Source organism: Mobula hypostoma, chromosome 6, assembly GCF_963921235.1.
Source record: "Mobula hypostoma chromosome 6, sMobHyp1.1, whole genome shotgun sequence".
In the NCBI taxonomy this organism is placed as follows: domain Eukaryota; kingdom Metazoa; phylum Chordata; class Chondrichthyes; order Myliobatiformes; family Myliobatidae; genus Mobula; species Mobula hypostoma.
In genome coordinates, this window is record NC_086102.1 from 19500837 (window position 1) to 19645015 (window position 144179).

Here is a 144179-nt window from a genome sequence, read left to right on the forward strand (position 1 = left end):
TTCACCTAAATTGAACACGAAGGAGGAGCTTCTCCTGTCAGAGTCATTACCACAGTTGTGGAGGAGGAGTCACTGAGGATAGTCAAGACCGCGATGGAAAGGTATTTGGGTTATGGGAGAGCTAAGGATTATGGAGAAGAAGGAGGATTATGATGTTGAGGCTGAGATTAGATCTGAGCAGACTGGCAGAGCAGAATGATAAACTCCTGCTCCTGCTCCTTCGGTCCCGATTTGGCACCAGGATAAAACCGATGAGAATGTGGTTGAACTGGAAGTGCCTAATATCATTTCTCTGAGTTTGAGATCAATAGAATTTTGGGGTTTAGGTGTCTCCAAGATTTTGGAAATCATGCAAAAAAAACTCAAGTCAAATTCAAATCAGCCATGATATTTGAATGGCAAAGCAGGATAACAGAGTCACAGGTGACTGGGTGACAGGGTGACAGAGCGAACAGGGTGACAGTGTGACGGTGACATAGTGACAGGGTGACATGGTGACAGGATGACACGGTAACAGAGTGATGCAGTGACAGGGTGACGGGGTGATGGTGTGGCAGGGCAATGGGGTGACAGATGGGCTGACGGGGTGACAGGTTGGCGGGATGACCAGGTAACGGAATGACAGGCTCACAGGGTGACAGGGTGATGCGGTGACAGAGTGATGGGGTGACAGGGTGACATGCTGACAGGGTGACAGAGGTACAGGGTGATGAGATGACAGGGTGACAGAGTGATAGGGTAATGGGGTGACAGGGTGACAAGGTACAGCGTGATAAGATGACGGTGACAGAGTGATGGGGTAATGGGGTGACAGGGTACAGCGTGATAAGATGATGGTGACAGAGTGATGGGGTAATGGGGTGACAGGGTGACGGGGTGACAGGGTAATGGGGTGATGGGGTGACAGGGTGAGAGAGGTACAGGGTGATAAGACAACAGGAAGACGGGATGACAGGGGATAGAGTTACAGGGTGATGAGATGAAAGAGTGACAGAATGATGGAGTGATGGAGTAACAGGGTGATATGATGACAGTGTGACTGTGTTTCATTATGACAGGGTAATGGGGTGACCGGTTGATGGGGTGATAGGGTGTTGAGGGGACAGGATGACATGGTTACAGAGTGACAGTGTAATAGGGTGACAGGGTGAAGGGGTGAAAGTTTGATGGTGCAATGGGTGACGGGGTGACAGGGTGTCGGGGTGATGTGGTGACAGGGTGACGGGGTAATGTGTTGACGGTGTGATGTGGTGAAAGTGTAACAGGGTGAAAGGGTAACAGGGTGATGGGGTTACAGGGTGACAGGGTGGCAAGGTGAGAGGGTGACAGGATGATTGGGTGACAGGGGTAATGGGATGACAGGGTGACAGGGTAACGATGTGACAGGGTGACAGGGTGATGGGTGACAGGGTGATAAGTTGACAGGGTGATGGGGAGATTGGTTGACAGAGTTACAGGGTGATGGGATAGCAGGGTGATGGGGTGACAGGGTGATGGGGAGATTGGGTGACAGAGTTACAGGGTGATGGGATAGCAGGGTGATGGGGTGACAGGGTGATGGGGTGACAGGATGATGGGGAGATTGGGTGACAGAGTTACAGGGTGATGGGATAGCAGGGTGATGGGGTGACAGGTTTACAGGGTAACTAGAATTTGCAGCACATTCGTGTTCCTATTTTTTCAATATTTATTCTCTCAGGGACAGTGATCAGACTGCTTCACCTCTTCCTTCAGTGCATTGTCTAGTCTGGTGGAGAATCAGAGGGTGGTAAATCTGTGGATTTCATTATCACTGATGACTGTGGAGGCCAAGTTATTTGGGTATATTTAAAGCAGAGGTCGATAGGTTCCTGATTAGTCAAAGGTTACAGGGAGAAGGCAGGAGAATGGAGTTGAAAGGGATAATAAATCCGCCATGATGGAATTACTGAGTAGACCTGATGGGCCCAAAGGCATATTCTGTTCCTTTGTCTTCTGATCTTATGGAAAGCTTAATTACCTGTGGAAAACAGGAATCTTGGTCATTAAAGCTATAGCAGTGGAGTGTCATACCATTATAGCACTTTAGGGAAAAGCAACAAGCTGAAACTAGGTGACACATAACGAGCCTTTCCCAACTTTTTTCATCTCCGCTCAGTTTGGATCCAACTTCACCATTTCCTTCACTTGCCAACTGGATCTAACACCTTCAGCAGATTTTTCAGTTGTCCCCTGTCACTCTTGTGTTTGTGAAAATGCATTCAGGCTGAGGTAGGGCTTAACCAAACGTCCTTCATTCAAGGCATCAATGAACAATAACTCTCATTGTCTGAGCATAACAATGACTCAAAGTTGGGCCATGTGAGAACATGTCTGTACTTAAAGACTTCCAACATCACAGTGACATGGGCAAGTGCATTTTGATGAGCTGCCTCATGCTGTAATGATGACAGGTGATCATAACGTGTCCTATGGGCTTGAGAGAAACCAGAGGCCCATTCAGTCATCTCAGTGACTTGAGAGAATTTGTTCTGACTGATGGAGTTGTTTCTAGAGGGATGACCTTCTCAGGTGACTCTTCTTCGCACTCTGACACTGGGTAAATATATGACCGAAAAAGTGGAAGTGATAGAGGCCTATACAAAATGCCGAAGGACTCAGCAGGTCAGGCAGCATCTGTGGAGGGTGTTCTGAACCCACAGGCTTTGTTTACTGTGGACTGTCACTTTAAGAGCACCTAAATGAGGCGGGACTATGATGTTGTTCACTGACTGACTTGCAGCTTGTTTAACTTTAAAACAAGGACACAGACAGTCACAGTCGAGAGAGACAGAAAGGAGGCCAGCTGCTGAAACTTCAGCTGGTCACTGCGATGGATTGAAACTCTTCTAAGCCCAAAAGATTGGGTTAAGTATCGGCACATGGTGCACAACCAATGTGGGACTGTCACTTTGTATAATCCAAAGGAGTGGATTTTGTTTGGGATATCCTGTGGAGACCACTTATGTGTTAACCCTTGCTATGTTGTGAGGTAATCCTTTGAAGACAATATCCCTGTGACAGATCACTTTCGGTGATAATTCGTATGTGGATTTGGAACGACACGACGGACAAGATCTACAGTGAGTGTTAACTCGTTTTACCACCGTGGAATATTTTTGTTTACCTGTGGAATTTGACGTAACCATCTGTTCTCTACGTTTCACCCTGGACTATAAATATCTCTCTCCTATCATTCATTCCGTGGATGAACTGAACTTTCCTACTCTACCATCTCAAGACTCTAAGCTTTGTTTTCCCAAGCTTAACTTAGTTTGGGAGCTATATCTATACACATATATGCACATAACACTGTTAACATTTGTTTATCTTGGTTAAGTTAACAATATTATAAGTAGATACTAATAAAGATAGTGGTTTTAACATTAAAACCCGACAGTGTGAAATCCCTTGCTGCTGGTTTATTTCTAAAACGTTACAGATCATAACAAGGGGAATAAACAGCCACTGTTTCGGGCTGAGACCCCTCATCAGGACTGGAAAGGAAGTGGGAATAAGCCAGAATAAGAAGGTGAGGGGCGGGGGGTAGGGGCTTGTTGAAGGAGTACAAGCTGGCAGGTGATAGAAGAAGCCAGGTGAGGGGTGGGGTGATGAAGTAAAAAGCTGGGAGATGATAGGTGGCTAAGATAAAGAACTGAAGAAGAAGGAATCTGATAGGAGAGGAGAGTGGATCATGGAGGAGGAAGAGCACCAGAGGGAGGTGATGGGTGCGTTGGGAGAAGGAAAGGGATAAGAATGGGAAATTGAAAAGGGGAGAAGGGCAAGAGGGAGAAATTACTAGAAAGTTAGTGAAATGTATATGTCCTCAGGGTTGCATCCAGCATTTTGTGTGTTGATCTGGATTTCCAGCATCTGCAGAATATCTCATGCTTATGATAGAGACCATATATTGGTACTACTGTCTTGGTTTAAAAGCTGTCATAGCTTCTCTCCTTCTTCTGTCATTGTGACAAGAAATGTTGCTACCCTGTCATTGGTTTGCAAAGACCATATACCATAAGACATAGGACCAGAATTAGGCATTTGGCCCATTTTATAATGCCCTAAGATTCTGAACACAGTTGTGTTACTATACATCTCTCTGCCATTTATATTTTAAACATAAAGTATCAAACAGTAATTTTGACCTTAAGACATAGCAATAGTCATTCAAGTCTGTTCTGCCATTACTTTTCCTTTCAACCCCATTCTCCTGCCTTCTCCCCATAACCTTTGATGCCCTGACGAATCAAGAACCTATCACACTCCACTTTAAATAAACCCAGTGCCATGGCCTCCACAGCTGACTGTGAAAATGAATTCCATAGACACACCACCATTTGGCTAAAGATCCTCATCTCTGTTCTAAAGGTACGTCTTTTATTCTGAAGCTGCACCTTCTGGTCCTACACCCTTGCACTATAGGAAATAGCCTCTCCATGCCCACTCTGTGTAGGCCTTTCAATGTTCATTAAGTTTCAGTAAGATCTCCCCTCATTCAGACTTTCAAAAGTAGCACCAGAATCACGTATGCAACTTTGTCGAGTGGCAAAACTACTGAACATAGCAACAGGGAGAGCCAATCAAGCCTTGAGAAGCAAGGCCCTGGTTGTTCTTCATAAACTTGAATAAGTATGTTTAATTAATGTTTAATTTATGCTTTCCTTTTGAATATTATGCCTCCAATGTGACGTACCTGTGATGCGGCTGCAAGTAAAATTTAATTGCACTGGGCATGCTTATATTCAGTGGCCACTTTACTAGGAACCTACTAAAGTGGCCACTGACAGTATGTTCATGGTCTTCTGCTGCTGTAGCCCATCCACTTCAAAGTTCCATATGTTGCGCACTCAGTGATGCTGTTTCGCACACCACTGTTGTAACCTGTGGTTATTTGAGTTACTGTTGCTTTCCTGTCAGCTTGAACCAGTCTGGCCATTGTCATCTGATTTCTCTCATTAATAAGGTGTTTTTGTCCACAGAACTGCTGCTCGCTGTTTTTTTTGTTTGGTTTTTGCACCATTCTCTGTCAACTCTAGAGACTGTCGTGCGTGAAGATCCCAGGAGATCGCAGATACTCAAACCACCCAATCTGGCACCAACAATCATTTCACAGTCAAAGTCACATAGACTATATTTCTTCCCCATTCTGAACAACTGAATTCCTTGACGATGTCTGCATGCTTTTATGCATTGTGTTGCTGCCACATGATTGGCTGATTAGATATTTGCATTGATGAACAGGTGTACAGATGTACTTAATAAAGTGGCCACTGAGTGAAATTGCACATGTGACAATAGACCTGAAATTTTGACTTCAACCATGAATTCCACTTCACGATTTTGACTCCATATTCTTTTACAATGTTGACTATTAAAAAACATATACCAACCTCTGATGCAAATTAAAATCTTGACCTGGAATTCCATATTTCACATTTTGCCTGATGACTTGGTGTTAAGATTCTGTCCTTTGTGCTAGACTCCCACATTGTGCAGGGCCATACTGGGATATGATATGAGACTATACTGGCTGCAAATAATAAAGATTCTGCAGATGGAGGAAATCCCGAGTAATACACACGCAATGGTTAGGCAGCGTCTATGAAGGGGCATAAACATTTGATGTTTTGAACTGAGACCCTCCAACAGGATTCATGAAATACAAAATGTGAACTGTTTATTGCTCTCCATTGATACTGCCTAACTTGCTGAGTTCCTCCATACTGGCTGTTTACTGAATTGGCCATCTCGAGACGTAGACTAAAAATTAGTCATGCAGTTTAAACTCATCAATGAAGCCATTGATTTTTAAATAAAAAAGTAAATATACAATAAAAAGATTGTCTTCATAAGGTTCACTTTGAAACCACAGGTTTGTCCTTAAACCCCAACTTGTTCACTTGATGACCTTATTTGGATTGGGCTATATTTGACTCTAAAACTCTCTCAAAGTGTTGAAACTTTCATTGCCTCAGATGTGACCCAGAAAGCCAAGCTATTCATGATGGAGGATAAATGCTGTCTGTACCCTGTGAATGAGCGAAAAGAGATGTGAGGCTAACAAGGCTTCTGCTATGAAATTGTGGCAAGTTCACAGGGGCTTAACATTGATGGGTGTTGGATATACTGCAGATCTGCCTACAGGTGGAAAGCCTAACCACTGTGTGTAGGAGTCAAACCAAGGTCACATTCAGGGTTAAATACAGATCAAAGCACAGCAAAAGTATGTAAAAGACATACCTTTGTTGCAGCACATTACCATAAGAACTGAACTTAGCTGTGCTATTGAACCTAAGAACTGCCTAATGTGTGTTATTGCTTTTTACAGTTTATTTTTAGATGTGAGTATACCTGCTATTTATAGATTTCAGAGCAATTCAAAACCAGCACTTAGAAGGTAATGGACTAAATTGATTTCTGCACTCTTGAATCTTTACGATTACAGTAGTTATGACATTATCTGTCAATTAATAATTGATCTTTAGACTTGAAATTTCTGCAACATAATTTTCATTCAAAATAAAAAGCACCAAATGCCAGAAATGGCATGATCCTGTCTGAAATAGTAATCCGGACACCTTCTGACCTGAATGATATGCAATACAATTCCATCATTTGTTTTCCATTAATTCTAGAATCAAACTTAGTTACTTAGTTAGTTATGGCCTGTTATGCCACCAGTGCTTAGGGCAGCAATGAAGGGCCTCCATCTCTGTCTGTCCTTGGCCATTTTATTGTGCACCAGGTGTGGATCATGTTCCTCATTTCTGCCTGCATGGTGCAGCGCCAAGTTGTTTTTCGTCTCCCGCATTTCCTCCACCCTTCAGGGGACCAATGAAATGCAGTCTTGATGCTGGAGTTGGCTTCTCTTCTCATCACATGCCCAATCCATCTCCAGCATTCTCTCATGAGGATTGTGGCCAAATCCCCTTGGTGACACTGAAGGAATAGGGCATGGTTAGAGATTTTTCTTGGCCCATAAAATATAGAGGATCTTCTGGAAGCTCCTGGTGTCCAATGATGACAGCTTGGCATGACCACTCTCTGTCATGCACCAGCATTCTGACCCATTCGAGAGCGTGGACAGAACATAGCTTTGATACAGCTTCACCTTGGTGAGGATGCTGTACCGCAGTGGTCCCCAACCTCTGGGCCTTCAGACCAATACCGTAGCCGGGACGCACCCAGCACATCTTTAAGAAAAAAGCTAAAATAAACAAGCTAATTAATTAGGTGCCGCCCAGCCTCTGATCTGGGCCGACATTTATGTGCGAGGTGGCACGTAATTAATTAGCTTGTTTATTTTGACTTTTTTCTTAAAGGTGTGTTGGGTGTGTCCCAGCTACCGCTGCACCCCTGCATGCTTCGCGGCCCGGTATCAGTCCACGGCCCGGAAGTTGGGGACCACTGCTGTACCTGGTTGATCCCCATATATTGCTCATTGATCTGAAGATGTTTCTAGTTTTGCTGAGTAGAATCAAACATATTTTATCTTTTATTTTATCCTCAAATTTGAATGCTAAAGGTAAAAATATGACTAACTTTTTTAGATAGAGAAACATAGGAGCCCTACATCACAATACAGTCCCTTCAGCGCACAAAGCTGTGCCAAACATGTCCTTACCTTAGAAATTACCTAGGGTTACGCATAGCCCTCTATTTTTCTGAGCTCCATGTACCTGTCCAGGAGGCTCTTAAAAGACCCTATCGTATCCGCCTCCACCACTGTCACCAGCAGCCCATTCCACGTACTCACCACTCTCTGTGTAAAAAACCTACCCCTGACATCTCCTCTGTACTTACTTCCAAGCGCCTTAAAATTGTGCCCTCTTGTGCTAGCCATTTCAGCCCTGGGAAAAAGCCTCTGACTATCCACACAATCAATGCCTCTCATCATCTTATACACCTCTATCAGGTCACCGCTCATCCTCTGTTGCTCCAAGGAAAAAAGGCTGAGTTCACTCAACCTATTCTCATAAGGCATGCTCCCCAATCCAGGCAACATCCTTGTAAATCTCCTCTGCACCCTTTCTGTGGTTTCCACAACTTACCTATAGTGAGGCAACCAGAACTGAGCGCAGTACTCCAAGTGGGATCTAACCAGGGTCCTATATAGCTGCAACATTACCTCTCGACTCCTAAACTCAATCCCACGATTGATGAAGGCCAATGGACCATATGCTTTCTCAACCACACAGTCAACCTGCGCAGCAGCTTTGAGTGTCCTATGGACTCGGACCCCAAGATCCCTCTGATCCTCCACACTGCCAAGAGTCTGACCATTAATTCTATATTCTGCCATAATATTTGACCTACCAAAATGAACCACCTCACACTTACCTGGGTTGAACTCCATCTGCCACTTCTCAGCCCAGTTTTTGCATCCTATCAATGTCCCGTTGTAACCTCTGACAGCCCTCCACACTATCCACAACACTTCCACCTTTGTGTCATCAGCAAATTTACTAACCCATCCCTCCACTTCCTCATCCAGGTCATTCATAAAAATCACAAAGACAAGGGGTCCCAGAACAGATCCCTGAGGCACATCACTGGTCGCCGACCTCCATGCAGAATATGACCCATCTACAACCACTCTCTGCCTTCTGTGGGCAAGCTAATTCTGGATCCACAAAGCAATGTCCCCTTGGATCCCATGCCTCCTTACTTTCTCAATAAGCCTTGCATGGGGTAACTTATCAAATGCCTTGCTGAAATCCATATAGACTACATTTACTGCTCTATCGTCATCAATGTGTTTAGTCACATCCTCAAGAAATTCAATCAGGCTCGTTAGGCACGACCTGCCTTTCACAAAACCATGCCGACTATTCCTAATTATATTATGGCTCTCCAAATATTCATTAATCCTGCCTCTCAGGATCTTCTCAATCAACTTACCAACCACTGAAGTAAGACTCACTGGTCTGTAATTTTCTGGGCTATCTCTACTCACTTTCTTACATAATGGAACAGCATCTGCAACCCTCCAATCCTCCAGAACCTCTCCCGTCCATAGTGATGATGCAAAGATCATCACCAGAGGCTCAGCAATCTCCTCCTTTGCCTCCCACAGTAGCCTGGGGTACATTTCGTCTGGTCCCGGTGACTTAATGCTTTCTAAAAGCTCCAGCACATCCTCTTTCTTAATGTCTACATGGTCAAGCTTTTCAATCCACTGTAAGTCATCCCTACAGTTGCCAAGATCCTTTTGCATAGTGAATACTGAAGCAAAGTACTCATTAAGTACCTCTGCTATCTCCTCTGGTTCCATACACACTTTTCCACTGTCACACTTGATTGGTCCTATTGTCTCATGTCTTATCTTCTTGCTCTTCACATACTTGTAGAATGCCTTGGGGTTTTCCTTAATCCTGTCTGCCAAAGCCTTCTCATGGCCCCTTCTGGCTCTCCTAATTTCTTTCCTAAGCGCCCTCCTGCTAGCTTTATAATCTTCTAGATCTCTATTATTACCTAGTTTTTTGAACCTTTCGTAAACACTTCTTTTCTTCTTGACCAGACTTTCAACAGCCTTTGTACACCACGGTTCCTGTACCCTACCATCCTTTTCCTGTCTCAATGGAATGTACCTATGCAGAATGCCACGCAAATATCCCCTGAACATTTGCCACATTTCTTCCGTACATTTCCCTGAGAACATCTGTTCCCAATTTATGCTTCCAAGTTGCTGCCTGATAGCCTCATATTTCCCCTTACTCCAATTAAATGCTTTCCTAACTTGTCTGTTCTTATTCCTCTCCAATGCTATGGTAAAGGAGATAGAATTGTGATCACTATCTCCAAAATATTCTCCCACTGAGAGACCTGACACCTGACCAGGTTCATTTCCCGATACCAAATCAAGTACAGCCTCTCCTGTTGTAGGCTTATCTACATATTGTGTCAAGAAACCTTCTTGAACACACCTAACAAACTCCACCCCATCTAAACCCCTCACTCCAGGGAGATGCCAATCGATATTTGGGAAATTAAAATCTCCCACCACGATAACCCTGTTATTATTACACCTTTCCAGAATCTGTCTCCATATCTGCTCCTCGATGTCCCTGTTACTATTGGGTGGTCTATAAAAAACACCCAGTAGAATTACTGACTCCTTCCTGTTCCTAACTTCCACCCACAGAGACTCCGTAGACAATCCCTCCACACCTTCCTCTTTTCTGCAGCCACGACACTATCTCTGACCAACAGTGCCGCGTCCCCACCTCTTTTGCCTCCCTCCCTGTCCTTTCTGAAACATCTAAAGCCTGGCACTCGAAGTAACCATTCCTGCCCCTGAGCCATCCAAGTCTCTGTAATGGCCACAACCTCACAGCTCGAAGTACTGATCCACGCTCTAAACTCATCCACTTTGTTCATAATATTCCTTTCATTAAGATAGACACATCTCAAATCATCAGTCTGAGCGCATCCCTTCTCTTTCACCTGCCTATCCCCCTTGCTCTGTCAACAAGCTTTCTCTATTTGTGAACCAACCACCTCTTCCTCCTTCTCTTCAGTTTGGTTCCCACCCCTCAGCAATCCTAGTTTAAACTCTCCCCAATAGCCTTAGCAAACCTTCCAGCCAGGATATTGGTCCCCCTGGGATTCACGTGCAACCCGTTCTTTTTGTACAGGTCCCAATGATCCAGAAATCTGAATCCCTGCCCCCTGCTCCAATCCCTCAGCCACGCATTTATCCTCCACCTCACTCTATTCCTATACTCATTGTCACGTGGCACAGGCAGCAATCCCGAGATGACTGCCTTTGTGGTCCTGCTTCTCAACTTCCTTCCTAACTCCCTGTGATCTGCTTCCAGGACCTCCTCCCTTTCCCTGCCTACGTCATTGGTACCAACATGTACCACGACCCCTGGCTGTTCTACTTCCCACTTCAGGATATTGTGGACATGATCAGAAACCTGACCCTGGCACCTGGGAGGCAAACTACCATCCGTGCTTCTTTCCTGCATCCACAGAATCGTCTGTCTGACCCCCTAAATATAGAGTCCCCTATCATTGCTGCTGTCCTCTTCCTTTCCCTACCCTTCTGAGCCACAGGGCCAGACTCTGTGCTGGAAGCGCAGCCACTGTTGCTTTCCCCAGGTAGGCCATCTCCCCAACAATGGTAACCAAACAGGAGTACTTATTGTTAAGGGGGACAGCCACAGGGGTGCTCTCTGGCCTCTGACTCCTGCCCTTCCCTCTCCTGACTGTTACCCACTTATCTGTCTCCCCAGGTCCCGGTGTGACTATCTGCCTATAGCTCCTCTCTATCACCTACTCACTTTCCCTGACCAGATGAAGGTCATCGAGCTGCATCTCCAGTTCCCTAACACGGTCCCTAAGGAGCTGCAGCTTGACGCACCTGGCGCAGAGGTGGCCGTCCGGGAGGCTGGGAGTCTCCAAGACTTCCCAGATCTGACACCGAGCACAGAAAACTGGCCTCACACACATTCTTCCTGTCTGTATTCTACACAGATAACCTACCTCACCTCGACCCATTAAAGCCTCTGCCCCGTTGAGCCAAAGCCCTCCTACTCTGTCTCCCTCTACTCGGGCACCCACTCTATAAAGCTGTCTCCTTTTAAACTCTTCTCGCTGTTCTCACTGGCTGACGTCCACGCGCTTGCGTAGTTGTGCCCCGATCAAAACAAAAGATGTTAAAGAATCAGATGAGATGAGGTGAGGGCAAGACATAGGAGCAGAATTAGGCCATTTAGCCCATTGAGTCTGCTCCGCCATGCTATCATGGTTGATTCACTATCCCACTTCTTCTGTCTTCTTCCCATAACATTTGACACCCTTTCCTAAAAAGAACCTATCAATCTCTATTTTAAATATACTCAGTGATGCGGCCATTGCCCAGGCCTGCGCCCTGGAGAGTGAAGACTTTCCAGGCGCAGATCCATGGTCTCGCAAGACTAACGGATGCCTTTACTTTAGTGACGCAGCCTCCACAGCTGTCCATGCCAATGAAGTCCTCAGACTCTCCACCCTCTGGCTCAAGAAATACCATCTCATCATTATTCTAAGTAGACGTCCTTGCATTCTGCGCTTGTGTCTCCTTGTTCTAGACTTCCTCATTCCCACAACCACTCTTCCTATCCCTTTCAATATGCAATTGGTTTCAATGAGATTCTTCCTCGTTCTTTTGAATACCAGTGAGTACAGGCCCAGAGACATCAAAGGTTCCTAATACAATAACCCTTTCAGTCCTGGGTTCAATCTTGTGAACCCTCTCTGGAACCTCTCCAATGCCAGCTCATCCTTCCTTTGATAAGGGGCACAAAACTGCTCACCATATTCTAAGTGCAGTCTGACCATTCCTTATAAAGCCTCAGCATCACATCCTTGCTTTGATATTCTAGTCCTCCTGAAAGGAATGCTAACATTGCATTTACCTTCCTTACCACAGATTCAACCTGCAAATTAACCATTAGGGAATCCTGCACAAGAACTTCTAATTCCCTTTATATCTCGGATTTCTGGATTTGTTCCTGGTTTAGAAAATATCATCTTATTGAAAGACTAAGAGGGCACGACAGGTTGAATGTTTCCCCTAGCTTCTATTTCTTATGAGATTACTATGACCACATGCATCTCATGAATCTTAGTTGCAAACACCGATTTGATACCTGAATAGAACACACTACATTGAACATACAATTGTACAGCACAGTACAGTACTGGCCCTTCTGCCAATCATTTTGTGCTTACCTTTTAACCTACTCCAAGATCAATCTAGTACTTCTCTCCCACAGAACCCTCCATTTTATCTTACACACATGTGCCCAAATGTATCTGCCTCTAAATGTATGTTCTCAAATGTCCCCAATGTATCTGCCTCTGGCAGTTGTTCATGTACACACCAATCTCTGTGTAAAAACCTACCTCTGATATCTCCCCTATACTTCCCTCCAAACACCTTAAAGTTATGCCCTTTCATGTTAGCCATTTCTGCTCCAGGAAACAGCTGCTGGCTGCCAACTCTGTCAATACCTCATCATCTTTCTACTCTTATATTGAGTCACCTCTCATTCTCCATCACTCCAAAGAGATAAGCTCTAGCTTGTTCAACTGTACCTCATAAAACATGTTCTCTAATCCAGGCATCATCCGATAAATCTCCTTTGCACCCTCTCTAAAGATTCCCCATCCTACTATAATGAGGGGTACAGACTGGAAATCATTACTCCAAGTATGGTTTAACTAGAGTTTTATAGAACTGCAACATTACCTCGTGGCTGTTGAACTCAGTCCCCAGTCAACTGAAGGCCAACACACCACATGCCTTCTTAACCATCCTATCAACTTACACACAACTTCGAGGGATCTATGGGCATGGACCCCCAGATCTAGCTGTTCCTCCACTCTGTGAAGAATCCAGCCATCAATCCTTTCCACTGCCTTCGTTTGACCTTCCAAAGTGTATCATTTCATGCTTTTCTAAACTGAACTCCATAAGATATATGAGCAGAATTGGGCCATTCGGCCCATTAAATCTGCTCCGCCATTTCATCATGGCTGATCCATTTCCCTCTCAGACTCCAGTCTCCTGCCTTCTCCCGGTATCCCTTCATGCCCTGACTAATCAAGAATCTATCAACCTTTGCCTTAAGTATACATAAAGACTTGGCCTCCAAAGATGCCTGTGGCAACTAATTCCACAGATTCACTGCTCTCAGGCTAAAGAAATTCTTCTTCAATCTCCTTTCTAATTGGAGGTCTTCCTCTATTCTGAGGCTGTGTCCTCTGGTCCTAGACTCCCCTACCATAGAAAGCATCCTCTCTACATCCACTCCATCGAGCCCTTTCACCATCGATAGGTTTGAATAAGGAAATAATTAAGAATAAGGAAAAATGTGATTGTAAAGAGGCATGATTACGGTCAGCACAATTGTAGATGGTGCAGCTGTCTCACAGCTCCTGTGACCAGGGTTTGACTCTAACTTCCAGTTTTGTTTGGGAGGAATTTGCAAATTCTGCTCAGGACTGCTTGTGTTTTACCCAGCTTCTCCAAAGGTGTAATACTTGTTAAGCTTTTTACCCTGTAAAATATGCCTAGTCTAAACGACTGGTGAATCAGATTGGAAGGGAGAGGGCAGAGATCTGAGAGTACAGGTTACAGGGAAGTAAATTGGTGCTGTGATTGTAGACACAAGAGATTCTACAGATGCTGGGAATCTTGAGGAACACACACAAAATGCAGGAAGAACTCAGCAAGTCAGGCAGCATTTTATTTAGGGAGCAGTTTACATTTTGGGCCGAGACACTTAATCAGGACTGGAAAGAAAGGGAGAAGATCTAAATTTTTTCAGCGCTTTCCCTCTTCCACCTATCCCCTCTCAACTTTTTACATCATCCCCCTTCGCCACCACCACACCTTTCCCCTCACCCGGTCTCACCTATCACCCATCAGCGTGTACTCCTTTCCCTCCTCCCACCTTCTTATTCCCACTTCTGCCCCTTTCCTTTCCAGTCCTGATGAATGGTGTTGGCCTGAAATGTTGACCGTTCATTCCTCTCAGTAGATGCTGGAGCTGTGGAGTCATACAGATTTTGTACGTGTTGGTGAATGGATTGCTCTGCTGGTATCAATGTAATAGGCTCTATATTCTCCTCTTTCATGTAAGAAAATACAAAATATGGCAACACAGACAGAACAACCATAAATAGCCCGTGTGTTCTCTTTACTGCATCTTTGCTTTATATTGCGTTCAGGACACTTGTGCTCAGGTTTAAAAGCATTGGATTGCAAAAGGTGTGCTGAGGGAGGGAAAAACATAGGATTACACAAAACAGACAAGAATCTCCCTTCAAGGTCTCTAGTGCTTAAGTTGGCCACTTAATCAGTGACTTTAGTGAAGACTGAAGTAAACTTGGGGCAAAAAAGGGTGAGAGATCTGTCGGAGATTTATGGTGGATTTAGATTGGGTAAATAGAGGAAAGTGGATCCCATTAGCAGAAGGCTCAAGGACAAGCAGGTGGAGATTTAAAGTGAGAGACAAACTATCTAAGAAGATTTGAAGAAAAGCATATTTATACAGAGACTGTACATTCCAGCAAGATGGTTGTGTGGCTGGTCGCAGTGGTTTCTACGGGGTCAACAAAGGGTGCTACCATGATACTTAAACGTACATCTATTGATCACAAGATCCTGCTATACGTTAAGAACTCAAAGGACTGCAGCAGGTCTACACCATCAGCCAGTTGCCCGTTGGCGGAGAAAATGAAGGGCTGTGTATAGTGCTGCTGCCTGAGCCGATGGAGGCTCACAGTCAAATAACGAGTGGCTGTCATGGTCACTCTTCTTACGGTCGCAAGACCCTTTTGGACATTGTTAATCTGGTACACTGCAAGTTCGATTCACCTGAAGCCATGGTGTCACCTGTTTGCAGCCGCTCTGAGTGAGGAGATGAAGCCGTTGTGCTTCACAGGGGCGCTGGGGTGCTGTGGCACGGTGTCCCTCCCAGAGTCTCACTCGGCAGAGAACAAGCTCTGTTGCAGCTGGCTGCAGATTTCTTTAGCGGCACTCAGTGGATTTGGGCCCTCAAGCTGTGGGGCTGCTTGCTTTTCAGCTGCCTGGGGAGAGGTGTCAAGCAGTCATGCTCTACTGGGGCAGCGTGGCGCTGCTGTGGCGACTGAAGATTTAAAATGGACTGAGGGGTTTGGACTATGTACATATATATTTGTCTGGTTGTGTTTTATAGAGAACAGGTATGAGATCCAATGGCAAAGAGGCATGAAAAGGCATGGGTGAAGGAGAAATTATGTTAATATTATGACTGTTCAGAGAACATATTGAAAGGCTTAGATGGAGTGGATGTGGAGAGGATATTTCCAATCATAGGAGGGTCTAGGACCAGAGGACATAGCATCAGAATACAAGGACATCCCTTTAGAACAGAGATGAGCAAGAATATCTTAGCCAGAGGGTAGTAAATCTGTGGAATTCATTTCCATGGACAGCTGTGGAGGTCAAGTGATTTAATATATTCAAAGCAGAGGTTGATAGGTTCTTGATTAGTAAGAATGTCAAAAGGTATGGGGAGAAGGCAGGAGAATGGGGCTGAGGGGATAATAAATCAGCCATGATATCACGCCACTGAGAGAGTTGATGGGCTGAATGGCCTAATTTTGCTCCTATGTCTTACAGTGTAACTCTGTGAAGTTCAAGGGCACAGCAATTTAAAATTCATCAGAATCATATGTGAATAGAACATGCTGTAAATTCGATAACAAATAAAAATAATAAGGCAAACAGTCTTGAGATACACGAATTCACTTTATCATGTGGGACAGATGTTGATGTTAATGAGTAAGATTTCTGAAGTTATTGTGCTCTTCTCTGCACAATTGACATGCATTTAGGTAATTGTGATCAATGAGCAGCTGGAACAAAACTGAATTACACAAGTGGTTTGAATAACGTTGAAGGAGATGTCGACAATATTCACAGACTCCCCCGCTACTGGTGGGAGGGCTCAGCAGTGAAGTAGGAAAGTTCAGCTGCTTTGCCAGAGAACTCAGCCGACAGGAGGAGGTGCAGCGGGAACGTGAACATTCTCAGAAGGACTGGAAACGGGAAGATGAGGCAAGAATTCTAAAGCTTAATATAATCCTTTCTATTTACAGCCAATGCCTTTTATCAGGGCAACAATGACTAAGGGCATACTTTTAAGGTAATTCAAGGAAAGTATTGGGAGGATGTCAAAGGTAGACTTTTAACAGAGAGAGTGGTGGGTGCATGGAACACAATACCGGGGTGGTGGTAGAGGCTGATAAATTAGAGACATTTAAGAGAGTCTAGGATAGACAAGCTTCCAGATTCATGATTCGGGATTGTTTATTGTCGTTCTTCAGTACGCGATTGTAAAGGAGAACAAAATGTTTGTTACTCCACAAACAAGAGAAAATCTGCAGATGCTGGAAATCTGAGCAACACACACACACACAATGCTGGAAGAACTCAGCAGGCCAGGAAGCATCTATGGAACAAAGTACAGTCAACATCTCGGGCCGAAACCTTTCAGCAGGACTGGAGAAAAAAAGCTAAGGAGTAGATTTGAAAGGTGAGGGGGTGGAGAGAGAAACACGAGGCGATAGGTGAAATTTGGAGGGGGAGGAATGAAGTAAAGAGCTGGAGGTTGGTGAAAGAGACAGAAGGCCATGGAAGAAAGAAGAAACGGGGGGTGGGGGAGGAGCACCAGAGGGAGGCAATGGGCAGGAAAGGAGATAACATGAGAGAGGGACAAGGGGATGGGAAATGGTGAAGGGGGCATCACTGGAAGTTTGAGAAATCGATGTTCATGCCCTCAGGTTGGAGGCTACCCAAACGGAATATAAGTTGTTGTTCCTCCAACCTGAGTGTGGCCATGTAGAGAAGGCCATGGATGGACATATCGGAATGGGAACGGGAAATGGAATTTAAAAAGTTGGCCATTGGGAGATCCCGCTTGTTCTGGCATAAGGAGCACAGATACTTGGCGAAGTGGTCTCCCAATCTACATCAGCTCTCACTGATGTACAAGAGGCCACACCAGGAGCACTGAACAAAGTATATGACCCCAACAGACTCACAGGTGAAGTGTCGCCTCACCTGGAAGGACTGTTTGGGGCCCTGAATGGTAGTGAGGGAGGAGGTGTAGGGGCGAGTGAAGTACTTGTTCCGCTTGCAAGGATAAGTGTAAGAAGGGAAATCAGTGGGAAGGGATGAATGGACAAGGGAATCATCTCCAACTGGAATCCATTTCACACACATCTGCTCTTACCCAATCCTCTAACCATGCTACCAGGGATAGGGTTCCTCTTGTCCTCACCTACCACCCCACCAGCCTTCAAGTCCAGCACATAATTCTCCGTAACTTCTGCCACCTCCAACAAGATCTCACCACCAAGCACGTCGTTCCCTCCCCCCCCCCACTTTCTGCTTTCCGTAGGGATCCCTCCCTACGCGACCTCTTTGTCCATTCGTCCCTCCCCACTGATCTCCCTCCTGGCACTTACCCTTGCAAGCAGAACAAGTGTTACACCTGCCCCTACACCTCCACCCTCACTACCATTCAAGGGCCCAAACAGTCTTTCCAGGTGATGCGATACTTCACCTGTGAGTCTGTTGGGGGTCATACACTGTATATGGTGCTCCTGGTGTGGCCTCTTTTATATTGGTGAGAGCTGACGTAGATTGGGAGACCGCTTCGCCAAGCATCTATGCTCCATCTGCCACAACAAGCAGGATCCACTTCCTATTCCCATTCTGATATGTCCATCCATGGCCTCCTCCACTGTCGGGATAAGACCACACTTAGGTTGGAGGAACAACACCTTATATTCCATTTAGGTAGCCTCCAACCTGATGGCATGAACATCGATTTCTCAAACTTCCAGAAATGCCTCCACCAGCTCCCCCCTTCACCGTTTCCCATCCCCTTGTCCCTCTCTCATATTATCTCCTTGCCCGCCCATCGCCTCCCTCTGGTGCTCCCCCATCCCTTTCTTCTTTTTTCCATGGCCTTCTGTCTCTTTCACCAATCAACTTCCTAGCTCTTTACTTCATCCCTCCCCCTCCAAGTTTCACCTATTGCCTGTTGTTTCTCTCTCCCCTCCCCCACCTTTCAAATCTACTCCTCAGCATTTTTTCTCCAGTCCTGCTGAAGGGTCTCGGCCCAAAACGTCAACTGTACTCTTTTCCATAGATGCTGCCTGGCCTGCGGAGTTCCTCCGGCATTTTGTGTGTGTTGATTGTTACTCTAGATCTGATGCAGCATAAAAAACACAATAAGCTTAAAGAATACAATAAAAAGCTAAAAAACACACAATAAATATAAATATAAAAGCAATCCTATAAAAAACAATATATACAAGCAACTGTTATGTACATAGACTGATTGCATGTATATAAGGTGACGCTAGGTGATGCGTACGTAATGGTGGGGGTGGTGAGGAGGGTTGATGGCTGGAGGTGTTGATCAATCTGACAGCTTGGGGGAAGTAATTATTTTTAAATCTAGTGGGTTTTGTTTGAATGCTCTATAATAATGTAGGAGGGAAGGGTTAGATTGATTTTGGAAAGGTCAGCACAGTGTCATGGGCCGAAGGGCCTGTACTCTGCTGTACTGTTCTATGTTCTATGTAATTTCAGCTTGGATTCTATCTGGGGCATCTATGAGAGATTATAAATAACTCAACGATGTGCACCAAGTGCAGCAAAAAAACTATCAGTAAGATTACTTTAGAAGATTATTTTTGTGCGAATTTGATGTGGAAAGCAAATGCAGTGAGTCTCTCAAATGTGGAAAGCATAGAATACCACTTACCGATACCTCAGTGTGTACAGAAATGCTGAGAGTTTTGTTGTTCTTCTTAGGTAATCGCTTGGGATCGAGATTGTCTTTCTTCTGCTTTGGCTTATTGGGTTCAGATGTGGCTCATGAGGCCAGAGGAGGGGGAAATCTCCCACAGATCATGTCAGACCACATTTGAACCATTTCACCCCATATTTAAATGAAACGTCAGAGCCTTGGAACAAGACATCAAGTGCTGTTAATGGGAAAATAAAACTATTTTATCTTGTTTCATCCCGACAAGTGCAACTGACAGGTGGCACTCCTCCTGACTTCTGAGAAGAACCTGTTGACAGATTTCTGCTTAACCGGCAGTGACTAGAAGATGCGAAATAGTTACTACCACCATCATTATGTGCCGTGTTGTCTGACGTGGCCGATCTGACCATGATCGTTCTTGGTAAATTATACAGAAGTGGTTTACCGTTGTCTTGTTCTGGGCAGTGTCTTTACAATACAGGTGACCCCGACCATTATCAATACTCTTCAGCGATTATCTGCTCGACATCAGTGGTCACATAACCAGGACTTGTGATATGCACCAGTTGCTCATGCGACCATCCACCTCCGGTTCCCATGGCTTCATGTGGCCTTGATTGGGGTGGGGAGGGGGTTGCTAAGCAGGTGCTAAACCTTGCCCAAGGATGACCTACAGACTAGTGGAGGGAAGGAGCACCTTACACCTCGTAGGGACGTATCTCCACCCGGCCATGCTAAATACTACACATTAAACAGCATGAGAATGTTCCTTCAGATATAGGAACAGAAGGCCAGGTGGGTCCTTAGTTGCTCGAACCCTCAACAAGATCAACATACACAGAATAAGAAAATTTAACGGCTTTTTAGAGCTTGCTGTCATGATCCGGATTGGGGTCTCTTTAAATTTACTTTGTTTATGTTACGATCCGGACCGTTGACTCCCTGTTTCCCTTTGGTTCCCTTTCCCCGTGTCCCTCAGCCTTGGTGATTAGAGGCAATTTACTCTCGGCTGAACCGGTAGTTTATAGTCTCCGGCTTTCAGCTGTTCGGGGCGAGAGTGTTTGCAAAGTCACCAAGGTACGGTGTGCCAATGTCGTCTGGCCGGAGCCAGCCTAGTCTCCACCCGAAGTGAGTGCTGGTAATTCGCCTTTCCTCACCGGAGCATTCCTGTCAAGTTTCCTCGCCAAAGCGAGCCTGCAAAGTTTCCTCGCCGAGGTGGGTCCGTCAGTTAACCTGCCGGAGGGAATCAAGAACCGCTGTCTAGTTTCCGGGCCGAGTCGAGATCTCGCCACTACCCGGAGGCTCCAAGTCAAGTCCTGGCTCTGGAGGCATTCAAGTACCAAGTCAAGTCCTGGTCCTGGTGGCATCCAAGTACCAAATCAAGTCCTGGCCCTGGCAGCATCCAAGTCCTGGCCCTGGCGGTCTGTGATTCCTGTCCTACCCCGCTGTTTGAATCCCTTCTCTGCCCCTCTCGCCTCTAGCCCTCGTCTGCAGCCCCCGCCTGCACTTCGGTCTAGTTCCATCGCCGGAGCTAGATAGGTACTGTCTGGTGTGCTTTCGTGTTGGTCTTGTCTAGTCCTCGCCTCTGTGGGGTAAGTCAGGCCGTCTTGCCATTGCCCCGCAGGGGGTCATGTCTTGTCATGTCTTGTCCTCGCCTCTGTGGGGTAAGTCAGGCTGTCTTGCCGTTGCCCCGTGGGGGGGGTCATGTCTTGTCATGTCTTGTCCTCACCTCCATGGGGTAAGTCAGGCCGTCTTGCCGTTGCCCCGCGGGGGGTCATGAGTCCCGGCCCAATGTCCTGTACCCAAGGAGGGGTCCCGGCTCTCTGTTCTGTGTGTGAGTCCCGGCCCTATGTCCTGTACCCAAGAAGGGGTCCCGACTCTGTGTTCTGTGTATGTGTCCATGGTTCCATGTACCTGCTCTCCCGAGACTGAGGCTCTGTTTTTCCATGTTCCTCCTCTCCCTAGCCCATGTCATGTCCATGCCTGGTTCTGGGGTCCGAGCCCGAGGCAAGACCCAGGTACTGGGTCCTTGCCCAGTCCCTGGCTCAGAGTCCATACCATAGCCTCTTCATGTCGCCTGTAGTTCTGGGATCCGATTCCGAGTCCTAGCCCAGACCCTTGTCCCAGCCTAGTCGTAGTCCTGAGTCCTTGTCCAGTTTGCTACTCCTGCTCCTGCCTTGCTCTCCTGGTTTCGAACAATAAACTAAATTTAATTAACCTCACAAGATGTGTCTTGCACTTGGGTCCACCCTTGCTCCCTATGCCCCCCCACTGTGACACTTGCGTTCCATGGGAAAGGTTGAATGGGTCTGGACGTTATTCACTGGAGTACTGTAGAATCAGGGGGGATCTTATAGAGGTCTACAAAATTATGGTAGGGTGAATGGGTGCAGGCTTTCCCCCTCAGGTTGAGTGAGGTCAGAACTAGAGGTCGTAGGTTTAGGGTGAAAAGTGAGATATTTCAGGAAAAATTTCTTCACTCAGAGGGTGGATGAGCTACCAGTAGAAGTGGTAGATGTGGTTTCAATTGTAACATCTAAAAGCGGTTTGGATAAGCACATGATTGCGAAGGATATGGAGGGCAATGGTCCAGGTGCAGGTAGATGGAACTAGACAGAAGATCAGGGTGGCATGGATTAGATGGGCCAAAGAGCCTGATTCTATGCTGTAGTGCTCGTTGACTCTGTGTCTCTATAGAATACAGGAGAAACTCAGCAGGTCAGGCAGCATTGGAGGTCTCAGCTCGAAACGTCAACTGCTTACTTCCGATCATAAATACTGTCTAACTTGCCGAGTTAATCCAGTATTTTGTGCATTTTGCTCCAGATTTCCTGCGTTTTCAGAATCCCTTGTGTCTCTATTCATTAAGATTAAGGCTGATCTGATGGTTGACTTCAATTCCACTTACCTGCCATCTCATTTACCTGAAGTGCAGGAAATTTTAAATGCACAATCCTGTCCAGAGATGATACATTTAACTTCTCCTACACTGTAGATAAATTCTTTGTCTAAAATAAAATAATTATTTTCTTTTATACTTTATAATATGTTATCTAAAGCCAAAGGCATCCCCGTAGAAGTGGTACTGAGCTTTGTAAATGTGTAAAAAAAGACTCCATGGCTACTTTACACCTGTAACCTGCTTGTTAATACAAATGTCTAATCAGCCAATCATGTGGAAACAACTCAATGCAAAAACTGAATGCAATGCAGACATGGTCAAGAGGTCCAGTTGTTGTTCAGACCAAACATCAGAATGAGGAAAAAATGTGACATAAGTGACCTTGACTGTGGGATGATTGTTGGTACCAGGCAGGGTGGCTTGAATATCTCAGAAGCTGCTGATCTCCTGGGATTTTCACACACAACCGTCTCTGGAGGTTACAGAGAATGGTTAAAAAAAATAATGAACATCCAGCGAGCGGCAGTTCTGTGAGCAAAAACACTTCGTTAATGAGAAAGGTCAGACTGGTTCAAGCTGAAAGGAAGGTGACAGTAACTCATATAATCATGTATTACAATAGTGGTGTGCAGAAGAACATCTCTGAAAGCACAGCACGTCAAAGCTTGAGGTGGATGTGCTATGGCAGCAGAAAACCACAGGCATACACTCAGGATGTTCCTAATAAAGTGGCCACTGAGTGTATCTACCTTTCGCCACTCACCTCCATAGCTTCTAAATTCTGACCAGTCTGTACCGAGCAATTTCAAGTTCTTCCTATGCTTGAAATTGTCATCAGTACAGGGAAAAAAATATGACAACGTGTAATATTGTCGTTTACAGGTTTCCAGTGAATAAGTTGCTTTTTATTACCTGAGATTTAAGAGTGTTTTTTTTTCCTTTGGAGATTACACTCCTCTAACCATAATTTGGCCCTCTTGTTTATAGTGACTGATAAAATTACCTTGGCAAAATTCCTCCATGAACACTGAGGCTCACCCACTGCGAGCACTTCAAAAAAACCAGACTTATGGCACAAATTTCAGAATATGTGACCCCAGTGGAAAAGGATAAATTACACACTTGTCAAATCCCATTTTTACCATGTGATTTTTACGGGAGCTTGTATTACAAAATGAAACTTTTTTTTTGTCATTGCAAACCCAGCCTTAATTATCTTATATGTGATACTCAGTGTGGAACTTAACTATTTGCTGAACTGTCAAGGTAAAATCAAAGCATGGTTTACCTCTCAGGGGGTCTTCAGATCCATCTTACTTACAGAATAAATTATTTTCTATAGTCACTTGTCGAATTACCTACAAAGTTGCAACCAAAGACATGAGATTTAATACATGCTGAAGCCATTGACCTGTAACGGCATTCAAAAATTCAGAAATCCTAAATTGAAAACATCTTAAAGTACATTTACAGACTTTGAACAATTCATATTTGCAGTATATATAAATAAGTGATTTAAGTTACATAAACCTAATGATCGCAAATCTGTGCTCACCTGCTAAAGTTATGCTCTATCTGGTCTGATAACGAGCCAGCTTTCGGCAGCAGGAGTACTATGTATTTAAACAGGGATCTAGCCAACTAAAGAGTGCTTGCCATGTTCACTGCAGCAGTTATACATATAAGCTGCTGCCTTGCCTAGAGGCTGAATGGTCAATAGAAATGAATAAGAGTATGTACAATTGCAATACATTTTCTGCTCTACTTCCTCTGAAACACAATTCCATTTTAAGTGATTTGACTGAATTTGAAATCTCCTCCTCTCATACAACAGTTGGAGGCTGGCTGAAGTACTAAAGCAGTAAGCTCCAGAGTTATTTCTCTAAATCTCTCTGCCTCTTTACCTTGTTTTACTTAAGATGCTTCCAGAAATCTACCCGTCTGACCAAACTTTTTGTCATCTGCTCATCTACCTTCTTATAGGGCCCTGTATCAAAGTCGGGTTGTTAAAACTCCTGGGAACGCTTTGTCACAGTAAAGGCACAATATAATATAGGTACAGATTATTGCTCATCTCCAGTGCGATATTGTAAATGGTGGAAAATATGCAAGAAATTGTGTGTGACATTACCATTTCAATCAACAATGTGGTTAGAAGAAACTGCTGATTTAACAGCTGACGCAGAGGAGTGGACTAGAGAGGGAAAATAAATCAGCCATGATGGAACGGCGAAGCAGACTTTATTTTATTGAGCCGCGACATCTAGCAATCCCCTGATTTAATCCTAGCCTAATCACAGGACAATTTAGGTTAAGATAAAAGGGACAATAGTGCAGACTATTATCTAAATGGGGAGAAAATTCAAACATCGGAGGTGCAAAGGGACTTAGGAGTCCTTGTACAAGACTCCCAGAAAGTTAATTCACGGGCCAAGTCTGTGGTAAAGAAGGCAAATGCACTGTTGGCATTTATTTCAAGGGGAATAGAATATAAAAACAAGGAGATAATGCTGAAGCTTTATAAAACACTAGCTGTGTGGTGGTGGGGTAGTGTCGCGGTCAGCACTCCGGTTTACAGCACCGGAGACCCACCGCTGCCTGAAAGCAGTTTGGGCAAATGGCCAAGTGGTTAAGGCTTTGGACCAGCTACCTGAAGGTCGTGAGATTGAGCCCCAGCCGAGGGAACGTGTTGTGTCCTTGAGCAAGGCACTTAATCACACATTGCTCTGCGATGTATGGGTCCTAATGCCCTTCCCTTGGACAACATTGGTGTCGTGGAGAGGGGAGACTTGCAGCGTGGGCAACCGCTGGTCTTCCATACAACCTTGCCCAGGCCTGCACCCTGGAGAGTGAAGACTTTCCAGGTGCAGATCCATGGTCTCGCAAGACTAACGGATGCCTTTAGTCAGGTCGCACTTGGTGTATCGTCAACAGTTTTGGGCCCTGTATCTGGATGGAGTCCAAAGGAGGCTCATGAGGATTATTCCAGGAATGAAGGGGTTAAAATATGAGGAGCATTTGGCAGCTTTGGGCCTGTACTCACTGGAATTTAGAAGAATGTGTGGGGATTCCACGCATAACGCAAAACCATTATGGGAATCATAAATAGGTATCCAGTTAGTAGCCAAGATGCAGGGTTGAGATTGCAAAGGGAGTCAGGATAAGGCACGTAATAAGGGTAGTGACACAGTTGTAATAGGGGGTTTCAATATGCAACGGGATTGGGAAAATCAGGTTGGTGTCAGATCACAAGAGAGGGAATTTATTGAATGCATACCAGATGGATTTTTAGAAAGCTTGTGCTTGAGCCTACTCAGGAAAAGGGTATGTTAGATTGAATGTTGTGTAATAGGCCAGATCTTATTAGGGAGCTTAATGTAAAGGAACCCTTAGGAGGTAGTGATCATAATATGATTGAATTCATACTGCAATTTGAGCGGGAGAAGCATAAATCACGTATATCAGTATCTCAGTGGAATAAAGGGAATTACAGAGGTATGAGAGAGGAGCTTGCCCAGGTGGATTGGAGGAGGATACTGGTGGAGATGATGGCAGAACAGAGGTGGCTTAAGTTTCCGGGAACAGTTGTCAAGGTGCAGGATAGATATGTCCCACAGAGGAAGAAGTTCTCAAATGGCAGGGGTAGGTAACCATGGCTGACAAGGGAAGTTAAAGACTGCATAAGCACCAAGGAAAGGGCATATAAGGTAGCAAAAGTGAGTGGGATGATTGGGAAGCTTTTAAAATCCAACTAACGGTGACTAAAACAGCTATAGGAAGGGAAAAGATGAAATATGAGGGCAAACTAGCCAATAATATAAAGCAGAATACAAAAACTTTTTTTCAGTTATATAAAAAGTAAAAAGAAGGTGAGAGCTGATATTGGACCACTGGAAAATGATGCTGGTGAGGTAGTGATGGGGAACAAAGAAATAGCATATGAATATAATAGGTACTTTGCATCTGTCTTCACTATGGAAGACACTAGCAGTGTGCCGGAGATTTGTGAGTGTCTGGGAGCAGGAGTGAGTGCCATTGCTATCACAAAGGAAAACTTGCTAGGCGAACTCAAATATCTTAAGGTGGATAAGTCACCTGGACCAGATGGACTACATCCCAGGATCCTGAGAGAGGTTGCTGAAGAGATAATGGATGTATTGTTCAGGATCTTTCAAGAGTTGCTTGATTCTGGCAAGGTCCTGGAGGACTGGAAGATTGTAAATGTCACTCCACTCTTCAAGAAGGGAGGAAGGCAAAAGAAAGGAAATTATAGGCCAGTTAGCCTACCCTCAGTGGTTGGGAAAGTGTTGGAGTCTATTATTAAGGATGAGGTTTCAAAGTACTTGGAGACTAATGATAAAATAAGCCAAAGTCAGCATGGTTTCTATGAAGGGAAATCTTGCCTGACAAATCTGTTAGAGTTCTTCAAGGAAGTAACAAGCAAAGTGGAGAAAGGAGAGGCAGTGGATATCACTTATTTGGATTTTCAGAAAGCATTTGATAAGGTGTCACAGATGAGGCTGCTTAACATGATAAAATCCTGTGGCGTTACAGGAAAGATACTGGCATGGATAGAGGAACGGCTGGAAGGCAGGAGGCAATGAGTCGGAATAAAAGGGGCCATTTCTGGCTGGCTACTAGTGACTAGTGGTGTTCCTCAGGGGTCAGCATTGGGACTGCTACTTTTCACATTGTTTGTCAATGACTTGGATAATGGAATTGATGGCTTTGTTGCAAAGTTTGCGGATGATACAAAGACAGGTGGAGGTAGTGCTGATGAAGCAATGTCTGACGAATCTCATAGAATTTTTTGAGGATGTAACTAGTAGAGTGGATAGGGGAGAACCAGTGGATGTGGTATATTTGGATTTTCAAAAGGCTTTTGACAAGGTCCCACACAGGAGATTAGTGTGCAAACTTAAAGCACACGGTATTGGGGGTAAGGTATTGGTGTGGGTGGAGAATTGGTTAGCAGACAGGAAGCAAAGAGTGGGAATAAACGGGACCTTTTCAGAATGGCAGGCGGTGACTAGTGGGTACCGCAAGGCTCAGTGCTGGGACCCCAGTTGTTTACCATATATATTAATGACTTGGATGAGGGAATTAAATGCAGCATCTCCAAGTTTGCGGATGACACGAAGCTGGGTGGCAGTGTTAGCAGTGAGGAGGATGCTAAGAGGATGCAGAGTGACTTGGATTGGTTGGGTGAGTGGGCAAACTCATGGCAGATGCAATTTAATGTGGATAAATGTGAAGTTATCCACTTTGGTGGCAAAAATAGGAAAACAGATTATTATCTGAATGGTGGCCGATTAGGAAAAGGGGAGGTGCAACGAGACCTGGGTGTCATTGTACACCAGTCATTGAAAGTGGGCATGCAGGTACAGCAGGCGGTGAAAAAGGCGAATGGTATGCTGGCATTTATAGCGAGAGGATTCGAGTACAGGAGCAGGGACGTACTACTGCAGTTGTACAAGGCCTTGGTGAGACCACACCTGGAGTATTGTGTGCAGTTTTGGTCCCCTAATCTGAGGAAAGACATCTTTGCCATAGAGGGAGTACAAAGAAGGTTCACCAGATTGATTCCTGGGATGGCAGGACTTTCATATGAAGAAAGACTGGATGAACTGGGCTTGTACTCATTGGAATTTAGAAGATTGAGGGGGGATCTGATTGAAACGTATAAGATCCTAAAGGGATTGGACAGGCTAGATGCAGGAAGATTGTTCCCAATGTTGGGGAAGTCCAGAACGAGGGGTCACAGTTTGAGGATAGAGGGGAAGCCTTTTAGGACCGAGATTAGGAAAAACTTCTTCACACGGAGAGTGGTGAATCTGTGGAATTCTCTGCCACAGCAAACTGTTGAGGCCAGTTCATTGGCTATGTTTAAGAGGGAGTTAGATATGGCCCTTGTGGCTACAGGGGTCAGGGGGTATGGAGGGAAGGCTGGGGCGGGGTTCTGAGTTGGATGATCAGCCATGATCATAATAAATGGCGGTGCAGGCTCGAAGGGCCGAATGGCCTACTCCTGCACCTATTTTCTATGTTTCTATGTTTCTATGATTACAGCAGGACTTAGGACAAATTGGAAGAATGGGCAAAAAAGTGACGGATGGAATACAGTGCTAGGAAATGTATGATAACGCATTTTGGTAAAAGGAACAATAGTGTGGACTATTATTTAAATAGGGAGAAGGTTTGAACATCAGAGGTGCAGGGGGACTTAGGAGTCTTTGTGCAAGATTCCCAGAAGGTTAATTTACGGTTGAATCTGTGGGAAAGAAGGCAAATGCAAAGTTGGCATTTAATTCAAGGGGAATAGAATATAAAAGCAAGGAGATAATGCTGAACCTTTATAAGACACTAGTCAGGCCACACTTGGAGTAGTGTCAACAGTTTTGGCCTCCTATCTCAAACGGGTGTGTTGGTGTTGGAGAGAGTCTAGAGGAGATTCACAAGGATGATTCCAGGAATGAAAGGGTTAACATATGAGGAGTGTTTGGCAGCTTTGGACCTGTACTCACTGGAATTTAGAAGAATGCTTGGGGATCTCATTGAAACCCACCAAATATTGAGAGGACTAGATAGGGTGAGTATTGAGAGGATGTTTCCTCTGGTGGGATTATCCAGAACTAGAGGGCACAGCCTCAAAATTGACAGGTGATCTTTTAGAACAGAAGTAAGAAGGAATTCTTTTAGCCAGAGCGTAAAGAATCTGCGGAATGCTCTGCCGCAAGTCCGTGGATATATTTAAGGCGGTAGTTGATCGTTTCCTGATTAGTCAGGGCTTCAAAGGATATGGTGAAAAGGCAGGTGTGTGGGGTTGAGTGTCATCCAGATGTAATGGCAGAGCAGACTCGGTGGACTGAATGGCCCAATTCTGCTCCTGTCTTATAGTCTTATGGCATGACATAGCCCAGAAGAAATCATAGTCATGAACTACAACCAAGGAAGAAGACCCCAGTTACACACCCCAATCCAAAATAGGCATTACTGTCAAGTTTATATTCATTGCTCACTACGGTTTACTCTGAGAAGGTGTTGGCGGCCTTTCCTATTTGACAATAATTCTGAATAACTTTTCAGGGTACATCCCTGTTCACTGCACAATGCTTCTCAAAGTTACGCCCCTATTTCTATTTTTATAAATAGTTCCATGAGTAACTTAATTACAATGTAAAGGGTGTAGTACAATGTCCATTATAACCCATGTAACTTTGGTTGGTAACCTCTCCAGACGGTCCCACGAGGAGATGCTTTAGAGCCAGTAGGTTGAAGAGAAATGGAAACCTCATGAGGCTAGATCACACAATCCATGCTGAGCTGGTGCAGATTGATTCATTCAGCCAAAGCATTAAGGTCACTGACAAAAAAATTCATGACATATGCTGGTGATGCTGATTCTGATTCTGAAAAAACATTCTGGAGGAACTCAGCAAATTAGGCGTCATCCATGGAGGGGAATAAACAGTCAGTGATTCAGGCTGAAATCCTTCATCATGAGATCATGAGATATAGAAGCATAATTAGGCCATTTGGTCATTGAGTTGGCTCTGACATTCCATCATGGCTGATTTATTCTCTCTCTCAACCCCATTCTCCTGCTTTCTCCCTGTAATCTTTGATGCCCTTACTAATCAAGAACTTATCAACCTCCAATTTAAATATACCCAGTGTCTTTGCCTCCACAGCCTCTGTGGTGATGATTTCCACAGATTCACTGCCCTCTGGCTAAAGAAATTCCTCCACATCTCCGTTCTAGATGTTCTATACTGTTCAAGAACTGCCAAGGAATGTGAAAGAAACCAGTCTTACCTTGGCTGTTTGGGATTGGTACAAACCTCTGACAAACTCTTTTAAAGTAGTTCAATAGAGCTTTTGTGTGTGCAGTGTAAAGAAATATGTTAACATTGACGGGATAAACGTTATTCCTTCTGCAATTACAGTTTTGTTTTCTCTTTCCCGTGACTGACTGCTAATTTGTAAAGGATATACTGTATTTGTATAGCATAAGGTGTAATATTTTACTTCTTAATCAGTAATTTTAATACATGTCTCCTGTTAGCAGGCAGAGTGGAATCCAGTAGCTGGTTAATTTATATCAGGAAGCTGCCGGAGATTCCTTGCGACCTTTTTTGCTTGATTATAAACCAGGCAGGAGGATTATTCTTTGGTGACATTTTGCAGGAATTAGTTCAAAGTCTAATGGAAAAATGTTTTCTCAGAATGTCAGAAACTAGGAATAAGAAGCATTTATAAATAATATACGTTACAATTAATAATTTTTTAATATCAAGATTCGGCGTGGAACAGTCCCTCTGGGCCAACTGCCCAGCATCCTGTCAATTTTAACCCTAACCTAATCACAGGACAATTTACAATGACCATTTAACCTACTAACCGGTACTATTTTGGAATGTGGAAGGAACCCAGAGCACCCGGGGGAAACCCACTCCGGGAAGGACGCACAGACATTTTACAATTTGGAATTGAACTCCAAACTCTGACACCCCGAGTTGTAATAGCGTTGCGCTAACTGTTGTGCTTCCATGGCACCTTCTGCAGAAGCAGTTACGGAGACTGCAGTATCTGAGGGTGTTGTATCGGGAATGGTGAAGCCGGTAAACAGGCTGCTGATCGACTTTACATGACACATGCAATGTGTCAAATGGGAGTTGGCTTCCTAGAGACAGCGCGAATTGAATTGCTGTCTTACTGGGCAAATCATGCATGGAATGCAAAGATATTTTCCATGACAAGTTAGCTCAGGCACAGGGGCAATCACTTAGGCAATAGCGCAGAGAAAATTTACAAGGATCACAAACACGGGTAAATCTGCAGATGATGGAAATGCAAAGCAACACACACAAAATGCTGGAGGAACTCAGCAGCCCAGGCAGCATCTATGGAAAAGAGGAAACAGTCAACGTTTCAGGCTGAGACCCTTCATCAGAATTTGCAAGGATGTTACCGGGACCTGAGGACCTGAGTTAAAGGGAAAGCTTGAATAGAATGGGACTTTGTTCTCTGGACTATAGGAGATGAGGAGAGATTTGATAGAGGTATACAAAATTTTGAGAGGTATAGATAGGGTAACTGCAAGCAGGCGTTTTCCACTGAGGTTAGGTGGGGCTAGATCTAAAGGATATAAGTTAAAGGTGAAAGGTGAAATATTTAAGGGGAACATTAGGGGGAACTTCACCACTCAGAAGGTAATGCAAATGTGGAACAAGCTGCCAGCAGATGTGGTGGATGGGTTCGACTTCAACATCTAACAGAATTTTGGATAGGTACATGGATGGGGGGTGGGGTACGGAGGGCTTTGGTCCAGGTACAGGTCGATAGGCGTAGGCAGAATAACAACTTGGCAGGAGGGTCTGTTTTTGTTCTGTAGTCTCCTATGACTTTATCTGCAAAATATGTGAATTGTATTTATTTTATTTTATTTTATTTAGAGGTACAGCACGGTAACAGGTCCTTCCGGCTCAGCAAGCCTGCTCCGCTCAATTACACCCATGTGACCACCTATAGCTACTCACCCATACGTCTTTGGAATGTGGGAGGAAACTGGAGCACCCGGAGGAAACCCACGTGGTCATGAAGAGAAGGTACAAACTCCTTGCAGTGAGCAGTGGGAACTGAACCCGATCACTGGTGCTGTAACAGTGTTATGCTGATCGCTACACTAATACGATTACTTTCCCTTTCATGATTACTGCTGAGATTAATATTAGCAAGCCAACCACACAACGTGCATGTGCCTTGATTGGCATTAATTTGTTCATTAACCACCCCCTTCTGTGCTGCATAATTCTACGAGTTCCTCCAGCATTTTGTGTGCTTGCTCAAGAATGCCAGCACCAGCAGATCATTGGTGTCTATGTCCGTGTTTTGTAACAACTCTTCCCCTGACTTTCAAGGTCATCATCCATACATTATCAAAGGTGGGGGGAGGGGAAGGAGGCGAGCTCGACAGTGATAGGTGAAACCGAGTGGGTGGGAAAGATAAAGGGCTAGAGAGGAAGAGAGGAGCGTGGACCATAGGAGAAAGGGAAGGAGGAGAGGGCCCAGGGGGAGGTAATAGGCAGGTGAGAAGAGCTAAGAGGCCAGAGTGGTGAATAGAAGAAGAGGGGAGGGATTTTTTTTTAATGGAAAGAGAAAGCAATATTCATGCCAGCAGGTTGGACGCTACCCAGATGGAATATAAGGTGCTGTTCCTCCACCCCGAGGGTGGCCTCATCATGGCACCAGAGGAGGCCGTGGGCTGACTTTTCAGAATCAGAATGCATAAGTTTGGCCACCGGGAAGTTCTGCTTTTGGTGGATGGAGTGGAGGCTCTCTACGAAGCAGTCCCCTAATTTATGATGGGTCTCACCAAACTGGAGGAGGCTGCATCGAATACAAAAGGCTGAAAGTGCCTGTCACCAGGCTCTACCCCACAGTAATGAGACAATGAAATAATGGCCTAGGACAATAAGATGGACACCCGACTTCACGATCTATCTCATTATGATCTTGCACTTTATTATCAACCTGCACTGTACTTTTTCTGCAGCTGTTGCATTTCATTCTGCATTGTTTTATTGTTTTTTTCTTGAACTACCTCAAAGCACTTATCCGTCTGACCAGTATGCAGGAGAGACTTTTCACTGTCTATCGGTACATATGACAACACTAAAGCAAATACAAATGCTAACACATACAGGTGGATTGAAAAAGAGAAAAATTAAACCACAATTCACCTCTGAGTCAGAAAGCTCTCAGTTCAAGCCAGCTGCAGGTTACTTACTTATTTACTGTCCATTATGCCACTGGCATTTCAGGCAGCAAAGAAAGGTCTCCACCACTGTCTGTCCTTGGCCATATTCACTATTGTGCCCCAGGTGTGGTTCAAGGTCAGCCATGCATATCCCGGGTGGAGACTCGGGAATATTATCTCACACTGATATCGAAGGATTCTTCACTGCTGCACCCATAACTATTTTTTTTTGACCAGTCTAGGTTGTTAGCCCTGAGCTGAACACCCGAACCTGGAGGACCGGTGAAGCATTTTGTCTGGCCTCTACCCTTTGACCTGTTTGGCATGGGTGACCTGGCCAAGAGCCAAAACGTAAGGCCCTGCCTCCTGACAACATAGCTTCCTGAGTCACTGAGGCACGCAGGTCTCCAAACCATGACTAGATTGTGGTCCTCTATATAGACCTGCAAGTCATATGGGTACAAATTAACTGAGAGAGTTCTGCATGGTTAAGGATACCCACTATTCAGATGATTCATAAGTTAAGCTGCCATCGGCCCTGTCTGGTGGAATGCTTTGTTTCAAAAGTGAACAGATAGCATGTGCATGACATGTCCACAATCAGAGCCACACAGATAGATTAAACTGAATCAGAAGGAAGCCATTCGGCCCATCTGATTCATGCTGGATCCCAAGAAGTTTCTTCAGGAAGGATACCTGCTGCCTTAATCTGGTCTAAATGTGGCCCCATAGTCACCATTTATTTAGGAGCAATCAAAGATGGAGAATGAGTGCTGGTGTTCCCAGACACATTTCATGAATGAATGCCAGTCCTCCCCAGTGCCTGACTGAGGTTCAGCCGATACAAAGGACAGAGAGTTTGGGAGAATGACAGGATGGACTTGTTAAAGTCATAAAGTCATAGAGCACTACAGCACAGAAACAGGCTTTTTGGTCCATCTAGTCCATGCCAACTCATTATTCTGCTTAGTCTCATCAACCTACGCCTGGACCATAGCCTCCATACCCCTACCATCCATGTACCTATCCAAATTTCTCTTAATTGCTGAAATCAAACCTGTATCCACCATTTCCGCTGGCAACTCTCACTACCCCCAGAGTAAAAAAGTTCTCCTTAAACACTTGCGGCTTTGCTACTGGTATCACCAGCTGTGTGGGAGCTTGGTTCAAGGTTACTTTTTTGATTCAAGAACTGTTTAGAAACATAGAAACATAGAAAATAGAATGATTCACTTGAACAGAATCCTTCCATAATATGGGAACAATACACTCAGTGACAAGTGCATTAGATACACCTGTACACCTGCTCGTTAATGCAATTACCTACTCAGCCAATCACGTGCCAGCAATTCAATGCATAAAACCATGCCGACGTGGTCAAGAGGTTGAGGTTTTGTTCAGAACAAACTCCAGAATAAGGGAAGAAATGTGACCTAAGTGATTTTGATCGTGAAATTATTGCTGGTGCCAGATGGGGTGGTTTGACTATTTCAAAAATGACTAATCTCCTGGAATTTTTATGCACACGTCTCAGGAGTTTACAAAGAATGGTGTAAAAACATCCAGTGATCAGCAGTTCAAAACACATTGTTAATGAGAGTGTTCAGAGGAGAATGGCCAGACTGGTTCAAGCTAACAGTAACTCAAGTAACCACGTGTTATAACAGTGATATGAAGAAGAGCATCTCTGAACACTTTATGCATCAAACTTTGAAGTGGATGGGCTACAGCAGCAGAAGACCAGAAACATACACTCAGTGGGACTTTATTAGGTACAGGAGGAAATTAATAACATAGCCACTGAGTGTTTCTATTTTTTTAATGGGTTATTATCAGAATTTTTGTTTGTGGAATCTTGCTGAGCACAAAATGGCTGCTGCCCCTCTATATTATGATGTGTATTGCCCTTCAAAAGCTGCATGACCCAAGGTAAGAAAGGCGGGATATAGATGGAATATCACAGACCGAGACTCGGCCAACTCTGACAAACAGGATATAATATTCTGAAGTAAATCTGCAATACACAGAAAACACTCAGCAGGTCAGGCAGTATCTGTGGAAAAAGAAACACGGGAAATTAAATTCAATATTTTTTTCATTTCTAGTCCAGATGACTTGAGTTATCAGGAGAGTCTATTCAGACTAGGGTTTTCTTCCTGGGACCATAGGAGGCTGAGAGATAACCTTATACAGGTTTATAAAATCACAAGAAACATAGATAAGGTGAATGATCAAAATCTTTTTCCCAATCTAGGGGAGAGGAATCTAAAAGTAGACGGTATAGATTTAGGGGGAGAGGGGACAGATTTAAAGAAATCTATGGGGCAAAGTTTTTACACGGGGTGGGTGTGTATAGGGAACGAACTGCCAGAGGAAGTGGTAGAAACAGATACAATATTTAAAAGACTTGTAGGTAAGTGCATTGATTAAAAACGTTTAGACCAGGGGTTCCCAACCTGGGGTCCGTGGATCCCTTGTTTAATGGTATTGGTCCAAGGTTTAGAGGGATATAAGCCAATTACAAGGACGTGGGACTACCTCATGTGGACAACTTGGTTGTCATGGACACATTTTTCATTGACCCTATTGTGTTTACTTTGTTTTTACTGTAATGCCCACAAGAAAATGAATCTCAGGGTAGTATATGGTGACATATATGGAGCACCATTGAGAGCATCCTGATGAGTTGCATCTCCATTTGGTATGGGAGCAGCCAAGCATCAGTCCTACGAAGGACTGTGAGAGTGGCTGAGAGAGTCATAGGGGTCTCGCTACCATCCATCGGGGACATTTATCAGGAGCGCTGCATACGCAGGGCCCTTAGTACTATCAAGGATCCCACCCATCCATCCAGCATCCTCTTTGACTTTCTACCATCAGGCAGGAGACTCTGATGCATAAAAACAAGAACAGTCAGGATGGGAAAAAGTTTCTTCCCCCAGACCAGTGAGCTTTTGAACTCCCTGTCCCATTGCATTTGAAGTGTCACTGAATAGTTTGTTCTGTACCTTACACTATTTAATTTATGCACTTTATTTATTTATGTGTGATTTACCTGTACATTTTATCCTTACTTATTATGTGTGTTATGTATACTACTGTGCTTTATACCCTGGTTCGGAGAAACATTGTCTAATTTTGTGTCAAAATAGTACTTGTGATGCGTCTAGTGTGGTAGTGTGGTGCGTAGTGCTTGTTGTTCTCACTTTCAGCTGGTGGATAAAGTCTTGCGAAAAGGAGAGGTGAGTGTGTAAGTCTCTCCTCGCCAGTAATAGACTCTCCAACAGCAAGCGTCATGTAGTGCCTCCTTGCTGGCAACACATGGAAACTGAACTCCTTTCAGACTCCAGCTGAACTACAGAGAATGGAGAGGAGATCTGGCCCCTGCACACGTACCTCGCTGTCCCACTGGTGTGTGGACATGCCTTGGTGCTCGTGAACCAGATCCCCAGCCATGGATAAATAACTACACTGCCTTGTGGGCAGCCACAGGAGAGAAAAAGCCTACGGGAGTAAACTCAGAGAGCAGATCCGGAGTGGAGCCCCTCAGACAGTTGGACGTCATTGAACATCCTTCCGGCAGCTCCTGCAGCCAAGCTGTTGCTAAACATATTGCTTTATAAGTTTTCCTTTGGACTACCCTGGTGAGGCCGAGAGGGGGAGCTTGACGACTGGGCAACTCAGGATCTCCTTACCTTCCGCCCAGGCTTGTGATGGTGAACATCACCCATTGTCCTCCGAGACAGACAGATGCCAACCACCGCCACCTTGATAATGAATTTTCTTTGACTATGAACTTTGAGTTGGTCTGAAAGCTCTGTTTCTGTGTTGTATAACTCTATGACCACCACTAAAGTCAAGAATATTAAGGCGAAGGGGTGTTTTTTGTGGTTTTAGAACTCCAGACATGAAGAATAACAAAATGGAATCAGCCCACACACCATCTGAATTAGGGAAAAAGGAACAGGAAAAGGCTGCTCTCATTCCTTGTCGACTGGGCCACCATCCTGATTCTTCCTAGGCTGCCAAGTCATACAGAATTACCATTGTGTCCAATGTTACTCAAGATTTTTGCAACTCACAATTACTTGTTCCAGTGATAGTGGTCACTTTATTAGGTACACTAGTACACCTGCTTATTAATACAAATATTGAATCAGCCAATCACATGGCAGCAACTCAGTGCATTAGAGAAGCAGACGTGGTCAAGATATTCAGTTGTTGTTCAGCCCAAACATCAGAATGGGGAAGTAATCTCATCTAAGTGACTTTGACTGTGGAATGGTTATCAGTGGAAAACGGGGCGAAACTGCTGAGATCCTGGGATTTTCTCGCACAGCAGTCTCTGGAGTTTACAGAGGATGGTGTAAGAGACAAGAGACATCCAGTGAGTGGCAGTTCTGTGAACAGTTCATCAATGAGAGAGGTCAGAGGAGAATGGCCAGACTGGTTCAAGCTGATAGGAACTCAAGTAAACACGTTACAACAGTGATGAGCAAAAGAACAACTCTCATTGCACAACGTGTTGAACCTTAAGTGGGATGACCACAATGGGCTCCTAATATGGTGGCCACTGTTTGTATATAAAGAGATGCACAAAGATCTGCTCCCCCTTTAATGTCCAGGAAGTCTTTATCAGAATCAGGTTCATTATCAGCAGCATATATCCTGAAATTTGTTGCCTTTGTAGTAGCAGTACAATGCGATACAGAATAATTGAATAAAAACATGAATTAGAGTAAATATATATATTAAATAGTTAAATTAAATAAGTAGTGCAAAAATAGAAATAAAAAGATAGTGAAGTAGTTCAATGTCCATTCAGAAATCAGATGGCAGAGGAGAAGAAGCTCTTCCTGAATCATTGAGTGTGTGCGTTCAGGCTTCTGTATCTCCTACCCGATGGCAGAAATGAAAACAAGGCATGACCTGGGTGATGGGACTCCTTAATGATGGATGCTGCCTTTTTGAGGCATTGCTCCTTGAAGATCTCCTGGATTCTTTAGAGGCTATTGCTACGGATAGAGCTGACTAAGTTTACCATTCCTTGCAGCTTAATTCAATCCTGTGCAGTATCCCTCCATACCAGACAGTGATGCAGCCATGGTACAACTGTAGAAATTTAAGAGCGTTTGGGTAACAAACCAACTCTCGTCAAACTCCTAATGAGATATAGCCCCTGTTGTGCCTCCATTGTAGCTGCATCAATATGTTGGAGCAAGGTTAGATCTTCAGACGTATTGACACCCAGGAACTTGAAATTGCTCACTCTTTCCACTTCTGATCCCTTTATGGGGACTGGTGTGTGTTTCCTTGTCTTACCCTTTCTGAAGTAGTGCAAAAATAGTAGTGCACTACTATTAGGACTTCGGACTTATTGACGATGAATGCAAGGTTGTTACTGTGACACCACTCAACTAGCTGATATATCTCGCTCTTGTCTGCCCTCTCATCACCATCTGAAATTCTGCCAACAATCCATCCAGGTTTTGGCTTTCTGCCACATATAATAGAGTACTGTATACTTTCTTTCCTTTTTCATTGTTTCTTCTCACTGACACCAATTACAACCTGTTTGTTTTATGTCAAGTGAAGGGAAGAAGGACATTATGTCCAAGATTTTCAAATGGAGCAAAGGAAATTTTTATTGGAGAATGAAGTATGTGGTCTTCTCACATGTCAGGAGCAGAATTTTTATTGAAAATAATCCCCTCTCTCTCAATAATTGATACTAACCTTGCATATAATCCATCGTTACTTATTTTCATCGAACCAATTGTGCTTTTCCTTTGTGTAAAAATAACATCGAGTAAATGAGAAATAAAGATGGAATTTATTAATTTATCTATTTTCTTTGCTCTTGAAAGATATGAAAAGAATAAATGAAATTCCACAGAGCTTTAGTGAACAGTAACTAAATGAATACTAATGGCAACATAAGACTTTTAAACATTGTACCTCAATTCACTGTGAGAATTTTAAATTATTTTCTTGCTTTACCAGAATTTGCCCTCACATCTTTCCAAGTCACGCCTTCACAATGTCTCAGTGTGTAATACTAGGTGTACTTAATTTTACCCTGGTAGAAGGAATAAAGTCGTAGACTATTTTCTAAATGGGGAGAAAATTCAGAAATCAGAGTTTGAAAAAGAAGTTCAAAAGTACATTTATTATCAAAGTATGTATACCATATACATACAAGGAGCATTCGTAATAAGAGTGCAAGGAGCATTCGTAATAAGGTGGATGAATTGAAAGTGCAGATTGTTATTAATGATTATGATATAGTTGGGATCACAGAGACATGGCTCCAGGGTGACCAGGGATGGGAGCTCAACGTTCAGGGATATTCAATATTCAGGAGGGATAGACATGAAGGAAGGGGAGGTGGGGTGGCGTTGCTGGTTAAAGAAGAGATTAACGCAATAGAAAGGAAGGACATAAGCCGGGAAGATGTGGAATCGATATGGGTAGAGCTGTGTAACACCAAGGGGCAGAAGACGCTGATGGGAGTTGTGTACAGGCCACCTAACAGTAGTAGTGAGGTCGGAGATGGTATTAAACAGGAAATTAGAAATGTGTGCAATAAAGGAACAGCAGTTATAATGGGTGACTTCAATCTACATGTAGACTGGGTGAACCAAATTGGTAAAGGTGCTGAGGAAGAGGATCTCTTGGAATGTATGCGGGATGGTTTTTTGAACCAACATGTCGAGGAACCAACTAGAGAGCAGGCTATTCTGGACTGGGTTTTGAGCAATGAGGAAGGGTTAATTAGCGATCTTGTCGTGAGAGGCCCCTTGGGTAAGAGTGACCATAATATGGTGGAATTCTTCATTAAGATGGAGAGTGACATAGTTAATTCAGAAACAAAGGTTCTGAACTTAAAGAGGGGTAACTTTGAAGGTATGAGACGTGAATTAGCTAAGATAGACTGGCAAATGACACTTAAAGGATTGGCGGTGGATATGCAATGGCAAGCATTTAAAGGTTGCATGGATGAACTACAACAATTGTTCATCCCAGTTTGGCAAAAGAATAAATCAAGGAAGGTAGTGCACCCATGGCTGACAAGAGAAATTAGGGATAGTATCAATTCCAAAGAAGTAGCATACAAATTAGCCAGAGAAAGTGGCTCACCTGAGGACTGGGAGAAATTCAGAGTTCAGCAGAGGAGGACAAAGGGCTTAATTAGGAAGGGGAGAAAAGATTATGAGAGAAAACTGACGGGGAACATAAAAACGGACTGTAAAAGCTTTTATAGATATGTAAAAAGGAAAAGACTGGTAAAGACAAATGTAGGTCCCCTGCAGACAGAAACAGGTGAATTGATTATGGGGAGCAAGGACATGGCAGACCAATTGAATAATTACTTTGGTTCTGTCTTCACTAAGGAGGACATAAATAATCTTCCAGAAATAGTCAGGGACAGAGGGTCCAGTGAGATGGAGGAACTGAGTGAAATACATGTTAGTAGGGAAGTGGTGTTAGGTAAATTGAAGGGATTGAAGGCAGATAAATCCCCAGGGCCAGATGGTCTGCATCCTAGAGTGCTTAAGGAAGTAGCCCAAGAAATAGTGGATGCATTAGTGATAATTTTTCAAAACTCGTTAGATTCTGGACTAGTTCCTGAGGATTGGAGGGTGGCTAACGTAACCCCACTTTTTAAAAAAGGAGGGAGAGAGAAACTGGGGAATTATAGACCGGTTAGCCTAACGTCGGTGGTGGGGAAACTGCTGGAGTCAGTGATCAAGGATGTGATAACAGCACATTTGGAAAGCGGTGAAATGATCGGACAAAGTCAGCATGGATTTGTGAAAGGAAAATCATGTCTGACGAATCTCATAGAATTTTTTGAGGATGTAACTAGTAGAGTGGATAGGGGAGAACCAGTGGATGTGGTATATTTGGATTTTCAAAAGGCTTGTGACAAGGTTCCACACAGGAGATTAGTATGCAAACTTAAAGCACACGGTATTGGGGGTAAGGTATTGGTGTGGGTGGAGAATTAGTTAGCAGACAGGAAGCAAAGAGTGCGAATAAACGGGACCTTTTCAGAATGGCAGGCAGTGACTAGTGGGGTACCGCAAGGCTCAGTGCTGGGACCCCAGTTGTTTACAATATATATTAATGACTTGGATGAGGGAATTGAATGCAGCATCTCCAAGTTTGCGGATGACACGAAGCTGGGTGGCAGTGTTAGCAGTGAGGAGGATGCTAAGAGGATGCAGGGTGACTTGGATAGGTTGGGTGAGTGGGCAAATTCATGGCAGATGCAATTTAATGTGGATAAATGTGAAGTTATCCACTTTGGTGGCAAAAATAGGAAAACAGATTATTATCTGAATGGTGGCCAATTAGGAAAAGGGGAGGTGCAACGAGACCTGGGTGTCATTATACACCAGTCATTGAAAGTGGGCATGCAGGTACAGCAGGCGGTGAAAAAGGCGAATGGTATGCTGGCATTTATAGCGAGAGGATTCGAGTACAGGAGCAGGGACGTACTACTGCAGTTGTACAAGGCCTTGATGAGACCACACCTGGAGTATTGTGTGCAGTTTTGGTCCCCTAATCTGAGGAAAGACATCTTTGCCATAGAGGGAGTACAAAGAAGGTTCACCAGATTGATTCCTGGGATGGCGGGACTTTCATATGAAGAAAGACTGGATGAATTGGGCTTGTACTCGTTGGAATTTAGAAGATTGAGGGGGGATCTGATTGAAACGTATAAGATCCTAAAGGGATTGGACAGGCTAGATGCAGGAAGATTGTTCCCGATGTTGGGGAAGTCCAGAACGAGGGGTCACATTTTGAGGATAGAGGGGAAGCCTTTTAGGACCGAGATTAGGAAAAACTTCTTCACACAGAGAGTGGTGAATCTGTGGAATTCTCTGCCATAGGAAACTGTTGAGGCCAGTTCATTGGCTATATTTAAGAGGGAGTTAGATATGGCCCTTGTGGCTACGGGGGTCAGGGGGTATGGAGAGAAGGCTGGGGCGGGGTTCTGAGTTGGATGATCAGCCATGATCATAATAAATGGCGGTGCAGGCTCGAAGGGCCGAATGGCCTACTCCTGCACCTATGTTCTATGTTTCTATACAACCTTGAGATTTGACCTTGCAAGCAACCACAAAACAAAGAAGCACAATAGAACCAATAGGCAAGACCAGTGTGGTCTACAAAATCCAGTGCAGGGACTGCAGTCAATATTACATCGGCCAAACTGAGAGACAACTATCCACAAGGATCCACGAATATCAACTGACTGTAAAGTGGCACGACCAACTCTCCCTGGTCTCTACCCATGAAGATTGAGAGGGGCACAAATTCAGCTGGGCATTAGTGAAAGCCATGGCACAAGCCAAAATGTGGCATGCATGAGAATTCCTGGAAGCGTGGTCTTCTGCGAACAATTCTGTTAAAGAACGTGTGGATCTCGATTCGGAGGACCCACCCCAATCAACGGCACACAGACAATGGCTCCTCACACGTTGACGAAACATTTACATGTAAATTGCCAAGATCAGAGAACGTCATGAGCCAACAATAGAATCTGTTTTTTTTTAAAATCCCGCACAACAAAGACCATCAAACACGCGATGCGTGGGGGAGTAAAGAGCAGATCATGCAAACAAAACAAAAGTGAGCAAATAACAGACAGAAATTAACCCGGAGTCCCCGAAAGTGAGTCCACAGCCATGGAGCCAGTTCAGCACAGAGGCAAGTGGAGCAGGACCAGGTGCCCGATGGCTGCAGGCCGCAGCCACCGAGCCGGTTCATTGCTGTTGGGATTGCCGATGGTTGCAGGACGCACTTGTACAGTCACTTCAGCATTGAAGCACCTTGATCAAATCGTGCAAATAGTAAAAAATGGAAACGAAAACACGTGGAACATGAACAGCAGAGTCCCGGAAAGTGAGTCCCCGGCTGCGAAGCCTGTTCAGCGCTGAGGCGAGTGAAGCCCGTCCAGGAGCCCAGTTACTGCAGGGCAACAACTGTTCCCAAGCCTGGCGCCAAGACTCAGTACCTCCCCCCCAACAGCAGCAGCAAGAAGGAAGGGAGAGCGGTCAAACGCAGGCAGACTGCGCTAAACACCTGTTTGCTTTCTGCTCTCGTCCTCGACAACTTTAATCTTGCTCGACACTTTAATCAGCATGGAGTAATGGAGCCAACCATGGGTTCGTGTTCCACCATCAGGAATTAACGCAGCCACCCCCAAATGCTCTCTGCTCGCATCCTTGCCGAATCCCCCAGCTGACTGCAAAAGCGGCAGATGGTTTAGGTGGCTCAAAAGTATATCCTTAAAAGGGAAGTTACAGGGTGCGATCAATTGCAGTTCAGAAGAAGTATATCTAGGAGAAGAAGAATATCTAGTTGTTTTGTGAGCTGTCTGTAACATATCGCTATCTTGCCCCCTATTGCAATGGGACTTGGGAGTCCTCATGCAGGATTTCCCAATGGCTAACTTGCAGGATGAGTCAGTGGTAAGGAAGGTAAATGCAATGTCATTTTAAGAGAAGTAGAATATTGGTGTAGAACAAGAATGTAATACTGAGACCTTATAAGAGCATTCATCAGACTCTATTGTGAGCAACTTTGGGCACCTTATCTAAGAAAAGAAGCACTGGCATTGGAGAGGATCCAGTCGAGGTTCATGAGAACGATCCTGGGAATGAAAGGGTTAGCATATGAGGAGCGCTGATGGCTCTGGACCTGTACTCACTGGAGCTTAGAAGAATTAGGAGCGATCTCATTGAAACCCATTAAATATTGAAAGGCTTAAATAGAGTAGATGTGGAGAGGCTGTTTCCTATAGTGAGGGAGTCACGGACCAAAGTGGTACAGCTTCAGAGTAGAAGAACATCCTTTAGAACCAAGATGAGAAGGAATTTCAGAGAGTGGTGAATCACAGATTCACAGATCGCTCGGGAGGATGAGTTACTGCATATACTTAAAGTGGAGGTTGTAGGTTTCTTGATTAGTAAAGGCATCAAAAGTTACAGAGAAAAAGTAGAATAGGGTTGACAGGGATTATAATAAGACCAAAAGATGTAGAAGTAGAATTAGGCCACTTGGCCCATCAAGTCTGCTCTGCCATTCAATCATGGCGGATCTTTTCTCCTCTCCTTAACCCCACTCCCCAGCCTTCTTACTGTAACCTTTGATGCCATGGCCAATCAAGAACCTATCTAGAAGAAGAAAGCCCTTAACTCCGAGTGGAGTCTTCAGGATGCCATCATGACGGTGATTTTTTAGCAGGCTTTCTTATTTTTATGAGGCTGAGTTGCTAGCTCGACGTTCAACCCAGCACGGATGGAAAGCATGCAAGGGAGCCGGCTGGACTCGAGCTTGGGAGCCTTCGCTCCAAAGTCTGGCACTGGTGCCACTATGCCACCAGCCAGCTAAGAACCTATCTATCTCCACCTTAAATACACCCAATGACCTGGCCTCACAGCTGCCTGTGGTAACAAATTCCACAAATTTACCACCCTCTAGCTAAAGAAGTTTATTACATCTTTGTTTTAAATGGACACCCCTCTATCCTGAGGTTGTGCTCTCTTGTCCTAGACTCTCCCACCATGGGAAACATCTTTTCCATATCTACTCTGTCTAGGCCTTTCAACATTCGAAAGGTTTCAATAAGATCCCCCCTCATCCTTCTGAATTCCAGCAAGCACAAACCCAGAGCCATCAAACGCTCCTTGTATGATAACCCTTCCATTCCTGGAATCATCCTTGTGAACCTCCTCCGGACCCTCTCCAATGCCAGCACATCTTTTCTAAGATCAGGGGCCCAAAACTTTCACAATACTCAAGGTGAGGCCTCACCAGTGCCTCATAAAACCTCAGTATCACATCCTTGCTCTTGTATTCTAGACTTTTTGCAATGAATACCAACATTGCATCTGCCTTCCTCACCACCAATTCAGCCTGCAAGTTAACCTTTCGGGTGTTCTGCACAAGGATTCCCAAGTCTCTTTACATCTCAGATTTTTGATTTTCTCCCTGTTTAGAAAATAGTCTGCACATTTATTTCTACTACCAAAATGCATGACCATGCATTTTCCAACATTGTATTTCATTTGTCGCTTTCTTGCCCATTGTCCTAATCTGTCTAAGTCCTTCTGCTGCCTTCCTGATTCCTCAACACTACCTGCCCCTCCACCAATCTTCATATCATCTGGAAACTTGGCAAGCTGTTTATGATGAAAGCTGTCTATTCCATCATCTAAATCATTGATATACAGCATAAAAAGGAACGGTTCCAACACTGACCCCAGTGGAACACCACTAGTCATTGGCAGGCAACCAGAAAAGGATCCTTTTATTCCCACTCACTGCCTCCTACTAATCAGCAATCTTCCAATGCTCTAGCCATGCTAGTCACTCTCCTGTAATACCAGGGGCTCTTAATCAGCCTTGATGGAATGGCAGAGCAGACTCGATGGGCTGAATAGCCTAACTCTGTTCCCATTTCTTATAGTCTTATGGTCTTCTTGCCAAAGTATGTCTATATCACCATCTACTACCACTGATTCATTTTCCTACAGTCGTTTACAGGAAAATAAAGAAATACAATAGAACTTATGAAAAGCTACACATAAAAATAGTACAAAAATGCATTATAGAGAAGTAGGGGGTTATGTAGGATGGAAGGATTAGATTGACCAGACAAGTAGGTTATACGTTTGGTTCAACAACGTGGCTGAAGGGTCTGTATAGCGCTGTATTGTTGTATGTTCTGTGTTCTATAAACAAAGACTGACAAAAAACAAGCTGCTCAAGTAAAAAAAAATAATACTGGGAACATGACATGTGGAGTCCTTGAACGTGAGCCTGTAGGTTGTGAAATCATTTCAGCATCGATGTGAGTGAAGTTGTCCACACTGGTTCAGGTGCCTGTGGTCACAGAGTCACGACTGTTCCTGAACCTGGTGGTGTGGAACCGAAGCCTCCTGTACCTCCTACCATAAGACCATAAGATATAGGAGCAGAAGTAGGTCATTTGGCCCATCGAGTCTTCTCTGCCATTCAATCATGGGCTGATCCAATTCTTCCAGTCATCCCCACTCCCCTACTTTCACCCCATACCCTTTGATGCCCTGGCTAATCAACAGCCTATCTATCTATCTGCTGCGTTCACCAGCAACTTTGATGTATGTTGCTTGAATTTCCAGCATCTGCAGAATTCCTGTTGTTAGCCTATCTATCTCTGCCTTAAATACACCCAATGATTTACATTCCACAGATTTACCACCCTCTGACTAAAGTAATTTCTTCGCATCTCAGTTCTAAAAGGATGTCCTTCAATCCTGAAGTCGTGCCCTCTTGTCCTAGAATCCCCTACCATGGGAAATGGTACTCAATGGTATTAAACTCCATTTACCATTTTTCACACCAAACTATCTGTATCTTCTTGTTTTTCTATCAATAACACTGAGTTGTGCATTTTAAAGGCTTTCATACAAACACCAGAGGGCACTTTCACCATTCTCCTGCCAGCTTCAGTCTGCATTTTCTCCTGCTTTAAAATGATGTTTTTGTCATTCAGTCATCGAAACAGTGTTGACCTTAGCTTGGTCTCAGAATCTTGTAATCAAAACATATTCTTCCTTGAATGTTCTAGTTCATAGGAAACCAAGTGAAACTCCCAGCCACATTAAGGTGTGCATAAGAGCGGATGCTATTTTAGGATGAGGTATGGCTTTGATATATTGTTGCATCAGATAGTACTGTATAGCTGAGACTTATTATCATCAGTTCAGGATGCTCCGTTCCGAGATCTGCCTCTGTTAATTGGCTGATTCAAGCAGCACCAAAGGACTTAACAGAAATATCAGGCCAATGAGCTAGTGGATGTGAAAGCCCATTCGAATCCATTGATCAAAAGATAAGAGTAAAGATTATCTTTATTTTTCATATGTACATTGAAATATCAAATCATACAATGAAATGCATCTTTAGGGGGCCGGCTGGTGGTGCAATGACATTGGTGTCGGACCCGGGAGCGGAGGTTCCCACGCTCGAAACTAGTCGGGTCCGCTCCCGAGTACACTTTCCATCCGTGCCGGGTTGAGTGTCGAGATCGCAACTCGACCTCGTAAAATAGCGGGAAAATACTGTGAAAATGTCTGTGTGAGGAGTGGCGAGCCACACGGTCTCTCTCTCACTCCGCGCCTTGTAAAAACCATGAAAAAGACATCATCATGGACGCGTGCATGGACGTACGCATGGACACGCAGACACTCGTGCACGCACATGCAGATGCGCACACACAGACTCGCACGCTTGCAGGCACACGCCAAAAAAAAGAAGAAATGCATCTTTAGTATCAGTGAGGATTGTGCTGGTCAGCACACTTTCAGCATCATTCTAGTATATTCACAACTTAGTAACCCTAACCCAAAGGCTTTTGGAATGTTCCAAGGCTCAAAATCCACCGTGCATAGTAAAGATTATCAAATTACATATATGTTACCATATACAACGCTAAGAATCATTTTTTTTCCCGGGCATGCTCAGTTAATCCAAGAACCATTATAGATTCAGTTGAAAACCGCACCCAACAGGGAAGACAAACAACCAGTGCAGAAAACACAACGAACTGAGCAAATACAAAAGGAAAGAAAGAAATAAAAAAATAAACAATACATGTTGAGAAAATGAGATGAAGAGTCTTTGAAATGGGGCGCAGAGGTTGTGGGAACAGTTCAGTGACGGGGCAAGCGGAGTTGAGTGAAGTTATCCCCACTGGTTTAAGAGACTGATGGCTGAGGGGTAATAACCATTCCTGAACCTAATCCTGAACGTGTGAGGAAAGCAGAGGACCCAGAGGAAACCCGTGTGTGTACGGGGAGAACAGACAAATTCCTTAAGGCTGAGGCAGGAATTACAGCTCCAGCGATCAGAAGGAGGTGATTACATATTTTGAGTCATATTTGTGCTATCTTGTTCTATTGAATCATTGCCAAGCAGAAGGAATTTAAAATTCTGATTTTGGTCTTTCCTGACCACTTGGTACCAATGAAATACATCTTTCGTATCAGATCAAATGGGTGAGGATTTTTTTTTACTCTCTTCCTCAATGGTAGTCCAAAACTAGTAGCATTGAGATGTTAACTTGCCTCTTGCGGTGTTGTGACCAGAAACACTGACCTCCGCAGATACTGCCTGACTCACTCTGTTCCTCCGACAGTTTGTGTTTTTGCTTCAAATTACAGCATCTCCGGCCTCCTGCATTTCCAAAGTTATTTGGGCTGTTGCGTCGTTACAGTGCGCAAAAAAGGTTTTCAGTCTAATTCCCACCACCACACTCCTTGTTCGTGGTCCTATCGGTAATAGCTCTTCTACTGCTCAGCAGTAGTCTTGTAGGATTTCTGCCTACCGAACACTTTCTGGTAATGAATTTCAGACCCCTGTGGCTCCTCAAGTCAGCCATCACCCTTCTAATCAACTGAAGTAAATTTTGATTAGCACTAATGGCAGAAATTTAATCTGATAAAATTATTATTGAAAGTCCATATTTCATTAAATGATATATGCTGTACATTGTTATTGTTTGTCCATTTAATGGCTGTACTGCAATGAGATATTTCATCAGGGTGCGCTACCAATTACTGCCACAAGGGGTCAGTGCAGTATGCTCCACACCTACACCTAATGAGCCGTGACCATTGCCTCCATCCGGGAAGATGAACGGCAAGGAGAGAAGAGAAAATTCTCTTTCTGGGCTCTAACAGTTAAATTTTGCTGACACTGCTAATGGAAGGATTCTGTGATTTATTCTGAAATAGAAAGGCCAGCCCCTTCACTGTGAAAACCTTAGACTGGTATTACAGACACCTGGTCTATTGATGAGTAGTTGTTACGAGCCTTGCTCTATTAGTTGGACTAACTCTGCACAACTGTTTTCATACATTTTACCCTACTCTTCTAGTTATAGAACACTGCAGCAGAGAAACAGGGCCTTCAATCCGACTAGTCCAGGCCAAACTGTTATTTTGCCCAGTCTCATTGACCTTCATCTGGACCATAGCCCTCCATATGCCTCTCATCCATGTACTTATCAAAAATTATTTGAAATGTTAAAATTGAACCTGTATCCACCACTTCTGCTGGCAGCACTTTCCACACTCTCACCACTTGAGTAAAGAAGTTCCCCCTCAAGTTCTCCTTCAATATTTCACCTTTCACCCTTAACCTTTGATCTCTAGTTTTAGTCTGACCCAGTCTCAGTAGAAGAGTCTGCTTCCATTTATCCTATCTATATCCTTCATATGTCTGTATCCCTCTCTCTAATCGCCCTCATTCTCCCCCCTCCAGTGAATAAAGTCTTAATCTATTCAATCTCTCCCTGTTATTCAGGTCCTCAAGGCCCAGCAACATCCTTGTAAATTTTCTCCGTGCTCTTTCAATTTTATTGATATCTTTCCTGTAGGTAGGTGATAAAAACTGAAAACAAAACTCCAGGTTTGGCCTCACCAACACCTTATACAACTTCAACATCATATCTAATTCCTCTACTGAGTACTCTGATTTAAGAAGGCCAATGTGCCAAAAGCTCCCTTAATGACCCTGTCTACTTGTGATTCCACCTTCAAGGAATTATTGATCAATATTCCCAGATCCCTCAGTTCTACCACACTCCTCAGTGCCCTACTTCTCGCTGTGTAAGACCTACCCTGGTTTGTCCTCGCAAAGTGCAACACCTCACACATGTCTGTATTAAATTCAATCTGCCATTTTTCAGCCCATTTTTCCAGCTGATGCAAACCTCTCTGCAAGCTTTGATAGACTTCCTCACTGTCCACCACTCCCCCATTCTTCATGTCAGATGCAAATTTGCTAATCCAGTTATGATTTAACTGATTTAGTCATAGCGTCATAGAAAAATTCAGCTTAGAAACCAGCCCTTCAGCTCATCTAGTCCATGCCAAACCATTTAAACTGCCTAGTCCATCAAACCTGCACCCAGACTATAGCCCTCCATATCCCTACCATCCATATACCTATCCAAACTTTTCTTAAACGTTGAAATCGAGCGCACATGCACCACTTGCGCTGGCAGCTTGTTCTGCACTCACCACCCTCTGAGTGAAGAAGTTTCCTCTCATGTTCCCCTCAAACATTTCACCCTTAACCCATGACCTCTTGTTGTAGTGGCTGTGTGATCCTTGTCTAGATTTATCTGCGGTTGTGCTCTTGACTTTACGGGGAATACACTTCATCTATAGAATTCTACAGCACTGTAACAGGCCTCTAGCCCACTATAAGCATGTCAATCTTTTTGCATATCTACACAAATCTTTTAGGTCCAGGAATACCAATCGCTACACGGAATCCAGGTGTGAGCTCCAGAAAGCCATTAAGGGTGCCAAGAGGCAATATCGAGCCAAGTTGGAAGTCCAGGCTGACCAAAGGGATGCCAGTAGACTATGGCAGAGTCTAAATGAGATCACTGGGAGCAATGAAAAGGCTGGGAATATCAATAACTGTGGCGCTTCTCTTCCTGACGAACTTAACGTAATCTACGCAAGATTCGAACAGGAGAAGCGTCCTGCTCTCTCCGGATGAACCGGACCTGGTGGCATTGAGATTCATCGACACCAAGGAGGATGTTAGAAGGGCCTTCCTGAAGATAAATCCAAGGAAGGCAACGGGCCCAGATGGCGTCCCGGGATGGGTTCTCCAGGCCTGTGCAAGCAAGCTAGCTGGAGTGTTTGCTGACATCTTCAACTGCTCCTTGCTTCAGTCTAAGATCCCCTCGTGTTTTAAGAAGGCAGCGATAATCCCAGTGCCGAAGAAGAGCAAGGTGGCATGCCTGAATGACTATCGACCTGTGGCTCTGACATCAATTGCTATGAAGTGCTTCGAGAGACTGGTTATGGCACACATCAACCACAGCCTACTGGTCAACCTCGACGCTTTGCAATTCGCCTACCAGAGCAACAGGTCAACGGCAGATGCCATCCCTCTGGCCCTACATTCCTCCTTAGAACACCTGGTGAATTAAGACGCATACGTAAGGCTCCTTTTCATTGACTACAGCTCTGCCTTTAATACCATCATGCCAAATAAACTGATTCCTAAGCTCCGGAACCTGGGCCTTAGCACTCAGATCTGCAGCTGGATCTTCAACTTCCTCACAGACAGGACCCAGACTGTAAAAATAAGGGACAAGCTCTACTCTACAATCACTCTGAGCACCGGTGCCCCACAAGGCTGTGTACTCAGTGCCCCTGCTGTACTCACTGTACACCCATGATTGTGTAGCCAAGTTTCCATCGAACTCAATATATAAGTTTGCTGATGACACAACAATTGTAGGCTGTATCTCGGGTAATGATGAGTTCGAGTACAGAGATGAAATTAAGAACCTGGTGGCATGGTGTGAAGACAATAACCTATCCCTCAACGTCAGCAAGACGAAGGAATTGGTTGTTGACTTCAGAAAGAGTAGCGGACCGCACAACCCAATTTACATAGGTGGTGCACAAGTGGAACAGGTCAAAAGCTTTAAGTTCCTTGGCGTCAATATCACAAATGACCTGACTTGGTCCAACCAAGCAGAGTCCACTGCCAAGAAGGCCCACCAGTACCTTTACTTCCTGAGAAAGCTTAAGAAATTTGGCCTGTCCCCTAAAACTCTCACTATTTTTTATAGTTGCACCATAGAAAGCATTCTTCTAAGATGTATCACAACCTGGTATGGAAGCTGTCCTGTCCAAAACCGGAAGAAGCTGCAGAACATTGTGAACACAGCCCAGCACATCACACAAACCAATCTTCCGTCCTTGGACACACTTTACACCGCACGCTGTCAGAGCAGTGCTGCCAAGATAATCAAGGACACAACCCACCCAGCCAACACACTCTTCGTCCCTCTTCTCTCTGGGAGAAGGCTCAGGAGCTTGAAAACTTGTATGGCCAGACTTGGGAACAGATTCTTTCCAACTGTGATAAGACTGCTGAACGGATCCTGACCCGGATCTGGGCCGTACCCTCCAAATATCTGGACCTGCCTCTCGGTTTTTTTTTGCACTACCTTACTTGCCCTTTTCTATTTTCTATTTAAGATTTATAATTTAAATTTTTATTACTTACTATCGATTTGTAGTCCAGGGAGCGCGAAGCGCAGAATCAAATATCGCTGTGATGATTGTACACTCTAGTATCAATTGTTTGGCGACAATAAAGTAAAGTAAATCTTGCTTGCCTGCATTAGTTCCGTATCCTTCTATTCTTTGCTTATTTGAATGTCTCAGAGATACTGATTATATTTGTGTCCACCACTCCTTCCAACAGCAAGTTCCAAATATCAACTACTCTCTGTATAAGAAACTTTCTCCTCAAATCAACAGTCAGTGTGTTCCACTGGAGGCAGTGTGGTGTGGCATCCAAGCTGGAGTTGGTGCTGCCCCCTAGTGTTCATTCAGCAGAAGACAAGTATTATGTACAACTACGATTTCTGCAATATTCATGGACTCAGGGTTCTGAACTATAGCTTTTGTTTGTAATTTACTGATATCTTATATGTGCTATATGTGTTTTGTGCTGTGTGTGACTGTTGGTATTGTGTTTTGCTCCTTGGCCACAGAGTAATACTGCTTCATTTGGCTGTATTCTTGGGTATCCATGTACGTTGAATGACAATTAAACTTGCACTATGAGGTATGAAAGATCCTTCCTCTCAGCTTAAACCTATGCTGTGTTTTTGATTTGCCTACCTTGAGAAAAAGACTGACTATATATGTCATCTATGCCTCCTACAATTTTATATACCTCTGTCTGGTCACCCTCAGCCTCCTTCGCTCCAGGAAAAACAAATCCAGCTTGTCCAATCTCTCCCCAAAACTAAAGTCCCCCAATCCAGGCAACATCCAGGTGAATCTGCTCTTCACTTTCTCTAGCACAATTACATCCTTCTTATATTGTGTCAAACAGAGCGACAGACAATTCTCAAAGTGCTGACCAAATGGCGTTTCATAAAGTTGCAACATACTGTCCCAACTTTTATATTCTGTGTCCTAACCTCTGAAGACAAGAGTAATACAAGAGGCCTTAACTTTAACAACATTGTTACGCTCAGGGAACAATGCACTTCAACCCCAAGGTCTGTTGCAGTGCTCAGCAGTATTGCACCCATATTGTACTGTCTCAGTACTTTTATATTTGTGTGCTGTAACACTTACCTTTTATTCACCGTTATTTTGTAAATAACACTATTCTTTGCATTTCTGGTCAGATGCTAACTGCATTTCATTGGCTTTGTATCTGTACTTGGCACAATGACAATAAAGTTGAATCTAATCTCATCTAATTTACTCTGTATGTCCTACCTGGATCTGACTTCCTAAAATAAATCTACCACTTCCCTCTGCATCTATTACCAAGCCAATTTTGGATTCAATAAGGAAGCTTACCTTGGATCCTATGTGCATAATGCAATGTTAGCATTCACTTCCAGAGGATGAGAATAGATGGATGTAATACTGAGGCTTTATAAGAATTGGTCAGACTACATTTATCATGAGATGTGTCTAAGAAAGGATGTGCTGGCTTTGGAGAGGGTCCAGAGGAGGTTCATGAAAATGATCCTGGGAATAGAAAGGTTTTTTTTTTCAGTGACATCCAATCTCATTCTTCTAAACTCCAGCAAGTTCGGGCCCAGAGCCAGCAAACGTTGACCCTTTCATTCCCAGTATTGTTCTGGTAAATCTTTTCTGGACCCTTTCCAAAGTTAGAACACCTGGTACTCAACAATGAATTCAAAAGTCAGATAGCTAGACTTTCCAGTTCATATCAGAAGTGGCAGCTCTGATGCGAGGTTGACAGACTGAAACATTTCTCTCTCCACAGATGTAGCCTGATCTGCAGAATACATCTGACATGCTTTTTTCAGAAAAAAAAGACAGTATTTCTGCATTTTAATGTTCCAGTGTTATTTTATTTCCTCTTTCTCTCTGGTCCTCTTGCATTACCTTCTATATGTACCTCCAGTAAAATCACCTAGAACTGATAAGCCTTCACTACCTCTATTAGTAGGAATAGAGTTATACAATCAGTGAGAACATTATTAGATACCTCCTGTACCTAATAAAATTTCCATTAAAGATACGTTCATGATCTTCTCCTGCTGTAACCCATCCACTTCAAGGTTCAGTGTGTTGTGCCTTCAGAGATGCTCTTCTGCACACCACTGCACTAACATGTGATTATTTGAGTCTTCCTGTCAGCTTGAACCAGTCTGGCCATTCTCCTCTGACCTCTCTTTAACAAGGCGTTTTCATCCACAGAACTGCCACTCACTGGATGTTTGTTTTTGCTTTTTGCTCCATTCTCTGTAAACTCCAGAGTCTGTTGTGTGTGAAAATACTCAAACCACCCTGCCCGGCACCAACAATCATTCCACAGTTAAAGTCACTTTAATCGTATTTCTTCCCCATTTTCATGTTTGGTCCGAACAACAACTGAATCTCTTGACCATGTCAGCATGCCGTTTCGCGTTGTGTTGCTGCCACATGATTGGCTGATTAGATATTTGCATTAATGAGCAGGTGTACAGGTGTACCTAATGAAGTGGCCACTGAGTGTACTGTCATACAGTTATACAGGGAAACATGCCCTTCGGCCCACCTTGTCAATGCTGACCTATTTGCCTACATTAACTAGTCCTGTTTGCTGCATTTGGCACATAAACCTCTAAAACAGAGGTTCCCTGTCATGGTCCCGTTCGGCAATGCCCCATTTTGCTTTTATCCCCTTGATTAGGTCTTAATCCCCTCGTCTGATTTTCAATTGTTCCCAGTTTTCATTAATTACAGCACACCTGCTTTCCATCAGTGAACTGAGGATAAAAACCCTGGCGTCACAGTCATGCTTCACCAGTTCATTGGTCGATTCAAGTGTGTGTAAACCTCGTTTCCTGATTCCTTAGGACTGTCAGTTCTAAACTCCGCACCATTCCCTGGATAACCTATGTAAACCGTGTCTCCATGTAAAGATTCTCCTGATTACCTGTTCCACGTTGGCGGCTGCGCTAACGCCTCACGACCCTGTCTCCGTGCCTGCGTCCTGCTCTTGCGTTTGTCCCCAGCCACGTCCTTGCAGCATTCCCAACCTTTTTTATGCCATAGAGCCTTACCATTTACCGAGGGGTATGTGGATCCCAGGCTGGGAAACCCCTGCTCTAAATCTTTCATATTCATGTACCTGTCCAAATAACATTTGGGCCCCAGATATACCTGTCTTCTCATTGTCTATGTAGAGCAGTCCATACTCCAAGCCTTCCTCGGTAATGCTCCCCAATTCTTCCTTCGCTACATTGACAACTACATTGATACTGCTTCCTGCGCCCATGCTGAGCTCATCAATTTCATCAACTTTGCCTCCAACTTCCACCCTGCCTTTAAATTCATTGGGTCCATTTCTGACACCTCCCTCCCCTTTCTCAATCTCTCTGTCTCTATTTCTGGAGACAAACTGTCTACAGACATCTTTTATAAGCTTACCGATTCCCACTGCTATCTTGACTATACCTTTTCGAACCCTGTATCCTGCAAAAGTGCCATTCCCTCTTCCCAGTTCCTTTGTCTCTGCTGCATCTGTTCCCTGGATGAGGTTTGCCTTTCCAGGGCATCTTCTTCAAAGAATGGAGTTTCCCTTTCTCTACATTGATGCTGCTTACATATGCATTTCCTCTACTTAATGGATATCTATGGTGACTCCATCTTCCTACCGCCTTAGCAGGAGCAGAGTTTCTCTTGTCCTTACCTATCACCACCTGAGGCTCCGCATCCAACACATCATTCCCGGCGTCTTCTGCTATCTTCAATGGGATCTTATCATCAAACACATCTTTAACTTCCACCTCTCCCCAACTCTGTTTTTCACAGGGATTGCTCCCTCCGTGATTCCCTTGTCCATTCATCCCTCCCCACTAATCTCTCTCCAGGCAATTATCCCTGCAAGTGATAGAGATACCACACCTGCCCATTTATCTCCTCTCTCATCTCCGTTGTGCCCCAAACAGTCCTTCCAGGTGAGGCAACACTTCACCTGAGAAACTGCTGAGATTGTCTATTGTATCTGGTGCTCCCGATGCAGCCTCCTTTACTTTGTAAATTGGGGGAATCGCTTTGTCGAGCATCTCAGCTTCAGTCGCCAGAAATGGAGTTACCTGGTGGCCAACCATTTTAATTCCTATGCCCATTCCTGTTCCAATATGTCGGTCCATGGCCTTCTCTTCTACCATCATGAGGCCACTCTCAGGATGGAGGAGCAACACCTCATATTCCATCCCGATGGCATGAACATTGATATCTCCTTCTGGATTCATTTTTCCTCTTTTTTAAATTTCCCCTCCTTCTTCCCTCTTCTTCAATTTCCCACTCTGGCCTCTTACCTCTTCTCCTTACCCAGATCCCCCCTCCTTCCCTTTCTCCCATGGTCCACTCTCCTCTCCTATCAGATTCCTTCTTCTCCAGTCCTTTACCTTTCCCACCCACCTGGCTTCCCCTATATATTCCAGCTTGTCCTCCTTCCCCTCCCTCCACCTTTTTATTCTGATATCTTCCCCCTTCCTTTTCAGTCCCGATGAAGGGTCTCGGCCCAAAAATATCGACTGTTTATTCGTTTCTATGGATGCTACCTGACCTGCTGTGTTCCTCCAACATTTTGTGTGTGTTGCTCCGGATTTCCAGCATCTGCAGATTCTTTTGTACTTATAAATTTTATATGTTGGAATTATATCTGTCTCTAACCACTTCCTCTGGCATCTTATTCTGTATTCTCATCACCCTCTGTGTGAAAAACATGCCCCTCACGTTCTCTTTAAATATTTCCCCTCTCGCTTTAAATCTATACCTTCTGGTTTTAGAATCCCTCATGCAGGGAAAAAGACTGTAACCATTCTCCATATCAGTGGATGTCATGATATAATAAACTTCTATGAAAGCACATTTATCATCAAAGCATGTACAGTGGCATGCAAAAGTTTGGGCACCCCTGGTCAAAATTTCTGTTACTGTGAATAGCTAAGCAAGTAAAAGATTAACTGATTTCCAAAAGACGTAAAGTTAAAGATGACACATTTCTTTAATATTTTAAGCAAGAAAACTTCCTTATGTCCATCATTTACAGTTTCAAAATAACAAAGAAGGAAAAGGGCCCAAAGCAAAAGTTTGGGCACCCTGCATGGCAGTACTTAGTAACACCCCCTTTGGCAAGTATCACAGCTTGTAAACGCTTTTTGTAGCCAGCTAAGAGTCTTTCAATTCTTGTTTGGGGGATTTTCGCCCAGTCTTCCTTGCAAAAGAATTCTAGTCCTGTGAGATTCTTGGGCCATCTTGAATGCACGCTCTTTTGAGGTCTATCCACAGATTCTCAATGATGTTTAGGCCAAAAAGTTCTATTTTAACTTCATCAGTCCACAGGACTTGTTTCCAAAATGCATCTGGCTTGTTTAGATGTTCCTTTGAACCTTTTGAATAGAACTTTTTGGCCGCAATGAGCAAAGGTATGTTTGGAGAAAAAAGGGTGCAGAACTTCATGAAAAGAACCCTCTCCAACTGTTAAGCACGGGGGTGGATCAATCATGCTTTGGGCTTGTGTTGCAGCCAGTGGTACGGAGAACATTTACTGGTAGAGGGAAGAATGAATTCAATGAAATACCAGCAAATTCTGGAAGCAAACATCACACTGTCTGTAAAAAAGCCGAAGATGAAAAGAGGATGGCTTCTACAACAGGATAATGAACCTAAACACACCTCAAAATCCACAATGGACTACCTCAAGAGGCGCAAGCTGAAGGTTTTGCCATGGCCCTCACAGTCCCCCAAACTAAACATCATCGAAAATCTGTGGATAGATCTCAAAAGACCAGTGCATGAAAGACGGCCCAAGAATCTCACAGATCTAGAAGCCTTTTGCAAGGAAGAATGGGTGAAAATCCCCCAAGCAAGAATTGAAAGATTCTTAGCTGGCTACAAAAAACTTTTACAAGCTGTGATACTTGCCAAAGGGGGTGTTACTAAATACTGTTATGCAGGGTGCCCAAACTTTTGCTTCAGGCCCTTTCCCTTTTTTGTTATTTTGAAACTGTAAAAGATAGAAATAAAAAAGTTTTCTTGCTTAAAATATTAAAGAAATGTGTCATCTTTAACTTTATGCCTTTTGGAAATCAGTTCACCTTTGACTCGCTTAGCTATTCACAGTAACAGAAATTTTGACCAGGAGTGCCCAAACTTTTGCATACCACTGTACGCATTATACAGCCCTGAGATTCAAATTCTCCACAGACAGCCACAAAACAAAGAAAACCATGGAACCCATTCAATGAAAAACATCAACCCCACCACTCCAAAAAAACAAACTGTGCAAACATCAACAAGAACATCAACCTCACACTCACCCCATGCCCCATGTGTGCAAAAAAAAACAAATCTCAGCAAAGACAAGAAAGAATGAGTGAAAATGCAGAAAATAAAAAACGAACATTGAAGGAGTCCATATTCAGTTCAGATCAGTGTTTATTATTCCAATCCACAAACCGCAAACCCAGAACTTTGGTACCATCCTCCGACAGCATCGAGGGAGAGAGAGAGACCATTCGATCGCAGGGACCTGAAACTGAAAATCAACTATATCTTTTGAGTCTCGGATGAAAGTAATTTCACAATGTAAGAATGTAGAAATAGTTTAGGGTACTCTCGGTACTCTTCTAATCTCATTTTAGTATTATCCCCTCTGTGGAGAATCTATTTATTTCTCATTGGCAGTCTAACTCTCCGATATTTCCTATATTCTTTCCTCCCCTCCTTCATCTTTACAGCTTAAAACACACGTTTTCCAACTTCTCGTAGTTCTGATAAAAGATCTTTGAGCTGAAGCAGTAATTCTGTTCCTCTCCCCACAGATGCTGACTGACCTGTTGAGTGTTTCCAGCACTTTTGTTGTTTTTAATTGCTGGGTCTGCTGACTTTACTATTCTAATTTGAAGATCTTGGTGCTTTCCTGAATCATTTCTTGAAGTGAAAACGGCTTTTTTCCCTCTTCCTTTTCTCTGGTTTGTCAAATGGTGCAGATAGCATGAGGCAAGTCAGGCACACAACTTTCATTTCACTTTTATTTACACAACATCACATAAGAAATCCTCGAGAGACTGAAAAATCAAACCTAACCTGCCAAGCAACACCTTCCTAAAAGACAGCTGTATACACTACTGGCCAGGACTAAGGAAACATGGATTGTGGGTCAAAAAGCTTGTGTTTATATGGTAGAGTCTCCCTGAATAGACTGTATTGTAACACACTGAATTTAAGACATAGACATACAGTACTGTGCAAAAGTTTTAGGCATATATATATATATAGCTCGGGTGCATAGACTTTTGCACAGTACTGTAGTAACTTTATGTATTACACTGTACTTCCCAGCAACAAATAACAAATTTCATGACATAAATGGGTGATAGAAACATAGAAAACCTACAGCACAATACAATGCTGTGCCGAACATGTACTTACTTTAGAAATTATATGAATGACGTTAAAGCTACTGAGAGTTGGAAAGGGGCAGGGAGTGGGGAATCATGGTTGGGAGAAGGGAAAGGGAGAGGGGAGGGAGTGAGAAGCACCAGAGAGATATTCTGTAATGATTAACAAAGCAATTGATTGGAATCAAATGACCTTGCTTGGTGTTTCAGGGCTGAGTGTGTCTCACTCTTCTGTCACCTGTACCACACCCTTCTGAGGTGCTCTGTCCTCACCATTCCCAACATCCTTTGCTCCCGCCAGATCTACAAACTCGCTCTCCACTCTATGTTGACAAATACAGTACTGTGCAAAAGTCATAGGCATCCTAGCTGCATATATATGCCTAAGACTTTTGCACAGTACTATAAATATGCATAGACATAAAATAGAATACTGTACAAGCACTTCCAATGCCTTTTTTTTCATTGCAAGCTCATTTTACCCAAGGAAATATGCACTAGTTTCCCACGTATTAAGCCTTTAAGTGGAACTTCACTGATAGCAGTGATTTTGGCGATCAAACTTCCAGAGTTTCGAGGATAACAAGTTCGGCAGAATATAATCCTGCTGGGTGAGAATATGGGGAATATATTGGAACTGCTCTCAGAGATGAATGTGAAAAAAGAGAAGCATTACATGCGCTATTTGTTAGCACGTTGCCTCTGGAGACAGGCTTACAGCAGACTCTTGAAGGTATATGGAGGGCTTGGTTTTGGCACTTGATGTGCTGTGACTCCTGGCCATTGGTGTGCCTGCACTTTAGAATCCCAGGCCTCTGGACTGGCACCAAAATTGGACCAGAAGGAAAGAGCTCTGTCATCACATATTCATATTTCTCACTGTGTGTGCAGAATATGTTACATAAACCATTAGAAAGGGGAGAGAGGGAGAGGAAAGCACTGCTGAGCTCCGTGCTTTCTCTCTTGGTATTTCTCTCCCTCCACTATATAATGGACTTCATGTTGCTAAATTATGGCTAATGAGAAACAGGTGGGAAAATAAGCCACAGCCAAGCTGCAGTTGTAACTTGAAGCAATAAACTGCTCAGAAAAGAAAGAAGAACAACACACATCGGCAAACCTGGTGGTTCCTGTACTATTTTGAGGTTGGGAATGCGTACGCCATAACTGAATGGAGGCTTTCTGAATGCATCTGCAGGTCGTGAATACGAACTGTGGCTGGTATAAAATGGGCTGTAGTGAGCTGGCAGCCTGTGTTACACAGCTTCCCAGAGAGTGTGTAAGTGCTAACACCTGCTTCACACAAAGTCACTGACCACAGCCTGGAACACCTAAACATCTACTCCTTAATGAACAGGGGCCACGTCTTCAAATTGCTAGCTCCTGCACAGTGCAGGCTGTGAGCTCATCTTCCTCAATCAATGTATTGAGTACAGGACATGGGATGTTATGTTAAAGTTGTATAATACGTTGGTGGGGCCGAATTTAGAGTATTGTGTGTGGTTTTGATCACCTACCTATAGGAAAGATGTAAACAGTATAGAGAAAATTTACAAGGAAGGCCAGGCCTGGAGTACCTGAGTTATAAGGAAAGATGGAATAGGTTAGGACTTTATTCCTTGGAATGTAGAAGATTGAGAGGAGATTTGTTAGAGGTATACAAAATTATGAGGGGTATAGATAGGATAAATGGCTTTTCCCATTGAGGTTGGGTGGAACTACAATTAGAGGTCATGGGTTAAGGGTGAAAGGTGAAAAGTTTAAGGGGAACACGAGGGAAAACTTCATTCTGAGGGTCGTGAGAGTGTGGAATGAGCTGCCAGTACAAGTGGTGCATGTGAGTTCGATTTCAACGTTTAAGCAATGCCTGGGTAGGTACATGGATAGTAGAGGTATGGAAGGCTATGGTCTGAGTGCAGGTCGATGGGAGTAGGCATTTACATGGTTTCAGCAGGGACTAGATGGGCTGAATGATCTGTTTATGTGCTGTACTTTCCTATGACTAAGACTATATCCTTGAATCCTCCCTGTGTGCATGTGGTATTTTGACCCATTAGTTATATAGCCTTGTATTTAATGCTGGCTTGAGCATAGAGTCTCTGCCATACCATTCATGGCACCATATAATAAGTGAAGAACAAACTGAGGCATCTCTGTGGTTGATGGTTAAATATTCCATACAGTAGTGATTTCAGGCATTATTTCTTGGATCAATTAGTAATGATACAGATTAGAAATGGCGATGACTTAGAGCATCTCCTAGTATCACTCCATCTTCTCACACTCAACTATTTCTGTCCCTCATGAGATACACCTTTGAGTGAACAGTCGATGTTTCTGGCTGAGACCCTTCTGCAGGACTGGAGAAAAACAAATGACGAGTAGAGTTAAAAAGTGGGGGAGAAGAGGGATCACAACGTGATAGGTGAAACTGAGAGGAGGAAGGGTGAAGGAAAGAGTTGGGAAGTTGATTGGTGAAAGAGATAAAGGGCTGGAGAAGGGGAAATCTAATAGGAGAGGACAGAAGACCCTGTAAGAAAGAAAAGGGGAGAGGAGTACCATAGGGGGGTGATGGGCAGGCAAGGAGATAAGGGAAAAGGGGATGGGGAATGGTGAAGGAGGTGGAGGCCATTACTGGAAGTTCGAAAAATCAATGCTCATGCTATCAGGTTGGAGGCTACCCAAATGGAATAAGGGGGTTGTTCTTTGAACCTGTAGTGATGAGGCCACACTCACGTTGGAGGAACAACACCTTATATTCCGTCTGGGTAGCAAACTATGTGAGTTGTAAAATTACTCAGCTTCATCATGGGCACCAGCCTCTGTACTGTCTAAGACATCTTCAAGGAGCGGTGCCTCAGAAAAGCGGCTTCCATCATCAAAAACCCTCACCACCCAGGACAATCTTCTGATTGTTACCATCAGGAAGGAGGTACAGAAACCTGAAAACACACACTCAGTAACTCAATGACAGCTTCTTCTCCCGTGCCACCAAATTTCTAAATGGATAATGAACCCATGAACACTACCTCATTACTTTTTATTCAATTTCTATTTTTTTGCATTACTTAACTTAATTTAACTATTTAATATACATATATATATATATACTTAATGTAATTTCATTTTTTTTTGTTTATTTATTATATAGAAAGATAATGTTACAGTTCTATAAAATCCTGGTTAGACCGTAGTTGGAATATTCTGTTCAGTCCTGGTTATCTCATTATAGGAAGGATGTTGAAGCTTTAGAGAGGGTGCAAAGCAGATTTACCAGAATGCTGCCTGGATTGGAGAGCATGTCTTATGAGGAATGGATGAGTGAACTAGGGCTTTTCTCTTTGGAACAAAGGCGAATGACAGGTGACTTGATAGAGGTGTGTGAGATGATAAGAGGCATAGATCATTTGGCTAGCCAGAGACTTTTTCCGTGGGATGCAAATGACTAAAACAGGAGAACATCCTTTTAATGTAATTGGAGGAAAACCTAAGGACAATATCAGAGGTAAGATTTTTACACATAGATTTGTGGGTGCTTGGAAAGTCCTGCCTGGGATGGTGGCCAAGACAGGTACATTTGGAACATTTAAAAAACTCACATAGACACATGGATGATAGAAAAGATGGATGGCTGTGTGGGAGGAAGAGGTTAGAATGATGTTACTGTAGGTTAAAAATGCAACACAACGGTGTGGGCCAAAGAGCCTGTACTCTGCTGTAATGGTCTATGTCTACTATCCATCGATTAAACACCTTTCAGCTGGAACAATAATCAGATTTTTCACAAGGAAATGTAGCTTGGCTAGTGCGTTTTGAATATATTATGTGGGACATTAAGCAGACAATAGTACACCCTTTTAATATTTAGAGTAACACTGTTGTTAGAGTAATGACTTCAGATTATATAGCCTCTTAGAATATGACGAATATGTTCAATAAAGGAATATTTGTTCTGTGTTAGATACTTAGGCCTACTTCACATATAGTCCCATTTTTTACAAACATACAAGTGTTTATTCATTCACATTTTCTTGCAGGCATACTCTATTATGGATTTATTGAGTACGTCTCCAAGAAAATTAATCTTAGGGTTGTATATGGTGACCAAATATGTACTTTGATAATAAATATACTTTTTGGACTTTGAAAAATACATACAGTACAATAATCAGGTGTTCACAAAACTATTAATGATTTCAAAGTAAAATATGATTACTATTACCTACAAAACATTCAAACCCTTGTGGCAGCCAACAAGTTGCCCCTAACACAGTCCACCATTACAGGCATGCAGAGCTACATATTTACATTTATAGGAATTCTTCACATTGTAGAGCCCAGATGCCTTTAAACCGAGGTCTCCTCTGTTGTGCAATGGGGAAAAGAGAGTAATGCCCAACTGGCTAACTAATACTTTAACAGAAGCGTCACTGGGTAGGCATGCTCCTTTTCATTGATTGTTTTTTTTTGCTCACAGGGCTTTGTTCTTATTGATGCATCTTTGAGCTACTGATCGTTTCTGCCCTATTTTAAGTCTGTAATACAAAGGATGTTATTGAAGCTTGTTGGAGCTTTCCTGATTGCTGCTTAAAGCTGTGCTCCATCTTTTGTCATTCGTTGTTTGTACAGCTGTAGTTGTTAGCGGCTTATCAGTATCCCTATGGGTATAACTCTCCAAGTTCTGTTATAGGCAAGCTAGGATCCTCCATTTCAGCAGAACTCTGCAGTGACGAACATGAAAATTTGCTTCTTATGCGGATTTTTCAGTTGGAACTTGACACAGAATTTCCAAAAACCATGAAAGTTCTTCTCATGTCTGGACCATCCAGCATACTAAGTACCTGAACTCAAGCAAATCTTTACAGTTGTGGTGTGGAGGTGCCAATGCAATGGAAAAAATTGCAGAGAGTCGTAAACTCAGTCAGCTCCATCATCAGCAATAGCCTCCCCACCATCAAGGGCATTTTCAATAGGAGGTGCCTCAAGAAGGGGCTGTTACATTTTGTAATTCCAAAACATAAGAGCGAATCAAAATAAAAAACAAAGAGCTGGGAGATAACTCGTGTACATTTGTTTTTACTTTAAGCAAAGCTCGTATGTATGATGTGGTAGTGTAATGACATACCATTTACATACTTTTACATATAATCTGTAATGAATTATTTAAATGAACAAGAATGTTTAATCAAATCATATACTTATAATATTACTGAAATATTAAATACATGACACTCCTTCCTGCTTAGCTATAACTTCCAACTCAATATAGAATGCATCTCAACTTATATAGATCACACACACACACACACACACACACACACACACACACACGCACACGTGTATATATAGTTAAATTGACATACTCAGGCCTAAAGATGTAATCGTTGTGGAGTATTTCTTATTCTTGTGGGATAACGTCTTTCCTGCCAGGACTGGGGAGGGTGGGTGTGCATGATAGCTGAAACTTGTGTCTTTGAAGCAAGCTCAAGTTCTGTAGCTTCCTGCATAGTGGCTGTAGGCATTGACTCTGGGATTGCAAGGAAATGGTTCTGACAGCTCTAGACACCTTTCTTCTCTCTTCTCCAAGATGCTCTTGGCATCTTCTGGACATGTTGGTATCCCAAACAGTGCATGGAAAGCTGCTCGATCTGTGTACTATTTTTTTTCTCTGCAGTGGTAAGGGAATGTGATGCAAAGGCATCAATCCATCACACATAATATGTGACATGACTGCACCTATACCATAGAGAGGGGTCTCACATACAAGCTTTATTGGATGATGTGGATCATAGTGTGTGAGTACAGTGTCTGATGTCACCATTTCCTTTCCCATCTTGAAAGCCACCTCACACTGTTCTGTCCATTGCCATTTCTTCTCAGTCTGTAGTAATGAGTTCAAGGGGTGGAACAGTCTCTCGGTTTGGTAGGAAGCTTTTATAGTAATTGGTGAATCCTAAAAAAGGACAACATGTCCTTTGGCCTTGGGCCATTGACCAATGCTGGAATTTTCTCAGTACACTTGTATAATTGTTGTGCATCAATGGTGTGACTGCAGTAAGTGATGCTTGTTTTAAAGAATTCACAGTCGTTCGATCATGCTGTGAGCCCATAATCTTCTATTCTTTATAACACAATCTTGAGATTTTGGAGATGTTCCTTTTCATTCTTAACGGTAAAATGATGTCATCCAGGCAACACTGAGTGCCTAGATGTCCTTGATAGCACCTGGTCCATAGCTTTCTGCCAAAGTACAGGTGCAGATGCTACTCCAAAAATAAGCCTATTATAGGAATAAAGCCCTTTGTGAGTATTTATGGTGAGAAACACTTTGGACTCTATCTCTATCCATAGGTAGGCCTCAGCTAAGTCTACTTTGCTGAAATGATTTCTTCAGGAAAGGTTTGCGAAGATATCCTTCATCCTAGACAGATGGTATTGATTTACTTTCAGTACTGGATTGTTGATGACCTCAAAGTCACCACAGATCCTCACAGACCCATTCTTCTTGCTAGTGGGACCACTGACATTGTCCATGGACTCCATTCGACCTTGGAAAGAATTCTTTCAGCCTCCATGCGATATAGCTTATTGGCTACTTCATCACAGGTGGTATAAGGAATCGGATGGGCTTTGAAAAATTTGGGTGTGGCATTTTTATTTAACACTATTTTACCCCTGAATTTTCCAATGCCATCCTTGAACATTGCTGTGACATCATCTAGTGCATTTCTTGATTTGCTTTCTATTGATGCTATTACAGGGCATGTAGCATGCAAATTGCAGATGGAGCTCCAATCAAATTGTTGTTGTTTCAGCCAGTCATGACTCCACAAAGCTGTCCCTCCTGCTTTTACCACATACAAGTCCAATGTGGCTTGTAGGTTGTTGTACTTCACGGTTACAAATACCATTCCCACAAGAGTTACCTCTTCTCCAATATAAGTTCTTAGTTGGATATCTGCAGGCTTCGGTTCAGTGTCTTTGAAATGCCATTCAAACTCATTTGGTGGAATGACTGAAACAGCTGAGCCAGTGTCCAATTCCATTTTAATTAATTTGCTGTTCATTTCTAGAGTAAGCCATGTCGCTTGCCTTTTATTCGTTTACACAGTGTTAAACTCGAGGCTACACAGTCAGGTGTCACTTTCATCATTATCAGATTTTTCATTCGCAGCATGCAGATTAGTGCTCTTTTTTTGGAAACTGCAACTTGACTGCTTATCTTTTTCTCTTCCCTGTGCAGTCGATTTATTTTTGTCTGTCAGTCATGATCTTTGCATGTGTCTTACATTGTTGCATTTTAAACCTACATTGTTCTAGTGTATGTGAGCCCCGCCACAATGGTAACACAAGTTGTTCATCCGGGCAGGTTTCTGTTTAGATGCTGCAGTTCTGTTCACGCTCACTTTCGTTCCTGACTGCAATCAATTGCATCTCTGCCTGCTGTTTTCATTGATACAGCATTTCAACTGCTCTCCTAAATGTAAGTTGTGCTTCAGTTAGGAGCCTTTTTTTTCAATGCTTTTTTGTAAGATTCCACAAACTAAATGATCTCTCAGTGCATCATTAAGCCCATCAAAGAACTGACAATGCTCAGACAACTTCTCCACTTCAGCCACATACGCTGAAATGGGCTCCCCTTCCTTTAGATTCTGCTTATGAAACCTGAACTGTTCTGTTATGAGCTCTGCGGCTTGCCATAGGGCATTGAGTTTCTAGGGTTTTAGAGTGCCTATATTTACTGATCAATTCTTTGATTAGAATCTTATGTTTTTAGTTTAATCTTGTCAAGCTCATTGTGACTGGGACATTTTTCCCACATTCTATGATTATTTAAAGAGGGCTCTCATTCAATGCCTTATTGGGGTCATTGTGTCGGAGAGAATGAATTGTCTCATGTTGTCACTCAGCTGCTCCTCCGAGGCTCTGTTGGTATTCCAATGCTTAACCTCTTATTTCTGTCTCTTCCTGGGGACACTGCCATTCCTCTGCGCCTGGGTCCGGAGCACACCAACCTGGGTCCGGAGCACACCATGACATGTTCTGCAAGCAACAACAGCTTTCATATCTAAGTGTTTCTGCATTACTTTCTCAGTATCAGCAAAATTCATTTCAGCTGGTTTGATTGGAGCAGTTAAACTTCTAAGCAAACTTACACCTTTAAATCCAATGCACTCAGCAATTTTGGCACTCACTTCTCATTGGCTTTTCCATTTGCTTTAAAATACTGCTCATTCTTTCAGTATATAATATCCATTTATCTGTTGTGTAATCAAGCATGTCAAATTTCTAATGTAGCCAGCCATTTCTGCTCTTTTTATGATTATTATCACTCACCGTTTCTTAACCCTATGAATTCTTCAGTTTTATGCCCTTTTTTAAACTCAGTCGTCTTTTCTTTTGCAAAGAAGGTATGTTGCCCCAAAGAACAAAAACAGACAGGTATATGGAGGAATTTAAGGTGGGGGGTTATAGGGGAGGCAGGGTTTAAGGGTCGCCACAACATTGTGGGCTGAAGGGCCTGTACTGTGCTGTACTATTCTATGTTCTATTATTAACTCATCCATTTCTTGCTGCACTTCAACTTGTAGGTAGTCATTACAGGTTTGTTTTAAAACTTGCTCATCACCACTGTTATGTTTTGTAACTCAAATACATAAAATCTAATCAATGTAACAACAAGGAGCTGGGAGATAACTTGCGTACGTTTGTTTTTATTTAAGCAAGGCGCACGCTTATGACGTGATGGTGTGATGACATATGCCATTCACGTACTTTTACATGTGACCTGTAATAAATTATTTAAGTGAACAAGAATGCTTAATCAAACTATATATTTACAATATTACCTAAATATGATGAAGCCATATGGTGCATTGGCCTTCATCAACCATGAGATTGAATTTAGGAGCCGAGAGGTAATGGTGCAGCTATATAAGAACTTGGTCAGACTTCACTTGGAGTTCTGTACTCAGTTCTGGTCGCCTCACTACAGGAAGGATGTGGAAACCATAGAAATGGTGCAGAGGAGATTTACAAGGATGTTGCCTGGATTGGGGAGCATGCCCTATGAGGATAGTTTGAGTGAACTTGGCCTTTTCTCCTTGGAGTAACGAAGGATGAGAGGCGACCTGATAGAGGTGTATAAGATGATGAGAGGCATTGATCGTGTGGATAGTCAGAGGCTTTTTTCCAGGGCTGAAATGGCTAACGTGAGAGGGCACAGTTTTAAGGTGCCTGGAAGTAGGTACAGACGAGATGTCAGGGGTAAGTTTTTTACGCAGATAGCCATGAATGCATGGAATGGGCTGCTGGCAACGGTGGTGGAGGCGGATACGAGAGACTCTTTTAAGAAACACCTGGATAGGTACATGGAGCTTCGAAAAATAGAGGGCTATGGGTAACCCTAGGTGATTTCTAAAGTAAGTACATGTTCAGCACAGAATTGTGGGCCGAAGGGCCTGTATTGTGCTGTAGGGTTTCTATATTTCTATTAAATACACAACAGGGTCATTAAGGACCCTCACCTTCCAGGACCTGCCTCCTCCTCATTGCTACCATCAGGGAGGAGGTGCAGGAGCCTGAAGACAGACACTCAACAGCTTATTCCACTCCACCATCAGATTTCTGTGCAGACCAGGAACCCATGTACACTACCTCACTATTTCTCACTTTTTGCACTGCTGATTTATTTTTTATATATCTCGTAAGTTATAGTAATGTTTATGTCTTGCACTGTAATTCTGCCACGAAACAAAACATTTCATGGCGTATGTCAGTATGTTTTGGCAAAAGAATAAATCAAGGAAGGTAGTTCACCCATGGCTGACAAGAGAAATTAGGGATAGTATCAATTCCAAAGAAGAAGCATACAAATTAGCCAGAGAAAGTGGCTCACCTGAGGACTGGGAGAAATTCAGAGTTCAGCAGAGGAGGACAAAGGGCTTAATTAGGAAGGGGAAAAAAGATTATGAGAGAAAACTGGCAGGGAACATAAAAACGGACTGTAAAAGCTTTTATAGATATGTAAAAAGGAAAAGACTGGTAAAGACAAATGTAGGTCCCCTGCAGACAGAAACAGGTGAATTGATTATGGGGAGCAAGGACATGGCAGACCAATTGAATAATTACTTTGGTTCTGTCTTCACTAAGGAGGACATAAATAATCTTCCAGAAATAGTAAGGGACAGAGGGTCCAGTGAGATGGAGGAACTGAGCGAAATACATGTTAGTAGGGAAGTGGTGTTAGGTAAATTGAAGGGATTGAAGGCAGATAGATCCCCAGGGCCAGATGGTCTGCATCCTAGAGTGCTTAAGGAAGTAGCCCAAGAAATAGTGGATGCATTAGTGATAATTTTTCAAAACTCGTTAGATTCTGGACTAGTTCCTGAGGATTGGAGGGTGGCTAATGTAACCCCACTTTTTAAAAAAGGAGGGCGAGAGAAACTGGGGAATTATAGACCGGTTAGCCTAACGTCGGTGGTGGGGAAACTGCTGGAGTCAGTTATCAAGGATGTGATAACAGCACATTTGGAAAGCGGTGAAATGATCGGACAAAGTCAGCATGGATTTGTGAAAGGAAAATCATGTCTGACGAATCTCATAGAATTTTTTGAGGATGTAACTAGTAGAGTGGATAGGGGAGAACCAGTGGATGTGGTATATTTGGATTTTCAAAAGGCTTTTGACAAGGTCCCACACAGGAGATTAGTGTGCAAACTTAAAGCACACGGTATTGGGGGTAAGGTATTGGTGTGGGTGGAGAATTGGTTAGCAGACAGGAAGCAAAGAGTGGGAATAAACGGGACCTTTTCAGAATGGCAGGCGGTGACTAGTGGGGTACCGCAAGGCTCAGTGCTGGGACCCCAGTTGTTTACAATATATATTAATGACTTGGATGAGGGAATTAAATGCAGCATCTCCAAGTTTGCGGATGACACGAAGCTGGGTGGCAGTGTTAGCAGTGAGGAGGATGCTAAGAGGATGCAGGGTGACTTGGATAGGTTGGGTGAGTGGGCAAATTCATGGCAGATGCAATTTAATGTGGATAAATGTGAAGTTATCCACTTTGGTGGCAAAAATAGGAAAACAGATTATTATCTGAATGGTGGCCAATTAGGAAAAGGGGAGGTGCAACGAGACCTGGGTGTCATTATACACCAGTCATTGAAAGTGGGCATGCAGGTACAGCAGGCGGTGAAAAAGGCGAATGGTATGCTGGCATTTATAGCGAGAGGATTCGAGTACAGGAGCAGGGAGGTACTACTGCAGTTGTACAAGGCCTTGGTGAGACCACACCTGGAGTATTGTGTGCAGTTTTGGTCCCCTAATCTGAGGAAAGACATCTTTGCCATAGAGGGAGTACAAAGAAGGTTCACCAGATTGATTCCTGGGATGGCAGGACTTTCATATGAAGAAAGACTGGATGAACTGGGCTTGTACTCGTTGGAATTTAGAAGATTGAGGGGGGATCTGATTGAAACGTATAAGATCCTAAAGGGATTGGACAGGCTAGATGCAGGAAGATTGTTCCCGATGTTGGGGAAGTCCAGAACGAGGGGTCACAGTTTGAGGATAGAGGGGAAGCCTTTTAGGGCCGAGATTAGGAAAAACTTCTTCACACAGAGAGTGGTGAATCTGTGGAATTCTCTGCCACAGGAAACTGTTGAGGCCAGTTCATTGGCTATATTTAAGAGGGAGTTAGATATGGCCCTTGTGGCTACGGGGGTCAGGGGGTATGGAGGGAAGGCTGGGGCGGGGTTCTGAGTTGGATGATCAGCCATGATCATAATAAATGGCGGTGCAGGTTCGAAGGGCCAAATGGCCTACTCCTGCACCTATTTTCTATGTTTCTATAATAAGCCTGATTCTGATTCTGAACTACTTGGAACACTAATTTCTTGAAGAACACCCCTCTTCTTCTTCAGTCACAGAAGTCCAGCAAAGTGAATGATTGGTTATTGGGCAAATCTCTTTAATTGAACGAAGTCACCATACATTTAAAAGAGGTGGCAAGCAACCCAATCATATGTTCCTGCCTGTGTCCATACTACTCCCCGTGCACAACCGTCACCCAGTCCAGCAGTGAATTAGCTAAAGTTTTGCTTTGTTGCTGCCTCAGTCAGACCACTTTTTCTCTTTGTTTATTTATGAAAGGATAACTGGCAAGCCAACATGTACTGCCCAACACTGGGGAGAGAATCAATAGGCTAAACACCAAGGTCTCCCATGAAACTAGTCCAGGCATTCCCGAAGGATTCTGGAGATATGCTTTGGGCAATAGCCTCAGGTGATATATGGCAGAAGTGTTTCATTTTACTAAAGAGCTCAGTCAGTTGGTGATGCGTGGATAGTGATTATGAACATAACATTGTTGTCCCCAAGTTACCCAAACTTCATTTATTTAAGACGGTGGTGAATCTGTGGAACTCATTGTCACAGGTGACTGTGGGGTCCAAGTCAGAATTAGATTCAGGTTTATTATCACCTGCATGTGTCACGAAATTTGTTAACTTAGCAGAAGCAGTTCTATGCAATACATAATATAGAAGAAAAAAATAATAATAAATAAGTAAATCAATTACAGTATATGTATATTGAATAGATTAAAATCATTCAAAAAAACAAATAATGTATATTAAAAAAGTGAGGTAGTGTTTACAGGTTCAATGTCTAGTTAGGAAATGGATGACAGAGGGGAAGAAGCTCTTCCTGAATCGCTGAGTGTGTGCCTTTAAGCTTCTGTACCTCCTACCTGATGGTATATATAAGGCCGAGTTTCATAGGTTCTTGATTAGAAAGGATGCCAAAGGTTACAGGCAGAAGGCAGAAGAATGGCATTGAGAGGGATAATAAATCAGCCACGATGGAATGGCAGAGCAGACACGATGGGCTGAATAAACTAATTCTGTTCCTATGTCTCATGGTCTTAAAAGAGGTGTGGGTAAGTACATGGAAGGGAATGGTGTGGAGGACGGTGCTCTAGATGTGGGTTGATAGGACAGGGTAGAATAACAGTTTGACACAGGCTGGCTTAGCCAAAGGGCCTGTTTCTGTGCTGTAGCAGTTTATGACTCTATATGGTAGAGTCTCGGTGACCGAGTAGACATTTCTGATCAGCCGCTTTGTAATGTTTGCAGACAGATCTCTGAAGTCTGAATCCCTGAGAAGAGCAGCTGAAGGAGGTCAAATTACTGCACTCCTGGCAGCTCGAAAGTACTCCATTGATGGTGTCTCTTCCTCACTGCTGCACCAAGCTCTTGATTGGGGCTTGGCCACTGACTGCTCCGCCATTGCAGGACCACTGAGGAGGAGGGAAGGCATCACAAAAGCCTGCAGAGATACACGGCCATAGCAGAGGTGCACATCATAACAGGAGTACACGAGGCAGGACTCTGCACTCAAACACTGTATGTGAAGGAATCAATGGTTGTCTGAAGACATAAGAACGCAGTCCACAGGTTGGAGAAGTCCCGGACTCAGACTCTATTTGGTCAGTACCAAACCTTTCTTTTTGCCACATTGCTTAACTGAGCATGCACATTGTGTAAAGCCTACTCCGATGACCAGGATCTCATAGGACCAAAATTACTGATGCTAAATGGGATTTTCAACTCTTCCAAGTTCAATGGAGGCTCCTGGATTTGATTTTATTTAGAGATACAGCACGGCAGCGGGACCTTCCATCTCAATGAGCCTGCACCACCTAGTTGTACCCATGTGACCAATTAATCTACTGGGAGGAAATCAGAGCACCGGGAGGAAACCCACGCAATCACAGGAAGAGCGTATAAACTCTTTACAGACAGCAGCAGAATTGAACCCGGTCACTCGTGCTATAATAGTGTTGCGCTAACCACTACTGCTACCGTGCCTATTTATTACCTAGGATGAATTACTTGGTTCTCCTAGATATTGCTGGCAAGCTAAGAGAAAGATACCTTGTGATAAACAGCAAGTAAACAGCAGGATGGGGAATCAACAAATAGAGAGCACAGGTTTAGGGTGAGAGAGGAGATATTTAATAGGAAGCTGAGGGGAACTCTTTTTCACCCAGTATATGGAACAAGCTGCCAGAGGAAATGGTTGAGGCAGGAACACTAACAACATTTAAAAGACGCTTGGACAGATATATCGATAGGAAAGGTTTAGAGAGACTAAAATGAACAAGTGGGACTAATTTAGGTAGGAATCTTGATTAGCGTGGGCCATTTGGTCCAGAGCCTGTTTTTGTGCACCAGGACTCCATGATTCTATATCTGCCATGAATGCGGATTCAGTGAAGATACAAAGTTAAAAGCTCCCTCCATCCTAAAGGTCTCCAATAATCTCAAAGAGCCCGGAATACTGGCTCTTTGCTCCTCTCCATGGATGCTGTCTGACCGGCTGAGTTACTCCAGCATTTTGTGTGTGTTGTCTGCAGAATCTCTTATGTTTATGATTTGCACCTCTGTGCCTTTCAAAATAACATCTGGAACACTTGCAATCCCGTTAATGGTGCGTGAAAGCAAATCTGCCAGGTTTATCATGGTCTGTAGAACTGGGAACCACAGTTATTGCAGGTCAATGAATCACCACCGAAACAGTTGCAAGTTTCCCACTTGATCACAGTCATTTCCTATGTATGTAAGCTACAACATAGATACCAAAATTGAACTTGATTGTCAGGTGAAAAATCACCAAAGTATTGTCAAAGGGAAAAGTTTTTAAAATTATTCTTCACCTCAAGAAAAGAGTTACCTGAACTATAGTTGGAAAACCACTGAAGTTTTGGTACAGCCTTCACATTCTAACCAGTGCCATGGGAAACAGTATAAAACACTAAGCAGCGCTGCAGCTGCTTGTAAAACACTTCTAACTTGCCGGCTTCCTTCTCCTGTTTTTAAATTATTCCTGTTTTCCTTTCTTTCCACTTTCAGCGAAATAAAAATACTTTTACAAGAATATAAACTGACTGTGAATGCTTGCATTAGCAGATGTTGAGCAATGGAATCAGTGGTTGAAAAGCATTAGGATATGGATAACTAGGTAGAAGTATGAAAATAGAGGTTGTTGTGGTGATTATGCAGTGTTATCAATGCTGTATGTTGTGCTTCACTACAGATTTATTATTTTAGTCCACACTCAGAGGCCACTTTATAAGGTGCACCTGTATACCTGCTCATTAATGCAAATATCTAATCAGCCAATCATGTGGCAGCAACTCAATGCATAAAAGCATGTAGACATGGTCAAGAGGTCAGGAAGTTCCACTGGTTGTTTAGGCCAAGCATCAGAATGGGAAAGAAATGTGATTTAAGTGTCTTTGGCCACGAAATGATTGTTGGTGCCAGACATGGTGGTTTGAGTACCTCAGAAACTGCTGATCCTAATCAGGAGCCGGCTGACGTGTCGAAGAGAGAGGAGCCAGCCATTGAGTTGGAGAAATAGGAGCCGGCTGGAGGGTCAGAGAAAGAGGAGCTGACTGGCAGATCGGAGAAGGACGAGCCAGCCGGCTAGTTGGAGAAGGATGAGCCAGCTGGCTGGTCAGAGAGGCAGAAGCCAGCTGATGTGGTAGAGGAGCTTGATCAGGTTCGGAGGAGCTGACTTGGGTGCAGACCGTGTTGCTGCCCGCTACTCATAGGCATTAGAGTTGGTGTTTGACCTTGTTGGACATTGATAATGTAAGATGCTGCTGGCCTGTTTCCCTTGTTTGGTGGTGAGACAGGTAGCATGGGAGCTGCATAGCCTCAGTTGTAGCGAGGACTAGGCCTCAAGCCACAGGCTTGCCTGCTGCTGCAGTCCAGGTGAGGAGATGCCAGAGGCAGTGTAGCATGGCATCCATATTCGGTTGGGGGCTGGCCTCACCTGTTGGTGCTGCCCTCTAGTGTTCATTCAGTGGAATGACAGGCTGGGTTGTTGGGAACTGTACCATCAATTTGCGGGACATGTCACTCAGGTCCTTGGACCATACATGCGGCTTTTTTTTGCATGGCTATGTTTTTTTTTGGCTCGGTATTTTGAATGTGCTGTGTACATTTTGTATTTTGGCCCCAGAGGAATGCTGTTTCGTTTGGTTGTATCCATGTATGGTTGAATGATAATTAATATTAATTTGATTTGATCTCCTGGGATTTTCACACACAACAGTGTGAAGGATGTAAGAAATAAAGTCAATTCAATTCAATTCAATAACCTAGCCAATAGCTATACTTCATAACTTCATTCATGACTACTCTGAACTGATTCTATGAAGCACAGACTCACTTTCAAAGGCTGTTTATGACTCATGTTCTCAATATTAATTGTTGATTGCACAGTTTGTCTTCTTTTGCACATTGGTTAGTTTTCAGTCTTTGTTACGTGTAGTTCTATCTTGTTTTTCCTGTAAGTGTCTGCAAGAAAATGAGTCTAAAGGTAGTATATGGTAGCACATATTAGCGTTATGTGTGGTTATATGAGTTACTGTTGCCTTCCTCTCAGCTTGAACCAGTCTAGCCATTTTTCTTTGACCTCTCTCATTAACAAGGCTTTTTCACCCACAGAGATGCTTTAAACTGGATTTTTTTTTGTTTTTTGGCACAAACCTTTGTAAATTCTAGAGACTGTTACGTGTGAAAATCCTAGGAGATCAGCAGTTTCTGAGATACTCAAACCACCCTCTCTGGCATCAACCATCATCCCATGGTCAAACTCACTTAGATCACATTTCTTCCCCATTCTGATATTACGTTGGAACAACAAATGAACTTCTTGACCATGTCTGTGTGCTTTTGTGCATTGAGTTGCTGCCACATGATTGGCTGTTTAGATATTTGCATTAACAAGCAGGCGTACAGGTCTACCTCAAAAAGTGGTCACTGTGTGATATATTGTAGGTACTTTGATAATAAATTTACTTTGACTTTGACTTTGAACAGACTACTTGAACATTATAGCATTGTTGTTTCTGGGAGCTGACTGTCCCAATTTACATACTGGATGAACTTTCAAGCAACTTATACCACCAGTTGATACTAGGTATCTATGAACACTCTGTGACTATCTCTGCCCAAGCGAGAAAGATGAAAGTGGAACAGATGTCAAGGCTAAACGTTTCATATCATATGATTTGTGGAAGTATTGGAATCTAGCCTGTTCACATTATGAATGAGATTTTGCCAGATGGAGGGATGGGCACAGCTGAGAGGCAACGTGGTGATCCCAGGAGGCATCATCTGTTGCCTACTGGGACTTTTACTGAGGTCATCCATAAAATCCAGGACTGAAGGGAAGAACAGCCACTGCTGATTGTAGGCTGAGAGAGGAAATAATTATACATCTCTGGTTTTCAGGATAATTGAGTGCTAAGATCATCAATAGAGAAAGCCTTCAGTATCAAGGGGTCCTGCGCTGAATGCTACTGGTTAGAATTACATGTATGAAATTTAAAAGCTGTCTTATTCTCAATGAACAGGTTGGACACTTGAGTGTATGATGTTAACTTCCGACACTTTATGAATGGTCATGTAGATTTTAGACTTGCAGTGGGATTAAAGATGTTATAATCAATATCTAATTAGGCCAGTTTTGTTAACAGATAATCTGCAATGGTTTTACAAGCTGACAGCAAGTTGTATTGATGCTTCTACCCAATTTCAACCGAGAAACATGATAGGAAATGTTGAGTATTTGGAAATTGGTGAAGATTACCCATCCTGATCATCATGGAAGGGAAAGCTTCAGTGGGATATGAGCCAAATACGGGTGCAGAAAAGATTTACTAAGATGCAGCCTGGTCTAGAAGGCATGTCCTGTGTTGAGCGAGCTAGGGATTTTCCCTTTGGAGCAAAGGAGGATTAGAGATGGCCTGATAGAGCTGTACAAGATGATAAGAGGTATTGATAGAGTGGATAGCCAGAGACTTTTTCCCAGAGCGGAAATGGCTAACACAAGAAGGCATAATTTTAAGTTCAAGGTTCTAAGTAAATTTATTATGAAAGTACTCATATGTCATCATGTACAACCCTGAGATTCTCTTTCTCAGGGTCGACTGGAGGAAAGCATAAGGGAGAGGTAAGTTCTTTATACAGAGAGTGGTGGGTGCATGGAATGACCTGCCAGGGGGTGATGGTAGAGGCGGATACTTTAGCGGCATTTAATAAAACCCTACAAAGCTATTTGGATAATGGAAACATGGAGGCTTATGTAGAAGGGAAGGGTTAGATCGATCTTAGAGTGGTTAAAAGATTGACACAGCATCATGGTGTGAAGGACCTCTACTGTGCTGTAATATTCTATGCTCTATGTACTAAATGGGACTATTTTTTTGTCAGCAGCACTAGTTGGGCTGAAGGGCCAGTTGTGTTCTATAACAATTTAACTGTATTGTCTTTCTTTCACTAGAGTTGCTCCCCTTTGTACACGTGATTGTGTGATGGAACAAAGACAAACTACTCCGCTGACTCCCAGTCAGAACCCAAGTTAAAATATATACTTCGATTGCATTTTGATGGTGAACAATGCTATTCAAGTTTACAAGGAGGGCTGAAAATAACCTTCATCCTTCTGATTTCTTTTAGCTTCAACATCTTTTGAACAACAAGGAGAGATATGAGCAATGCTAAATGCAAGCGCCCACCTATCAGTGCACAGTCCTGAGGTTAAATGAGCATCAACTCCTGTCCAGACTTGGCTATGAGTGGAAAGTATGTTCCAGATAATTCAACAAGCAAGCCAGCAAACAAGAGCTAAAACTTCTGCATATCTACAATACCTCTATTGATCCACAGTGGAGAGTATCCTGACTGGTTGCATCACGGCCAGATATGGAAACACCAATGTTCCAGAAAAGAAAACCCTACAAAAAGTAGTGGTTACAGCCCAGTTCATCACAGGAAAAGCCCTCCCACCATTGAGCGCATCTACAAGGAGTGCTGCCACAAGAAAGCAGCATCCATCATCAAGGACCCCCACCATGGAGACCATGCTTTCTTCTCACACTGCTACCATGAAGAAGGAGGTACTTCAGCTTTAGATCCCACACCACCAGGTTCGGGAACAATTATTACCCTTCAACCGTCATTCTCCTGAACCAGTGTGGATCACTTCACTCACCTCAGTACTGAACGTAACCTATGGCTTCACTGTCAAGGACTCTACAACTCATGTTCTCAGTACTACTTACGTATTTATTTATTTAGATTAGATTATTTTTGCATTTGCACCATTTGTCTTCTATTGCACATAGCTTGCTTCAAAGATTCAAAGTACATTTTTTATCAAAGTATGTATATGATACACAACACAGATTATCAAAGTATGTATACGATACACAACACTGAGATTATCAAAGGATGTGTACGATACCCAACACTGAGATTATCGAAGTATGTATACGATACACAACACTGAGATTATCCAAGTATGTGTACGATACACAACACTGAGATTATCCAAGTATGTATACGATACACGACACTGAGATTATCGAAGTATGTGTACGATACACAACACTGAGATGCGTCCTCCTGCAGGCAGCCATGAAACAAAGAGACAATATAGAACCCATTCAAAGAAAATATCAAACACCCAACACATGAAAAAAAGAACAAATTGAGCAAACAGCAAAAAGCAAGCAAATTACATGCAGAATATTAAACATCAAATTGCAGAATGGTCTAGGAGTGTTCACTTTAGTTTGGTTCAGTTCAGCACTGTTTTGTTCATTAGCTGCAGGCCACAGAGCCACACCGTGGCAAAACACTCCAGTCCACGCAAAAGAGCCTTGATCAAATCGAGCAAAATAGCAAAACAAGAATAACCAGAAACCAGAAACACATGTAAGATGAATTGCAGAGCTCTCCAAAATGAGTCCACAGCCGAGCTGCACTGTTCAAACCTTGTTGTCTGAGGAAAACTACTGCAACTTCCTTCGGTAGCGGCAAGGGAGAGAGGGAGACAGGTCAGATGCAGGCAGATGGTGCTGAGCACCCATCCTCGTCAAATTCAGTCTTACTCGATGCTTTAAGTGGAGGGGATCAATGGAGCCAATCGTGGGTTGGCACTTTGCCTTTAGGCTGCACACTCCACTCTCAAACTTGCCGAACTCCCCCGGAGACAGCAAAGATGCCAGATCACTAAGTCAACACAAAAACATATAATCTAAATGTAAATTACAGGCTCCAATGGCATGCAGTTTGGTTGTAGAGGCATATTTAAAAGAAGAAATAAAAGAAGCTTGTGTGTGTGTGTGTGTGTGTGTATATAGTTTTCAGTGATTCTATTGTATTTCTTTGTTCTACTGTGAATGCCTACATGAAAATGAATCTTAGGGTAATATGGTGACATATATGCACTTTGAACTTTGAACAATTATACTTTGAAAAAGTTCTTCGAATTTCTTGCTCAATTCTTAATGTTGCAAGAAAAAACCAGCTCAGTTAGATAAGGCTCTGGCTCCTGTATAATCCCATTAGATTGCCTTGTAAATAGTAAACCATGGGGAACATCAGCATTCCACTAATATCTGTTTGGCAATCATCATTGATGTGAAATTTCTCATGTTATTCAGCTTTATTGGCATTGACTAGAGTAAGCTCATCACTTTGGAATGGAGAGGGATCAGATCAGGTTTCCTTCAATCCTCATTCTTCCACTTTTCATTTGGGGACGAAAAGGCTGTCTTTTGTGTTCATTCTACCAGCTGTGTATACCTAAGTGTGCAGAGGAGTGGGGAACACCAAAAGCTTAAAGCTATACTATTCACCATTGTGACCTTGTAATCACCAGAAGTGCTACAAATCCTGTGATTACTCATATAAGTCTTTTCACACAGTAACATTTCTTTCCCATTGTATATTACTGATTTCTATTGGACATGTGCAAACACCCAGTGCGCATGTGGATTCTAGTTATTGGGGAACCTTGACCTAGAGCAATAATTGATTCAACCAGAAGACAGTCCTTACTTGGCCACTTTTCCTAAATGTGTCACTCTAACAGTTTAGCAAGTATTGTCAATCAAATTTCCTTCAAAGATAGAAAAAGAAACAGGTGAAGCTTAATCTATGAACAATGGAATGACATTTGTGATTCTGAAACTTTCATTATAATTAATGATTTTTCCCTGGTCCCATCAGAAATTCCATTATGGTGCACAGTGGAGTCCAACTTCAATGGGGAGATCACTTCCATTAAAATAAACGTTACTTTACCAGTTCCCAGGAACTTTTATTCAGTCCTCACAATGGCTTGGGAGTTGTTCAGACTCTCCAGCAATGTGACGACACATGGATTCAGTAGGTTTGAAATTTGAATTATTCCCATTACACTAGTCTCAAATAAGAATAGTTGTTTAGCATGATAAATGCACTGACAGGGTTGGTGGTAGAGACAGATATATTAAGGGCTTTCAGATAAGCACATACTGTAGATAGCAGATAAATGGAGGGCTGTGTAGGAGGCAAGGGTGAGATTGATCTTGGAGTAAGTTAAAATATCAGCACAACATTGTGGGCCCAAGGGTCTGCACTATACTAAAATGTTCTTTGTCCGATGTAAAATTGAATTATTGAAGCATAAAAAACAAAATGGAGGATACTTGTTTTCATCACCCCTTACCCAGTGATGATTGGTAAGAAATGCACAAATGTAAATTTTGCTTGAGGATGGAAGCAGATACAGCTTTGAGGTTTGCATCCCTGTCCTCACCTCCACACTTAGGTTTACAAAGAATGCCACACAAGCCCAATAGAGGAATGTTGAGATAGAAAAGTAGTGTATTTAAAATGAAGTAGACACGTATTTCCCGGCTCTTGTGTTTTTCATTAGTTGTGTTTCTGGAGTTACAAAACAAAACAGTGGCAATGAGGAAATTCTAATACAAACCAAAAATGACTACATTCCTGTTGAAGAGCAGCATACTTTTTACTTCACAAGAGGAGGGAGACTGATGTTAAAAAAGGCAGAAAATGAACGAAATCTATTGCTTCATAAACAGTGAGTATCAATGATAACAATAAATAAATAAATACATAAATAAAAAGAAGAAATAGTTGGCTAAATTGGGAAAATAGATGTGTTTCATTACACAACAGATAACTAGACATGTATACGGAATGAATTAACCAGTATTTTAAGACAAATCGTATAGCCAATAAAAAATCAATGCCCGTGTTGCTCAGTGTAATAGGTGCAAAAACGTACAGTTTTCTTAGAGCTTTCACTGCTCCAATCAAACCAGCCAAAATGATCATTGCTGATATCATAAATGTAATGTAATACAGGAACTTCTGGAACCAAAACCATTGTTGATTGCAGAATGCTTTAGGTTTTATAAGTGAAATCGTAAGGAAGGGGAGTCCATTTCAGCACATGTGGCTGAATTGAAGTAATTGTCTGAGCATTGCCAGTTCAGCAATGAGCTTAATGATATACTGAGATATTAAGTTTGAATTGAATTTGAATTTGAATTGACTTTATTACTTAGATCCTTCATTTAAAAATCTTTACGTTATGTCTCCATCTGAATGTGCAATGAGCAATTTATGGTAATTTATAATAAATAGTATCTACAACAGGACAGTCAATATAACATAGAAGTACAATTGTATCAGCATGAATTAATCAGTCTGATGGCCTGGTGGAAGAAACTGCCCTGGCTTTTCTGCTGCAGTACCATTTCCCAGATAGTAGCAGCTGGAACAGTTTGTGGTTGGGGTGACTCGGGCCCCAATGATCCTTCGGGCCTTTTTTACACACCTGTCTTTGTAAATGTCCTGAATAGTGGGAAGTTCACATCTACAGATGTGCTGGGCTGTCCGCACCACTCTCTGCAGAGTCTTGCAATTGAGAGAAGTACAGTTCCCATACCAGGCACTGATGCAGCCAGTCAGGATGCTCTCAATTGTGCCCCTGTAGAAAGTTATTAGGATCTGGGGCCCCATACCAAACATCTTCAACCGTTTGAGGTGAAAGAGGTGCTGTTGTGCCTTTTTCACCACACAGCCAATATATACAGACCATGTGGGGTCCTCGGTGATGTTTATGCCGAGGAACCTAAAGCTGTTCACCCTCTCAACCCCAGATCCATTGATGTTAATAAGGTTTAGCCTGTTTCCATTCCTCCAGTTGTCCACAACCAGCTCCTTTATTTTTGCGACATTGAGGGAGAGGCTGTTTTCTTGACACCACTGTGTCAGGGTGATGACTTCTTCTCTGTAAGCTGCCTCATTATTATTTGAGATTAGGCCAATCAATGTAGTATCTTCAGCAAAATTAATTAGCAAATTGGAGCTGTGGGTGGCAACACAGTCATGGGTATACAGAGAGTAAAGGAGGTGGCTTAGGAAACAGCCCTGAGGGGCACCTGTGTTGAGGGTCAGGGGGGCAGAGGTGAGGGAACCCACTCTTATCACCTGTCGGCGATCTGACAGGAAGTCCAGGATCCAGCTACACAAGGCAGGGTGAAGGCCGAGGTGGCTGAGCTTCTTGTCGAGTCGGGAGGGAACTATGGTGTTGAATGCTGAACCGTAGTCCAAGAACATCATTCTCACATAAGCAGCCTTCTTCTCCAGATGGGTAAGGATGGTGTGTAGAGCGCTTGGCTATTGCATCATCTGTTGATTGGTTGTGTTGGTAGGCGAATTGTAGGGGGTCCAGTGTGGGTGGTAGCAAGCTGCAGATGTAGTCCTTGACCAGCCTTTCAAAGTATTTGCTTATTATTGAGGTGAGTGTGACAGGATGCCAGTCGTTCAGACTTATTACCTTGGTCTTCTTAGGCACAGAAACAATGTTGGATGTTCTAAAGCAGGAGGGCACTCTACACTGGGAGATGGACAGATTACAAGAAAGCATTCAGAAATGGCTCCTAACTGAAGCACAGCTGACAGTTAAAAGAACAGTTGAAATTGCTGTATCAGTGGAAACAGCAGACAGAGATACAATTGAGTTACGGTCAGAAGTGAATGTGAGCGCGAACAAAACTGCAACATCTAAACAGAAACCTGCCTGATCAAACAAATTGTGTTACTGTTGTTGCAGAGGCTCCCAGGGGCGGCACCAGACCAATGCAGGAGGACCAGCCTTGTGGGGCTGTGATTAGCTGGCACAAGGGCAACTTGATCGGAGATCTAGCCACCATTTGCTTGCCACGTCACCTGCAGAAAAGTCAACTGAAAGCGAGTTAAGAAAGATACTGGATGATGCCACAGCAATGTTCAAGGATGGCGTTGGAAAACTTAAACATATCAGAATCAGAATCAGGTTTATTATCACTGGCATGTAATATGAAATTTGTTAACTTGGCAGCAGCAGTTCAATGCAATGCATAATCTAGCAGAGAGAAAAACAATAGTGGTATATAAACTAAAACATAATAATAAATAAACAAGTAAATCAATTATGTGTATTGAAAAGATTATTAAATAAAGTGCAAAAACAGAAATACTCCATATTAAAAATATTGAGGTAGTGTCCAAAGCTTTAAAGTCCATTTAGGAATTGGATGGCAGAGGGGAAGAAGCTGTTCCTGAATCACTGAGTGTGCGCCTTCAGGCTTCTGTATCTCCTACCTGATGGTAACAGTGAGAAAAGGGCATGCCCTGGGTGCTGGAGGTCGTTAATAATGGACACTGCCTTTCTGAGACACTGTTCCCTAAAGCTGTCCTGGGTACTTTGTAGGCTAGTGCCCAAGATGGAGCTGATTAGTTACAATCCTCTGCAGCTTCTTTTGCTCCTGTGCAGTAGCACCCCACCCCTCCATAGCAGACAGTGAAGCAGTGGTCAGAGTGCTCTCCACAGTACAACTATAGAAGTTTTTGAGTGTATTTGTTGACATGCCAAATAGCTTCTAATAAAGTATAGCCGCTGTCTTGCCTTCTTTATGACTACATCGATATGTTGGGTACACCCCAGTGTTACAAAACCCTTCATTTCCTTATGCCATCCATGATAAAGTAGCCAGTGAGGTAGATCGCATGGAGGCTGAAGAAGATCTTTCCAAGGATTAGTGGATCCATGGGCAATGCTAGGGGTCCCAGTAGCCAAGAAGAGTGTGTCTACCGGGATCTGTGGTGATGTGAAAGTAGATCAATACCCTCTTCCTAGGATAGAGGATACCTTTACAAACCTTTCTGGAGGGAAGCTTAGTGGACTTAGCTGAGCCCTACCTACAGATGGTGATGAACAAAGAGTTCAAAGTGGTTTTCAACATAAACACTCACAAAGAGCTTTATCGCTATAATAGCCTTATTTCTGGAGCAGCACCTGCACCTGCACATTGGCAGAAAGCTATGGACCAGGTACTGTAAGGCTGTCCAGGTGCTCAGTGTTACCTGGATGACATCATTGTTACCGATGAGGAAGATGAGGAACATCTCCAAAATCTCAAGGCAGAGTTATAAAGATTATGGTCTCAGAGCACAATGCAATAAGTATAAATCATTAAACCAATCATCACTTACTGTGGTCACACCATTTATACCCAACAATTAGACATTTGTGCTGAGAAAGTTCAAGTTTGTTTGCCCCAAGGCCAAAGGACATGTCACAGTTGCAGTCCTTATTTAGGATTTATTAACAGTTTCCTGCCGAACCTGGCATTGTGCTCCACCCCTTGAACTCATTACTACAGATCAGGAGGAAATGGCAATGGGGAAAGCAGTGTGAGGTGGCTTTCCAAAAGGTAAAGAAAATGGTGACGCCAAACACTGTACTCACATATTATGATCCACATAGTCCAGTGAAGCTTGCCTGTGATGCGTCGCCTTATGGTATAGGTGCAGTCATGTTACACATTATGAGCGATAGAAGTGAACGCCCCGTAGACTTTGCATTAGGTTCCCTTACTGCTGTAGAGAAAAATTATGCACAGTTTGACAAAGGGGACTTGAGTCTGGTTTGGGTTGTAAAACATTTCAACCAGTATTTTTATGGGAGAGAGTTTACCACCATTACTGATCATCAACCGCATATCCATTTTTAATCCACAGAAGTGTTCCCAATAGCCTCCACTACATCCTCACACACTGCCGATGTGTTGCCTCTTCTCAAGGACTAGTCTTCCTGAATACTTAATGACACTGGACCACAGTTTGTTGCTGAGAACTTGGCATTCCTGAAAATGAATGGAATAAGACATATTACATCTGCATCATACCACCCAGCTACAAATAGCTTGGAGGAAAGTTTTGTCCAGAGTCCAAAGAACATACTGTGAGCAATGTCAGCAGAACACACTACATCGCCGCTGAATCAGAAGCTCACCGATTTTCTCATTGCTTATCACAACACAGCACTCTCCACAATCAACAACCCACCAACAATGCTGTTCCTGGGATGTCCCTTGCGCTCATGGTTGGGCCACCTCAAACCCAATCTCAATAGGAGACTGCAGGGCAAACTGAGGGCTTTCAAAGAGGTTCAATGTTTCACTCCTGGACAAGTAGTCCTGGCAAGGGACCACTGAGATTATTAAAAGTGGGTACTGGGAAAGATTAAGGACAAACTGAACCACTTTCCTACACAGTGGTGATGGCGCCTGATGTCATCTGGAGACGATACATCGATTAGTTGAATAGAACAGCGTTAATTGTTAGAGAAGAAAGGTGACCTTGGTTGTCTAAACCACTTCCTACAGTCCCATTGTCCACTTTTACAACCACCATGGAGGAGACCCCTGAACCTAAGATAGTTTCGCAGCCACAAGCTTCACCAGCCAAGAAGAGTGAACCACACCCCCTTCCGCACCTGCATTCCCCTCCCCCTCCGCCCCCCCACCACGGTCACAGAAGATGCTATCCGACAAGAGTAATCCTCCACAGCAATTAAATCTTTAGGCCTGAATGGGACAAATTTAAAATATACTATGGTATTGGTAACTGTATGTAGTAGTTACTGTATATGTATACATATATAGATATACACACACACCTATATATGTATGATGACTAGAGAGCAACACAATACATAAGAGTTGAGATGCATTCTATATTGACTTGGAGTTTATAGCTAAGTAGGGAGGAGTGTATTGTATTTAACATTTCAGTAATATTTGAATAATATTCTTAATATATGCTTTGATTAAGCTTTCTTTGTTTTGTATAATTTATTATGGGTTATATGTAAGAAGTCATGTCCGTTCCAGGTCAGCTCACTCACTTTCGCTCCTCGTTGGACACTCAGCTCTCACCTGTGGCTGCAAGTAGCTGTTTGCGATGGATAACGGCCACACCCTGATACACCACTTCGACAGGCAAACTAAACCAAGTGAGGGTAGCCAGCGACCTTATACCCAGGTAAGACAGGGAGATGCCTGTCCTAGCATGCAGAGTCATCTCTGGCAGACTGGGTGGATGAGATCTACAGTGAGATCCAGTGGCCAGGGAGGCAGCACTGCAACGCTCCATGGAGAGTGAAGACATCATAGTCGTCCATTGCAACTGAGGAAGACCCCAGGTTGTGACGCTTGTTTGCATCACTTGACCCAGACTTCTGAGGTTGAGAGAGAGGACTTGTCCCAGTGCTTTTCCACTTTTAAAACTCTCCCTCACAGGCTTCCTGTCATTGTTGGATACAACGGACAACCACTATGGACAACCATGTAAGAAGACATGAATGGCATGTGTCATTACGCCATCACATCATATGTGCATGACTCACTAAAGTATAAGCATTATAGACACGTTTTCCCTGGCTCCTGTGTTTTCCTTTTGATTAGTTTCTGGAGTTACAAATCTAAGCAAAATTCATTATCAAATGGGTGGGGATCACAAAATTAACAGCAGCACGTTCACAGGTCTCAATTATAATGGGCAAAACCTGACCGCAACATTTCGATAACTCACATGTACGAAGTTCAAATGTCAAAGTCCAAATTTCAAAGTAAGTTTCTCATCAATGTACGCATATGCCTCCATAAACTACCTCAAGATTCATTTTCTTGCAGGCATTACAGGAAAATAAAGAAATACAATATAATTAATGAAAAACACATACATAACCAAAGACTGAAAAAACAAATGATGTGCAAAAGAAGGCAAATTGTGCAAATAAAAAAGTAAATAAATAATACTGAGAACGTGAGTTGCAGTGTCCTTGAAAACGAGTCCATATGTGTGGAATCAGCACAGGAAAAGAGGTGAAATTGACTTTATATATGCAACTACCAATTCCCTCACAATAATTAATTCAATATTTCTTCAAAACGGAGAACCTTTTATTTCCTCTGTGGCTGAATTCCTTAAGACATCATATCATCACGGAAACACTCCAACACAGAATAAAGCCATTTGGTCCTTGGTATCCATGCCTGTGAGCTCTGTGACCTCTACTCTGCTATGTGCAGAACTGAGGTCGAGGTTGTGGGCCTGCTCCTGCTACTCCAGGTTTTATGTCTGAGGTCTCACTTTTGTTCTCAATGCTATTTTTTTGCTTTTATTGTTTACACAACTTGTTACTTTCTCTCTCTTTCTCGCTTTATGGTCCATTTGGATAAGTCGATGAAGGAGAATGAAAAGAAGGAATGTAAGGTATTGATGTGGATAGAGAATTGGTTGGCAGACAGGAAGCAAAGAGTGGGAATAAATGGGACCTTTTCAGAATGGCAGGCAGTGACTAGTGGGGTACCGCAAGGCTCAGTGCTGGGACCCCAGTTGTTTACAATATATATTAATAACTTAGATGAGGGAATTAAATGCAGCATCTCCAAGTTTGCGGATGACACAAAGCTGGGCGGCAGTGTTAGCTGTGAGGAGGATGCTAAGAGGATGCAGGGTGACTTGGATAGATTAGGTGAGTGGGCAAATTCATGGCAGATGCAATTTAATGTCGATAAATGTGAAGTTATCCACTTTGGTGGCAAAACAGGAAAACAGATTATTATCTAAATGGTGGCGGATTAGGAAAAGGGGAGGTGCAACGAGACCTGGGTGTCATTATACACCAGTCATTGAAAGTGGGCATGCAGGTACAGCAGGCGGTGAAAAAGGCGAATGGTATGCTGGCATTTATAGCAAGAGGATTCGAGTACAAGAGCAGAGAGGTACTACTGCAGTTGTACAAGGCCTTGGTGAGACCACACCTGGAGTATTGTGTGCAGTTTTGGTCCCCTAATCTGAGGAAAGACATCCTTGCCATAGAGGGAGTACAAAGAAGGTTCACCAGATTGATTCCTGGGATGGCAGGACTTTCATATGATGAAAGACTGGATGAACTAGGCTTATACTCGTTGGAATTTAGAAGATTGAGGGGGGATCTGATTGAAACGTATAAAATCCTAAAGGGATTGGACAGGCTAGATGCAGGAAGATTGTTCCCAATGTTGGGGAAGTCCAGAACAAGGGGTCACAGTTTGAGGATAAAGGGGAAGCCTTTTAGGACGGAGATTAGGAAAAACTTCTTCACACAGAGAGTGGTGAATCTGTGGAATTCTCTGCCACAGGAAACTGTTGAGGCCAGTTCATTGGCTATATTTAAGAAGGAGTTAGATATGGCCCTTGTGGCTACGGGGGTCAGGGGGTATGGGGGTAAGGCTGGTACAGGGTTCTGAGTTGGATGATCAGCCATGATCATACTGAATGGCGGTGCAGGCTCGAAGGGCCGAATGGCCTACTCCTGCACCTATTTTCTATGTTTCTATGTAGGAAAGGGACAGGTGAACATGCATTGGAATTTTTGCTTGTTGGTTCCTAACATGCTGCATTACTTCATAGTCTGGAAACTGCACTGTGGCGGACAAGTGGTCAAAAGTGCTCAACGCAACACCAGTACCAGCCTACCGCCATCAAGGACGTACATAGAGGAAGGTGCCGGAAGAAGGCCAGTAACATCATGAAGGATTCCCCCCGCCCCCCACCCCGCTCATGGACTGTTTGCTCCACTCTCACCAGGAGGAGGGTAGGCAACATCCATGCCAGGACCACCAGACTCAAAAACATGTACTCTCCCTGAGTAGTAAGGCTAATCAACCCCTCCATCCACTACCCCACCCCTCTACACCTATAACCACCACTATGTAGAGTGTGATCTACATTTACACTCAGTGGCCACTTTATTAGATATACCTGCTCATTAATGCAAATATCTGATCAGCCAATCATGTGACAACAACTCAATACCTAAAAATATGCAGACGTTATCAAGAGGTTCAGCTGTTGTTCAGGTCAAACATTAGAATGGGGAATAAATATGACTTTGACCATGGAATGATTGTTGGTGCCAGGCAGGGTGAATTGAGTATCTCAGAAACTACTGATCTGGGATTTTCACACACAACCATCTTCAGGGTAAGGGTTTCCAACCTTTTTTATGCCATGGCCCAATACTATTAAGCAAGGGGTCTGTAGAGTTTACAGAGAATGGTGTGAAAAACAAGCAAAAAAAACTAATGAACAGTAGTTCTGTGGGTGAAATGCCTTGTTAATGAGAGAGGTCAGAGGAGAATGGCCAGACTGGTTGAAGCTGATAGGATGGTGACTGTAACTCAAATAACCGCTTGTTACAGCAGTGGTGTGCAGAAAAGCATCTCTGAATGCACAACATGTCGAACCTTGATGTGGACGGGCTTTGGCAGCAGAAGATTATGAACGTACATTTTGTGGCCACTTTATTAGGCACAGGATGTCCGTAATAAAGTGGCTACTGGATGTAGATCTCCTTAGCAAAGTAAGAACAGTATGTTTAAGCCACACTGCCATTCGCCATCTCATTCACCCATGGAGACACTCTCTTACCCAGATATAGTGTGAGTCATTTCTTTTGACCAGGAGGAAATGAGCTCTGGAATTCTACAATGCCTTGAAAGCCAATTTTCATGTTGATAATCCCTAGCAATTCTGCTCTTCTGTCATAACTATGTGCTGGAAATGTGCTTAAATGAGCCAATTGATAAATATTCAAAGGTTCAAAAACATGCTTCAGACCGCCAAACAAAATAGTCAAAAAGGAGCCTTGGGGGATGGTGCCACGCCATTAAAGAGGAGAATTCCCCTCAATGTGTCTTTCATTAACACTACAAAGTGTAAATTGCAAATTGGCTATTTGAGCAGTCAATCTATGGGCATTTTGATCCGCTTATAATCCTCACTCACAATTTCGTTCTCACCGCTCAGCTGTAGGCTGCCAAATAGAGTAACACCTGGTGACCTCCCTCTTTCCTGGGCCTGAGAGGAAATTAAACGTCACTTTTATAAAATGTATCATGTGAAAATTAATAACATCTAGCACAAAAGAAACTTGACACATTTTATTTTGAAACGAGAATAATAGCTGTAACTGCAAAGCGTTATCAATGGAATTATAATTTGTTCCAACTTCAGTCATTTTTCCGTAAATGCTCTGAAATACTTGGGGGTGCGCACACAGTATAAGCAGAGAGGGGGGCTGAAACTGAAACGTGGGTCAGATTATTCTGCAATCTGGTTTTGCTCTAAAGTGAAATTAAAACAAATGTCAGATCTTGTTAGAGTAAAGCTAAGCATCCTGGGGAAAAAAAGAATATGTGAAAAGGCACGAGCATCGGGTAAACCTGCACTTAGCAAACTGAAGAATTATTCTAAAATGATATCTTAACACTTTTGCCCCTGGAATTACTTTAACATGGATAAGGTTAGGCTCATAATTAGGCTATATGATCATAAAACATAGAAGCAGAATTAAGCCACCTGAGTCTGCTCTGCCATTCCATTATGTCTGATTTAGTATCCCTCTCAATCCCATTCACCTGCCTTCTCCCCATAACCTTTGATGTCCTGACCAACCAAGAACCTATCAACTCCACTTTAAATATTCACAATGAGTTGGCTCTCACAGCCATCCATAGCAATGAATCCCACAGATGCACCATCAACTGGCAAAAGAAATCCCTCCTCATCTCTGTTCTAAAAGGATGTCCCTCTAATCTGAAGCCATGCCCTCTGGTAATAGACTCACCCACTATAGGCAACATCCTCTCCACATACTCTTGTCTAGGCCTTTTAATATTCAACAGCTTCCAATGAGATTCCCCTTCATTCTTCCAGTGAGTACAGGCCCAAAGCCATCGAATGCTCTTCACATTCATTCACATATTCATTCTTGTGAGCCTCCTCTGGAATGCCCCCAATGTCAGAGCATCTTTTCTTAGATAACGCCCCCAAAATTGCTCACAATACTCCAAGTGGAGCAGGTGAAAGTAGATGGAGCTTAGGAGGACGGTGGCACCTAACGATGACTCCTTCGCTTGCATCTTCAGAAACAGCTCTATTTCCACCTTTAATATCTCTATTTTCCCCTTTCAGGGTTCTTTTGAAGACCCGGACCTGGAGTTACATGATGACTACGGTTCTTTGCCGAAATGGGATTCATGACTGGCCGCTATTCGATATACCAAGGGTGCGGCCTAGGAGAGTAGCACGCCTTCAGGGTTCCAGGAAGTAAGTGCCTCCGCAGGAAATTGGTTTGTTGTGGGAAATGGAAGTTCGAAAGCAGCAAGCTGGCTGCTGGCTGTGTGCCCAGAAACCCAAGTTCTTTGGGCACAGAGCTGGAAAAAAGCGACGCAACAGACTTTTAGCATCGTAAATTCAGCGAGTTGTTTGTTATGTCTCCCCTCTCGCTGTGAAACAGGGATACCCCTTTTTCCCTTATTAGGGAGAGAGAGAGAGCCTGTAGTACATCGAATTACCAGGTGAGCGAGTAGTCTTTGGGGTACTGCAAGTCTGTGTCTTTATTGACGCTTTGTCACACGCTTGAGTGCTTCGTGGGGAGTGCTGACGCTTTTTTTGCTGGTGGGGGAGGGGGGATCATTGCTTTGCTGCTGCTTATGCATGGGGGGAACTGGGGGGGCTTTGGGGTTCTAACATTTAACTGTCATTTATTCTTTAGGGCACTCCTCTGTTTTCGTGGATGGCTGTGAAGAAAAAGAATTTCAGGATGTATATTGTATACATTTCTCTGACATTAAATGTACCTTTGAAACCTTTGAAACTTTGAAAGTGTGGTCTGACCAAAGCCTTATAAAGTCACGGCATCACGTCCTTGCTCTTACAATCTGGTCCTCTTGAAATGGATGCTAACATTGCATTTGCCTTCCTTACTACTGCCTCAACCTGCAAGTGAACCTTCAGGGAATCCTGCACAAATACTTTTGCATCTCTGATTTTGGTGTTTTCTCCCCATTTAGAAAGTAGTTCATGCCTCTATTCCTTCCATCAAAATGCAAGATCGTACACTTCCCTACACTATATTCCCTCTGCCATTTCTTTGGCCATTCTCCCAATCTGTCCAAGACCTTCTGCAGACTTCCTGCTTCCTCAAGGCTACATGTCCTGCCATCAATTCGGTCATCCAAATTGGTGACATATAACATAAGTGGTCCTAATACTGGCCCTAGCAGAATACCACGTGTCACCAGCAGCCAACCAGAATAGGCCCACTTTATTCTGACTCTTCGCCTCCTGCCAGCAGCTAATCTTCTGTCCATGCTGGTATCTTTCCTTTAATACCATGGGCTCTTCCTTTTTAAGTAGCCTCATGTGCCTCAATTTGTCAAAGACCTTCTGAAAATCCAAGTAAACAATATCCACTGACTCTCCTTTGTCTTTCTGCATGCTATTTCCTCAAAGAATTCCTATAGATTTGTCAGGCAAGATTTCCCTTTAAGAAAACTCATGCTGACTTTGTCCTACTTTATCATGATCTCCAAGTATCCCTAAACTTCATCCTTAATAATGGGCTCCAACATTTTCCCAACCTCCGAAGTCAGACTGACTAGCCTATAATTCCTTTTCTTCTGCCTCCCTCCCTTCTTGGAGTGACATTTGCAATTTTCCAGTCCTCCAGAACCATTCCAGAATCTAGTGATTCTCAAAAAATCATTGCTAATGTCTCCTCAATTGCTTCAGCTATACCTTTCAGTATCCTGGGAAATAGTCCATCTGGTCCAGGTGACTTATCTACCTTCAGAACTTTCAGCTTCCCAAGCACCTTGTCCTTATTAATAGCAACACTCAATTCTGTCCCCTGACACTATTGAATTTCTGACATTCTGCTAGTGTCTTCTACAGTGAATTCTGATGCAAAATATTTATTAAGTCCATCCACTATTTCCTTATCCCCCATTACTACTTCTTAGCGTCATTTTCCAGTAGTCCAATATCCAATATCTTGCCCCTCTTTTTATATGTCTGAAAAACTTCTGGTATCCTCTCATAATTGGTTAGCTTCCCTTCATAATTTATCTTTTCTCTCCTTATGGTTTTTTTAGTTGCCTTCCATTGTTCTGTTCAAGCTTTCCAATCCTCCAACATCCCACTTTTGTTACATTATATGCCCTCTCTTTTGTTTTTATGCTATCTTTGACTTCCCTTGATACCCACAGTTGCCTCACCTTTTCCTTTAGAATACTACTTCATCTTCAGGATATATCTGTCCTGCGGCTTCTGAATTGACCTCAGAAGCTCCATTCAGAGCTGTTCTGCTATTATCATGGAGAGTGTCCCCTTCCAAACAACTTAGGCCAGCTCCTCTCTCACGTGCACATAATTTCCCTTACTCCACTGTAATACTGATACATCTGACTTTATCTTCTTCCTCTCAAACTGCAGGGTAATGAGGCATATTATGATCACTAGCTCCCAAGGGTTCCTTTACCTTAAGCTGTGCAATCAAATCTGTTTCAACACACAACATCCAATCCAGAACTGCCTTTACCCTAGTGGCTCAACCACAAGGTGCTCTGAAAATCCTGCTTGTAGGATTCCACAAGTTCCCTCTCTTGAGATCCAGCACCAACCTGATTTTCTCAATCTAACTGCATATTGAAATCCTCTATGACTATTTTAACATTGATTTTTTTGCATGCCTTTTCTATTTCCTGTTGAAATTTATATCCCACATTCTGGCCTCTGTTCAGGGGCCTACATATATCTCCCATCAGGGTCTTTTTACCTTTTAAATTTCTTAACTCTACCCACAACGATTCTACATCTTCCGATATTATGTCATGTCTTTCTAAGAATTTGATTTAATTTGTTACCAACAGAGCCACCCCATCCCTTCTACCTATCTGCTTGTCCATTTGATACAAGGTGTATGCTTGGATGTTAAACTGCTGACCATAAGTCCACTAGACACAGAAACAGAATTAGGCCATTTGGGCTGATTAAGTCTATCTAATCCATTCGATCATGACTATTTATTGTTTCTTTAGCCCTATTTTCCTCATAACCTTTGACACCCCTGCTAATCATGGATAGATCATTGTCCGCTTTAAATATCTCTAATGACTTGGCCTTTACAGCCCTCCATGGCAATGACTTCGATACCTCTGGCTAAAGAAGTTCCTCCTCATCTCATGTTCTAAAGGGACATCCTTCTAATCTGAGGCTGTGCCCTGTGGTCTTAGACTCATCCACATCCACTCTATCTAGGCCTTTACTTACAACGGTTCATTGCTGGCAGAATCTATGTGGAAAGGTGGCAAGCTGAAGTGTAAGAAAACTTAGTCATAGTCATAGTCATACTTTATTGATCCCGGGGGAAATTGGTTTTCGTTACAATTGCACCATAAATAATAAATAGTAATAGAACCATAAATAGTTAAATAGTAATATGTAAAATTATGCCAGTAAATTATGAAATAAGTCCAGGACCAGCCTATTGGCTCAGGGTGTCTGACCCTCCAAGGGAGGAGTTGTAAAGTTTGACGGCCACAGGCAGGAATGACTTCCTATGATGCTCTGTGTTGCATCTCGGTGGAATGAGTCTCTGGCTGAAAGTACTCCTGTGCCCAACCAGTACATTATGTAGTGGATGGGAGACATTGTCCAAGATGGCATGCAACTTGGACAGCATCCTCTTTTCAGACACCACCGTCAGAGAGTCCAGTTCCATCCCCACAACATCACTGGCCTTATGAATGAGTTTGTTGATTCTGTTGGTGTCTGCTACCCTCAGCCTGCTGCCCCAGCACACAACAGCAAACATGATAGCACTGGCCACCACAGACTCGTAGAACATCTTCAGCATCGTCCGGCAGATGTTAAAGGACCTCAGTCTCCTCAGGAAATAGAGACAGCTCTGTCCCTTCTTGTAGACAGCCTCAGTTTTCTTTGACCAGTCCAGTTTATTGTCAATTCATATCCCCAGGTATTTGTAATCCTCCAACATGTCCACGCTGACCCCCTGGATGGAAACAGGGGTCACCGGTACCTTAGCTCTCCACAGGTCTACCACCAGCTCCTTAGTCTTTTTCACATTAAGCTAGAGAGAACATTTAGAGTAGAATTTAGGTCAGCTCAATGCCCAGGTCCAAGTTTCCACTTCACACTAGTTCTGGAACCCATTTAATGGCAAGGCCTACTCTGTGCTTCAGGGTCCAGTCTGAGTGAACAGGAAATGGAGGAATTTAGCAGGTCAGGCAGCATCCATGGAGAAGAATAAATATTTGATGTTTTGGGCTGAGACCCTTCGTCAGGACTGGAAAGGATGAGTGCAAAAGTCAGAATAAGAATGTGGGGGAAGGCGGAGGAGTACAAGCTGGTAGGTGATGAGTGAAACCAGCTGAGGGGGAGTAGGGGTGAAGCAAGAAGCTGCCAAGTGATAGGTAGAAGAGGTGAAGGGGTGAAGAAGAATGAATCTGAGAGGACCATGGCAGAAAAAGGAGAAGGAGGGGCACCAGAAGGAGATCTTTCATTCAGCAGTCTTTCACTGGCACAGGCTACAATTTCAAAGAGCTCTTACTTTTAATAGATTGCAACATGTATGATGAGCTGTGAGTTTCTGTAGATTCCCATTCTTCTCCGGTCTACCTCTCAATAGAGTTAGGCCTATGTTCATGAAGTTATAGGTTTTCTGGATAAAGCTGATGCTGTGAAGGACAGTGGTTTTTAAGAGCAGACAAGAAGAAATTCTGTTCATAATCCTGACTGAGACCATGGGAAAGGTTTGTCTTAAAGAGTGACCGATGGGATTTTGAATTAAACCATTTAGTTTTTAATATGCTTTTTCTGAATGATCTACATCCTTGCTTTTCATGTCCAGAGGATGAGCCTAAATGGCTGATGTAACGTATGGATCTATTTCTTTTAGCACAATGACCCCCATTAGCACTACTTATTGACTGATAACTTGCTCATGTTGTTCTCCCTCTACAAAGTGAATATACCAGTAAACCACACCTCCACGTATGTGCTTTTATTTGATTGATACGTTGTTGTAAAGACACAATAAATTGGTGATGAGTACAAACCTGTATGTTGGTGAATATCATCAAATGTACTGACAGTTATGAGACGACAGAATTCAGAGAAATAGAGAGAGACAGTGAGAGGAAAGAGTTAATCAGTACGGAGAAAGCCATCACAGACACTAACAAAGAGATATGTGAGTAATAGTGCATGGTACACAGTGAGAGATGCACAACTAGCAAAGTTAAAGTGAAAGTAATATGATGATGACCTTAGCTGGGAAAGTCGGTGAATTTGGTTGTGCTAATGAGGACTGGGCATCGTCTGTTGAGAGGGTTGCACTGTATTGTAATGTGAATGACATAGATGAGGTAAAGAAAGTGTCCACGCTTCTTAGCTTAATGGGTGCTTAATCATATAAGCTCTCACACAACTTAGTAATTCCTGAAAAGCCAGAAAGCAAGACATTCAACAAAATTGTTACAATTTTACAAAACCACTTGAGCCCTAAACCCTAGTAATAGCTGAGAAATTTAGACTTTACAAAAGGAATCAGTCAAAGGATGAAAGCATTTCTAAGTACATTGTAGAACGGCGTAAACTTTCCTTGTACTATGACTTTAGAGATGGATTTTCTGATGCATTAAGGGACAGGCTTGTATATGGCATGCATAGTCAAAACACTCAAAAGAAGCTACCATCAGAAAGAGACCTAATCTTAGAATGGGCGTTGACTATTGCAATATCGTTAGAGACCGCAGCAAAGGATGCAAAAGAACTACAGGAAAAGAGTTCAGAATGTGAAATGCACAAAATGTGCCTGAATGGTACAAAAAGCCAAATATGTTATTGATGTGGAAAATCCTCCCATTATACAAATGACTGGTTGTTCTCAGAAAAAAATTACATGAAGTGTCACAGACAACACCACATATAGTAAGTGTGCAAGTCAGACAAAAACCACAACCAAAAAGAAAAACCACATAGAGTGAAAAGTTTCAAACACAAAACCAAACAAATGCATGAAGTGACTCAGTGTGCAACAGAATCAGACAACACAGAATCTGACAAAGGTGAGCTGTCATGCCTCGAACTGCGTCGCATTAAAACCATAAGACCTTGAGACATAGGAGTAGAATTAGGCCATTCAGCCCATCGAATCTGCTCCACCATTCTGTCGTGGCTGATCCTGGATCCCACTTAACCCCATACATCTGCCTTCTCACCATATCCTTTGATGCCCTGACCGACCAGGAAATGATCAACTTCCACCTTAAATATATGCATGGACTTGGCCTCCACCGCAGTCTGTGGCAGAGCATTCCACAGATAAATTGTTACAATTATTGAAGCAGATTACAAAATTATATGGGTCACGATAGATGTGTCTGGTGTAAAACTGAAAATGGGGCTGGATACAGGGTCAGCTTTGTCCATAATTCCAGAGGCTGATTACAACAGCCTGTTTTCTAAGCTACCATTATAAATTATCTCGGTGATGCTAAAGGCCTACACAAGCAAAAAAGTGTCTCCCAAAGGCAAACTGAATGTAAATGTGATGTACAGAGGTAAACATAGAAACATAGAAACATAGAAACATAGAAAATAGGTGCAGGAGTAGGCCATTCGGCCCTTCGAGCCTGCACCGCCATTTATTATGATCATGGCTGATCATCCAACTCAGAACCCCGCCCCAGCCTTCCCTCCATACCCCCTGACCCCTGTAGCCACAAGGGCCATATCTAACTCCCTCTTAAACATAGCCAATGAACTGGCCTCAACAGTTTGCTGTGGCAGAGAATTCCACAGATTCACCACTCTCTGTGTGAAGAAGTTTTTCCTAATCTCCGTCCTAAAAGGCTTCCCCTCTATCCTCAAACTGTGACCCCTCGTTCTGGACTTCCCCAACATCGGGAACAATCTTCCTGCATCTAGCCTGTCCAATCCCTTTAGGATCTTATACGTTTCAATCAGATCCCCCCTCAATCTTCTAAATTCCAACGAGTACAAGCCCAGTTCATCCAGTCTTTCTTCATATGAAAGTCCTGCCATCCCAGGAATCAATCTGGTGAACCTTCTTTGTACTCCCTCTATGGCAAAGATGTCTTTCCTCAGATTAGGGGACCAAAACTGCACACAATACTCCAGGTGTGGTCTCACCAAGGGTGCCAGCATACCATTCGCCTTTTTCACCGCCTGCTGTACCTGCATGCCCACTTTCAATGACTGGTGTATAATGACACCCAGGTCTCGTTGCACCTCCCTTTTTCCTAATCGGCCACCATTCAGATAATAATCTGTTTTCCTATTTTTGCCACCAAAGTGGATAACTTCACATTTATCCACATTAAATTGCATCTGCCATGAGTTTGCCCACTCACCCAACCTATCCAAGTCACCCTGCATCCTCTTAGCATCCTCCTCACTACTAACACTGCCACCCAGCTTCGTGTCATCCGCAAACTTGGAGATGCTGCATTTAATTCCCTCATCCAAGTCATTAATACATATTGTAAACAACTGGGGTCCCAGCACTGAGCCTTGCGGTACCCCACTAGTCACCGCCTGCCATTCTGAAAAGGTCCCGTTTATTCCCACAGCAGTTGTGTTGAAAAATGGAGGGCCAGCATTTTGGGCATGAATGGCTGAGAAAAAATCCAACTGTACTGGCACACGATCAGATCTCTCAATGTGTCATCAACAGGCAACTGCAGCCCAACAGTAGCACTAACCAGAGACTGTCACAGCTGTTTAATGCAAATCAGAAGGTGTTTGAGAATGGAATAGTTAAACAGATCAAAGACTTGGCCAAAAGCTGTTTGAGATGCCTAAAAGTTCAAAACTCACCCTCAAGGGCTGTGTTACAACCATGGGAGCGGCCGTCATCACCATGGCAAAGAATACATATTGTCTTTGCTGGGCCATTCATGGACTCCATATTTCTGATTGCTGTTGATGCTCATTCAAAGAGGCCGGAGCTAATACTAATGAAATCAACCACATCAGAAATGATTGGTTCCACTCTGAGGACTACATTCTTCAGAAAGGGCTTACCAGAACAAATTGTGAGTGACAACGGAGCACAATACATGTTAGAAAGTTCAGAATATTCATGAAAAAAATGGCATCAGATACTTCAAGTCAGCTCCTCACTACCCAGCAATGAATGTGTTAGCTGAAAAGCTTATCCAAACCTTTAAGAAGTCCATTAAAGCAATGGACAAGGAGGACATTTCTCTACAGCACAGGGTGGAAAATTTCCTTTTTGTGTATCAGAAATCTGTTCATATGTCGACAAATCAAACACTTGCAATGCTGTTCATGAACAGGAATCTGAGATCTCGCATAGACCTCCTGAAACCAGATCTACAGAGAGAAGTGCAGAATAAACAGTTCAGCCTGTTGCCAAGTGAATCAGCAAGGAACTTAGAAGTTAGACAGGAAGTCCTAACTTGTGATTACCGAGAAGACAAGTGGACACCCGATAGATAGCTACAAGAAGTGGACCACTGATGTACACAGTGCATGTTGGAGATCAGACATGGAGACATCGTGTGGTCCAGATACTGGAAGCTCAGCCGAAGAACACACCTGAGTCGACTGCATTCAACAAGCCGGACACTTTACAGCCACTGGACTTACCTCTTAGTGACGATCATGCCACTCACACCAATGTAACACCTGCAATAGAAAAAGTGGTCTTTGACAAGACACCTGCCAAACCTGATACCACTCCACAGATACTGGGGTGCTAGCCTGAAAGAAACAGAGTGCCACCCAAAAGACTGAATATTTTGTACAGTGAAGTTAGTTATAGACTGTTACCTAAAAAGAGAAAAATCAAGAAAGCACTATTATTGTGAATGCATGTTTATTTGATTATTGTTTGTGAAAGGGAAATTGAATGTTTTGTTACATATACAGTTTTACATTATATTAATCTAAAGGGGGAGGAAGTGTAATGTATGGATCTATTTCTTTTTGCACAATAACTCCCCTACCACTACTTATCGACTGGTAACTTACTCATGCACATTGATCTGTTGTTTTCTCTCTCTCTACAAGTGAATACACCAATTAACCTCACCTCCGCATGCATGTTTTACAGTTGAAGCCATGGGTCTGTGGGTCTGTAAATCCACTGGAGATGCTGGAGGCTGGAGGAGGCTTGTCCTGGGGTTGGAGTCCTGTCTGTGGGTGTGATTGTGTGGATGGATGGGTGGGAGAGAGGATCATAGCTTTTTATGCTATTGTTTTGTTGCTGTTATGATGTTGTTGTTGCTAATGTTGTTCTGCTTACGTAGGCACACTATGTTGGCGCTGGAATGTGTGGCAAAACTGGCAGGTATACACCCAGCGCATTTATTTGTTTGTTTGTTTATTTGTTTACAGCGCAGAGTAGGTCCTTCTGACCTTTCGAGTCACGCTGCACCAGCAATCCACGACAAACCTAATTCACCATAACCCGATCATGGGACAATTTACAATGGCCAATCAACCTGCCTGGTATGTCTTTGGACTAAGGGAGCAAACCGGAGAACCTGGAGAATACTCCTGCATTCCATGTCGAGGATGAACAGAGAGTCCTTACAGGGCAGCAGCAGAGCTGAACATCAGACTCCTAAATATCCCGACCTGTTATAGTGTCGCGCCAACCACTACATTACCGTGGCGCCCTTACTTAGATTGCGTTAGTTGTTAATGTAAACAATGCACTTCACTGTATATTTTGAAGTATATGTGATAAATAAATGCATCTGAATCTGGGTGTAATTTATTTGATTTTTCAGAAAGAATTTTAATATATAGAACTACGACATTTGAGAGGATTTTTCTCATAATCTCAGTCAGGATCCTGGATGAATTTTCTCCTTGTACACTCTTAAAAACCAGTGTCCTTCACAGTCTCTGATTTATCATAAAGAAGGCCCTAGGGCACGGGTTCCCAACCTGGGGTCCACAGACTCCTCGGTTAACGGTGGGGCTCCATGGCATAAAGAAAGCAATCAGACAGCAAAATGCAAAAGTGGCTTTGCAGTGGAGATAGAACATGAGGTTAAATAAGGCAATCTTTGTATCAGAGACATGTACGTGCATAGGGTCAATATTGGCTGTCATTCATTCACTCTGTTTACAAAGTATCGGATGGATGGGAGTTCCACTCTACCATAATAATGATATCCATGTTTTGGTGTCCTCATTCAGAGAAAATGGTAATTGTATTGTCACCATGTAAAGATTCTTGCAGAACAGTTGTTGCCCTACATCCATTGGGCTTCCGGACCGACGTGGATGGCTTCACTTTCCTCAGCACTGAACTGACTCACAGCCTGTGGACACACTTTTGGAGCCTCGGCAGCTCATGTTCAGATTAATTGATTCATTTTTTTTTATTATGTGCTCGATTTGCACATTGGATATTCGTTGGTCTTTGGTATGCATTGTTTTTCATGGGTTCTATTGAATTTCCTTACTTTCCTGAGGCTGCCTGCAAGAAACGGAATCTCAAGGCTGTATATGGCATACATACTTCAATAATAAATTTACTCTGTACTTTGTATTATTACATCAGAAGAATATGTGGGGATGTTGGACATAATATTCCATTGTACATCATTCATGAAGACCCTGGAGAGACTTGTTCTGGAGCTGCTCCGGCCTATGGTCAGGCCACACTTAGATCCCCTCCAGTTCACCTTCCAGCCCCGACTACGAGTTGAGGATGCCACCGTCTACCTGCTGAACCGTGTCTACGCCCACCTGGACAAGCCAGTGAGCACTGTGAGGGTCATGTTTTTTGACTTCTCCAGTGCGTTCAACACCATCTGCCCTGCTCTGCTGGGGGAGAAGCTGACAGCGATGCAGGTGGATGCTTTCCTGGTGTCATGGGTTCTTGATTACCTAACTGGCAGACCACAGTACGTGTGCTTGCAACACTGTGTGTCCGACAGAGTGATCAGCAGCACTGGGGCTCCACAGGGGACTGTCTTGTCTCTCTTTCTCTTCACCATTTACGCCTCGGACTTCAGCTACTGCACAGAGTCTTGTCATCTTCAGAAGTTTTCAGATGACTCTGCCATAGTTGGATGCATCAGCAAGGGAGATGAGGCTGAGTACAGGGCTACGGTAGGAAACTTTGTCACATGGTGTGAGCAGAATTACCTGCAGCTTAATGTGAAAAAGACTAAGCAGCTGGTGGTAGACCTGAGGAGAGCTAAGGTACCAGTGACCCCTGTTTCCATCCGGGGGTCAGTGTGGTCATGGTGGAAGATTACAAATACCTGGGGATACGAATTGACAATAAACTGGACTGGTAAAAGAACACTGAGGCTATCTACAAGAAGGGTCAGAGCCGTCTCTATTTCCTGAGGAGACTGAGGTCCTTTAACATCTGCCGGACGATGCTGAGGATGTTCTACGAGTCTGTGGTGGCCAGTGCTATCATGTTTGCTGTTGTGTGCTGGGGCAGCAGGCTGAGGGTAGCAGACACCAACAGAATCAACAAACTCATTCGTAAGGCCAGTGATGTTGTGGGGATGGAACTGGACTCTCTGATGGTGGTGTCTGAAAAGAGGATGCTCTCCAAGTTGCATGTTATCTTGGACAATGTCTCCCATCCACTACATAATGTACTGGGTGGGCACAGGAGTACGATCAGCCAGAGACTCATTCCACCGAGATGCAACACAGAGCGTCATGGGAAGTCATTCCTGCCTGTGGCCATCAAACTTTACAACTCCTCCCTTGGAGGGTCAGACACCCTGAGCCAATAGGCTGGTCCTGGACTTATTTCATAATTTACTGGCATAATTTACATATTACTATTTAACTATTTATGGTTCTATTACTATTTATTATTTATGGTGCAACTGTAATGAAAACCAATTTCCCCCGGGATCAATAAAGTATAACTATGACTATGACTACTATGCCTATCATTATTGATGCCTTGTGAAGGAGTCAACAAATGAAAAATAATTATACCAAACATGGAGATTTAAATTGTCAAGTATAATTTGCCAGGGCAGCCATTTATTTTGTTGATCATAAAGCTGTGAACCAGAACCTTAACATAGTTGGTGGTGCATTTTAAGTTCAAGCTCAAGTTTATTGTCTCTCCAACCGTACAGTGTTCCTCCAGACAACGGTGCTCAATGCAATGCATGTAATTCGTGCACTTTGCCACAAATGAATTAACAAACAATAAAATATCTTCCAGAAGATTTAGCATAAGCTGCATTTCTATCACAAGTTAAAAAATGAACAGGACGACGCTACTGGCACTTCATTAGTGATGAGGCTTCACTTACAAAGCGCCAATAGCGTCATGCCATTTACTTTTTAAAGGGGGCAGGGAGTTCAGTAGTCCTACAGTCCGGGGGAAGGGCCTGTTTTTCACCCTAACAGTCTTTGTCCTAAAGCTATGGTGCCTTCTGCCTGATGGTAAGGTGTCAAAGAGATTGTGGGACCGATTAGAGGGATCTTTGACAATTCTAAAGGCCCTGCATATGCAGTGCTCCTGATAAAGATCATGGATGTGGAAAAGAGACCCCAATGATCCTCTCAGCAACCCTTGCAATCCTTTGTAGGGACTTGTGGTCAGATGCCTTGGAATTCCTGAACCAGACGGTGATGCAGCAGGTCAGCATTCTCATAAAAATTGGTTAGAATTGGGGAGCGGGGGCTCACTCACCTCAACCTCGCCAGGAAGTGGAGACACTGCTGTGCTTTCTTGACTAAAGAGTTCAATTTCAAGTTAGTTGTCATCTGTCTACACGTTTATACAGCCAAATGGAACAACATTCCTCCAGACCACGATGCACCCAATACATGTATCACACACGGCACATAAAGCAAAATACTACCCTAATTAAGTTACTAAAATATTATTCAAAACACATGTGAAGTGTGCAGCAAGGTAAACAATAGATTAAACAGGTGCAGGTGGTGTTGAGAGACCAGGAGAGATCATCTGTTAGGTGCAATCCCAGAAAACTGGTACTCTCTCCATGGAGGAGCTGTTTATATGCAGTGAGGAGTGGTCAGCCTGCACCTTCCTAAAGTCCACAATCACCTCTTTAGTCTTGTCCACATTGAGACTCAAGTTGTTGTGCGCACGCCATTCTACAAACCGCTCTGCCTCCCCTCTGCGCCGTCTCGTTGTGGTTGTTGATGAGGCCATCCGCAGTTATGTCACCGATGAAATTGATAATTCGGTTTGAGCTGGGTCCAGCAGTACAGTCAGGCCGTGCGTCAGCAGCATGAACAGAAGCAGGCTGTGCACGCAGCCCTGGGGGGCCCAGCATAATGAAGCTAGAGACGTTGCTGCCAACACGCACTGGCTTTGGCCTTTCTGTCAAGAAGGTCAAGATCCAATTATAGAGAAACTGGATAATTGTGAATGCATGATAAAATGAGATAGAATAAGAAATAAACAACCTCTCTGATGTTGGCAGTGTGCTGCTCACATGGTGCGATAATCATCAGTGTTGGACTTTGTGGGAGGGAAGGGTCAGATTGGTCTTGGAGTCGATACAGCTTCATGGGCCAAAGGGCCTGCACTGTGCTGTACTGTTCTGTGTTCTAAATTTTAATTTGGAGGTCTGAGTGTGATTTTGGTCACTGTACTTGGGGAAGGATGAGTTTGCCTTGGATTCAGTGCAATGTTAACTCACTAAACTGCTTCCTATGATGAGATGATCATATTTTGATGAGAGGTTGAAGAACATTAACCCCACTCACAGGCCACTCATTGTGACATACAGGATTTTGAAAAGACGTGACAAGGGAACGCCAGAGCTGCTTCTAGTTGGAAAATCTAAAATTATGAATCAAAGTCTCACCCCAGGGTATCGGTCATTTCTGACTGAGATGAGGGGAAAAAGCAGTTTTGCATCAAGTAAATGACACAAAAGTGTTGGAGAAACTAACAGGTCAAGTGGCATCTATGTGGAGAGGTATAAATGTTAGCATTTCAGGCCAGAACCCTTCATCAGTACTGGAAAGGAAGGGGAAAGAAGCAAGTATAAGAGAGGGGGGAGGGGATGAGAGCCACCAGGTGAGGGGGCTGAAGTGAGAAATTGGGAGGTGGAAGGTGAAAATGGTAAAAAGCTGAAAAAGAAGGGATCCGATTGAGGAGGAGAGTGGACCACGGGAGAAATAAAAGGAGGGGCATCAGAGGGAGGTGATAGGCAAGTGAGAAGAAGAGAAGAGGCTAGAGGGGAGTCAGAATGGGGACTGGAGAAAGACAGAAAGGGGAAGGGGAGAAATTACTGGAAGTTAGATAAATTGATGTTCATTTTATCAGGTTGGAGGCTACCCAGACAGAATATGAGATGTGGCATAAAGGAGGTTATAGAGCGGTGTGTTGGAATAGCAATGGGGAGTGGAATTAAAGCAGGTAGCCACCTCTTGTGGACGGAGAAAAGGTACTCTTTACATAGAGGCCAGTATTTTGAGGAACTTAACCACTTCTGTGCATGCTTATTCATATCTAACAATGAGAACAAAGGATTTTTGTATTAAGGAAATCAGAGTATATTGAGATGAGACAAGAAATTAATTTTAAGTGCAGGATATGATGTGATGCTATTGAGTACTGGAGCATTCTCAAAATAATGAGCGGTTGTCTCCTGCTTCTAATCAAAATGTACTGATCAACCAAAGTTAAGCATAATGAGGATGATCTGAGGAAATTAGAGAGTTTATTTCTTTGCCAAGAGTGTGAATGGACTGCCAAGGCAGAGCTGATTCGTTCCACTCAACTAGAAGCTATGAAGCATTTGGCTGGAATGGATTGACTAAGGTCAAACTGAAATGTCCAAGGGCACAAGGGAAAACAATAGTATCTGTTCTGATCTCAAATTGTAAAGTGACTTCAGATAGACAGCTGGGAGAGGAACAAAGATCTTTAAACACTTTCATTAGAATTTCACCATGAGTGAAATTTTGCAAAATCTACAAAAGTAATCAAATAACATTTCTGACTTTGAGTTCTAAGACCATAAATCATAGGAGCAGAATAATGCCATTCAGCCCATTGGGTGTGCTCTAGCATTTATTATGGCTGATTTATTATCCCTCTCAACCACATTCTCCTGTCTTCTCCCCTTAACCATCGGCACCCTAATTAATCAAGAACCTAGCAACCTCTGCCTTAAATACACCCAATGACTTGGCCAGCACAGCTGTCTGTGCCAATGAATTCCACAGATTCACCACCACCTGATTAAAGAAATCTTTCCTCATCTCTGTTCTAAATACGACATACCTTTTTTCTGAGGCTGTGCCCTCTGGTCCTAGACTCACCCACTATAGGAAACATCCTCTCCATATCCACTCTCTCTGGGCCTATCAATACTCGAACAGCTTCAATCATCAGTTCCCGTGAGCACAAGCCCAGGGTCATTCACTGCTCCTCATATATTAACTATGTCACTTCTGGGATCATTCTCATGAACCTCCTCTGGACCCTCTGCAGGGTTCTTAGATAAGGTGCCCAAAACTGCTCACGATACTCCAGCTGTGGTCTGACCAAAGCCTTAAAAAGCCTCTGCATCACATCCTTGCTTTTGCATTCTGGTCTTCTCGAAATAATGCTAACATTGCATTTGCTTCCCTTGCCACTAACTCAATAAAAGTTCACCCTCAGGGAATCCTGCACGAAGACTCCCAAGTCCTTTCACACCTTTGAGTTTTTAATTTCCTTCCTATTTAGAAAATATTCTGCACCTTTATTCCTTCTACCAAAGTGCATGACCATACACTTGCTTGTACTATGGTGGCAAGCATTTGGTCCATAATGACAAACGAGGAAGATCTTTCACTCAACAACGGTTTTATTGTGACAGACACAAAACAGACCAGGCACCATGACCCAGAGGGTGAACACCACCACACAGACGGGGGAGGTGACCATCACACACCCCGGTTACAGTTGGGGTGACACACAAATACACAAGCAAATAACTCTACAACCCAAGCTAAAATGTAACAATAAATGAGCTGGAACTTCCTACCATAATCCCACAAAAGCATTTTAACACAAGAACAATAAACAGTGCTGTCATTAGAAATGCAGGGGCAGGCTGTCGGCCTTGCCCCCACCCAGAACATCACACTGTATAGGACAAACCAAGATAGAACATACAGGGTAAATGGTAAGGCACTGAGGAGTGCAGTAGAACAGAGGGATCTGGGAATACAGATACAAAATTCCCTAAAAGTGTCGTCACAGGTAGATAGGGTCGTAAAGAGAGCTTTTGGTACATTGGCCTTTATTAATCAAAGTATTGAGTATAAGAGCTGGAATGTTATGATGAGGTTGTATAAGGCATTGGTGAGGCCAAATCTGGAGTATTGTGTTCAGTTTTGGTCACCAAATTACAGGAAGGATATTAATAAGGTTGAAAGAGTGCAGAGAAGGTTTACAAGGATGTTGCTGGGACTTGAAAAACTCAGTTACAGAGAAAGGTTGAATAGGTTAGGACTTTATTCCCTGGAGCGTAGAAGAATGAGGGGAGATTTGATAGAGGTATATAAAATTATGTTGGGTATAGATAGAGTGAATGCAAGCAGGCTTTATCCACTGAGGCAAGGGGAGAAAAATACTAGAGGACATGGGTTAAGGGTGAAGGAGGAAAAGTTTAAAGGGAACATTAGGGGGAGCTTCTTCACACAGAGAGTGGTGGGAGTGTGGAATGAGCTGCCAGAGCAGAGATGGTAATTGCGTGGTAATTGCAGGTTCTTTTTTAACATTTAAGAATAAATTGGACAGATACATGGATGGGAGGTGTATGGAGGGATATGGTTCGTGTGCAGGTCAGTGAGACTAGGCAGAAAATAGTTCGGCACAGCCAAGAAGGGCCAAAAGGCCTGTTTCTGTGCTGTAGTTTTTCTATGGTTGCTATGGTTTCTATCTGCCACTTCTTTGCCCATGCTTCCGACCTGTCTAAGTCCTTCTGCAGACATCCTGCTTCCTTAACACTACATGCCCCTCCACCTATCTTTGCATCATCTATAAAATTGACCATAAAACTATCAATTCGTCCATCCAATCTATTGTCATATAACGTGAAAAGAAGCAATCCCTATACCGACTCCTGCGAATACCACTAGTCACTGGCAGCCAACCAGAAAAGGCTCCCTTTATTCCAAGTCTCTGCCTCCTGTCAGTCAGCCAGTTTTCGATCCATGCTGGTGTCCTTCCTGTAATATCATGGGTTTTTATCTTGTTGAGCAGCTTATAAGACCATAAGACCATAGACATAGGAGTGGAACTAGGTCATTCAGCCGACTAAACCTGCTCAAGTGACTCTTGAAAGATCGTAATCAATCCATCCAATATCTCTTCAGCAACCTCTCTCAGGACTCTGGGATGTAACCCATCTGGCTCAGGTGACTTATCCACCTTAAGACCTTCGAGTTTGCCAAGCAGTTTTTCCTTTACAACAGCAATGGCACTCACTACTGCTCCCTGAAACTCACGGACCACTGGCAACACTGTTAGTGTCTTCCACAGAGAAAACTGATGCAAAATATCCATTAAGTTCATCTGACGTTTCTTTGTCCTCCATCAATTTCCCATGGCCCAATATTAGCTCTCACCTCCCTTTTCCACTTTATACAATTATAAAGACTTTTGGTGTCCTGCTTTACATTATTGGTTAGTTTGCCCTCATATTTCACCTTTTCCCTTCTTATAGCTTTTTAGTGCCTTTTGTTGGATTTTAAAATCTTCCCTGTCATCCAACTTCCCACTCACTTTTACTACCTTATATGCCTTTTCCTTATGCAGTCCTTAACTTCCTTTGTCAGCCACAGTTGCCTACCCCTGCCATTTGAGAACTTCTTCCTCTGTGGGATATATCTATCCTGCACCTTGTGAACTATTCCCGGTAACTTCAGCCATCTCTGCTCTGCCATCATCCCCATCAGTATCTTCCTCTGCTCTACCTGGGCAAGCTCCTCTCTCATGCCTCTGTAAAATCCCTTTATTCCATTGTGATACAGATATATGCGAGTTATACTTCTCCCTTTCAAATTGCAATATGAATTCAATCATATTATGATCAGTGCTTCCTAAGGATTCCTTTACGTTAAGCTTCCTAGTAAGTTCTGGTTTATTACACAACACCCAATCTAAGTTAGCCTTTCCCCGAGTAGGCTCAAGCACAAACTGCTCTAAAAAGCCATCTCGTAGGCATTCAACAAATTCCTTCTCTTGCGATCTGACCCCAACCTGATTTTCCCAATCCCCTTGCATATTGAAGTCCCCCATTACAACTGTGTCATTACCCTTATTACATGCCTTTTCCAGTTCCCTTTGCAAACTCAACCTCACATCTTGGCTACTATTTGGAGGCATATATATGATTCCCATAATGGTTTTTTACCCTTGCAGTTTCTTAACTCCACCCACAAAGATTCAACATTCTCTGACCTAAGATCACCCCTTTCTATAGATGTAATTCCCTCTCTTACCAACAGAGCCACACCACTGCCTATACCTTCCTGCATGTCCTTTTGATACAATTGTATATCCTTTGATGTTAAGTTCCCAACTATGGCCTTCTTTCAGCCACGACTCAGTGATGCCCACAATGTCATACTGACCAATCTCTAATTGTGCCATGAGTTCATCCACCTTATTCCAAATGCTATGTGCATTCTTTGCCCTTCAGAATTTTATCTCTGTGATACAATTTAACTCTTTGCTCTGTTTATGTTTGTACCTAATCATTGGCTCGTCTTTCCTCACATTCATGTTATACCCACCATCTACTTGTAAACCTGCTGGTTCATCCTCAGCTCTATCATCCTAATTCCCAACTCCCTGCCATATTAGTTTAAATCACTCCCAACAGCTCTAGTAAACCTGTCCGCAAGAATATTGGTCCCCCTCAGGTTCAAGGGAAACCCATGCCTTTTGTACGGGTCATACCTACCCCAGGATAGGTCCCAATGATCCAGAAATCTAAATCCCTACCCCCTGCTCCAATTCTTTAGCCACACATTTATCTGCCACCTCTTTCTATTCCTATCCTCACTGTCACGTGGCACAGGCAGTAATCCTGAGATTACTACCCTTGAGGTCCTGCTTCTCAGCTTCCTTCCTAACTTCCTATATTCTTTTTTCAGGACCTCCTCCCTTTTTCTTGCTATGTCATTGGTACCAATATGTACCATGACTTCTGGCTGCTCACCCACAGCCCCCCCCATTTCAGGATATTGTGGACACGTCCAGAAACACAACAGACCCTAGCACGTGGGAGTCGACCTACCATCCGTGTTTCCTTTTTGCATCCACAGAATTTCCTGCCCACTTCCCCCCCCAACAGTACTCAAAACGGAGTACTTTTTGTTGAGGGGGATGGCCACAGGGATGTTCTCTACTATCTGTCGTTCCCCCTTTCCTGGTCCTGACAGTCGACCATTTATCTGTCTCCTGTAGCATTGGGGTGAATACCTGTCTGTAGCTCCTTTCTACCACTGCCTCACTTTCTCTAACAAGCCAAAGGTCGTAGAGCTCCAGCACCAGTTCCCTAACGTGCTCACTAAGGAGATGCCTCTCAATGCACCTGGTGCAGATGTATCCATCGGGGAGGCTGGGCGTCTCCTAGAAATCCCACATTTGACACCTAGAACAGAACACTGGCTCTGTAGACATACCGCCTATCCTCTCTAGAGTTAACTAAGAAATAAGGAATGAATTTACCCGGAGTCCGCCTGTTCTCACCGAAGCTCTGTTTGAGCCAAAGTCTCCCTACTCAGTCTCACACTACACCAACGATGACCGCTCCCACGATGACCACTCCACTAGGCAGTACCTCTCTTTTATAGAGACTAGGTTTCCCATCGAAAATCTTTTGTCGGACCTGTGCGGGAATGCTCCTGTTGCGTCTGCGCAGTACTCCAATCATCAATAAGGAGCTTCATGTGAGGCACCTTGTCAAAGGCCTTCTAAAAATCCAAATAAACAACATCCACTGATTTACCTCTGTCAGTCCTTCTTGTTGTTTCCTCAAAGAATTCCATCAGGTTTTTCAGGCAAGATCTTTCCTTGGGGAAACCATTCTGACTACGGCCTGTGTTATCATGTGCCTTCAAGTACCCTAAGACCTCATTCTTGATAATCAACTCCAACATCTTCCCAACCACTGAAGTTAGGCTAACTGGCTTATAATTTCCTTTTTCCTTTCTCCCTCCTTTCTTAAAGGGTGAAGTGACATCTGCCATTTCCCAGTCCTCTGGAACTATTCCATAATCCTGTGATTCTTGAAAGATCATTACTAATGCCTCCAAAATCTCTTCAGAATCAGAATCAGAATCAAGCTTACTATCAGCAGCATATGTCATGAAATTTGATAACTTTACGGCAGCAGTACAATGAAATACATGATAAATAAATATAGAGAAGAGAAACTGAATTACAGTAAGTATATATGTATATAATAGTTAAATTAAATTAAATGAGCAAAAACAGAATTAAAAAAGTGAGGTAGCGTTCATGGGTTCAATGTCCATTTCGGAATCGGATGGCAGAGGAGAAAAAGCTGTTTCTGAATTGTCGAGTGTGTGCCTTCAGGCTTCTGTACCTCCTAGCTGATGGTGACAATGAGAAGAGGGCATGTTCTGGGTGGTGAAGGTCTTTAATGATGAATGCTGCCTTCCTAAGGCACAGCTCCTTGAAGATGTCTTGGATACTGTGGAGGCTAGTACCCATGATAGAGCTGACTAATTTTACAACTCACTGTAACTTATTTCAATCTTGTGCAGTAGCCCCTCCATAGCTGATGCCAATCCGGCCAATCAGAATGCTCTCCATGGTACATCTGTAGAAGTTTTTGAGTGTTTTAGTTGACAAACCAACCAGATAACTCTTTCAGAACCCTGGGGTGTAGTCCATCTGGTCTAGGTGACTCAACCACCTTCAGACATTCCAGCTTCTAGACTTTTCTCTGACACTGAGCCTATGTTGAACTACTCAGACCGGAGACAGATTGGAAATGAGTTAATTTTGTGAATTATTTTGTCTATAAACAACCATGAATTGACTCATCATTATAATCTCTCTGAAACGAAGATTAGATTTCTATGAGAGTGAAAAAACATAATGCAAGTCAGCAACATCACCACAACACTGTAAAGCCATCTTGTTTTAATTTTACTTTTCCATACTCTAATAAACTTCAACAGATGTACTGTTGAAAGTATCCTGACTGGTTGCATCCTGGCTTGGTACAGCAATTCAAATGTTTAGAAATAGAAGAAGGGATGGACTCAGCCCAAATGTCATTGGCACATCCCCCCTCACCTTAAAGTTTCAACATCAGGTTCCAAGTTCAAAGTAGATTTATTACCAAAATGCATCTATACCACCAGATGCTATCTTCAGATTTATTTTCTTGCGGGTATTTGCGGTAGATTAATGATCTACCGTACCGGCAGTACCGGCGACCCCTGCTTCCATCCAGGGGGTCAGTGTGGACATGGTGGAGGATTACAAATGCCTGGGGATACGAATTGACAATAAACTGGACTGGTCAAAGAACACTGAGGCTGTCTACAAGAAGGGTCAGAGCCGTCTCTATTTCCTGAGGAGACTGAGGTCCTTTAACATCTGCCAGACGATGCTGAGGATGTTCTACGAGTCTGTGGTGGCCAGTGCGATCATGTTTGCTGTTGTGTGCTGGGGCAGCAGGCTGAGGGTAGCAGACACCAACAGAATCAACAAACTCATTCATAAGGCCAGTGATGTTGTGGGGATGGAACTGGACTCTTTGACGGTGGTGTCTGAAAAGAGGATGCTGTCCAAGTTGCATGCCATCTTGGTCAATGTCTCCCATCCACTACATAATGTACTGGGTGGGCACAGGAGTACATTCAGCCAGAGACTCATTCCACTGAGATGCAACACTGAGCATCATAGGAAGTCATTCCTGCCTGTGGCCTTCAAACTTTACAACTCCTCCCTTGGGGGATCAGACACCCTGAGCCAATTGACTGGTCCTGCACTTATTTCCTGGCATAATTTACATATTACTATTTAATTATTTATGGTTTTATTACTATTTATTATTTATGGTGCAACTGTAACGAAAACCAATTTCCCCCGGGATCAATAAAGTATGACTATGACTATGACTAATCTCTGAAAAACTACATACAAACTAAGATTAAGAAACAACCAATGTGCAAATACAATCAATCAATCAATCAATAAAGAAAGGAATGAATAAATAAATGATACTGAGAACATGAGTCGTAGAGTCCTTGAGAGTGAGTGCAGAGCTCGTGGAATCGGTTCAGTGCTGAGGTGAATGAAGGTATTCACACTGGTTCAGGAGCCCGATAGCTGAAGAGCAATAATTCTGAAACTGATGGTGTGGGACCCACGGCTCCTCTACCACAATTGCAGCAGCAAGAAGAGACCATGGCCTGAACGGTGACGCTTCCTCAAGTACCCAAACATCCCCACCATTCGGGCTAAGCTACCTCCTGGCGGCCATTATTGAGCAGGACGTTCAGAAGCCTGAGATCCACACCACCAGGTTCAAGGACAACAGCTTCTTTTCAACCTGCACAACCCTAATCACTACTTCAGCATAACACTTTCACCACTTTGCACTACCATAGATTTTTTTTTGTTCTAATTGTTTAAGTTATGTTTAATTAATGATTTTCTTGTGCACGTTGTGTTTCTGATTCTATTTGCCTGTGATGCAGCTGCAAGTAAGTTTTTCATAGCGTACATGTGCTTGTACTGTACCTATGACAACAAACTCAACTTTGACTTTGTCCCATTTATTTTCTACAGTGACAAGTGAGCCAACCATATCTACTATTATGGATAGATGTGTAGGAAGCCTAGAGGATTACATGGTGCAGTGTATAGTAAAAGTGATGGAAGTCTGAAGATTGGAGACTGAATGGCTGTGTTACACTGACACATGACATATGAACACTGGGGCCCATCAGTTACTCTCTCATTGAACTTAATCCAGCTGTAATCCCACAATTAACCTCAGAGTACTGAACCCTTAATTTCTCACCATAGATTTAAAACTGAAGAGCAGGGATAAAATAATTCAAGACAGGCAGAGTGACTGCGGACTTAGAAAAATACAAAAGTAATAATTGATGATAGCCAGATCTATCCAACAATGGCCAGTGATACTGTTCACAAGGTATCCCTGATAAATACCCACAACTGGATTCTGTCAAACTTGAGGCAATATACAGTATGTCTCTGTGCTATGATGATAATGTGACAGGGCCCCATGTCTCATGTTCACTGATAACGGATTTCAGTGATTCATTCCTAACGTTTCTATAAAACACAGCTTCTTAAAGGCCTAGTTGTGAAATATAGTCACTATGAAATTAAGATCAATAGCATCTGCTTCTGCAGACAAAGCAGGGGCCCTCAGACATTCAAAATACATTTTATTTGGGGTGAATTTGATTGTCTGTACCAACGAATGACAGTTGGCAAAAGGCTGTTCATGGCGTCAGTACCTCCTGCACCTAATAAAATGGCCACTGAGCGTACGTTTGTGGTCTTCTGCTGCTGTAGCCCATCCACTTCACAGACTGATATGTTGTGTGTTCAGAGATGCTCTTCTGCACACCGCTGTTTTAACACGTGGTTATTTGAGTTCCTGTCACCTTCCTCTCAGCTTAAACCAGTCTGGCCATATTCCTCTGATCTCTCTCATTAACAAGGCATTTTTGCCTACAGAACCGTCACTCACTGGATGTTTTTTTTTGCTCTATTCTCTGTAAACTCTAGAGACTGTTGTGCATGAAAATCCCAGGAAATCAGCAGTTACTGAGATGCTCAAACCACCTCATCTGGCCCCAACAATCATTCCATTGTCATAGTCACTTAGATCACATTTCTTCCCCATTCTGATGTTTGGTCTGATATAACAACTGAACCTCTTGACCATGTCTGCATGCTTTTATGCGTTGAGTTGCTGCCACATGATTGGCTGATTAGACACTTGCATTAATGGGCAGGTGTACAGGCGTACCTAATAAAGTGGCCACTAGGTATATATTCAACAGCAGGAAGGATCCTTTTCCATCCCTGTCCCCCTCCTTTTAAAGGGATTGACAACTACTCACAGGTTTGCCGAATAATTTCTCCTGGCCGTTGCTACTGTTTGGTCCCCTCGGTCTGTTTGGCTACGGGAGATGATTTGGCCTTTTGAAGAAGAACATTTTGCTAAATCCAGCAAGTTGACACAGACCATGTTTCTAGACATGGGCATCTCCTTTGGTGACGGGGGGAATAAACTGTGTGTGCAGTATAAGCCACAGAGAGAGGAATGAAGAGGAAGGGGATGTTGTTGAAGGGTAGGGAAAGCAGAAAGACTTCATCAGGACAAACAGCTCTTGGCTTAAAACATCAACCATCTATTTTCCACAATAGCAGGTAACATGAGTTGTTGATTAGTTCGGCAGATGGGCTGAGGAATGGCAAATAAAATTAGTTTAGATAGGTGTGAGCTGATGCATTTTGGACATTCAGACCAGGGTAGGACCTATGCAGTGAATAGCAGAGTACTGATGAGTGTTGTGGAACGGAGGGTTCTGGAAGTACACCGAAAGCAGCTGAGCAAATAAAGATTTAAAGATTAGCGTTATTTACCATTGAAATATGTAGTTAACGACTAACATAGTCCGAGGATGTGCTGGGGCGGCCCACAAGTGTTACCACACTACCAGCGCCAACATTGCATGCCCACAACTCACTAACCTTAACCAATGTGGGAGGAAAGCGGAGCAGCCAGAGAAATCCCATGCAGTCATGGGGAGAATGTGCCTACTTTTTACAGTCAGCAGCGGGAATCAAACCCTGATCAGAAACTGCTGGTGCTTCAAAGCGATTGCACTAACCGGTAGGCTCCCCTTCGTGATTTTATAAACTTCCATGAGACTACCTCTTATTTGGCTGCAGTCCAGGGAACAAAGATCCTGCATGGCAAACCCCTCCCTATAACCCAGGTAGCATTCCCTTAAGTCTCTTCAGCACCTTATCCAATTTGACAACGCCTTTCCTACAACAGAGCAACCAAACCACAACATAATGCTCCAAGTACAGCCTCACCAATGACTTATATAGTATGTCCCTGCTTCTACACTTACGTCCTCATTGATGAGGGCTTGTATGCTGGAAGAAAGCCTATAGCACGATGCCGCCTGTACTAGAGGGTCCCAGTTATAGGGAGAGGTGTGTCTCTGTGGATCTTTAATCCCTGGGGCACAGTCGAATATGAGGTGTATGGATAAGGTGGACCGTGGAAGTCTTTTTCCCAGGACTGGAGAGTCCAAAGCTGGAGGGCGCAGGTGCAAGATAATCTGTGGGTTGATACCTCACCCACACAGTTGGTGATAAGCATTGCCACAAAAATCTTGTGTTTTGAACAACAGAAGTATTATGGAGAGTTCTGCCAGCATTAGTTCCAAGCCTCAGCCATATGAAAAGCCTCTCTAGCTCAAATCAAGAGCTTGGAACTCTCTCTGCATTTCCCCAGCTGTCCGATATTGACCATTTTAACTTCTTCCTAGTATGTTGTTCGGAGTGCATATTTTATACTGTGTTTGGAGATATAAACACATAGTCGCAAAAACTCTTGACTCCTTTTTTAAGCAACTAAGAACTGATGGTTCAATAGGGAGCTATGAACTGGGGTTTGAAAACCTGCATGCTTATTAAATGAACGTGCCTTGAAATTATCTGCATGGCTGCAACCGTGTTTTGACTGGAATGATTTATGGAAAAGCCTGGAAGTTTTAGACAGATTACAGTGCGTGCGAGTGTAATGTTTGCAGCTAAAGTTTTTTCTGCAAGAAATTAATGATGTGTATTTTTAAAGTTTGTAAGCATATTGTGAAGTTTAATTGATTTTTGAAGACATTTATATAATGATCTTGTTTCTTATCCCAAAATGATTGAAGTGTAACAAACTTAACCATGGCAGTTATTACATTGGCAAATAATTTATTCTTCACTGGAAATCTGTAAACAAAGCTCAAGAAATGGTTCCAGCAACTAGTATTGATGAAAAGCTTTGTAGAAATTTTAAATAAAAATCTAACAAAGGATCCCTCTCGAATTCCGTAAGGAGTAGAAAATAAAAATCATTGCAATTAAAAACAATGCAAGTAATATCTATAATCTGAAGAGTCAAAAGGTGTATGCATTCAGTGCTACGGCCTTGGAGAAGGTGATTTTCTAATACTTGAAATATAGGCCATCGTCTTATGCCTTGCCACTGCCAGATGCTGAACTCTGCATAGGTTACTGCAATAAATCATGAGGGCAGAGATTGCTTCTAAACATCCTCCAGATCTTCACTCATCTTATCATACAGCTGTCAAAAATTTCAGGTCTAAGAATTATCCCAACAGCAAAGAATTTGAGCCAAATTAATTGCTTTGTGATAAAGCTTGGAGGCAGCCCGCAAGTGATGGTGCCAAAATAGGACGTCCACAACTCACTAACCCTAACCCATACATCTTTGGTATGTGGGAGGAAACCAGATGTAGAAACTCTGTACAAACAGCGGCAGGAATCAAACCCCAATCTTACAGCTGGCATCGTAAAGAGATTACGCTATCAGCTACACTTACGTTTGCCAAAGTAACAAATACCATCACCATTATGTATTGCCTTCCTTCAGTGTTTCTCTTTAGATTCTCACATCTCTTCCATTGGAGAGCTCCACGCGTGTGCAGTTGCCGATTTTCATTTTTACTCATCTGAACTAAAGTCAGATGGATTGAAGTCATAATTTCTCTTCTCAACCGCACACTGTTAACACTGAAAGGTCCCTGAAGTACAGTCCTTCTTTCTTTTCCTCATCTAAACGCTGCAAATGACTGGATGTGGGATGAGTCGCCAATGATACCCACCTGTCACTGAGTGAACCTTCTTCTTGTGAACCTACTTCTTGAATTTTCAAGTTGGTTACCTTCATTTCTGAATACTTGGGAAGACGATCTGCCATTCCTTTGTCTGGAGTAGGCTGCTCATAGACATGATTTGTAGCTTTACCCCAGTTTGCCTCTCGTCTACATGCTTCGCGGAGACAAAGAGTCTTCAGACTCTATAGGACAGAAATAGACCCTTCAGCTCTGCCGAACTGTTATTCCACCTAGTCCCATTGATCCACACCAACACCAAAGCTCTCTGTACATTATGCTGCAACTGTACAGGGTACTGGTGAGACCGCACCTGGAGAACTACATGCAGTTCAGGTCTCCTTACTTGAGGAAGGATATACTGGCTTTGGAGGTGGTGCAGAGGACATTCACTGGGCTGATTCCAGAGATGAGGGGGTTAGACTATGACATTCACACCACCCCCTGAGTGAAGAAGTTCCTTCTCAGGTTCCCCTTAATAGTTTCATCTTTCACCCTTAACTCGTGACCTTTAGTTGTGGTCTCATCTAACCTCAGTGGAAAAAGCCTGCTTGCACCTACCCTATCTATGCCCCTCATAATTTTGTATACCTCCATCAAATCTTCCCTTGTTCTCCTACACTTCAGGGAATAAAGTTCTGAACTACCCAACCTTTCCCTATAACTTAGGTCCTCGTGTTCTGGCAACATCTTTGAAAATTAGCTCTGTACTCTTTCAATCTTATTGGTATCTTTCCTGTTGGCCAAAACTGCAAACTTGACCTCACCAATGTCTTATACAAATTCAACATAACGTCCTATGTCCTGCGCTCAATACTCTGATTTGGGAGTAAACTGGATATTTAAAACCATTAGTAAAAAGTAGGTTGAGGGAATTCTATTCTCCTTTCCAAGAGTGAAAGTACTAAGTTATTCTTTAATTCTTTGACCCACACCCTCCAATAACTCTTCCAACCCTTGCCCCAGCATCACAACCAGCATAAGTGTGAGCCAACAGACTTTCACAAGAGTATCCAATTTAGTTTAACATGACACAATCTTCAGGCAATAATTCCTGGCTCGGTACCAAGATAGGGTGGTGATACCTTAAGGTGGTAGCATAATTATGAGGCTGGTACCTCTAAATGCTGGAAGCAGCATGATTTTGCAGTTTTTCTGCACACTTTACTGAACAGACACATACAACAGGAATATTTTAGATACCTTGGCATTATTGCCACAGAGAAAAAGAAATAATTGTAGCTGTTCAGTAATTGGAATAGACAGGTGACCAATTTCTTTCACTTGGCTGTCATTTCTGGTACTAAGGCTAGACATGTGAGAAATATCAAGTTACCATTGCAATAACTAGGGGAAAAACCATCAGGAAATAATAATCAAATTTTGTAGCTTATGCAGTTTTCAAACTGGGGTGTTCAAATCCTGGGATCCACATGTGGTTTCTGACAGAGGCGAGGAGGTTTAGGGAGTAAAATCCAGAGCTTTTGACAACCGATGGCAGAACAATTAGATTCTGAATACAACTGAGGTAAAAAACATACATTGAAACTCAAATAGTCAGAACAAACATGCAGCACCACTGGAAACTTGGAGTACTGTGTCCAGTTCTGGTCGCCTCACTATAGGAAGGATGTGGAAGCATTGGAAAGGGTACAGAGGAGATTTACCAGGATGCTGCCTGGTTTAGGGAGTATGCATTATGATCAGAGATTAAGGGAGCTAGGGCTTTACTCTTTGGAGAGAAGGAGGATGAGAGGAGACATAATAGAGGTGTACAAGATATTAAGAGGAATATTAGTGGACAGCCAGCGCCTCTTCCCCAGGGCACCACTGCTCAATACAAGAGGACATGGCTTTAAGGTAAGGGGTGGGAAGTCCAAGGGGGATATTAGAGGAAGGTTTTATACTCAGAGAGTGGTTGGTGCATGGAATGCACTGCCTGAGTCAGTGGTGGAGGCAGATACACTAGTGAAGTTTAAGAGACTACTAGACAGGTATATGGAGGAATTTAAGGTGGGGGGTTATATGGGAGGCAGGGTTTGAGGGTCGGCACAACATTGTGGGCCGAAGGGCCTGTAATGTGCTGTACTATTCTATGTTCTATGTTCTAAACTGAACTGTGGCAGACAGGAAGGCTTTACAACAGGTAGTCAAACCTGCCCAACCCAACATCAGCACCAGTCTACCTCCCATCAAGGACGTATAGTCAGAAAGGTGCCAGTAAAAGGCCAGCAAAATCAAGAAGGATCCCATCCTTCCTGCTCATGGACTGTTTGTCCCACTCTCGTCAGGGAGGAGGCTATGTAGCATCCACACCAGGACCACCAGACCCAAAAGCAGTTACTTTCCCCATGCTTTATTTATGTGATGCATTAGATCCGGAGTAACAATTACTTCATTCTTTACAGTTCTGTACTGAAAATGACATTAAACAATCCTGAATCTTGAATCTCTGAAATTACTGCTGTCAACAGTGTTTCCAGTTGTAATTGTATTTCAAGGACTAAATCAGGTGTAGTTCCTCATTATGAGCCATAAACAAATCAAACTGCCACCAGCCACATGTAAAATGAGTCATATTGAAATGAGAGTTGCCCTGTCCGAAGTGAGAGCTGGCGCTGTTCTACACATGACAGGCAAGCTGAAGTCTGCTTTTTAGAGCACACATGGGGAGAACAAATTACTATTAACTCTAGATGCCATCTGTTGATAGGCATAGAGACCTGGACGCCATATGTCTGCCACAAGGAAGAGGAAAGTTCTCTGAAGCAGCAGACTGACTAAGAACCATGAGGCTCCAGGGAACACAAACCATGGGATGACAGGAAATCCACAATTTCAAGGCTGTAGACCTCGGATTTCCAGAGCAAATCCTTATTCCATAGAGTATTTGATGATCGCCTCGGAAAGCACCAGAGATGTAGTTTCCTTCAAGCATAAAGCCAAGACTAAAATATATATTGCAAAACAGCATTTAACTTGGGTTGACAACTTGCACGTTATGTAACTTTTAGAGGAAATCCTTGAAATGCTCATGACCTCTAATGTTAAAACAAAATAAAGAGAGAGGGTTCATTTAGTTGGGGCAATATGAAATGCTCATTTGGGACTAAAACTTTTCCCTCTCAAGTTATGATTTCCAGAAATGCAGCATCCTTTTGCAAAGACAATTTCACTTAAAGTGGAATACAGCTTTACATACAGCTGAAATATTTGGAAGTTTTTCCTGTGTCTGTGACATATGACCTACTTAGATCAAACAACATGAACTGAATTTCACTTACTTTATAAAATGATATTTTCACGCAGCTAGAACACTCTGTAGACACAAGCAATTCTGTGGATGCTGGAAATTCAGAGTAACACACACAAAACATTGGGGGAACTCAGCAGGTTAGGCAGCATCAATGGAAAGCAATGTTTTGGGCTGAGACCCTTCATCAGGACTGATGAAACATTCTGTTATTAAAAAAATAAGAATTGAATTCACGTTAAAATCTTCACCTCCTCAAGTCACTTTTGAATGATAATGTTGTAACATTTTCATGTATTTTTCTTTGATGTAATGTAAGAGAACAGTTGTTCATGAATAGTAGCTCCCACAAGATGGTCATATGTACTTAACCTGTGTTTCTAAGTTTGACTGTGAAATAAGTATTTTCACAACATTATGAATAATCTCCCTCAGTCCTGTAAGGTCCTGGAATCTGAGAAAGCAGAGGGGCCTTGGATTAATATCTCATCTGAAAGACATACATGCATTCATGCATTATGTGATTCATCATAGTAGAGTTAGCTAAAGGAATTCCTACTAATGACCAACTTAATTGAATTAATATTATGCTCTTAAAATTACTTCATTGCAATTAAAAGTATGCATAAATTTAGCTAGGAGACTGTGGATAAATGACAGTGAATATTAATTAATTAGCACAATCTTGCAGAGGGCATACTGCCTATTTAAATAATCTCTCCTGTACAAATCAGGGAGGTAGAGAAAAGTGTGAAAAATCTCTGAAATTGTCAGACTAAAATCCAATATACAATAATCAAAAGCTGTAGATGCTAGAATTCTGAAACAAGAAAATGTCCTGTAGGTCAAAGTCCAAAGTTCAAAGTAAATTTATTATCAAAGTACATACTGTATATGTCACCATATACTACCATGAGATTTATTTTCTTGCAAGCATTCACAATAGAACAAAGAAACATAATAGAAGGGTCACAGTTTAAGGATAAAGGGGAAGCCTTTTAGGACCCAGATGAGGAGAAATTTCTTCACACAGAGAGTGGTGAATCTGTGGAATTCTCTGCCACAGGAAACAGTTGAACCCAGTTCATTGGCTATATTTAAGAGGGAGTTAGATATGAACCTTGTGGCTAAAGGGATCGGGGGTATGGAGAGAAGGCAGGTACAGGGTTCTGAGTTGGATGATCAGCTATGATCATACTGAATGGCGGTGCAGGCTCGAAGGGCCGAATGGCCTACTCCTGCACCTATTTTCTTTGTTTCTAATTAATTGAAAACCAAACACAAAGAATACAAAACAATCAATGTGCAAAAAGACTGTGCAAATATACACAATAAATAAATAAATAAATACTGAGCACATGAGTTGTACAGTCCTTGAAAGTGAATCCATAGGTTGTGAAACCCGTTCAGTGTTGAGGTGCCTGAAGTTATTCACACTGGTTCAGGAGCCTGATGGTTGAGGGATAATAACTTTTCCTGAACCTGTTGGTGTGCAAACTAAGGCTCCTGTGCGTCCTTCCTGGTGGCAGCAATCATGGTTAAAAGAAACACTGAGTGTTTCAGGTCACTGACAAGAAAAGTCTTTCTGCATATTCACCTCTTTCCTCTCTCAAAATATTCTTTTAAAGTTATTTTTTTAACGAAGATTTTGCTCACTGACCCTAAATATCTCCTTATGTGTCTTGGCGTCAATTTGGTGTCTGATAAAATGCCCTGGGATTTTTGGTTATTGAAGAGAGAGCACATGAATGGAAGTTGATTGTACTGCCACTGTTAACATAACCCAGATGAGGACTCTCCTAAGGATCTGATGAAATGCATGAATAATAAAGTCGGGAACACTACTTTCTCATTCAATGATTCACCCTCCACACAGTCTCTACTTCACTGGATCTAGTTTCATCTCAGTCTGTTCTCATTTGCTGACCTTTCATCATTCAAATGACTCTGATAGAATGATACCAGAATACAAAATGTGAGGCAACCTAAGGAAACAACAAACGTAAAATTAGCATCCAGTCCACTTCTTTCACATGAGGCTTCACTGTGAATGATTCAGTCTGATTTCCAGTCACAAAATAATAAAACCACCTTTCTCTGTATCAGGCACCTACTAACAATTCACTTGACTGACCATCAGGGGGCAAGGATGGGTCCAACTTGAGGGGTGCAAGTTTACTTCTTCCTTCTAAGAAGTACGAAGGAACTGACTAATTCCCAGAACTTGAAAGGACTGGAGAACCATTTCTGTATCTTGCTAGTCTGTGTTGGTGTGTCTTGACAAGTCAGCAAGGAAAAGGATTAAAATCAGAGTATTTGATAAGCATTGTTCTTGGGATACTTTGATATTTTAGACTCCCCACTTTAAGAATTCTGAATTTCATCCTTATCTGTTTCCAACCATACAATATTTCACATCCAATTTCTACAACACACTATCTGTTTTATTTAAGTGTCATTTGTTAATTGTTACATTTATGATTTTATGATATTAATCTTCATATTAAGAAATTATGATATCAGTCTTCATATTATAATCGCTAATGATCATCTATGCTTCTCTCTGTAAATTTTTGACATCTCAACTTAATTAAAAAATATCATTTTCTGCTCAATGTCTATAAAAGGAGATAATTATTGAGGCAGCTTCAATAGGCATTGCCTCAGGAAGGTAGCATCCATCATTAAGGAACCTCACCAAGCCATGCCATATTCTCATTACTATCATCAAGGAGGAGGTACAAGAGCCTGAAGACACACACTCAACATTTTAGGAACAACTTCTTTCCCTCCGCCATCAGATTTTCAAAAGGCTTTTGACAAGGTCCCACACAGGAGATTAGTGTGCAAACCTAAAGCACATGGTATTGGGGGTATGGTATTGATGTGGATAGAGAATTGGTTGGCAGACAGGAAGCAAAGAGTGGGAATAAACGGGACCTTTTCAGAATGGCAGGCGGTGACTAGTGGGGTACCGCAAGGCTCAGTGCTGGGATCCCAGTTGTTTACAATATATATTAATGACTTAGATGAGGGAATTAAATGCAGCATCTCCAAGTTTGCGGATGACACGAAGCTGGGCGGTAGTATTAGCTGTGAGGAGGATGCTAAGAGGATGCAGGGTGACTTCGATAGGTTAGGTGAGTGGGCAAATTCATGGCAGATGCAATTTAATGTGGATAAATGTGAAGTTATCCACTTTGGTGGCAAGAACAGGAAAACTGATTATTATCTGAATGGTGGCCGATTAGGAAAAGGGGAGGTGCAACGAGACCTGGGTGTCATTATACACCAGTCATTGAAAGTGGGCATGCAGGTACAGCAGGCGGTGAAAAAGGCGGATCGTATGCTGGCATTCATAGCAGGAGAATTCGAGTACAGGAGTAGGGACGTTCTACTGCAGTTGTACAAGGCCTTTGTGAGACCACACCTGGAGTATTGTGTGCAGTTTTGGTCCCCTAATCTGAGGAAAGATATTCTTGCCATAGAGGGAGTACAAAGAAGGTTCACCAGATTGATTCCTAGGATGGCAGGACTTTCATATGAAAAAAAGACTGGATCGACTAGGCTTATACTCGCTGAAATTTAGAAGATTGAGGGGGGATCTTATTGAAACCTATAAAATTCTAAAGAGATTGGACAGGCTAAATGCAGGAAGATTGTTCCCGAAGTTGGGGAAGTCCAGAACGAGGGGTCACAGTTTAAGGATAAAGGGGAAGCCTTTTAGGACCGAGATGAGGAGAAACTTCTTCACACAGAGAGAGGTGAATCTGTGGAATTCTCAGCCACAGGAAACAGTTGAGGCCAGTTCATTGGCTATATTTAAGAGCGAGTTAGATATGGCCCTTGTGGCTAAAGAGATCAGGGGGTATGGAGGGAAGGCTGGTACAGGGTTCTGAGTTGGATGATCAGCCATGATCATACTGAATGGCGGTGCAGGCTCGAAGGGTCGAATGGCCTACTCCTGCACCTATTTCCTATGTTTCTATTTCTGAATGGACAATGAACCTATGTACACTACATCAATATGTGCTCTCTTTTTACGCTACTTGTTTATTTTTTTTATATTTCTTGTTGTAATTTATAGTAACTCTATTATGTATTGCGCTGTATTGCTGCTGCAAAACAAATTTCACAGCATATGCCAATGATAACAGACCTGATTCTGATTCTAACTGAATTAACATATCAGAGAATTCCTTATTTATCTTATTCTAATATGGAGCATTTAATATCATATACAATTACCACCCACCCTTTTCAGTTATGTTTTCTTGTATGTTCAAACAAAGCTAATTATTTTTAGAGTAGAGACTTAAGCCTGATTTATACTTCTGTATCAACTCGACACCGTAAGTACTGCGTCGCCACAAACCCTACGCAGAGCCGACACGGATCCCTACTCCATAGCCTGACGTGCACCTCTCCCAAAATGTAACTGCGCATTGCAGCGACGCAGACCGCAACAACTGTGATTGGTCCGCCTGGGAGCATCGCATTTCCTCCTATGCTGCAATAGCTTCTCACTGGGCAACTGAAGGGCAGGGAAGGAACTCTGGCTGCAATGCTTTCCATAAAGCTTTACAGACCTCCAAAATTATGGAGGACATATTTCGCTTTTACGAAAAAAGAGGCTCACTTTAAACTTGTTTACCCCGAGAAAGACTACCATGACCATGAAGCCTTGCGCGGGCAGGTGTGTGCGCATGCGCGTCGTGCGCGCATTGCAGAGCGACGCAGACACACTAACGCACAAGTATAAATGCTCACAACGCGTGTAGGCCACTTGTGTAGGTTACAGCGTCGAGTTGACACAGAAGTATAAATCAGGCTTTATATAGTGAACAGAAAGGCACTGAGGTGAGATCTGAGAATACAGATGCATAATTCCTTGAAAGTGGCATCACAGATAAATAGGGTTGTAAAGAAAACATTTTGCACATTGGCCTTCCTAAGTCAAAGAATTGAGTACAGGACTGGGATGTTATGTTAAAGTTGTATAAGACATTGTTGAGGCCTACCTTGGGGTATTGTGTGCATTTCACAGGAAAGGTATCAATAAGATTGAAAGAGCACAGAGAAAAATTTCAAAGAAGTAGGCGGGACTTGAGGACTTGAGTTATAGGCAAAGGCTGAATAGGTTCAGACTTTATTCCCTGGAGAATGAGGGGAGATTTGATCGAGGTATATAAAGTTATGAAGGGTATAGACAGGGTAAATGCAAGCAGGCCTTTTCCATGGAGGTTGGGTGAGCCTAGAACTAGAGGTCATAGGTTAAGGGTTTAAGGTGCAATGTTGAAGGGGAACATGAAGGGAACACCTCCACTCAGAAGATGGTAAGAGCGTGGAACAAGCTGCCAGTGGAAGTCGTGGATGTGGGTTTGATGGCACTATTTAAGAGAAGTTTAAATAAGTACATGGGTGAGAAGGTTATGGAGGGTTACGGTCCAGGTGCAGGAAAATGGGATTAGGCATGAACTAGATGGGCTGAAGGGCCTGTTTCTGTGGTATAGTGCCTATTGACTCAATGATTCATTCTTCTCCCCGTTACCCTGTGGTCACTCACAAATCCCAGCTTTTAATCTAATTCCTTGTATCCCCATCTGAATTAGTTTGGGTAAAATTTAGCGGTAGAAAAGGGAAAAGCACTTGCAATTGAAATTATTCTTGAACGCCAGGCTAACACAAGAAAATTCAGCTGGTATTATTATATAGAAACAAAGAAAGTCTTTAGGGAAATCGTGTGCGAGAAGAATTTAATTCTCTAGAATTAAATCAAAATATGACTGTTCACCAACAGAAATGCCTCCAGCATACACTGCCAGCAGTCTCACCACTTCATTTCAGAAGTTGGCATGGTTTAAGTTACCATAAGACAGTCTCCAACCTTACACAAAAAAACAGGACCGCCATCATTACTCTAGTATTAGCTGGAATTTTGATTTCACAACACACAAACATCATCCTCTTCCACCACTCATCCAGACACTCCAAACTTACACTATTCTTAATATCCTTTGGGAATCATATTGCACAATTTTGCCACAGAGATTAGCAGTCAAAATGTGGACGTGACTATGACAATTATATCTGCTCTGTCTGCAGCCTGAAGGAGACAGTTGAAACTCATTTTGCATGGATGTCCCCTACTAGGTCCTAATCAACCCTCAATTTTGTGCCAACTATCACTTAGTCAGAAAGGGAACTGCTTGGGAAATGGAAGAATTGACCGCACTAATGCATAGAGGAGGTTCTCTGTCCTACAGAGCCAAGGCTTATCAATGGAATAAAGTGGAATAAGAGGCACTATATTTGCTTAAAGTAAAATTTCATCCTTGTACTGTTTGTTGAAAACATATTGCAAAATATACATATACAGTGCCATGCAAAGGTTTGGGCACCCCTGGTCAAAACTTCTGTTACTGTGAATAGCTAAGTGAGTAAAAGATGACCTGATTTCCAAAAGGCATAAAGTTATAGATGACACATTTCTTTAATATTTAAAGCAAGATTACTTTTTTATTTCCATCTTTTACAGTTTCAAAATAACAAAAAAGGAAAAGGGCCCGAAGCAAAGGTTTGGGCACCCTGCATGGTCAGTACTTAGTAACACCCCCTTTGGCAAGTATCACAGCTTGTAAATGCTTTCTGTAGTCAGCTAAGAATCTTTCAATTCTTGTTTGGGGATTTTCACCCGTTCTTCCTTGCAAAAGGCTTCTAGCTCTGTGAGATTCTTGGGCTGTCTTGCATGCACTACTCTTTGGAGGTCTATCCACAGATTCTCAATGATGTTTAGGTCAGGGGACTGTGAGGGCCATGGCAAAACCTTCAGCTTGCGCCTCTTGAGGTAGTCCATTGTGGATTTTGAGGTGTGTTTAGGATCATTATCCTGTTGTAGAAGCCATCCTCTTTTCATCTTCATCTTTTTTACAGACGGTGTGATGTTTGCTTCCAGAATTTGCTGGTATTTAATTGAATTCATTCTTCCCTCTACCAGTGAAATGCTCCCTGTGCCATTGGCTGCAACACAAGCCCAAAGCATGATCGATTCATCCCCGTGCTTAACAGCTGGAGAGGTGTTCCTTTCATGAAATTCGGCACCCTTTTTTCTCCAAACATACCTTTGCTCATTGCGGTCAAAAAGTTGTATTTTAACTTCATCATTCCACAGGACTGGTTTTCAAAATGCATCAGGCTTGCTTAGATGTTCATTTGCAAATTTCTGACACTGAATTTTGTGGTGAGGACGCAGGAAAGGTTTTCTTCTGATGACTCTTCCATGAAAGTCATATTTGTGCAGGTGTCACTGCACAGTAGAACAGTGCACCACCACTCCAGAGTGTGCTAAATCTTCCCGAAGGGCTTTTGCACTCAAACGGGGGTTTTGATTTGCCTTTCTAGCAATCCTACAAGCAGTTCTCTTGGAAAGTTTTTTTTGGTCTTCCAGACCTCAACTTGACCTCCACCGTTCCTGTTAACTGCCATTTCTTAATTACATTACGAACTGAGGAAACAGCTACCTGAAAATACTATGCTATCTTCTTATAGCCTTCTCCTGCTTTGTGGGCATCATTTATTTTAATTTTCAGAGTGCTAGGCAGCTGCTTAGAGGAGCCTAAGGCTGCTGACTGTTGGGACAAGGTTTGAGGAGTCAGGGTATTTATAAAGCTTTGAAATTTGCATCACCTGGCCTTTCTTAACAATGACTGTGAACAAGCCATAGCCCTAACAAGATAATTAAGGTCTGAGACCTTGGTAAAAGTTATCTGAGAGCTCAAATCTCCTGGGATGCCCAAACCTTTGCATGGTGCTCCTTTCCTTTTTTTCACTCTAAAATTGTACAAAACAAAAATAATACACTAATATTGCTTAAAATGTTGAAAAGAATGTTTCATCTTTAACTTTATGACTTTTGGAGATCAGTTTATCTTCTACTAACTTAACTATTCACAGTAACAGAAATTTTGACCAGGGGTGCCCAAACATTTGCATGCCACTATATACAGTAGATATTGACCGCGGGACATATATAATTATGTCTGTATATACATATGTAAAATTGTGGTTTATGTATTAACTTCATAACCATAACTACTTTATAAATATGTTATAGTGGAGAAAATGTCTGAGCATGAACACTCCTGATTCTGATGAGGATACCATGCACGAGACACACCAGCATTACTGGACCATTTCAAAGTTCACCTGGTCCTTTACTGAATGAAATACGCTGTACTTACTTAGTCTGACATAAGTGTAACTCCAGACACTTACGTTGCCTCTGAAATGGGCCAGCAAGACCAACAGAGCCTCAGAGTAATTTGAGATGGGGAATAAATCTTGAATGAATAAACTCTTCAATATAAGTTGATAAAACTCCCTTTTCACTGAGCTATTAATTCACACTGTAAAGAACAATGTTTGAAAACATTTTGTCAGTAGTTATAAAGGCTATCAACATATTTTGATGGATAACTTTTGTTAGTTACACTGAATCAGTTTATTTGTTTTATTTAAACTCTTATTTTAAAAAATGAACACAAAAATGGCAAAAAGTTAAATTTGTGTTCTTGGCCATGAGATTCTATAACAGAAGTACGAAAACAGTTTGGTTATCTGAATGCACAAAGTCCATTTAAGCCTAAGTATTTTAATGTTTGATATTTTAATTATGTTTGATGTTTGCAGAGCATATGAATTATGGATTTAACCAAACATGATGTATCAATTAAATATAGCAGAAAAGTGTCTCAGCCTGAAATGTTGACTGCTTATACTTTTCCATAGATTCTGGCTGACCTGCTGAATTCCTCCAGCATTTTGTGTGTGTTGCACAGGATAATTTGATTTTCCCAAGGTCTGAAATATAAACTAAGACTAGACAAGGATTGCTACAACAAAGTAGCCATGCTTAAGAACATACACTCAGTTATTAAATACACCAATACACCTGATCATTAATGCAAATATCCAATCAGCCAACCACATGGCAACAACTCAATGTATGAAACCATACAGACATGGTCAAGAGGTTCAGTTGTTGTTCAGGCCAATCATCAGAATGGGAAGGAAATGCGATCGTTGAACATGGAATGGTTGCTGGTACCAGATGGGGTGGTTTGAGTATCTCTGCAACAGCTGATCTCCTGGTATTTTCATGCCCAACAATCTCAAGAGTTTACAGAGGATGATACAAAAAACAAAAAAAAACAATCAGTGTGCGGCCACACTGTGGGTGAAAATGCCTTATTAATGAGAGAGGTCAGAGGAGAATGACCAGACTGGTTCAAGCTGACAGGAAGGAGATAGTTACTCAAATAACCATGCATTACGACAGGAAAGCATCTATGAACACATAGCACATCGAACCTTGAAGCTGATGAGCTACTGCAGCAGAAGATCACAACCATACACACAGTGGCCACTTTGTTAGATACAGGAGTTACTTAATAAAGGGGGTCACTGAGCGTATATTGAATAATTGAGAAGTATGGTAGAAAGAAGTAAGTATGGTAAAAGAATGGTGCTCATTTAATTTAATGCTAAATTTCTTATTCAACAAAGTACTGTGAGCTTTCAGTCCTTTCCCTTTTATTCCCTAAAAGACAGTTGTGATCCAGATGTATTTTTGTGATAATCCAAAATGTGATCCCCATTGCAGAAGCTAGCTTTCTATTCCAGGCTTATATAATTCCACAAATGCCAGGGAAGGACTGGAATTTGTGTGTCTTGGTGTTTGTTCAGTAACTTACACTCTATGCTACCATTCCACTTCTGCATTTTATTATCGGGCCACCAGAAGGTAAGAAAAGGAATCACAGTGAAAAAAGTCTGAGTATTAATGTTAATGATAAAACATTATCAGCACAGTAGCGTAACGGTTAGCGCATCTCTTTACAGGCCAGTAATCACCCATGAGGGTTCAATTCCCACCGCTGTCTGCAAGGAGTTTTTACACTCTCCCCGTGACTGTGTGAGTTGCCTCCAAGTGCGCTAGTTTCTTGCCGCATTCCAAAGACGCACTGATTCAGGCTAGTCAGATGTGAGCATACTATATTGGCGCCAGACGCGAGGCGACACTTACAGTCTGCTCTCGGTATATCCTCAGACTGTGTTGGTGGTTGACACAAAATGATGCATTTTACTGTGTGCTTCACTATTTCAGTGCACATGTGACACTAATGCTAACCTTCCTTTCTTTCTACCATTTTTTTCTTTCAATAGGTAGTATAATTCTAATTTTGCTCATAAGGTTACTTTCTTCATATGGGATACATAATTCCGTCTAACCTTGATTGATAGTTTATTTATAAGATCAGTATTTCCATGATTTTCTTTAAATAACACACTCAATTTTAAACAGAAAGCAACACATTTCAAGGGAAAAAGACAAGGCCAAAGTAAATTTATTATCAAAGTATGTTTTTATTACCATATACATACTTAGGATTCAGTTTCTTGGAGAAATTTACAGGAAGATAAAGAAGTACAACAGAACTTATAAAAATCTATGCATAAACAAAGGCTGACAAACAACCGACGTGCAAAAGTTGACAAATTGTGCAAACAAAAAGCAAAAAGAATCTAGTGCTTTCCCGGCGTATATGACAAATGAACTCTTCTCATGTTTCTAGCCGGGTACAGGTAACCATTTTAACCAAAGTTTCGATGAAAAACTCTGCCTTCTTCATCAGGGATGATGGCTGGGCACATCAACTCTGGTGGTATTTATACCCCTGTTGTTTGTCCCTCCTGACCGGTTAGTCCTTATCCAATCAGGTTTCTGCCGGCCCACCTTGTTTACAATCGAATTGGAAGCCTGGTTGGATGAAGGCTAACCAATCAGGAGGGACAAATAACAGGGTTATATTTACTACTGGACCAGAATTGCCCAGGCATTCATCCCTGATGAAGATGGCGAAGCTTGTCATCAAAATGTCGGTTAAAGTTGGCACCTGTACCCGGCTGGAAGGCCAAGAAGAGTTTATTCAAAAAAAACAAATAATACTGAAAACATGAGTTGTAGAGTCCTTGAAATGAATCCACAGGTTGTGGAATCATTTCACTCTTGAAGTGAGTGAAGTTATTCATGGTGGGGGTCCATGATGATGGATGCTGCTGTTTTGAGGTAATGCTCCTCGTAGATGTGCTCAATGGTGCAGATACCAGGCCATGTCAGGATACCTTTCACTGTGTATCTATAAAAGTTGTCAAACTTTTAGATGACATGCCAAACCTACACAGACTTGTAGGAAAGTTGAGTCACTGCCATGCCTTCTTTGTGATGGCACTAATGTGCTTGACCCAGCACAACTCCTCTAAAATGATAACGTCAAGGAATTTAAAGATGAATAAGTAACACAGCAAACATCTAATCATTATCAAGATTTAATTCTTTATAAGTTGTAAAAGTAATCCTGAAGCTTACTATGTGCCCCCAAATTATGACTTCCATTATGGAATGGTATGCATTCTTTGGCAAATAATTCCAAGTATCAAGATGTAATTTTACTCAGCACACTAAAAGCATTTCCAAGGGATATGTTCTACCTGGTGAATTGAAATGTATTCAAATTAATTTGTAGGGTGAGTACTTTTACATAATTAAGATTCAAGGTTCAGGGTTGTTTAGTGTCATTGTTTGGTACAAAAGCGTAAAGGACACCAAAATTATTCTTATTCCAGATCCAGTGCAGCATAAAAGACACACAAAACTTAAAGCACAAAATAAATTTAAATGTAAACCAATCCTATAAAACACAATGTTCAAGTAATGGTTGAGTGTGGCTGTATGTAGATATATCGGAGATAAGAAGTTTGATTCTAATTGCATATTTTATACACAAAGAAGAGGAAGAATTTCTGCCTTGGAGTGATGTTTCTGAAATGAACTCAATCACACTAGTGTAGATGTGTTGGTGGGCAGGAGAGCCCAGGTGTATTTGCTTAGTTATTTAGGAAGTCCTTCAAATCAGGAAGAAATGGGAACAAGGAAACCTGGGCTCCTTAGCAGACTTCTGCTGTTTGTCTCTATATGAAAGCACATTCCTTCAGTGTCCTATTGCTTTATCTCCAAGTAATACAGGTGTGACCTTAGCTTAGCACAGTTCTGTGTGTAATGATGATGCTCTCTGTCACGCAAGCGCTCAGTGTAAATAGTCCGGAACAACTTGGGGGGGAAAAATCAAATGTTTGCTTTAACATAACCAAGCCTTGCAATAAACAGTGCTATCACTGCCAGCGTGAACAAACACAAAATTTAAGGACATAAAGTTCCTTTGAAATGTTATATTTGAAGTAGTTTAGTACAGGTGTTGCAATATAGCCAACAAGGCAACCTGTGCCAAATAGTGAGAGAGCTCAAACTTGATTCTTCAAGTTAAGCATTTTCTGTTCTTTCCGTGAAATAACATTCTCATCTTATATTCTGCAAAGAATGTAGTTGATTTTATGTCTGTGTGCACCACATAGATACACTTTTGTGGCCACTTTATTAAGTACTGGAGGGAAATCCGATTTGGCCTTCTGCTGCTGTAGCTCATCCACTTTAATGTTTGATGTGTTGTGTGTTCAGAGATGCTCTTCTGCACACCACTGTTGTAACACGTGGTTATTTGAGTTACGTCACCTTCGTATCAGCTTGAGTTAGTTTGGCTATTCTCCATAAGACCATAATATATAGGAGCTGAATTAGGCCATTTGGCCCATCAAGTCTGCTCCTCTGTCTTCTATCATTAACAAGGTGTTCTTGCCCATAGAAGTGTTGCTCGCTGGATGTTTTTTTTTTGAACCATTCTTTGTAAACTCTAGAGATTGTTGCAAGTGAAAATCCCAGGAGATCAGCAGGTTCTGAGATACTCAAACCACCCTGTCTGGCACCTACAATCATTCCACAGTCAAAGTCAGTTGGATCCTATTTCTTCCTCATTCTGTTTGGTCTGAACAACAACTGAATCCTTTGAATAAGTCTGCATGCTTTTCTGTATTGAGTTGCTGCCACACGACTGGATGATTATGTACTTGCATTAATGAGCAGGTGCACATAGTAAAGTGACCACGGAGAATAGGATTGAGCAGTCCGGATGTCAGAATTAAGAATTGTTATTTGTTTATAATGTCACATCTGCCACGATACGGTGTAAAGTTTGTCTTGCATGCTGTTCATACACATCAAATCATTACACAGTGTATTGAGCTAGAATAAAGTAAAATGATAACAATGCAGAATAAAGAGTAAAAACTACCCAAAAAGTTCGGTTTAGATAACCAATGGAGTGCAAGATCTTTGCAAGGTAGACTGTGAGGTGAAGAGTCCATCTTAGAGGAAAAGACAGAATCCATATAGTCCATGATGTGCTGAGCTGTGTCCACAACTCCCTGCAATTTCTTGCGGTCACATGCAGAACCATTGCCATACCAAGCCATTTTGCATCTAGGCAGAGTGCTTTCATGGTGCATTGAGAAGTACAGACGGAGTACTGGGAGGGTTGTAGTCCTGTAGCCTCTACTCCCACAGGATGTTCAGGTTCCTTCAACTGATAAGGAGCTATCCTTGTGATGAAACCATCAGCCACAGGCAATATGGCAACAGGCATGGGTCTTTTTGTTTAAATCCACATGTTGCACATTTTTATGCTGTGTGACTTTATAACTACGGGAAGTGATGCAGGTCAGGCAGCATCTGTGGAGAGAGTTTCAGGTTCAATGGCTGCACTTACCCTAGTATAATACAAAGGATGGCAACTCAGAACAGAATAAATTATTGGAAGATTTGAACATACTTTCAATACTCAATAGGTTTCAAAGAGATTCCTTCTAAGTTCCAGGGAGTACACGGCCAGAGCCATCAAACATTCCTCATTCATTAATTCTTTCATTTCCGAGATCATTCTCACATATTATGCAAAATTTAGTATTCCAGTCCACCAATGAACAGTTATTATCCTACAGCCATCAGGCTCCTGAACCGGTGTGGATAACTCCACTCACCTCAATGCTGAGCTGGCTCCACAGCCTGTAGACTCACTTTCAAGGACTCCACAACTCAGTATTATTCTTGCACCCTATAGCCTCTTTTGTACTTTGGTTGTTTGTCAGTTTTTCTTATTTATAACATTTCATAAGTTTCTTCTGTATTTCTTCATCGTCCTGTAAATGCTTGCAAGAAAATAAATCTCACATTGGTGACGTATACTGTATGTACTTTAATATTAAATTTATTTGAACTTTGAAATGAACATTAGGAGATACAGGTCCTCCCCAGTTCATGAATGCCTGACTTCTATGGAGCCTGTACTTACAAAAGAGTATTTGGGGAGACCTGAGGCATCTGTTAGTCTTGCGAGACTATGAATCTGCACCTGGAAAGTCTTCACTCTCCAGGGCGCAGGCCTGGGCAAGATTGTATGGAAGACCAGCAGTTGCCCATGCTGCAAGTCTCCCCCCTCCGCGACACCAATGTTGTCCAAGGGAAGGGCATTAGGACCCATACAGCTTGGCACCGGTGTCGTCGCAGAGCGCTGTATGATTAAGTGCCTTGCTCAAGAACATAACACGCTGCCTTGGCTGGGGCTCGAACTCACGACCTTCAGATTGTTAGTCCAATGCCTTAACCCACTTGGCCATGTGCCCACAACATGGTGAGACCAGCAGAGTGGAATTGTTACTTACTACTGTCTCACTATGATCAGAGGTGAACTTGTTACCGACTGAACAATGTGATATTATATGGAAGTTTTGATGCCTGATTCTGCATAGTCTTTAAATAATATGTCATAAAGGAAACTCTCTCTTTCCTTGATCAGATTTAAAACTAAGGTTAGAGAATGTGACAAGGCCTGGCTGGTTAAACAGACAACTAGCTGGATTCCTGAGGCCTTGCCTCAGATCCACAATGATCTGCACTCAACTCAAATGTACTGTTTATTCACAGTCTTTGGAATAATTCCTCTTGTGTCTTTAATTAGCATGATAAAATGATTTGATTTCTCCAGCTCAAGAACCATTTGAATGCTGGGAAATTAGTTCAGGCAGGACATGCAGTGTTCCTCATTATGTCTAGCAATACATCTGGTAAGAATAGCCGGTGAAAAGCATTTGATTTATCCAGGCGTCCCAGACATTGTAAGAATGATACCCCTCAATTTAATATTTTAGCCCATTAGAAATTTGTAGTTTCCGATTTTATGCATTGTGCAGATTTTATGTACTATGAGAGCAAATGCAATGTTAGCTGTCATTTTGCGAGGACTAGAATATAAAATCAAGTATGTAATGCTGGGGCTTTATAAGACATTGGTTAGACTGTAATAGACTGTGAGCAGTTTTGAGCCCCTTATTTAAGGAATGACATTGTGGCATTGGAAAGGGTCCAGAGGAGATTCATGAGAACGATCCCAGAAATGAAAGAATTAAAGAATTAGGAGGGATCTCATTGAAACCTATGGAATATTGAAAAGCCTAGATCAGGGGTTCCCAACCTGGGGTGGTGAATCCGCGGAATTACTGTGGAGGCTGTCATTGTTTTGTTGACAGTTTCTGGATTTGTAATGGCGTCAAAGTTTTTGGGGAGAAGGCAGGAGAATGAGGTTGAGAGGGAAAATAAATCGGCCAAGATCGAATGGCAGAACAGACTTGAATGACTGCTGTTATGTCTTAAGGTCAAAATTACTGTTTGCTCATTTATGTTTAAAATGTAAATGGTAGATGTATAGTAACACAGCTCTGTTCAGGATCTCAGGGCATTTTGAAGTGTTTTAATGAATCTAATTATTTTTGAAGTGTAGTCACTATTCTTATTAGACAGAGCAATATGTACATATGGGTCTAATTTCTGGACAAAAGGGTTTGATCAAGCTGAATACTGAGCTCATCTCTCCAATGTATTAGTGCTTTCATCACCCTGTGCACAGCTGTAAGGATTGTTTTAAATGAAAGCTTAAGTACTATTGCATGTACAATTTACTGAATCAACCAAATACCACTTCAACCATTCCTTAGTAAGTTTAACAATGAGTTCAAACATCTAATCATAAATAAATACATCCTACAACAGTGGTGCAGTATTCATATTTGTCACATAATGTAGTGAACGCTGACTACTGTATGGAGGATTTATGTGACTTTAGGACTCTAACCTGTCAGGACTGGACAGTTGAGCTTTGGAAGGTGTCTTTTGCAAAGTAATCAGTAGTGATCGTTGCCAGGGTGATGAACAGCTTTCTAGAAAATGGCTCGGTCACTTCTTGGGAACAAGCCATTTTAACGTATCTTTCATTGGCCTGATGGTAGATGTACCTTTAAAGATTAGGTTAGCTTTATTTGTCACATGTACTTAAAACATCGAAACGTAGAGTGAGGATTGTGCTGGAGGCAGCCCGCAAGTATTGCCACGCATCCAGTGCTAACGTACTACGTCCACAACTCACTAACCCCAACTTGTACATCTTTGCGATGTGGGAGGAAATTGGAGCACCGGAGGAATCCTGTGCCATCACGGAAGAACATACTGACACCTTACAGCATCAGCGGGGGATGAACCTCAATTAGTGATGTCATCCAGTGCTCCTGAGCCTTTACCATATTTACAGAGAGAACCTTTTTTTTTCATTGGTCCAACCACAACCTGCCTTTTTCACTCACAGTAAAGGCTTTTTTTTCACTGAGGCTGAGTGAAGCTAAAACCAGAGGTCATGGGTTAAGGGGGAAAGGTGAGATGTTTAAGGGGAACGTGAGGGGGAGCTTCTTCATTCAGATGGTGGTGAGAGTGCAGAATGAGATGCCAATGGAAGTGGCGGATGTAGGCTCAACTAGAACATTTAAGAGAATGTAGGATAGATACATGGACGGGAGGGCTATGGTCCAGGTGCAGGTTGATGGAACGAGGTAGAATAATATCTTGCATGGACTAGATGGGCTGGAGGGGCTGTTTCTGTACTGTAGTGCTTTATGACACTCTGACTCTAAGAACCAGAACCTCCGGTATTATCAAATAGAGCACATAGGCTCTACCACTCCATTTTATCCACTGTTCCACAGAAAAACAATACTTGACAAAAAATTGTATGTTTTTAAACACAGTTACTGTATGTTTAAAAGTGAAAATGTTAAAGCAGTTAAAATATGATCCGAATTTCATAAAATGGAAATAGAATACTAAGAGATTAATAGTAAACCTATGTAAATTATTGATTAGGTTATTTTGGGAAATGGAGTGGAAGAAGGGAATTTCCAAGAGGATTGTGTACATTATAACTGTAGTGAAACAGCTGTGTATTAAACGTGTTTTCAATGTTTTTCCGTGATCTCAGTCCCTCTGCCATAAATGCTATATTAGCTGAACCAAACTTCATCCAATTTTGCATAAATTTATTTCAGAGAAAGTGTCAAGGCAACAGGAAGGCTGTACAGGGAGGTTCACTAAGATGTTCCCAAGGCAGAAAAGCTTCACTTTTGGGCTAGAGAAGCTCTTTTCCATAAAGGTAGTGCAGGATAAGGAGCAAATTCATACGGATGTTGAAAATTATTCAAGACTGACAATATACTGTATGTTAAGAATACATATGAGTGCATAACATCACCAAAACAAGGAAAGGATGAAATAAGGTGGCAGAGTATAAAATACTGTGGCTTAGAGAGAACTCAGAATGAAATTAATTGGAAAAATAGTTGAATAAACCAAATGAAAGAAGTTTGGGAATAAAAAATTCTGAACAGGGAAGTCAGTAAGAGTGCAGTAAAACCAATGACCTTATGTATGTAATGAGAAAACACAAAAATACTGTATGAGCAGATCTCACTAAAACTCTGAAGCACAGCAAGACTTCCTTAGTCTGAACACAAGATATTTGGCAGATGCTGGAGATAGACAGCAATACAGGAAGCATCCCATCCAGATGCATCACAGCTTGTGGTCTGTCAATTGCTCTGCCCAAAACCGCAAGAAATTCAGAGAAATGTGAACGCAACCCAGTATATCATAAAAGTAATCTTCCCCTTCATTAACTCTGTCTACACTTCCCACTACCTTGGAAATGCAGTTAGCATAATCAAAGACCCCCTCTACCCGACTCACTCGCTCTTATATCCTATTTGGCAGAAGATACAAAAGTCTGAAAACATGTACTACCAGGCAGTTTCTATCCTGCTGTTATAAGACTATTCAATAGTTCCCTAGTATGAAAAGGTGGTCTCTTGACTTCACAAGTCTCATTATGGCCTTGTACCTTATTGTCTAACTGCACCGCACTTCCTCTCTGGCCCTTCGAGCAGCACCGCTCAGCAATCCCCCTAATTTAATCCTAGCTTAATCACAGGACAATTTACAATAACCAATTAACCTACCAATCAGTAGGTCTCTGGACTTGTGGAAAGAAACTGGAATATCTGGAGGAAACCAATGCAGTCAATACCCTACAGGCAGCGGTGGGAATTGAACCCAGGTCACTTGCACTGTAAAGCATTGTGCCAACCACGATGCTACCATGCCACCCCTGCCGTATTCTGCATTCTGCTTTTGCTTTTTACTTTTCTACTACCTCCAGGTACTTATGTTTGGGATGATGTGTCTGGATGGTATGCAAAACAAAGATTTTCACTGTACCTCAGTACATATGACAATAGTGAACTGTTTACCAATTATCAGTTAACTTTGATTCCATGATACATAGATTCCATGCCATATGCAAAGAATGATTTTCTAAGTAATTGAGAATGCTCAGAATTGATTAGTGTTCAATTTTATTCTCAAACTAATTTATAAATGAAAGGAAATCTTGCTTTCAGCACATCTACAGTACTGATCATATTTATTTTAGAGGATGCAGAAACTCATTTTAAAATGAGATAATATCCACATTAAGATAGAGGGCAAAACCATGTTATATAAATAGATTAAGCATTCATTTCTTAATATACACAGAGTAAGGAAGAATATTGTCTCCAGCTTAATCTTCCTAATCTTTCCTGATAAATGGCATGGTTGAGATATTACTAGCCACGGTCCCTAGAGTTTATTTCACAGAGTAAAACATGTTAAGACAATCTATCAAGATAAATTGTTGTTATTGATAGATTATTTATATATTTCTATCAATGGGCTAAATTGGGCTTAAATTTTTCAGTTTGAATTGAAGAATGAAGAAATATCACTGAAATCCTTCCTGGAAAAATCCATTTGTGTTTCACCAATAAAGCTGTGTTGGTAATAAGTGAAGAATTGATCGAGTGCCTTTTGGAATTGTGTTTCTGGCTTTCAAAGTGCATGTGTATGCATGGGTTATCAACCAATCTCCTTTGTTTGTGACAGATAGCAATAATGTGCATTGCAAGAAAGTAAACCCATGGGCAGAAACTAGAAAAAATGGGAATGAAAATAATTTATTTTTTTAGATTGTGACACATAGCAAAATTGTAATTAACAGTTTCCAGTATTCAATTATTGGATTCCTGTTAATTGTGCTATCAGTTAATTAGGGGAGCCTCATAATTGGGGCAGGAGACTGTTGCTGAACATTTTCTAATTAATACCAGTGGCGTGCACATCGTGTGCTCGTTAGACACTACACCATGCTTACAGCAAACAGTTTTTAAATAGCATCACTTGCATGTTTGTTTTCAAAACACAGTGATTTTTGTCACTGATAGATGGCAAATAATAAACTGTGCTGATTTTGTTCAATTACAGTCAATTCAAAAGAATGTGTCAGCATACAGGTACACTGGATGAATTCCTCCATCGATAACAATTAGCAATAATGCACAGTAGTAGTTTTGGTAATGTTCTAATTTACTCTGCATTTCATTTAAATATTTAACTTGTTCCTTAGTTTGTCTTTTTTATACTTTTTTTAACAATCTCTATGAAACTTCAGCTAATTGAGGCAGCCATTTAACTGGGTCAAAAATGAAATGGTTGTTCATGATAGTCCCAATTAACCAGAATCTACTGCATATGTCGCCATATACAGTACTACCTTGAGATTAATTTTCTTGCAAGTATTTATGGGCACGTTCAGCACAAATCTCATTTCATGGAGTCCTAGAGTGACAGAGAGATACACCACAGAAACAGGCCCTTCAGCCCATGGAATCTGCACTATCTAATCACCACCCACTTACATAAAATCTACATTAATCCCACCTTCTCTTCTTCCCACATTCTGAGCAAATTCCCTCAGCCACTACATTCACACTCTTGGGCAGGGGTTCCTAAGCTTTTTTTATGCCATGGACCCATGCGATTAAGCAGAGGGTGGTGGACCCCAGGTTAGGAACCCCCTGCTCAAGTGGGAGTTTACCGTGGCCAATTATTCTGCTAAACCACATATGTCCAGGATGTGAGAGGAAATTGGAGCAGCCAAGGGAAATAGGTACAGTCATAATTTAAAGTTCAAAGTAAATTTATTATCAAAGTGCATATATGTCATCATATGCAACCCTGAGATTCATTTTCTTGCAGGCATTTACTGGAATATAAAGAAATACAATAGAATTTATGAAAATTCTATATAACTATAGGGAGAACATTTGAATTGCTCAAGAACAGCACCGAGGTTAGGGCCAAACCTGGGATTTCTGGTGCTTTGAGGCTGCAGCTCCACCACACAATTCCAATTTCCTCCTTCCTATCGGATGGCAAACTAGGCTTATTTTAACTCTTTTATGTCTTCAAAATCAAAGTCAAGTTTACTGTGACATGCACAAGTACATATATGCACAGTTGCAATGAAACATTTTCATGTAGCAGCATCACAGGCACATAACATTAGAAACACAACATTCACAAGAAAATTATACACTCATTTTACAAAATTATACAAAAAAGAATACAATTTGAACCAAAGAAATGCCAGTTGTAGTGTAAATTCCTGGGTGTCAAGATCTCTGAGGATCTAGCCTGGTCCCAACGTATCGATGAAGTTATAAAGAAGGCAAGACAGTGACTGTGACAATGGTGAAGGAGAGGGGGGGGACAACTACTAGAAATTCAAGAAATCGATGTTCATGCCAAAAGTTTGGAGGCTATCCAGACGGAATATAAGGTGCTGCTCCTCCACTGGCCTCATGAGTGTGATCATGAGTTTTCCCTTCCCAGTCTCCAAATGCAGTTTTTCGTCTCTATGGCCAGCCTAAATGAGATCAATTGACACACCAGAGTGGTGGAAATCAGGGGCTTCAACCGAGGATGTTTCTGGTCTGTGCACAGCAATTTCCTCTAAATAAATAAAAGAATTAATAATTTAAAATGGCATAGAATCATGAAGCTGTCTAGCTTTACCAAACTTTCAACATGATACCCAACATGCACAACATTCAAAGTGTACAATACATTCAACGTAAAAAATTAAACTACGTTTCTTTCAATTGCTTGCAGATGGAAACCACCCGTGCTGTGGACTAAATAAACTTCCAGACATCTCATCAAGCGAACAAACCAACTCCAAGTCCCAGATGTTCTTCAGTATAAGTTGAATGTTTGTGCGGCCACATCAATTTGGAACGCGCAGAAATAAGAAACTTTGGCATCAGTTTGCTTTGGTTCTTTCGTCAAATGCACTCAAATGGATCCGGCTGGTTATTACTGTAAGGATCTAGAATTGCCATGTACCAGAAATTAATTTCAGTCAGTTGACTGGAAAAGTGGATCATATCAAAACACATTTTCTATCAGGTATATTCTGAAAAATAACCAAAACTCTGAGGAAAGCTGCTAATAACTAATATTTGGATTTTTTTTGCATCAAAATTTCTTTTGTCCAGGAAGGTGTAGCACCTCTGACAAAGGTGCTTGTCGTGTCCACTCTGGGGCAGCTCACTCACCTTTGGTGGCCTCTGGACACTCAGCTCTCAGCTGTGGCTCCAAGTAGCTGTTTGCATGTGACAGCAGCCGGACCTTGGTACATCACTTCAACAGGTGGACTAAACCAGGTGAGGGTATCTGATGGCCTCATACCCCAGTGAGTTAGGGACATCCCTGTCCCATCATGTGAAGTCAGCTCTGGCGGACGGGGTGGATGAGGTCTACAGTGAGATCCAAGGACCAGGAAGGTGATACTCCAGCGCTCTATGGAGGCCGAAGGGTAGGATAAGACACCGAAAATGTCATAGTCATCCACTGCAATGAATCCCAGTTTGTGACACTTGTTCGTACCAATGGACCCAGACTTCTGAAGTCAAGAGAATGTAATTACCGCAGTACAATGGCTTTTCCACTTTAAAAACTCACCTGCACAGGTTTCCTGTCATCCTTGGACACAACAGACAACCACCACATTCATCTGCACACCAAACCACAACAAAATATAAAATGCACATGACAGTGTAATCAGTTGCTTTCTGGCTTACATCTTGTTTCCTTCTCTCAGCATGTGC

The 144179-nt window shown here is 42.6% G+C and overlaps 1 long non-coding RNA gene across 3 annotated transcripts; it reads left to right on the forward strand.

Moving 5' to 3' along the window:
• The first annotated feature begins 2788 nt into the window (after positions 1-2788).
• Positions 2789-84110, forward strand: LOC134347466 (uncharacterized). 3 transcript variants are annotated; one of them, XR_010018166.1, is made up of 4 exons: positions 2789-3101; positions 31704-31856; positions 78041-78510; positions 83502-84110. It is a non-coding gene; the product is annotated as an uncharacterized LOC134347466 (long non-coding RNA). The 3 variants fall into 3 exon arrangements; XR_010018165.1 differs by lacking the exon at positions 78041-78510; XR_010018164.1 differs by lacking the exon at positions 83502-84110 and having other exon boundaries at positions 78041-79703.
• The last annotated feature ends 60069 nt before the right edge of the window (positions 84111-144179 follow it).